Source organism: Scyliorhinus torazame, chromosome 6, assembly GCF_047496885.1.
Source record: "Scyliorhinus torazame isolate Kashiwa2021f chromosome 6, sScyTor2.1, whole genome shotgun sequence".
Taxonomy (NCBI): Eukaryota; Metazoa; Chordata; class Chondrichthyes; order Carcharhiniformes; family Scyliorhinidae; genus Scyliorhinus; species Scyliorhinus torazame.
The window spans coordinates 156,244,586-156,371,577 of NC_092712.1; the positions used below are offsets into that span (position 1 = coordinate 156,244,586).

General features: G+C 48.3%; 1 protein-coding gene across 2 annotated transcripts; it reads left to right on the forward strand.

Annotated features, from left to right (window-relative positions):
- The first annotated feature begins 41,868 nt into the window (after positions 1-41,868).
- On the forward strand, positions 41,869-112,919 carry LOC140425098 (uncharacterized). Of its 2 annotated transcripts, XM_072508998.1 has the most exons (15): positions 41,869-42,123; positions 42,267-42,356; positions 51,291-54,557; positions 55,308-55,533; positions 56,292-56,422; positions 56,650-56,809; positions 58,784-58,923; positions 68,685-68,819; positions 76,081-76,238; positions 78,663-78,789; positions 80,225-80,410; positions 93,406-93,555; positions 105,756-105,910; positions 107,763-107,889; positions 111,132-112,919. In XM_072508998.1, exons 2-15 carry the CDS (start codon positions 42,269-42,271, stop codon positions 111,347-111,349), a joined length of 5,268 nt encoding a protein of 1,755 aa, XP_072365099.1. In that variant the 5' UTR covers positions 41,869-42,123; positions 42,267-42,268; the 3' UTR covers positions 111,350-112,919. The 2 variants fall into 2 exon arrangements, with proteins under 2 accessions (XP_072365099.1, XP_072365100.1); XM_072508999.1 differs by having other exon boundaries at positions 41,869-42,356.
- The last annotated feature ends 14,073 nt before the right edge of the window (positions 112,920-126,992 follow it).

Below are 126,992 nucleotides of genomic sequence, written 5' to 3' on the forward strand. Positions count from 1 at the left end.
GGGCGTAATACAAAAAGAACCCCAGGCATTGTTTGAGGGCCTTGGGGCAGTGGGGGAGGTTGAGTTCCATGAGGGGGCGCATGCGATCGGGGTCAGGCCCCAGAACTCAGTTCTGAACCACATAGCCGAGGATGGCTAATCGGTTTGTGCTGAACACACACTTCTCCTTGCTGTAAGTTAGGTTGAGGAGTGTGGCGGTGTGGAGAAATTTGGAAAGGTTAGCGTCGTGGTCCTGCTGGTCATGGCCGCAGATGGTGACGTTGTCCAGGTATGGGAAAGTGGCCCGCAGTCCGTATCGGTCAACCATTCGGTCCATCTCCCTTTGGAAGACCGAGACCCCGTTGGTGACGCCGAAGGGAACCCTAAGGAAATGGTAAAGGCGGCTGTCTGCCTCGAACACAGTGTATTGGCGGTCCGCCTTACGGATGGGGAGTTGGTGGTAAGCAGATTTCAGGTCCATTGTCGAGAAGACCCGGTACTGTGCAATCTGATTGACCATATCAGATATGCGTGGGAGGGGGTACGCGTCGAGCTGCGTGTACCTATTGATGGTCTGGCTGTAGACAACGACCATCCTGTTTTTCTCACCGGTTTTCACTACTACCACTTGGGCTCTCCAGGAACTGTTGCTGGCCTCGATGATATCTTCCCGCAGCAGCCGCTGGACCTCAGACCTGATGAAGGTCCTGTCCTGGGCGCTGTACCGTCTGCTCATTGTGGCAACGGGTTTGCAATCCGGGGTGTGGTTTGCAAACAGAGAAGGCAGGTCGACCTTAAGGGTCACGAGGCCGCATACATTAAGGGGTGGTAGGGGCCTGGCAAATTTCAGGGTTAGGCTCTGGAGGTTGCACTGAAAGGCCAGGCTGAGTAGCAAGGCAGCGCAGAGGTTGGGGAGGATGTAGAGCCGGAAGCCGCTGAACTCTACACCCTGGACGGTGCGGGTGGTGATGCAGTACCCCCGGATCGCCACGGAGTGGGATCCGGAGGCCAGGGAGATTCTTTGGTTAGTGGGGTGTACCGCGAGGGAGCAGCGCCTTACCGTATCGGGGTGGATGAAGCTCTCAGTGCTCCCGGAGTCCAAAAGGCAGGATATCTCGTGCCCGTCGACCTTCACCTTTGTCGAAGCGGTCGCGAGGGTGTGCGGTCGAGACTGGTCGATCGTGACCGAGGCGAGGCGCGGCTGGTCGTCGGTGGTTGAAGGCGATGAGCGGCCCGATGAGAAGGCCGACAGGCAGGGGTCCTGAGGCGGGTAAGATGGCGGCGCCCACGGGCCGCACATGTCCTGGGGCAGGCAAGATGGCTGTGCCCTTGGGCCGCACGTGTCCTGGGGCAGGCAAGATGGCGGTGCCCATTGGTTCTAAGGCAAGCAAGATGGCGGCGCCCACGGGCCGCACGTGTTGTGAGTGGAGCAAGATGGCGGTGCCCACTGGCCGCACATGGGGGGTGCTGGGACAATAGCGGCGATTGAGCGGGCCTGGCACACTGCAGCGAAATGTCCCTTCTTGCCACAGGCCTTGCAGAGCGCGCTCCGCGCCGGGCAACGCTGCCGGGGGTGTTTTGTCTGTCCGCAGAAGTAGCACTTGGGTGCCCCGGGGTTGGTTGGCTGCCGCGCGGCGCAGGCGTGGGGTTGGCTGAGGGCGGTCGCTGATGGGGTCCACGATGGGGTGACCGCTGGTGGGGACCACGATGCACAGGGGGGGGGGGCCGTGCGGTCGGGGGCATAAACCTGTACGTTGCGTGAGGCGACCGTGAGCGAGAGCGCTAGTTTCTTGGTCGGCGCGAGGTCAAGCGTGGCCCCTTCTAAGATGGGCTGGCGGATGTAGTCAGACCCTATGCCCGTAACGAACGCGTCTCTCATCAGCAGGTTTGAATGTTCAGTGGCCGAAACAGCCTGGCAGTCACAGTCTCTCACCAGGGCGAGCAGGGCACGCCAGAAATCTTCCACAGACTCACCAGGAAGTTGGTGCCGCGTGGATAGGAGGTGCCTGGCGTAGATCTTGTTGGTCTGCTGAGCGTAATTCTCCTTCAGTAGCGCCATGGCCTCTGCGTAGGTAGGCGTGTCCTGGAAGAGGGGAAAAACGTTGGAGCTCAGCCGCGTGTACAGAATCTGGAGCTTCTGTGCTTCTGAGATTGGATCTGGTGCAGACCCGATGCATGCTTCAAAGCAAGCTCGCCAATGTTGGAAGTCCTTTTTGGCTTTCTCTGCTTGAGGATGCAGCTGCAGGCGATCCGGCTTGATGTGGATGTCCATCTCTGAAAAATCTCTGTGTAATAAATTGATGTACTATCAATTACGACGAGACGAGAGTAGAGAGTAATCGAGGCTTTATTACACAGAAATGTGTGGCCTCCTACAGCAGCTTACAAAATGGCTGCTGTTTGGAGAGCACTCACATTTATACTCCGCCTACTGGGCGGAGCCAGCAGGCAGGAAACTACCCCCGTATCTGTAGTACAGGGGCCTTACCGTAATACCCATATATACAATATAATACAACAGTGGTGACTACCACACTGGGTCTGGAGAAGTAACTGCTGCTCAGCTGGGCTTATCCGTCTGGTAGCGGGCGTTGAACTTGGACTTGCTTCTGGTCGTGGTGCTGCAGTTGGAGATGGACGTTGCCGGAGCGCCAGGTCCAAGAGAGATCGAACACATGGCAGTGTCTCTTTATCCTGGGGGAATTTTGCACTCTTTTGGGCGGTCCTTAGGTTTGGACCCAATTAATTGGGTAGTTCTCAATCACTGCCTTCGATCAGAGCCAATAAAGGGGCGGGTGCCTTGATGGCTGGGCGTGTCCTAAGCGGTCATTGACCCTGTTGTTGATGCTTCCTGAGTAAAGATGGTGGCACCGATGTGTCTGGAATTGTATCGGTTACCGGAGTATCTCAACTTTGTCTTACGGAGTTGGGCCATTAAAATGCTAATCGGTTGGGGGTTTCAATGCTCTCTGGATTCTTTGCTCACAATTATACATTCAGGCTCTTGCCTGCCTGAATCTTACATTGTCCACATTCCCCTTTAGGCTTTGCGAACGTCAATGTTTCTTCTTGTAAGTGGCCATCCCAGATGGCTACAGTACATCGCCAAATAGTTTTTAAAAATTACTTTATCAGAGTTACAAAACCAGAGCTCAGAGTGTGGACAGGGCCAAACCCCTAATCCAGCTCCTTGCCTGATCCAAAAACCAATTCAAATTGAATCCAATTCATGGCCCCCACAAGAGAGACATACCAGATCCAGACATTACACCTGATCTCACACTCATCTTAGCCAAAAGGCCAAGAAGCGAAACATCGACAAAGTGATTGGTTACGTGCGGAACAAGGGCCAAACAAAGCAAATACATGAGCAAGAGCAGCATAGGGCGACGTAAATATTGTTCGTACAGGGAACAGATCAGTCGGAGGGAGCGTCGTTGAGGAGTCTAGTAGCTGTGGGGAAGAAGCTGTTCCTGTATCTGGATGTGCGAGTCTTCAGACTTCTGTATCTTCAGCCTGATGGAAGGGTCTGGAAGAGGGCAAAGCCTGGGTGCGAGGGGTCTCTGACAATGCTGTCTGCATTTCTGAGAGGCAGCGGGATGTGTGACAGAATCAATGTGAGGGTGGCAAGCTTTTGTGATGCGTTGGGCTGAGTTCACCACACTCTGCAGTTTCTTCAATCTTGGACCGAGCAGTTGCCACATCAAGCTGTGATGCAGCTGGATAGGATGCTCACTATGGCACATCTTTCGAGGTTTGTGGGAGTTGATGCAGACATGCCGAATTTCTTTAGCTTCCGTAGGAAGTAGAGACGTTGTTGCGCTTTCTTGACTATTGCATCAACATGAGTGGACCAGGACAGACTGTTGGTGATGGTGATCCTCATGAACTTAAAGCTATCGACCATCTCCACTTCAGAGCAATTGATGTAGATGTGGGGGGGAGGGGGCGCGTGCTACGCTTCCTGAAGTCGACGATCAGTTCCTTGGTCTTGCCGACATTTAGAGAGAGGTTGTTTTCGCTACACCATGCAACCAAGTGATCTCCCTCCATTCTGTCGTCTGGTTCATCGTTGTTTTTCTGCTGCTAAATTTAAAATCCATAGAACCCCTACAATGCAGAAGGAGGTTATTTGACCCATCGAGTCTGCACCGACCCTCTGAAAGAGCGCCCTACCATTCCCCTGGCCCTAATTCTGTAACCCTGCACACTGATCATGACCAATCCACCTAACCTGCACATCTTTGGATTCCTATTTGCTCTTCAATGCAAGCTATGACGTTGACAACAGATGCTGGATATCTGAAATAGGAACATAAATGGTTGGAAAAACCCAGCGGGCCTGGCAGCATCTATGGAGGGAGAAACAGACACATTTTGAATCGTACATGACTCTTCCTCAGAAGTTCTCAATGCCTCATAATGATTCCACAGATGTGCTGATGGATGTTGTTATTCTAAAACAGGCCCCCAAATTTTGGTACGTCCCAGTTAGGGACCAGTAACTATTTGTTTAAAACAGACAAAGTTTGAGATCTAAGGTACTTACTAAGAGAAGAAAGCCTCAAGATTTGCCAGGTTTTGAACAAACAAGATAAACTTTATTTTACACATTCAGAAAAATAAAACAATTTAGAATTTCTACCATATACTTAAACATTCGGAATTAACATGAGGTACACGTGGATTAACAGGCAACTGTGACCGACCACACCACACTCCACAATAAATGGCAGATGCACCCAAGAAGAACCCATGAATTTCAGCAACCAACCCAAAGACTTTGGCAGGATTCCCCCTCTGGTGATGCCAGACTCACGAAACGTGATTGGGCGCGAGCTGAAAATCGTGATCGGCATCGTGTGCCCAACAGAATGCCGTGCTCCGGTGTTGAGACAGCAGCGTTAATGCATTCTACTCTGTACGTACAGTAAACGCAATTGGCTTATCATTAACAGGCCCGATCCGGTATCCTCCGGGGCTCCCGTGTGGCTCCACTTCCACCAGGAGGAATTACTGACAGCGGGTTTAATTTGTGATTTTAAAAATCTGGAAACAGGCGCCATGGCTGCTGAGGGAGACGTCCGGGTGCGGCTATGCAGAGCTAGGTCGCATGTTCGGTAGCTCCCGCTTGGAACGGACTTTTGGGCTCTTTACAGGGCCCCCACGGCATTTGTTTGACATTTCCCGGTGTGGCAGGAAGACTGCAACATTCCCCCGACAGTGTCCCCCAGGAATGGCATGTCTCTTGGTTACCAGACCCGGCAGAAACAGTAAAAGATTTGGCTGTAACTGCAGAGTAAACAAAGCCTCTTCCAGCATGCAGGCGGGGGAAGGGCAAGCTTAAGGCTGAAAGCTGACTTGAGGGGCTTTATTAAAGGTGAATTCCAGCAGCAGAGGGAACAACTGTGAAAAGATCTACCAAGGCCATTGAAGAAGCGGGACGAGGCTTCCGGTGGCGGCCATGGAGGAGTAGGTCGCGCATTCGGCAGCTCCCGTCTGGAACGGACTCTCAGACCTTTCTCAGGAGTTTCCACAGACTTTTTGGGGCAGATTGGTGAAGCGAACACTGCCAAAAGGATTCCTTCTCGAGACTCCCGGTTGCGGCTATGCGGAGCTAAGTCGCACATTCAGCGGCTCCCGCAAAAATTGACTTTGTGGCTCTTTTCAGGGCCCCCAATGGCACTTTTTCGACGTTTCCCGGTGTGGGAAGGAGTTAATAATAGCTCCCCGTCAATATATGGCTTTAACTAGGAGCGGGGCAACAAAAAAGGTGGTGGTGGACCAGAAGAAGGGAGGGAAGAAGGACAAAATGGTGGCGGGCGGAGACCAGGCAGCGTGGAGGCAGTGGGCGGAGGAGCAACAGGAGGGTATCCAGCGCTGCCTCAGAGAGATTAAAACGGACCTGCTAGAGCCGATGAAGACTTCTATTGATAAGCTGCTGGAGACACAGACGGCCCAGGGGGTGGCGATCCGAGAGGCTCGACAAAAGATCTCTGACAATGAGGACGAGATCTTAGGCCTGGCGATAAAGGTGGAGGCGCACGAGGCGCTCCACAAGAAATGGCAGGAGCGGTTTCAGGAGATGGAGAATCGCTCGAGGCGGAAGAATCTGCGGATTCTGGGCCTCCCGGAGGGGCTGGAGGGGCCGGACGTGGGGGCCTATGTGGTCACCGTGTTGAACTCGCTGATGGGGACAGGATCCTTCCAGGGGCCCCTGGAGCTGGAAAGGGCCCATAGAGTGCTGGCTAGGAGGCCCAAGGCTAACGAGCCTCCACGGGCGGTGCTGGTGCGGTTCCATCGGTTCGTCGATCGGGAGTGTGTGCTCAGGTGGGCCAAGAAGGAGAGGAGCAGCAGGTGGGAGAACGCAGAGGTTCGGCTATATCAGGACTGGAGTGCGGAGGTGGCGAAGAGGAGGGCCGGGTACAATCGAGCGAAGGCGGTGCTGCACAGGAAGGGGGTGAAGTTTGGCATGTTGCAGCAGGCGCGACTGTGGGTTACAAGGATCGGCACCATTATTTTGAGTGTCCGGAGGAGGCATGGGCCTTTGTTCAGGCCGAGAAGCTGGACACAGACTGAGGGTCGGGATGGGCGATTGGGGACTGCGGTGGATATGTTATGCCTATTTTTGGTTGGGGGGGGGGGGGGGGGGCGTTTGCATTGTTTTGGGTTTCTTTTTCTCTGTGTTTTTCTCTTTCGGGTTGGGGAGGGTGGATGGGGCGGGTTGGGCACTGTTTTGGTTGGTGGCAGGGCCTGATAGGTCTTTGTACCCGTGCCGAAGACTGGGGGCGGCGGGGCCGGGGCGGGGAAGCGAGGATTGTTTCCTGCACTTAGAACGGAGGGAGGAGGGGGAGAGCCTGTGGATGGGGAGTGGGAGAGGAGGGTGTGCCACACAATGGGAGGAGTCGAAGGGGAGGCGGGAATGGCCAGGGTCAGCAGGAGTCAGCTGACTTGCGGAAGTGCAATGTGGAGAGTAAACCAGCTAGGATGGGTCCTAGCCGGAGGCGGTGGGGGGGGGGGGGGGAGGAATCGAGTTGCTGCTGCTAAGGTCAAGGAGGAGCTGGAGCGAGTGGGGGGGGGGGTCGAGACGGGGGTATGCCGCTGTGGGGAATGGGCTGGGTGTGGGGTGCGGGCGCGTGGCTGGCCGAGGAGGGGTCATGGCTAGTCGGCGGGGGAGGGGGGCGGGTAGACCCCTGATCCTGCTGATAACCTGGAATGTAAGGGGACTGAATGGGCCGGTTAAGCGGGCCCGCGTGTTCGCGCACCTGAAGGGGCTCAAGGCGGATGTGGTTATGCTCCAGGAGACACACCTGAAGGTGGCAGACCAGGTAAGACTGAGGAAAGGGTGGGTAGGTCAGGTGCTTCACTCGGGGCTAGATGCCAAAAATCGAGGGGTGGCGACCTTGGTGGGAAAGAAGGTGTAATTCGAGGCGTCGAGCATTGTGGCAGATAATGGCGGTAGGTACATAATGGTAAGTGGTAAGTTGCAGGGCGAGAGGGTGGTACTGGTCAATGTGTATGCTCCGAACTGGGACGATGCGGGTTTTATGCGGCGTATGTTGGGTCGGATCCCAGACTTGGAAGTGGGGGGCCTGATAATGGGGGGAGACTTTAACACGGTGTTGGATCCAGCACTGGATCGCTCCAGGTCTAGGACGGGTAGGAAGGCGGTGGCGGCTAGAGTGTTGAGGGGATTTATGGACCAAATGGGAGGGGTGGACCCTTGGAGATTTGCAAGGCCGGGGGCTAGGGAATTTTCATTCCTCTCACATGTCCATAAGGCTTATTCTCGAATCAACTCTTTCATTTTGAGTAGGGCGCTGATAGCGAGAGTAGAGGATACCGAGTATTCGGCAATAGCCATTTCGGACCACGCCCCACATTGGGTGGACTTGGAGATGGGGGAGGAGAGGGACCAGCGCCCGCTGTGGTGCTTGGAGGTGGGGCTGTTGGCGGATGAGGAGGTGAGCGAGCGGGTCCGAGGAATTATAGAGAGGTACTTGGAGACCAACAACAACGGGGAGGTCTGAGTGGGGATGGTATGGGAGGCACTGAAGGCGGTGGTGAGGGGAGAGCTGATCTCCATTAGGGCCCACAAGGAGCGGAGGGAGCGGGGGGAGAGGGAGAGGCTGGTGGGGGAGATGGTGAGGGTAGACAGGAGGTATGCGGAAGAGCCTGAGGAAGGATTGTTGAGGAAGAGGCGCAGCCTCCAGGCCGAATTCGACCTGGTGACCACCAGGAAGGCGAAGGTGCAGTGGAGGAAGGCCCAGGGGGCGGTCTACGAGTATGGGGAAAAGGCAAGCCGGATGCTGGCGCATCAGCTTCGGAAGCGGGACACAGCTAGGGAGATCGGGGGAGTTAAGGACAGGGGAGGGAGCGTGGTGCCGAGTGGGGTTAGCATCAATGGGGTCTTCAGGGACTTCTACGAGGAATTGTACCGATCCGAGCCCCCACGGGAGGAGGGAGGGATGGGCCGTTTCCTGGACCAATTGAGGATTCCAAAGGTGGAAGAGGGACTGGTGGCGGGACTGGAGGCCCCGATTGGGCTGGAGGAGCTGATCAAAGGGATAGGAAGCATGCAGGCGGGGAAGGCACCGGGGCCGGACGGTTTCCCGGTCGAGTTCTATAAAAAATATATGGACCTGTTGGGCCCGCTGTTAGTTAGGACCTTCAATGAGGCAAGGGGGGGGGGTGGGGCTTTACCCCCGACGATGTCCCGGGCACTAATCTCCTTGATCCTGAAGCGGGACAAGGATCCCCTGCAATGTGGGTCTTACAGACCGATTTCCTTGCTAAATGTAGATGCCAAGGTGCTGGTGAAGGTCTTAGCCACGAGGATTGAGGATTGTGTGCCGCAGATCATCCATGAAGACCAGACGGGGTTTGTGAAGGGGGGACAGTTGAACGCGAATGTGCGGAGGCTTTTGAACGTTATCATGATGCCGGCGAGGTAGGGGGAGGTGGAGATAGTGGTGGCGATGGACGCTGAGAAAGCCTTCGATAGGGTAGAGTGGGGGTACCTGTGGGAGGTGCTGAAGAGGTTTGGGTTTGGGGAGGGGTTTGTCAGGTGGGTTAGGCAGTTGTATGAGGTCCCGATGGCGAGTGTGGCCACAAACAGAAGGAGGTCCGAGTACTTTCGGTTGCACTGAGGGACGAGACAGGGGTGTCCCCTGTCCCCCCTGCTCTTCGCACTGGCGATTGAACCCCTGGCTATGGCACTGAGAGAGTCGAGGAACTGGAGGGGGTTGGTGCGGGGTGGGGAGGAGCATAGGGTGTCGCTTTATGCGGACAACCTGCTGCTGTATGTGGCGGACCCGGTGGGAGGAATGCCAGAGGAAATGAGGATCCTTAGGGAATTCGGGGACTTTTCAGGGTACCAGCTCAATATGGGGAAGAGCGAGCAGTTCGTAGTTCAGCTAGGGGACCAGGAGAGGGGGATTGGCGAGCTCCCACTAAAAAGGGCAGAGAGGAGCTTCAGATATTTGGGGGTCCAGGTGGCCAGGAGCTGGGGGGCCCTGCAAAGGCTTAACTTTACAAGGCTGGTGGAGCAAATGGAGCAGGAGTTCAAGAGGTGGGACGCGTTGCCGCTGTCCTTGGCGGGTAGGGTGCAGTCAATCAAAATGACGGTGCTCCCAAGGTTTTTGTTCCTGTTCCAGTGCCTCCCTGTGTTTATCCCGAAGGCTTTTTTCAGGCGGGTTAACAGGAGTATAATGGGGTTTGTGTGGGCGCGAGGGACTCCAAGGGTGAGAAGGGTGTTCCTGGAGTGGAGTAGAGATAGGGAGGGGCTGGTGCTGCCCAACCTCAGTGGGTATTACTGGGCCGCCAATGCGACAATGGTGCGCAAGTGGGCGATGGAGGGGGAGGGGGCTGCATGGAAGAGGCTGGAGACGGCATCCTGTGTGGGTACGAGTCTGGGAGCACTGGCAACGGCGCCGCTGCCGCTCCTTCCAAGGAGGTATACCACGAGCCCGGTGGTGGTGGCGACCCTCAAAATTTGGGGGCAGTGGAGGCGGCATCGGGGGGAAGTTGGGGCCTCGGCGTGGACCCCATTACGGGGGAACCACCGATTCGCCCCAGGAAGAACAGGTGGAGGGTTTTCGGGGTGGCACAGGGCACGGATATGAAAGTTGGGGGACCTGTTTGTGGACGGGATGTTCGCGAGCTTGGGTGAGCTGGAGGAGAAGTACGGGCTCCCCCCGGGGAACATCTTCAGGTACTTACAGGTAAGGGCGTTTGCCAGACGGCAGGTGGTGGAATTCCCGCGGCTACTGCCACACACAGTACAGGACAGGATGCTCTCGGGGGGGGGGGGGGGGGGGGGAGTGGGGAAGATCTCGGAAACTTACCAGGTGACGCAGGAGGAGGAGGAGGCCTCGGTGGTGGAGTTGAAAGGTAAGTGGGAAGAGGAGTTGGGAGAGGAGATCAAAGAGGGGACGGGGGCAGATGCCCTAGGGAGGGTGAATTCTTCCTCTTTGTGTGCAAGGCTCAGCCTCATACAGTTTAAGGTGCTGCACAGGGCACACATGACCGGGACAAGGATGAGCCAGTTCTTTGGGGGTGAGGACAGGTATGTTAGGTGCTCAGGGAGCCCAGCAAATCACACCCATATGTTCTGGGCATGCCCAGCGCTGGAGGAATTTTGGAAGGGCGTAGCGAGGACGGCGTCGAGGGTGGTAGGATCCAGGGTCAAACCGGGCTGGGGGCTCGCAATATTTGGGGTGGCAGAGGAGCCGGGAGTGCAGGAGGCGAAAGAGGCCGGAATTCTGGCCTTTGCGTCCCTGGTAGCCCGGCGAAGGATTCTCCTTCAGTGGAAAGATACGAGGCCCCCAAGCGTGGAATCCTGGATCAGCGATATGGCAGGGTTCATTAAATTGGAGAGGGTGAAATTCGCCTTGAGAGGGTCGGTACAAGGGTCCTTTAGGCGGTGGCAATCGTTCTTAGACTTTCTGGCAGAACGATAGACATTGGTCAATGGCAGCAGCAGCTCGGGGGGGGCGGGGTGGTTTACTTTATTTTTGTTTATGTTATTTACACTGGAGGGCCTGAGGGGGTGTATACACCTGTTGTGTTAAGTCGGGGTGTTAATGTTAATTTATTATTTATGTACGGGGGGGGGGGGTTTGGGGGGTTGCTTTTTTAGATTGTGTTTTGTATTTAACCCTGTTGGGTTCTTTTTTCTTTCTCATTTTGTTATTGATATTTTATGAAAACCTTTAATAAAAATTATTTTTTTTTAAATAAAAAAAATGGCTGTTGAGGGAGAGAGAGGAGGTAGGACATGTTCCCAGAGGCGTGACCATGGGTAGCCAGTCCTGTTGCTGACATGACTGGCTGGGGATTGGGGGCTGTTAGGGCCGGGAGGCGGGGGAGTAGCGGGAGTTGACGGGTATGACCAGGGGATGGGATCGGGGTAACCCCCTCGGACCAGGGTGTCCAGGCATAGACAGACACTGCCGTAGCCTGCAAGGCAGCCATATTGCTGCGCACCTCACTGACCGCCCCCCCATGGCCTGTGGTTGCGCATAGAACCGGTGCAGACTCGATGGGCCGAATGGCCTCCTTCTGCACTGTAAATTCTATGATAATCTATGATTAATCTAGGACAAAGGTTCGGCACAACATCGTGGGCCGAAGGGCCTGTTCTGTGCTGTATTTTTCTATGTTCTATGGTGGCATCGGCCATATGGGTGCCCCACACCACCACCCCCACTGACCTCCTTCCCGCCCCCACAACTGGGTGCCACCCACCGGCATGGCATCACGCAGCCTGCCCAAGGCAGAATGACCACATTAGCCCCTAACGGAGGGCGCCAGATCGGGGCCGTGGAGCTTACCACTGGCATGGATAGAGCCAGCCACAAGTACCCTTGCTGGCAGGGATGGGTGCCTGCCAGCAGGGATGGGTGCTGGACAAAGGGCAAAGAGCCAGGGGGAACGGACGGGACTGGGTGTGGCCATTGAGGAGTGGGGGACTTGCGCGGACAGGCGCTGCAGTGCAGACCACGGCCAACGTGTAGCCCATTGGACCAGGTTCGGCATGGGGTGTGCACCATGCTAACATATCTACCTTTCACCTCCTGCAGACAATAGACTTCAGAATCCAACCATGAATTGTGGCCTTCATCCTAGCCACCCCAGCCCTGGGGGATGCACTGCAGCTGTATGAGCAGGAGCTGCTCGGGGAGGACCCTGCAGCAGGGGAGCCTGCCCTAGAGGAACAGGAGGTAGCCAGTGTGTGGTAGTATGCATTAGGGGTCATGTGGGACTGTGAAGCCGTGATGCCATTGGCTGACAGATCCCGGGTCCTGGTTGGCTGTTGATCTCTAGCTCCGCCCTGAAGGCGGAGTATAAGAACCAGGAGTTCTCCCCGCAGCTCCAGTTTGTTGCTGAACTGCGGGGAACAAGTCACGCTTAATAAAGCCTCATCGACTTCATCTCTTCGTCTCTCGTAAGTCATTGTGCGCTACAATTTATTAAGCGTGCTTAAAGGACTATGGAGCTCAGGATCGCCCCGGAATGCCTGCGGATCAGCCTCCACGCAGTGAACTCAGCAGCAGTTTTTAAACACTGGCAGACTTGTTTCGAAGGCTACCTCCGAACGGCCCCCGGCCGGATCACAGAAGACCAGAAACTGCAGGTCCTGCATTCGAGGGTAAGCCCGGAAATTTACCCTCTCATAGAAGACGCAGAGGATTTCCAGACAGCGTTCGCAGCACTAAAGAGCGTCTACGTTCGCCCAGTGAACCAGGTCTACGCACGCTACCAACTCGCAACGAGACGGCAAAGTCCCGGAGAATCGCTAGATGAATTCTACGCCACGCTGCTAATTTTGGGACGGGCCTGCAGCTGCCCGCCGGTAAACACGGCTGAACACACGGACATGTTAATTCGCAATGCGTTTGTGGCAGGTATGAACTCTCCCCAAATCCGCCAAAGACTGTTAGAAAAAGAGTCGCTAGGAGTCTCAGAGGCAGGGGCCCTTGCAGCTTCCCTAGATGTGGCCGCGCAAAATGCCCGCGCGTACGGCCCCGACCGCGCGGCAGCCCCTTGGGCTCCGTGGACCCCCGTCGCGACAAACCCCCCCCTCCTCACAGGCTTGCGCGGTTCAGACGCCAGGTCATCCCGGGGGGGCCCGCTGCTATTTCTGCGGGCAGGCGAAACACCCCCGGCAGCGCTGCCCGGCCCGCGCAGCGATTTGCAAGAGCTGCGGCAAAAAGGGCCATTTCGCGGCTGTGTGCCGGTCCCGGGGGGTCGCCGCTGTCCCCGGAGAAGAAAGAGTCCAGCGCATCCCAAACGCTCCCCAACCCCCCCAGCGCCCCATGTGTGACCCGCAGGCGCCGCCATTTTGGGTCCCGGCCACCACGAGGGGAGGATGGGCACCGCCATCTTGTGACCCCCCAGCCATGTGCGATGCATGGGGGTGGCCATTTTGTCCACCCCCGCCGCCATCTTGGGACCCCCCAGCCATGTGCGATGCATGGGGGTGGCCATTTTGTCCATCCCCGCCGCCATCTTGGACGGACCCCAGCATTGACGGCTCCACGGGGTTCGATGAAGACGCTGAGACACTGCGACCACATCTGGCCTCGGTGACGCTGGACCAAGCACGGCCCCGGACGCTCCAGACGACGACAACAACGGTGCTGATCAACGGACACGAGACACCATGCCTGATCGACTCCGGGAGCACCGAAAGTTTCATCCACCCCGACACGGTAAGACGCTGTTTCTTGACCATCCGCCCATGTATGCAAAAGATTTCCCTAGCTGCAGGATCCCACTCCATACAGATCAAAGGGTTCTGCATAGTGACCCTAACGGTGCAAGGGAGGGAGTTTAAAAACTACAGGCTCTACGTCCTTCCCCAACTCTGCGCGCCCACATTACTGGGATTAGACTTCCAGTGCAACCTGCAGAGCCTAACATTCCAATTCGGCGGCCCAATACCCCCACTCACTATCTGCGGCCTCGCAACCCTCAAAGTTGAACCCCCATCCTTGTTTGCAAACCTCACCCCGGATTGCAAACCCGTCGCCACTAGGAGCAGACGGTACAGCGCCCAGGACCGGACATTTATTCGATCCGAAGTCCAGCGGTTGCTGAAGGAAGGCATAATCCAGGCCAGCAATAGTCCCTGGAGAGCACAGGTGGTAGTAGTAAAGACAGGGGAGAAGCAAAGGATGGTCATAGACTATAGCCAGACCAACAACAGGTACACACAGCTAGATGCGTACCCTCTCCCCCGCATATCCGACATGGTCAATCGGATTGCCCAATATAAGGTCTTCTCCACCGTGGACCTCAAGTCCGCCTACCACCAGCTCCCCATCCGCCCAAGTGACCGCAAGTACACAGCCTTCGAGGCAGACGGGCAACTATACCACTCCCTAAGGGTCCCATTTGGCGTCACAAACGGGGTCTCGGTCTTCCAACGGGAGATGGACCGAATGGTTGATCAACACGGGTTGCAGGCCACGTTCCCGTATCTCGACAACGTAACCATCTGCGGCCACGATCAGCAGGACCACAACGCCAACCTCCAAAAATTCCTCCAGACCGCTAAAGCCTTGAACCTCACATACAACGAGGACAAGTGCGTGTTTAGCACAAACCGGCTAGCCATCTTGGGATATGTAGTGCGCAATGGGATAATAGGCCCCGACCCCGAACGCATGCGCCCCCTCATGGAATTTCCCCTCCCCCACTGCTCCAAAGCCCTGAAACGCTGCCTGGGGTTCTTTTCATATTACGCCCAGTGGGTCCCCCAGTACGCAGACAAGGCCCGCCCCCTAATACAGACCACTACCTTCCCCCTGTCGACAGAGGCTCGCCAGGCCTTCAGCCGCATCAAAGCGGATATCGCAAAGGCCACGATGCGCGCCATCGACGAGTCCCTCCCCTTCCAAGTCGAGAGCGACGCCTCCGACGTAGCTCTGGCGGCCACCCTTAACCAAGCGGGCAGACCCGTGGCCTTTTTCTCCCGAACCCTCCACGCCTCAGAAATCCGCCACTCCTCAGTGGAAAAGGAAGCCCAAGCCATAGTGGAAGCTGTGCGACATTGGAGGCATTACCTGGGCGGCAGGAGATTCACTCTCCTCACTGACCAACGGTCGGTAGCTTTCATGTTCGATAATGCACAGCGGGGCAAAATTAAAAATGACAAGATCTTAAGGTGGAGGATCGAGCTCTCCACCTTCAACTACGAGATCTTGTACCGTCCCTGAAAGCTGAACGAGCCGTCCGATGCCCTATCCCGCGGCACATGTGCCAACGCACAAATAGACCGTCTCCAAACCCTCCACGAGGACCTCTGCCACCCGGGGGTCACTCGGTTCTACCATTTTATAAAGTCCCGCAACCTCCCCTACTCCGTGGAGGAGGTCCGTACAGTCACCAGGAACTGCCACATCTGCGCAGAGTGCAAACCGCACTTTTTCAGTCCGGATAGAGCGCACCTGATCAAGGCTTCCCGTCCCTTTGAATGCCTCAGTCTGGATTTCAAAGGGCCCCTCCCCTCCACCGACCGCAACACATACTTCCTGAACGTGGTGGACGAGTACTCTCGTTTCCCTTTCGCCATCCCCTGCCCCGACATGACAGCGGCCACAGTTATTAAAGCCCTTGGCACCATATTCACACTGTTCGGTTGCCCCGCATATATCCATAGCGACAGGGGGTCCTCCTTCATAAGTGACGAGCTGCGCCAGTTCCTGCTCAGCAAGGGTATAGCCTCGAGCAGGACGACCAGCTACAACCCCCGGGGGAACGGGCAAGTAGAGAGGGAGAACGGCACGGTCTGGAAGACCGTCCTACTGGCCCTACGGTCCAGGGATCTCCCAGTTTCACGGTGGCAGGAGGTCCTCCCGGACGCTCTCCACTCCATCCGGTCGCTGCTGTGTACCACCAATAATCAAACGCCTCATGAGCGCCTCCTTGTCTTCCCCAGGAAGTCCTCCTCCGGAACGTCGCTGCCGACCTGGCTGGCGGCCCCAGGACCCATCTTGCTCCGGAAACATGTGCGGGCGCACAAGTCGGACCCGTTGGTCGAGAGGGTTCACCTCCTCCACGCGAACCCGCAGTACGCCTACGTGGCGTACCCCGACGGCCGACAGGACACGGTCTCCCTGCGAGACCTGGCGCCCGCCGGCAACACGCACACCCCCTCGACACCGATCACCCCCTCCCTGCCACCGGCGCACCCCGCGACCGCCCCCTTCCCGGGAGGATCGGTCCTCCTCCCATGTCCGACCAGGAGTGAAGCAGAAGCAGACACCGTAAAGCTCCCGGAGACGACAACGCTGGAACAAGCACCTGCACCACCACCGGGGCTGAGGCGATCGACAAGGAAGACCAGACCGCCCGCTCGACTCGTGGCATCGGTGTAACACAAGAATGTTGTGGGACTATAACGAGATGGTTCTGTTCCTCTAACGAATATTGTAAATAGTTCACAAACCCTGTACATAGCCCAGTGTAGGGCAAAGTGTAGGGCACTGTAATGACATGCAAAAAGTTTTTTTTCCTCCCAGGAACAGCCTTGTAAACCCCTACCACCATGCGAAGCACCACCCCGCCGGGTTCATTTTTAACAAGGGGTGAATGTGGTAGTATGCATTAGGAGTCATGTGGGACTGTGAAGCCGTGATGCCATTGGCTGACAGATCCCGGGTCCTGGTTGGCTGTTGATCTCTAGCTCCGCCCTGAAGGCGGAGTATAAGAACCAGGCGTTTTCCCGCAGCTCCAGTCTGTTGCTGAACTGCGGGGAACAAGTCACGCTTAATAAAGCCTCATCGACTTCATGTCCATTCGTCTCTCGTAAGTCATTGTGCGCTACACAGTGACAATGGAGAGCTGGCTACTGAACAAGCCGAGGAGGAAGTGGGAAGGAAGTGCCGCATCAAACCCATGAGTACCGGCAGTGCCTGTCATTCGAGGAACTGCCAGACCGGGTATGCCGTCGAAGCAGGGATACCAAACGACATATCTACCGGATCATGGTGCACCTTGAACTGCGGGGATATGGGGGAAGACACACCCTCCCGGTGGCTGTCAAGGTTTCGGTCACCCTGAACATTTATCCAACAGGGTCCTTCCAGGCGACGAGTGGGGACTTGTCAGGTGTGGTGATATGCCTGTTCTGTATATAGTTCTGTATATAGTTAGCAATACGACCTCTAACCAGTTGGTGGCAATAGAAGATCTATCATGTGACTCGAGACTCCCGACAGTTGGTAGTAAGACACACAAGAGGATAGTCATACTGAGAGTAGCTCCACGATAATTCACTGAATTCATTTCGTACCAATGTGTGTATCATAGTTCATTGGTTATCTTTCTATGTGTTTCTTAATAAATCATCTTTCTAGTTAAACAACTAGATGTTCTGTGTACGTCATTGCAACTGTCATCACATAGAACACAACATGGCACCAAGTGTACAGAACAATTAAAGATAACGACAGAGAAGATGGGATGAAATAGGCTGAAGGACAAAAAGAAAGAATTCTTTTGCCGACCTAATGAACTACGGTCATCTGGAACTCAATGCAATGACAGACTGTGAAGTTATAGATGGAAGGTTTGAAGGCACCCCACCAGCTTCAAATCTCAGGTAACATAGTGGAAAACTGGCGTGTTTTCAAGCAGCGATTTAGACTCTATGGTGCAGCCCTTGGCCTGCAGGCACAGTCTGATGAGAGCCGTATTGCATTGCTGCTCACGGTAGCAGGTTCTCAAGCAATAGAAATATACAACATCTTCGCATTCGACAGCGAAGCGGACAGCAAGAGCTTCGACATAGTAATAAAGTCCTTTGATCGCTTTGCTCTCCAAAGAAAAACGAAATATTTGAATGTTACATATTTTGTATGCGTACCCTAAAAGCCAGTGAATCTTTTGATAGCTTTGTAACCGACTTTCGGTTGATGGCGCAGTCGTGAAATTTTAGTACTTTAAAGTTGTTGATGATCTGCAACCAGATAGTGTTCAGGATATCGAATGATAAAGTACATGAGAGGTTATTAAGGGAAGAAGACCTGAAATTAGAAAATGATATCAAAATATGCCATACAAGTGAGCGAGCTGCACAGCAGATTAGTATGCCCAACTCAAAAACTTTGGCGCCAATCTGGAAGAAGACGCCAGCACCATCAGCACTGTGATGCAGTTGAATAAAAAACGTGGTTTCAGTGCCGAAAAGTCTGCCATCTTATGCCAGTGATGCGGCAATCGACATGGGCCATGGCAATGTCCAACATTTGGGAAAGTATGTTCCATGTGTGGCCATACAAATCATTTTGCGAAACATTGCTTTTCGCATCCAACAGTGGACCACACAGGATCAGTCAATGCAGTTGATGAGAGGTCCCTTGAAGAACAGTTTTTCATTTATCTGATTTTGACCAAGGACACGATGAGTCCAGATATAAAAAGTGAAGAAGTCTCACTCACCAGTTGTGACAATAGTGCTGGCGAAGCTGATACCATCAAAGGCAGATGGACAATTCCAGTGGTGCTGAACGGCAAATGCAAGCTCGACACGGGAGCGAGGGCCAACCTCCTCAGTTTGTCCAATTTGCACGGACTGCGGGTTAAACCAAAAGTCATCAATCAAACGAGACTGCTGAAAATCTACAATGGTAAGGAGATTGCGACGCTGGGTGTATGTGAACTTGAAGCATGGGTATACAACAGAAGTCACATCATCCCATTTTCCATTGTGGACACAGAACGTGAGTCCATCATAGGAGCGGATGCCTGTGAGGCACTGAACCTTGTTGAGCGGCTGTACATTCCAGACAGTGCTGCGACAGAGGATCACTGTGACTGGCAATGAGATATAATGGCGCTGTTATCCGATGAGATACAAGAGAAAGTTAAAATGGAGGACGACAAACCATGGAGGAGCCAAAGGGAATTCCAGACTTCTGGTTAACAGTCTTCAGGAAGGTGTATATACTCAGTGGCATGATACAGGAGCATGATGAGCCTGTATTAAAACATCTACAAGATGTGAACGTAAAATGTTCAGAGCTTGAACAGTCAATGAGCTTCACTCTGGGGTTTAAGTTTGAGCCGAATGAATATTTTTCAAATGAGGTAGTTACAAAAGCATACCAGGTGGAATCGTGGCCTGACGAGTTAGACTTAGACTTTTTATTCTTTGACGAACCAGAAATGACGGGATGCACAGGGTGCCAGATTGACTGGAAGAAAGAAAAAATGTCACACTGAAAACCATTAAAACGAAGCACAAGGGTCGGGGCACTGGTAAAACAGTTACAAAAACTGCACCAAATGACATCTTTTTCAACTTTTTCAGACCTCCTGAAGTTCCAGAGCATGGAGTGTTGGATGAAAGTTCTGTAGCAAACTCGCTGCTGACTTTGAAATTGGTCACTTCTTGCATGAACACATAATTCCACATGCAATGTCGTACTTTACAGGAGAAGCCATTGCACATGATAATGATTCTGATGATGATTACTATGATGATAATTATCACGACCATGATTCTGATGAGGAGAGTGGAGTCTCAGATGGTGAGCTAGATGGGGACGACTATGAAATGCTCTTCAGGTGGTTTGGCGGGAGTCACAAGGGGTGTCCAGTCTGCGCAGCACACCATTAAGTGTGAAAGCTCTAAGGTGGCGCATGCAGAGGTTGAAAGTGAGATAGCAGCAGCAGACACATCAGTTGAGAGGACTCAACTGCGAACAGACTGGTAACTGAAGAAATAATCCCCAATCTGAAGAAACTGGCTCCAGAGGAATGCGGTGAACCATCTCATGCACACAAAATGGTTCCTGCAGCGGACTCCCCAATACTCGAGGCCACTCCACCAAAAGATGTGCTAGAAGAGCAGGTGGATGCAAGTCGACAATGAAGGACGAACAATATATCGTCATATCGTTTGAGGATGAGCAACTAATCGGCTCAGGGCAGCACGGTAGCATTGTGGATAGCACAATTGCTTCACAGCTCCAGGGTCCCAGGTTCGATTCCGGCTTGGGTCACTGTCTGTGCAGAGTCTGCACATCCTCCCCGTGTGTGCGTGGGTTTCCTCCGGGTGCTCCGGTTTCCTCCCACAGTCTAAAGATGTGCAGGTTAGGTGGATTGGCCATGATAAATTGCCCTCAGTGGCCATAATTGCCCTTAGTGTTGGGTGGGGTTGCTGGGTTGTGGGGATAGGGTGGAGGTGTTGACCTTGGGTAGGGTGCTCTTTCCAAGAGCCGGTGCAGACTCGATGGGCCGAATGGCCTCCTTCTGCACTGTAAATTCTATGATGATTCTATGAAAAGACGAACCATATATTGTAATATCAAGTGAGGATGAGCCACCAATTAGGGCTCAAACACAAAATGAAGAAACAACACCTAACGTTTGGGACATTGATCCAGCCCAGACACCAGAATGCGAGGCTTTGCAGATTGTTCCTCAAGTTGCAGACTTGACTGCAACCGCACAATCTTCCAAAAGTATGCCGGCACAGGTGATGGGCATGCAACTCAGCGTGCGGACGCAACCATGGATCAACCAAAACTCCTCAATCCAGCTAAGGCTCCAAAATCATCTATGGTGGCAGAAGAGCCAGAGTCAGCCTGCACAGCAGATGATCCAAAAGTAGTTACTACGACAAAAGCACCACAAGCAACTAGTCCCTTGGCGGAGTCCAGCGGCATGACAGATGCCAGCAAAGAAAAAATGAAAATGAGATGCAGTCAGAGGATCCCCTCCATGAGAAGGAAGGGGAAGAAAAGGAGTGTCGAGGATACAGTGAGTCGACCGGGTAGCACCTGCGACATTGAAGAAGAAGGCTTCGGCAATGTGGCCGACAGGCAAGAAAGCACATGGAGAAAGAAAAGGAAACATAGTGCTAGATACCTGAAAACTGCAGAGAAGACCAGCAAGAAAACCGGTCTTCAGGGTGCATCGCGTCAAAAGGCTAATCAAGTTGCTGATACAAACAAGACCAGCAAGAAAACCGGTCTTCAGAAAATTAAAGCGACATCGAGTAGCCGATCAAAGGTCAGAAGACCAATGGGACAATGTCGTTGTGAATGCCCAATAAGCTGTGCACAAGGGACACGGTCATCAAGCATATCATGTTGTGTGAAGCACAGTTACATCTGTATATATGACATGTGTAAAATGAGATCATGTTTTGTAAGAGACAGTTACATTTGAACATAAATATTATATTTGAACGTAAATGTTAACAGTTCCAGAGGAAGGGGGATGTGGTGATATGCTTGTGCACAGTTTTGTATATGGTTAGCAATGCGACCTCCAACCAGCTGGTGGCGATAGACAATCTATCACGTGACTCAAGACAACCGCCAGTTGGTAGTAAGGCGTACAAGGGGATAGTCGCACCTAGAGTAGCTCAGGGAGAATTCACTGAATTCATTTAGTAGCCATTGTCTGTATCATAGTTCATTGGTTATCTTTCCATGTGTTTCTTAATAAATCATCTTTATAGTTAAACAACTAGATGTTCTGTGTACATCACTGCAACGGTTATCACACAGAACGCACCATCAGGGATCTAGCAGACCTTAGTGCGCAGGTGTATCCGCGCTGTCACGGATGTCCTGTATGCTTGGTCGGCGCAATACATCAGTCAAAATATGAATCGAGCTCACGAGGATGCCCAGATTGCAGGGTTCACCATCACTGCCACGATGCCCAGGTCCAGAGGATGATCGACGGGTCGCATGTCCCCCTTGAGCACCGTCCCATGGCAGGCCGATCGTCACAAACCGAAAAGATTTCCACTTGAACGTGGAGCTGGTGTGTGGCCATGAGTATCGGGCAGTGCGCACAACTCCTTCATCCTGGCACACTCAACGGTTCCTGACACGGTCGAGTCACACCCTCGGTTGAGGGGTTGGCTCTTGGGTGACAAGGATTGTCCACTGCGATCGTGGTTGAAGATGCCTGTCTGGAGGCCACAGACATGCGGAGACCCACTACAACGACGCCCATGTATCGACCAGGGGTATGATCAAATGGTGCATCGGTGTCCTGCAGATGCGGTTCAGGTGCCTGGGCCGCTCTGGAGGTGCCCTCTAGTATAGCACCAGGAGCGTTTCCCACATCTATGTGCTTCACAACATCGCGCAGAAGAGGGGTGATGTGCTGGAGGAGGGGGATGGACGCCATGCCTTGTCCGACGAGGATAATGGGTAGAGCATGGGGTCAGGGCAGGCACAGGACACCGCACAAGGTGTTGCGCCTGAGTCGTGTGCATTGAATACTCTAAACGCCTCCAGCATGTAGGTACTTGTGTTATCCTTCTCCCTACTCACACACACACCCCTGGCCATGTCTCCTGTGCAATTGTACCCAGTTTCTCCACATGCAGACCCCTCCTATATCTACAATGCAGTGTCATCACCTGAGCTAGTGGGTGTAAGTGTATGTGACTGGGAAGGTTCCAGTTCTTGGGGAACAGGGCCACAAAAGGGAGAAGAACTGAATTGTGGTCAGGGGAGAGGAGATGGATGCAGAAGATCGTCAGTGATATAATGACCAATTATATTAAAAAAACAAATGTGTAAATAGTGGGGGAGGGGAACTGAAAAAACACAGGAGAGATCTATGAAGCATAATTAAATAATGAAAAAGTAAAGTGCAGAGAAAGAAAGTCACGGTGGATTCTTAAATCACAAGAAGATTAAAAACATTGTGTTCACCAAAGGACATGTCACTGCTGTGCTGTGGCGAGTTCATGCCCGTGTCTTTCGTGTGTTGGATTAATCTGTGAACTGCCAGTCTGGAGAAGAGGGCTGAGGGGTTCATGAACATATGTTAACCGCAACTAAGACCAGCGCCTATGATCCTTCATAGAAGTGTTAAAGTAGGACTGAAGAAACCTCAAAGAGTCAGAAGGAGGGTACATAGAGTCTAATCAATTTCGCAGTCATGAATTTTCTGAAACTTTAAAGGATTCCTGTTGCCAACATTTTTGGGGGAATGTTCATAATTTTCTTAGTTGAAAACATAAAGTTACACTGGACTGAAAAAGATGTTTGTGAACTCAGAACATCTGCTTTCATTGATGAAAGGCTGTAGATTTAAATTATGTGAACCTTCTGGTTATTACAGTTGGTGATTAGCTACCTAATTGTCAGACATTACTGGAAGTCTGTCTGATGAGTTTGCCTCCTGCTCTTCCAACAGATGTCTGTGGCCTTGCTGTGGCTGCCTCGTGTCTCTATATTTCCTCTGTCCCAGGGGATTCAGCTCCCTGTCTTTTTCTTTTTCTCAAGAATCTCAATTCCCAAGCCTGCTTGAAGAGTGAAATCCAGGAAAACGAAGCAGATCTCACCAGTTTCTGAAGCAACATTTTATTAATTTTTTTAATATAAATTTAATGTACCCAATTCATTTTTTCCCCAGTTAGGGGCAATTCAGTGTGACCAATCCATCTACCCTGCACATCTTTGGATTGTGGGGGGTGAGACCCACGCCGACACGTGGAGAATGTGCAAACTCCACACAGTGACTAGGATCAAACCCGGGTCATCGGCTCCGTGAGGCAGCAGTGCTAACCGAATGGCAGGTTCCTGGTTGGGCCTTGTTGAGTGAAGAAGTGTATGGTTTTCTGGCCATGCTGGAAGGAGTTGGGTATGACTAGGAAAGTGGAAATGCTTAAAGTGATGGAGGGCCTCAAAAGAGATGTGGACACAGGCGGGAAAATGCCAGCTTGCTCTCTTGGAGCGGGTTGGCTGCCCATCTCTTGCCTGCCTTGCAGCAGAGGTCGGATCCGGCTTTCTGATGCACTTGGAAATTCTTAATCCTCCACTCGGACACAATCCCAATCATGTTAAAATTCCCCAATTTTAATCCTCTGCCTCACTCCCACTCTAATCTTGCTGCCCACAGCCTCTCACACTATTCCAATGAAGCTCAGTGTAAGATTGAGAAATAGCACTTTCAACCTTTGGATTCAACATTGAGTTCAACAAATTCAGATTAAAGCCTCTGTCCATGTTTTTTCAGAGAGCAATTGTAGGTAAATATTCTGCTATTCCCAGTTGCACCATCCTTTGTTTCTTCACTTTTCCCATTAATATCTTCTTTTGCCTTGCACCATCATCCCTTTTGACATTTAATCTCTCTGCCTTCCACCTAAGATAGACCAATCCTTTTGTTATTTCTTCTCTTCCCCCTTTCCCGTCTTTGGTGTTTGCTTAAAACCAGTGACTCCTATTTTTCCAGTTTTGATAAAACGTTATCGACCTGGGTCTTTACCTCTGCTCCTCTCTCCACAGAGACTGCCTGACCTGAATATTTCCAGCATTTTCTGTTTTTATTTAAGAGTTTAAATAGGATGGACGAGTAAAGGGATCGAGGGTACAGACTCACAAAGCGTTAAGAGTGTAACAGAGATTAATAAAGCCCAAAAGAACAGCAAAACAATGTAATTCAAGTTGAGAGGAATAGATTTGAAAAGCAGATGCATTATAAATATCAGACAGTCACTAGTAAATCCAAAAAGGAATTCCAAAACAGCTTCTTTACCCAGAGCGTGATCAGAATGAGGAACTCATTGTCATGAGGAGTGTCACGATATGCAGACATGCAGATAATGATATACAGACAGGCACAGACAGGCAGCTAATGAACATAGAGAACAGGACATGACCAATGAGCAGGCCACTCAGGGGTGGTATCTCACTATAAAAGGCACGAGGCACTCACACTCCACCTCTTTCCACTGATGAACATCTAGAGTGAGTCAGGGTGTATGTACAGTATCACACCTCCAGCACGTGGCTAAGAGCTAGTTTTCATAGAATTTACAGTGCAGAAGGAGGCCATTCGGCCCATCAAGTCTGCACCAGCTCTTGGAAAGAGCACCCTACCAAACCGCACACCTCCACCCTATCCCCATTACCCAGTAACCCCGCCCAACACTAAGGGCAATTTTGAACACTAAGAGCAATTTAGCATGGCCAATCCACCTAACCGGCACATCTTTGGACTGTGGGAGGAAACCAGAGCACCCGGAGGAAACCCACGCAGACACGGGGAGAACGTGCAGACTCCTCACAGACAGTGACCCAAGCCGGGAATCGAACCTGGGACCCTGGAGCTATGAAGCAATTGTGCTAATCACTATGCTACCGTGCTGCCCTGGTTCAGTCAGACAGAGTAACCACACTTAGGTTAGCAGAGAGTCGAATTCATAGAGAACTGTGCTAACTGTGCTACTACTGGTTCAATAAATCAGATTGAACTAACTTCAAGATCTGGAGTATCTTTCGGTTAAAGCTGCATCCAGTTGCAGCCTGTGTTATTCCAGAGTACATAACACATCATGCTACCAGGAGACTGCTTAATCTCAGTGGTTTACCTCAGTCCATTCAGTGACGACCAGCGAATGTATCCCGGCACCATGGAGAAGATTCCGGCTCCTCACCAGCTCAGGACCTCCGGCAATCTCAGTGCCAACTGGCGGACATTCAAGCAAAGGTTTCTGCTGTACATTGAAGCTCGTGGGTGCATCTGATTCAAGGAAGATCGCGCTTCTCCTCTCAACAGCGGGTGATCAAGCCTTCAAACTCTTCAACTCTTTTCACTTCACCGAAGGCCAGGACAAGACAAAGTTTCAGACCATCCTGGACAAGTTTGATAGTCACTGTGAAGTGGACACCAATGAAATCTTCGAGCGCTACATATTCAAACAGCGTCTACAAGGTAAAGATGAATCTTTCAACTCCTTCTTAACTAACCTCCGCCTGCTAGCGCTGTCCTGCAACTTTGGTGATATTGCTGACTCCATGATCAGAGACCAAATCATTTTTGGAGTTCACTCTGATCCTCTGAGAAAGCAGCTACTGAAAATCAAACATATGACCCTGCCAGTCGCGATTGAAACATGTACAGTGCATGAGCACGCCAGAAATCACTATGCCCAGTACAAATCGACTGAAAATGAGAAACTTGCCTCGCACGAGGCAGAGAGTGTGCAGGCCATCTCCCGGATGCAGCGCCTCAGCATTGATGAAAGCTGCCATTTTGCACGCTTTCCCCAGGGCCCTACGCATGCGCGATGCGAACGGGATAACGAAGCAGCCGACACCCGCACTGCGCATGTGTGACGACGCGTGGAGCGTCAGGACGCCGACGTCATGACATACTCGAACTGCGGCAACGCCCACTTAAAGAAACACTGTCCTGCAAGAGGCAGGCGATGTTTAAACTGCGGGAAGCCTGGACACTATGCAGCCTTGTGCAGGTCTGCACCTCCAGTCTGGGGCCAACGCTCCCAATTCCGACGACGGCGCATTCTGAGTGTACAACAACGATTACAGGATTCTGATCCTGGCAGCACAACGGATCCAGAGGAAGAATGCCTGGACTCCGCCTACTGTGTGGGCATCATTACCAAATGTGAATATGCCACATCCAACTCATCACAAATTCAACCTATCCTCGCTGTGGATTCTGCGGACGAATGGCGTGCGGTGATGCAGGTCAACCACTGCTCCATCCAGTTTAAGCTGGACACAGGTGCTTCTGCCAACCTCCTCTCACAGGCAGATTTCAAATGCATCAAGAAGCCCCCCAAGGTCCTTCCAGCAACCTGCAGGCTCCTGGACTACAACGGAAATGCCATCACGGCACTGGGATTCTGCCACCTACTCGTCTCCAACCAGAGCACCCATGCATGGTTACGTTTTGAAATTGTCGAGCCAGACAGGGCATCCCTACTTGGCGCGCATGCCTGCAAGCAGCTGAACCTCGTGCCTCCAATGAGCATCTTCAGGCCGGCATTGACGACATACTCGCTCAGTATCCGGATGTGTTCGACGGGATGGGCATGCAGGCATTTCGATACAAGATTCTGCTACGACCTGATGCCAAGCCAGTTGTCCACGCACCACACCGGGTCCTGGCTCCGCTGAGGGAGCGCCTGAAGGCACAGCTCAAGGATCTTCAGTAACAGGGCACCATTTCCAAGGTAACCGAAATGACTGACTGGGTCAGCTCGACGGTATGTGTTAGAAAGCCTTCGGGAGACCTACACATCTGCATTGATCCCAAGGATCTCAATAAGAATATAATCTGTGAACACTACCCCATCCCGAAGCGGGAGGAACTCACCAGTGAGATGGCACACGCACGTTTTTTCACCAAGTTAGATGCCTCACATGGATTTTGGCAAATCCAGCTGGATGAGTCCAGCAGAAGGCTCTGCACCTTCAACACACCGTTTGGCAGATACTGCTATAATCGCATGCCGTTGGCATTGTCTCGGATTGGAGATCTTCCATCGCATCATGGAGCAGATGATGGAGAGCATTGAAGGGGTTCGTGTGTACGTGGATGACATCATCATATGGTCCACGACCCCTGAAGAGCAAGTTTCCCGTCTCTGGCAGGTATTCTGCCGTGTCCATACCAATGGCCTGAAGCTGAACAGGTCTAAATGTTGCTTTGGCATGTCGACACTCAAGTTCCTAGGTGACCAGATCTCTCAGCAGGGTGTGTGCCCGAACACAGACAAGGTCAAGGCCATAGAAGCCATGAAGGTCCCTGAAGACAAGAAGGCGGTGTTGCGCTTCCTGGGCATGGTCAATTTTCTGGGCAAGTTCATCCCAAACCTGGCCTCACACACCACAGCCCTCCAAAACCTGGTGAAAAAGTCCACTGCCTTTGAGTGGAAGGCAGCACATCGGGCAGAGTGGTTGGTGCTGAAAGCCAAGCTCACCACTGCACCCGTCTTGGCATTTTCCGACCCAGACAGGGAGACGAAGACCTTGACAGATGCGAGCCAGGATGGCATCGGTGCGGTGCTGCTTCAACGCGATGACACTTCATCCTGGGCACCGGTAGCCTACGCATCGAGGGCCATGACGCCCACCAAAACAAGGTATGCGCAAATAGAGAAGGAATGCCTGGGTCTTCTCACTGGCATTCTCAAGTTTCCCGACTATGTCTACGGCCTGCCAACATTCACTGTCGAGACGGATCATAGGCCTCTGGTCCACAGTATCCACAAGGACCTGAGCGACATGACGCTTCAGTTGCAGCGCATCCTCCTCAAACTCAGAAGGTACGACTTTGACTTAGTGTACACGCCTGGCAAGGATCTCATCATCGCTGATGCATTGTCCCGCTCCATCAGACTGACAGGGCTATAGTCATAGGGGATTCAATCATAAGGGGAGTAGACAGGCGTTTCTGTGGTTGAAAATGAGACTCCCGAATGGTATGTTGCCTCCCGGGTGCATGGTTCAGGGATGTCTCAGATCGGCTGCAGGACATACTGAAGGGGGAGGGTGAACAGCCAGTTGTTGTGGTGCATATAGGCACCAACGATATAGGTAAAAAACGGGATGAGGTCCTACAATCAGAATTTAGGGAGTTAGGAGATACGTTAAAAAGTAGGACCTCAAAGGTAGTAATCTCAGGATTGCTACCAGTGCCACGAGACAGTCAGAGTAGAAATTCAAGAATAGTCAGAATGAACACGTGGCTTGAGAGATGGTGCAGGAGGGAGGGGTTCAGATTTTTGGGACATTAGAACCGGTTCTGGGGGTGGTGGGACCATTACAAATCGGATGGTCTACACCTGGGCAGGACTGGAACCAATGTCCGAAGGGGTGCTTTTGCTATCACTGTTGGGGAGGTTTTAAACTAATATGGCAGGGGGATGGGAACGAGATTAGGAAGTTAGAGCCAGGTGGTCTGAGGTGCATTTGTTTTAATGCGAGAAGTGTAGCAGGTAAGGCAGATGAACTTAGGGCTTGGATTAGTACCTGGGAATATGATGTTATTGGTATTACTGAGACTTGGTTGAGGGAAGGGCAAGATTGGCAACTAAATATACCAGGGTATAGATGCTTCAGGAGGGATAGAGAGGGAGGTAAAACGGGTGGAGGAGTTGCATTACTGGTCAGAGATGGTATCACAGCTGTGATTAAGGAGGCCACTATGGAGGATTCGAGCACTGAGGCAATATGGATAGAGCTAAGAAATAGGAAGGGTTGAGTAACATTGTTGGGACTTTACTACAGGCATCCCAAAAGTGAGCGTGAAGTAGAGGTACAAATATGTAGACAGATTATAGAAAAATGTAGGAGCAATAGGGTGGTCGTGATGGGAGATTTTAACTTCCCCAACATTGAATGGGACTCATGTAGTGTTGGAGGCGTGGATGGAGCAGAATTTGTAAAGAGCATCCAGGAGAGTTTTTTAGAGCAGTAAATAGTCCAACTCGGGAAGGGGCCATACTGGACCTGGTATTGGGGAATGATCCCGGCCAGGTGGTTGAAGTTTCAGTCAGTGATTACTTTGGGAATAGCGATCACAATTCCGTAAGTTATAGAATACTCATGGACAAAGACGAGAGTGGTCCTAAAGGAAGAGTGCTAAATTGGGGAAAGGCCAAGTATAATAAAATTCGTCAGGAGCTAGGGAATGTGGATTGGGAGCAGCTGTTTAAGGGTAAATCCACATTTGAAATGTGGGAGTCTTTTAAGGAAAGGTTGATTAGAGTGCAGGGCAGACATGAACCTGTGAAAATGAGGGATAGAAATGGCAAGATTAGGGAACCATGGATGACGGGTGGAATTGTGAGACTAGCTAAGATGAAAAAGGAAGTTTACATAAGATCTAGGCGACTTTAAACTGATGAAACTTTGGAGGAATATCGGGAAAGTAGGACAAATCTCAAACGTGCAATAAAGAGGGCTAAAAGGGGTCATGAAATATCTTTGGCTAACAGGGCTAAGGAAAATCCCAAAGCCTTTTATTCGTATATAAGGAGCAAGAGGGTAACTAGAGAAAGGATTGGCCCACTCAAAGACAAAAGAGGGAATTTATGCGTGGAGTCAGAGGAAATGGGTCAGATTCTTAATGAGTACTTTGCATTGGTATTCACCAAGGAGAGGGACATGACGGATGTTGTGGTTAGGGATAGATGTTTAAATACTCTAGGTCAAGTCGGCATAAGGAAGGGGGAAGTTTTGGGTATTCTAAAAGGCATTAAGACCATAAGACCATAAGACATAGGAGCGGAAGTAAGGCCATTCGGCCCATCGAGTCCACTCCACCATTCAATCATGGCTGATTTCAACTCCATTTACCCGCTCTCTCTCCATAGCCCTTAATTCCTCGAGAAATCAAGAATTTACAACGTCTGTCTTAAAGACACTCAACATCCCGGCCTCCACCGCCCTCTGTGGCAATGAATTCCACAGACCCACTACTCTCTGGCTGAAGAAATTTCTCCTCATCTCTGTTCTAAAGTGACTCCCTTTTATTCTAAGGCTGTGCCCCCGGGTCCTAGTCTCCCCTGCTAATGGAAACAACTTCCCTACATCCACCCTATCTAAGCCATTCATTATCTTGTAAGTTTCTATTAGATCTCCCCTCAACCACCTAAACTCCAATGAATATAATCCCAGGATCCTCAGACGTTCATCGTATGTTAGGCCTACCATTCCTGGGATCATCCGTGTGAATCTCCACTGGACCCGCTCCAGTGCCAGTATGTCCTTCCTGAGATGTGGGGCCCAAAATTGCTCACAGTATTCTAAATGGGGCCTAACTAATGCTTTATAAAGCTTCAGAAGTACATCCCTGCTTTTATATTCCAAGCCTCTTGAGATGAATGACAACATTGCATTTGCTTTCTTAATTACGGACTCAACCTGCAAGTTTACCTTTAGAGAATCATGGACTAGGACTCCCAAGTCCCTTTGCACTTCAGCATTATGAATTTTGTCACCGTTTAGAAAATAGTCCATGCTTCTATTCTTTTTTCCAAAGTGCAAGACCTCGCACTTGCCCACGTTGAATTTCATCAGCCATTTCTTGGACCACTCTCCTAAACTGTCTAAATCTTTCTGCAGCCTCCCCACCTCCTCCATACTACCTGCCCCTCCACCTATCTTTGTATCATCGGCAAACTTAGCCAGAATGCCCTCAGTCCCGTCATCTAGATCGTTAATATATAAAGAGAGCAGCTGTGGCCCCAACACTGAACCCTGCGGGACACCACTCGTCACCGGTTGCCATTCCGAAAAAGAACCTTTTATCCCAACTCTCTGCATTCTGCCTGACAGCCAGTCGTCAATCCATGTTAGTACCTTGCCTCGAATACCATGGGCCCTTATTTTACTCAGCAGTCTCCCATGAGGCACCTTATCAAAGGCCTTTTGGAAGTCAAGATAGATAACATCCATTGGCTCTCCTTGGTCTAACCTATTTGTTATCTCTTCAAAGAACTCTAACAGGTTTGTCAGGCACGACCTCCCCTTACTAAATCCATGCTGACTTGTCCTAATCCGACCCTGCACTTCCAAGAATTTAGAAATCTCATCCTTAACAATGGATTCTAGAATCTTGCCAACAACCGAGGTTAGGCTAATTGGCCTATAATTTTCCATCTTTTTCCTTGTTCCCTTCTTGAACAGGGGGGGTTACAACAGCGATTTTCCAATCCTCTGGGACTTTTCCTGACTCCAGTGACTTTTGAAAGATCATAACTAACGCCTCCACTATTTCTTCAGCTATCTCCTTTAGAACTCTAGGATGTAGCCCATCTGGGCTCGGAGATTTATCAATTTTTAGACCTCTTAGTTTCTCTAGCACTTTCTCCTTTGTGATGGCTACCATATTCAACTCTGCCCCCTGACTCTCCGGAATTGTTGGGATATTACTCATGTCTTCTACTGTGAAGACTGACGCAAAGTACTTATTCAGTTCCTCAGCTATTTCCTTGTCTCCCATCACAAAATTACCAGCGTCATTTTGGAGCGGCCCAATGTCAACTTTTGCCTCCCGTCTGTTTTTAATGTATTTAAAGAAACTTTTACTATCATTCCTAATGTTACTGGCTAGCCTACCTTCAAACGTGATCCTCTCTTTCCTTATTTCTCTCTTTGTTATCCTCTGTTTGTTTTTGTAGCCTTCCCAGTCTTCTGACTTCCCACTACTCTTTGCCACATTATAGGCTTTCTCTTTTGCTTTGATGCATTCCCTAACTTCCTTTGTCAGCCATGGCTGCCTAATCCCCCCTCTGATAACCTTTCTTTTCTTTGGGATGAACCTCTGTACTGTGTCCTCAATTACTCCCAGAAACTCCTGCCATTTCTGTTCTACTGTCTTTCCCACTAGGCTCTGCTCCCTGTCGATTTTCGTCAGTTCCTCCCTCATGCCCCTGTAGTTACCTTTATTTAACTGTAACACCTTTACATCTGATTCTACCTTCTTTCTTTCAAACTGGAGATTGAATTCGACCATATTATGATCACTGCCTCCTAAGTGCTCCCTTACTTTAAGATCTTTAATCAAGTCTGGCTCATTACATAACACTAAGTCCAGAATGGCCTGTTCCCTCGTGGGCTCCATCACAAGCTGTTCCAAAAAGCCCTCCTGTAAACATTCAATGAATTCCCTTTCCTTGGGTCCACTGGCAGCATTATTTACCCAGTCCACCTGCATATTAAAGTCCCCATGATCACTGTGACCTTGCCTTTCTGACATGCACTTTCTATTTCGTGGTGCATTTTGTGCCCGCGGTCCTGACCACTGTTTGGAGGCCTGTACATAACTCCCATTATGTTTTTTTGCCTTTGTGGTTCCTCAACTCTACCCACACAGACTCCACATCATCTGACCCTATGTCGTTTAGTGCTATTGATTTAATTTCATTCCTAATTAAAAAGGCAACCCCGCCCCCTCTGCCCACCTCTCTGTCTTTTTGATAGGTTGTGAATCCCTGGATGTTTAAATGCCAGTCCTGAACCCCCTGCAACCATGTCTCTGTGATGCCTACCACATCATACCTGCCAGTCACAATCTGGGCCACAAGCTCATCTACCTTGTTCCGTACACTGCGCGCATTTAAATATAGCACCTTTAATTCTCTATTGACCGTCCTTTTTTGTTTTCTTAGTGTGGTGGACCTTGGTTTACTGAGCCTTTCCATACACTGTGTCATATTTTGTGGGATGGGGACAATCGTAACCACTCTTGAGTTTTGTCTGTTCGTGTTTTTTTGTATTCCTAAGCAGCTACGCTCCCCGCTGATTACTTCAACTCTTGGTTCCCTGACTTTCTCTTCCCCCCCAATCTTTAGTTTAAAGTCCTATTGACCACCCTATTTACTCTTTTCGCCAGAACACTGGTCCCAGCTCGGTTCAGGTGGAGACCATCCCAACGGTATAGGTCCCCCTGTCCCAAAGCTGATGCATTAAGGTGAACAAGTCCCCAGGTCCGGATGGGATCTATCCCAGGTTACTGAGGGAAGCGAGGGACAAAATTGCTGGGGCCTTAACAGATATCTTTGCAGCATCCTTGAGCATGGGTGAAGTCCCGGAGGACTGGAGAATTGCTAATGTTGTCCCTTTGTTTAAGAAGGGTAGCAGGGATAATCCAGGGAATTATAGACCTGTGAGCTTGACGTTAGTGATTGGCAAACTGTTGGAGAAGATAATGAGAGACAGGATCTATTCACATTTGGAAGAAAATAGACTTATCCGTGATAGGCAGCATGGTTTTGTGCAGGGAAGGTCATGTCTTACAAACCTAATAGAATTCTTTGAGGACGTGACAAAGTTAATTGATGAGGGAAGGGCTGTAGATGTCATATACAGGGACTTCAGTAAGGAGTTTGATAAAGTTTCCCATGGCAAGTTGATGGAAAAAGTGAAGCCGCATGGGGTTCAGGGTGTACTAGGTAGATTGATAAAGAACTGGCTGGGCAACAGGAGACAGAGAAGGAAGTGTCTCAAAATGGAGAAAGGTGACTAGTGGTGTTCCACAGGGATCCGTGCTCGGACCACTGTTGTTTGTAATGTACATAAATGATCTGGACGAAGGTATAGGTGGTCTGATTAGCAAGTTTGCAGCTGATACTAAGATTGGTGGAGTTGCAGATAGCGAGGGGGACTGTCAGAGAATACAGCAAAATATAGATAGATTGGAGAGTTGGGCAGAGAAATGGCAGATGGAGTTCAATTCAGGCAAATGCGAGGTGATGCATTTTGGAAGATCCAATTCAAGAGCGGACTATACGGTCAATGGAAGAGTCCTGGGGAAAATTGATGTACAGAGAGATCTGGGAGTTCAGGTCCATTGTACCCTGAAGGTGGCAACGCAGGTCGATAGAGTGGTCAAGAAGGCATACAGCATGCTTTCCTTCATCGGACGGGGTATTGAGTCCAAGAGTCGGCAGGTCATGTTACAGTTGTATAGGACTTTGGTTAGGCCACATTTGGAATACTGCGTGCAGTTCTGGTCGCCACATTACCAGAAGGATGTGGATGCTTTAGAGAGGGTGCAGAGGAGGTTCTCCAGAATGTTGCCTGGTATGGAGGGTGCTAGCTATGAAGAAAGGTTGAGTAGATTAGGATTGTTTTCGTTGGAAAGACAGAGGTTGAGGGGGCACCTGATTGAGGTCTACAGAATTATGAGAGGTATGGACAGGGTAGATAGCAACAAGCTTTTTCCAAGAGTGGGGGTGTCAATTACAAGGGGTCACGATTTCAAGGTGAGAGGGGGAAAGTTTAAGGGAGATGTGTGTGGAAAGTTGTTTACGCAGAGGGTGGTGGGTGCCTGGAACATTTTGCCAGCGGAGGTGGTAGAGACGGGCACGATAGCATTATTTAAGATGCATCTAGACAGAAATATGAACGGGCGGGGAACAGAGGGAAGTAGATCCTTGGAAAATAGGCGACAGGTTTAGATAAAGGATCTGGATCGGTGCAGGCTGGGAGGGCCGAAGGGCCTGTTTTTGTGCTGTAATTTACTTTGTTCTTTGTTCTATCACATTGCCTAGTGAACTGCTGGAAATCATCCGGCAGATTGAATCACAGGTGCAGCTGTGTGCTAGCACTCTCCCTGCGTCTGATGAGAAGGTGGTTCGTATCCGCGAGGAGACAGCCAAAGACCCCCTCTTGCAGCGTGTCATGCACCACCTTGCCAATGGCTGGCAGAAAGGGCAGTGCCCTCAATTTTACAATGTAAAGGACGACCTGACGGTGATTGATGGTATCCTCCTCAAGCTGGACTGGATTGTCATTCCACTCAGTCTCCAGAGCTTGGTGCTCCGCCAAATCCATGAGGGACACCTGGGCGTCGAGAAGTGCAGGCGCAGAGCCAGGCAGGCTGTCTACTGGCCCGGTATTAGCCAGGACATCTAGAACATGGTCCTCAACTGTGCGACCTGTCAACGCTTCCAGCCAGTGCAGAGCAAGGAGACGTTCTCCCGGCATGGTATCCCACTCACTGTCATGAGTGACAATGCCCGTGCTTCAACAGCCACGAGTGCTCTATGTTTGCCAAGTCATACCATTACAAACATGTCACTTCCAGCCCTCACCATCCGCAGTTCAATGGGAAGGTTGAAAAAGGAGTGCACGTTGTGAAACAGCTCATCTGCAAGGCCGCAGATTCTGCTTCTGACATCTACCTAGCGCTGCTTGCGTACAGGGCGACCCCACTGTCCACTGGCATGTCACCGGTTCAATTCCTGATGAACAGGGACCTGCGGACGACACTGCCAGCCATACACTTGCCCAACCTGGATCACCTCCCGGTGCTGCAGAAGGTGCAGCAGCTCCAAAACCAGCAAAAACAGGGCTATGATGCTCATGCCACCGATTTGCCCGTGTTATCCCCGGCAGACACTGTCAGGATCAAGATACCGGATGGTGGCTGGTCTGCTCCAGCTGTCGTTGTTCGACAGGCTGCGCCCCACTCCTATGTTGTACATATGGCTGATGGTTCTGTTGTGCGACAAAACAAACGGGCACTGCGCAAAGTTGCCTGCCCGCAACCGCTTTCTTCTCCATTTCCGTCCATTGTTTTGCCACCTCCTGATACCTCGAACTACGAGGCTACCAGTCAGGCTTCCATCCCACCTGTCAAGGTGCCGTCGTTCCCACCACTACCTCTCCGGCGGTCGACAAGGGTCAGATGCAAGCCCCAGAGACTGGACTTATGAACATTTGTTTTGTTTGATATGTTCTGTTTTCTCACATTAGACAGCTGTCTTCACATGTAAATACGTTCACATATGCCACCGCTTGTAAGTATGTTAATATATGCCACCACATGTAAGTACGTTCCCATGTGCCAACAAAACATTTTTTAAAAAGGGAGGATGTCATGATATGCAGACATGCAGATAATAATATACAGACAGGCACAGACAGGCAGCTGATGAACACAGAGAACAGGACATGACCAATGAGCAGGCAGGACACTCAGGGGTATTATCTCACGATAAAAGGCACGAGGCACTCACCCTCTGCCTCTTTCCACTGATGAACATCTACAGAGTGAGTCAGGGTGTATGTACAGTATCACACCTCCAGCATGTGGCTAAGAGCTAGTCTGGTTCAGTCAGACAGAGTAACCACACTTAGGTTAGCAGAGAGTCGAACTCATAGGGAACTGTGCTACTGGTTCAATAAATCAGATTGAACTAACTTCAAGGTCTGGAGTATCTTTTGGTTAAAGCTGCATTCAGTTGCAGTCTGTGTTATCCCAGAGTACATAACACATCAAGGAGTAATTTGGGTGAATAACACAAATACATTTAAGGGGAAGCTTGTCAAGCTTGTGCACATTGAAATTAGCCGGTACGATGTTGTGGGCATCACAGAGACATGGCTGCAAGGGGATCAGGGCTGGGATCTAAATATACAAGGATATGTGTCCTATCGAAAGGACAGGCAGATGGGCAAAGGAGGCGGGGTTGCATTGTCAGTAAGGAATGAAGTTAAACTGATAGCAAGGAGCGATATAGAATCAGAATCTCTGTGGGTAGAGTTGAGGAATCGCAAAGGTAAAAAGACCCTGATGGGAGATATGTACAGGCCCCCTAGCAGTAGTCAGGATGTGGGGCAGAAAATAAATCAGGAGATAGAGAAAGCATGTAAAAAGGCAATATCACAATAATCATGGGTGACTTCAATAGTCATGGATAGAGGATTGGCTGACTGGCAGAAGGCAGAGAGTGGGGATAAAGGGGTCTTTTTCAGGATGGCAGCCGGTGACTAGTGGTGTGCTTCAGGGATATGTGCTGGGACCACAACTTTTCACAATATACATTAATGATCTGGAAGAAGGAACTGAAGGCACTGTTGCTAAGTTTGCAGATGATACAAAGATCTGTAGAGGGACAAGTAGTATTGAGGAAGCAAGAGGGCTGCAGAAGGATTTGGACAAGCTAGGAGAGTGGGCAATGAAGTGGCAAATGAAATAGAATGTGGAAAAGTGTGAGGTTATGCACTTTGGAAGAAGGAATTTAGGCATAGACTATTTTCTAAATGGCAAAATGCTTAGGAAATTAGAAGCACAAAGGGACTTGGGAGTCCTTGTTCATGATTCTCCTAAGGTTAACGTGCAAGTTCAGTCGGCAATTAAGAAGGCAAATGCAATGTTAGCATTCATGTCAAGAGGGCTAGAATACAAGACCAGGGATGTATTTCTGAGGCTGTACAAGGCTCTGGTCAGACCCCATTTGGAATATTGTGAGCAGTTTTGGGCCCTGTATCTAAGAAAGGATGTGGTGGCCTTGGAAAGGGTCCAGAGGGTGGTGAATCTGTGAACTCTTTGCCGCAGAAGGTTGAGGAGGCCAAATCACTGAGTGATTTAGACAGTGATAGATAGGTTCTTGATTAATAAGGGGAGCAGGGGTTATGGGGAGAAGGCTGGAGAATGGGGATGAGAAAATATCAGCCATGATTGAATGGCGGAGCAGACTCGATGGGCCGAGTGGCCTAATTCTGCTCCTATGTCTTATGGTCTAGGTATCATAGAATCATAGAATCCTTACAGTGCAGAAGGAGGTCATTCGGCCCATCAAGCCTGCACAGTCACTGCAAAAGAGCTCCCTACATAGGCCCACTCCCTCACCCTATCCCTGTAACTCCACATAACCTGTACATATTTAGACACTCAGCGTCAATTTAGCATGGCCAATCCACCTAACCTGCATATCTTTGGACTGTGGGAGAAAGGGGTAGAAAAATATTTTGCTGGAGCTAGATAAAGCAGGGTGGGAGAAGGTACTTGGGGAGCATAAAAACTGACATGGGGATCACGTGATGATGTGAGCGTGGGAGTGGCTGCATTTTCACGAGCGCTGGCTCTGCTCATCTTTCAATCTTTATTTTTATCCTCGTTTTTAGCCCACCTCCACACAGCTGAGATCCTGTTGCATGGCCTGTCTTCCATCCGGAGGGGTGTAGACGAGAATGAGGGGCCCTGCTGAGCCTGGTGTCTCCAGTGAGATGATGAAGAGGCTCTCAGTCGAGTTTGAGAACTGGCTGCCTCGGGCAGCATGGTGGTGCAGTGGTTAGCACTGCTGCCTCACGGCGCCGAGGTCCCAGGTTCGATCCTGGCCCCGGGTCGCTGTCTGTGTGGAGTTTGCACATTCTCCCCCTGTTTGTGGGGGTCTCACCCCCACAAACCAAAGATGTGCAGGGTAGGTGGATTGGCCACACTAAATTGCCCCTTAATTGGAAAAAATGAATTGGGTACTCTAAATGTATTAAAAAAAAAGAACTGGCTGCCATGTTTCGGAAACCTTGATCTGGTGGACGGGTAGCTCAAATTCGATGGAGCACATTTGATCCTGTCTTTGAAGCCAGGGATTGGCGTGGCTTTCTGAGTTGTCCTGTTGCTGATGTTGGCTGAGATGGGTGGGGACTAGCTGAGTCGGCCGGGCCAACCCCCCCTGCAGGAGCCTTGGTTGTTGACCACCTGGGCCTGGTCGAGTCGGCAGGCTGGAAGTAATGAAGCTCATGTTCCAATCATTGAAATCTTTAGAAGATCCTGAAGGATGCTCCGTTATAGATCCAGCTTTATCCTTAATATCTACTTTCTTTGTGTGCCAGAGGAGTGATGTTTATTCTGATGACTGCCTCACTCCTTAGTTGTGATCCTGGACTCTATTCGCTGACATTCATGATGTTGTCTGTTAATGTTGTAATTTTACCTGCTCGCGACTTACTTGGGGGGTGATGTCCTGCACCCTTAATTATCCGAATTTTTTTTTCTCTTTTTTAATAAATTTAGAGTACATAATTCCTTTGTTCCCAATGAAGGGGAAATTTAGCGTGGCCAATCCACCTAACCTGCATATGGAATCATAGAATTTACAGTGCAGAAGGGGGCCATATAGCCCATTGAGTCTGCACCAGCCCTTTGAAAAAGCACCCTAATTAAGACCATGCCTCCACCCTATCCCCATAAACCCAACTTACCTTTTTGGACACTAAGGGCAATTTATCATGGCCAATCCACCTAAGCTGCACATCTTTGAACAGTGGGAGGAAACCGGAGCACCCGGAGGAAACCCACGCAGACACAGGGAGAACGTGCAGACTATGCACAGTGACCCAAGCGGGAATCAAACCTGGGACCCTAGAGCTGTGAAGCGGCAGTGCTACCCACACTGCTACCATGCCCCTTAATCATCCTAAATTAATATCATGTTGTCATGTTAAGCTGAATATTGCTTGTGGGATTTGTGCGCAGTTTCTTTATCCTTTTGTATCCTTGGGGGGGTGGGGGGAAGAGCTGGAGCGAGTGTGAGGGGTGGTGGATGTGGGGGTAAGGTTAGTTTTATGTTCGCTATGTTCGAGGAAGGTCTCCCAGAGTCATATCTGATCTGAAGTTATTCTTCAGGCCCAGGCGGACTGTGTTTCATCCTGTTGAAGATGAGGGTTTCTCAAGCTCCTCTTTTTGGGGGGGGGGGGTCAGTCATTTACCCTGAATTGGGTCTACCTCTTTGACAGTTCTTCCGCCATCAGACGTTTAGTGAACGAGGCCGTCTTTAATATCCGCTATTTTTGATGGTAGGTGGTGTGTCTGGTGGGGTGGTCCCTCTTGGTAGGGTTCCTTTAGGTGCTGTGTTTCACTCGAGACCGAACGGGCCTAGCTTTTGAGGGCTCTTGGATAGAGGGGGGGGATCATGGATCAAGGTAGTCCAAGGGGCCAGTTCTTCAATGTCTTTATTCTTTTTTTTTTTTACAGAATTTACAGTGCAGAAGGAGGCCATTCGGCCCATCGAGTCCGCACCGGCTCTTGGAAAGAGCACCCTACCCAAGGTCAACACCTCCACCCCATCCCCATAACCCAGTAACCCCACTAAGGGCAATTTTGTACACTAAGGGCAATTTATCATGGCCAATCCACCTAACCTGCACATCTTTGGACTGTGGGAGGAAACCGGAGCACCCGGAGGAAACCCACGCACACACGGGGAGGATGTGCAGACTCCGCACAGACAGTGACCCAAGCCGGAATCGAACCTGGGATCCTGGAGCTGTGAAGCAATTGTGCTATCCACAAGGCTACCGTGCTGCTCCTATGGCGGGCTGGGTTAGGCTGGGCCCGGTGTGGATGTCATTATCTTGTTGCTCCTCGGGCGATGATACCTCCTTTTGGTGTGCTATGTGGGGGGTCCCGAGATGGCTGATCCACATTCAGAGAGATGTTGAATTGGGGTAGGTTGGAGGGTAGGGCCCTGTTGGATTCAACAATTATAGAGGGGGTCCTTTAAAATATTTGCTAAAATGTACTGGAAAATAAAATGATTCTTGAAAATTATTGAATTTGTAGAAATATGATTGTTATAAAATTGGCTAAACATTTGAATCCTGACCATAACTGTCTCAAATGTTGCAAAAGATGTACTGTAAGAAAGCGATATGAGGGTACATTCAACAAATTTGAAACAATCTCTTAACTGAGACCAGGCGTGACGTAAGGAGTTTGAACATGGGACAAGAGCTGTGGATTTGGAGTAATTGATTAATGTCTAATTAACAAATCACCTGTTCAACAAAAGGCCAGGGCCCCAGGGGAGTTTGTTACACCCAGTGGTCACCTTCAGAAGCAGAAGGTCCATCTGGGACCAGGCCACGTCCCTCTGGGAATGGCTCAGGTCAGCCAGCGATAGGCCAATGCTCTCGACGCCCGCAGCCATAAGCCGTTGTGACTGGGCCGTGCTCTGGAGAGCCGCTGCAATGTCCATGTAGCCCTGGTACATGGCTGCCTGTGACATGGCCGCCCTGTCCTGTGCCTCAGCCATTGCCCCCACAGGCCTTGGACATCCTGACCCATGGCTGATACATTTGCACCCAAGACCTCCATCAGGGACACCGGCTGTGCGTGCGGTGTTGGCCTGGGTGGCACACACTGTCGGCACCGCCTCCTGCTCCTACAGGCGATTGGACTCTTCCAACTGATTTCGCCAATGGGAGTGGGCCGGTTAGATCGCAAACGGACTGTGCCCGGCACGGTTCTCGATTTTGGCCTCTCCCGCGATCTAACCGCCTCGTCGCACTCTCACCTAAGTGACACACCGCCATTAAATCACGCCCTTTACATCAATAATTACTAAAGTGTAAATGATGGCATTTGGGATAAATTCTACCATTCAACTCTAACTTTTTACTTTCAAAGATTGGGTCCATCTTTCTTTCATCTTCACTTCTGGCAGAATCCATAGGGGAATTAAAAAGGCCAGTGGACCAAGGCTATGTCCCAACAATTGCCCCAATAAGTGCTGCGTTCAACGCCAATTGAAGATTGAGAGAAAACCATTGCGGTGACATGTACTGCTATCACCTTTGAAATATTGCTTCAGGACCTTTAGTGAGGCATTAAAAAATGAGTTAGCAACCTGTGAAACAAAACCCAATTAAGAACACACAAAGGAAGGGGGAATGGATTTGGCTGCTGGAACCTTGCTCCATTTTTAGATTAGTGTTGGAAGGGATTGCCTCTAGGGTTAGAGTTTACAGGAAGTTGCAACATGGACCATGTCCATAGTTTCTCTGTCATTTTTTTAAACAAGCAAGTACAATTCATAAAGAATTCGCTTAATTTCTTCTGCTTAAAAAAAACCAGACTTTATTATTATGGGCTGGAATAGTTTTCCATCCTCCTGCTCTCTGTGTCATGCTTGAGTGTGTCCAACGAATGAGTGTCAGTTCAAGTTGAGGGCTGTTTCCTGCTCTCCGAATCCAGCTCATTAAATCCTGAGTTGATGTCAGGAGGATGATCCTGCACGGGGGCCGGGACTTCTTCAATCTGCCTCTACCTTCCTTCACTTTAGCACCATTGTGATCGTCTCTCCGGGCGTGTACCGTGCTCACAGTGAGTATTCAGGCCAGTGTTATTTCTGCAATCTACCGTTGTTGCTTCATATTTCTTAAAGAAAGAGCGTCGATACACAGATATTTAAAAACATATTTCTTACGTTGTACCCGGTCACTGATCCAACTGTTTTCCTCCACTAGAAATGTTCTTATTCCTGGCCGTGTTAGTGCTGCCCTTCCTCCTTGGCTGTGTTTCTGCTCAGGGGCTGGATTGTGTTTTCTATCTCAGCAGTAAGTACTTTTACCCCACGCCCGTTTTCGCGATTAACGATGGCTCCTCAGATGGATTATTTCAAATCTACATTCCGCCCCCCCCCCCACCCCCCTCAATTTACATGTGGATACATTTGTGTCTAGATTGTTGTTGCCACTATAGGCACCAATTGATTCTAAAAGAATGCAAGTACGAAAATTTACGATTAAAAGACTTTAAATAGTTTTTAAATTTAAAAAAAAAAGAAACTTGAAAGTGACGGGTCGCAGTAAACTGGTCCTGGTTGTACAGTTTACTCCAGTATTACTGATTTTAATGGGGTTTGACAATTCTGAATTGGTTTTTCCCTCTGGCATATCAAAAAACCCTTGACATTTTTAAACAGTCCCTTTGATTGTAATGAGTGAGGAGTTCGGTGTTAGATGAAAAAGTAATCTCCTTGGAAAAGGAATAGTAATTTCCTGTAAAGGAATTAAATACTCTTGGCAAATCCCACCTTGCCTTGATATTCAGTTACGTCTTGCGTTATTTCAGCCTAACTCTTATTGAAGGCATTAAAATATCTAAAATAAAAATCATACACCAAACATCACACTTTGTTAGAGATGCATAACTAAGAACTGAGAATTAGATTTCCAGTTTGTAGGTACAGTTACTATAACCACTTGGTTTGGTCTGTTTGACACAGTTGTCAGAGGCACAAGGCAGGTTAGCAGCTAACACTACAATTGCAATCTAGGACTGAGACTACCAATAATCAGCATTAGCAGTTCACATTTATTTAATCCCATTAATGTAGAAAAAGTCCCAATTCGCTGCTTCATGGAAGCATAATCAGACATCATTGGAAATGAGCTTGGATATTTTTAAAAATCTGTATTCATTGCAAAAGATTAGCCTCGGAGTTCTCTTGCCTGAAAACCTGGTTTAGTGGCTCCTCTAATGGATTTCTACTCTGTATTTCACTTTCCACCACCAAGGGTGCAGCTATAATCACTTTTATGTTGATGTATAGGTGTTGGGGTTAATCTTGCTGCCCCTCTCATTCCTTATCAGTGATACAAGGTAAAACTGCAGAAGCTGCTCCAGACAGTAAGTTGTAATATAACACTGCAATGCAGCAATGTAAGAATCTATCCCATAATATTTACCTTCAGTGTATTGTCAGGGTCCATCCAATATGTTGAGCTTTCCTGCATGTAAGTCTGCAGGAAACGGCAAAGAAATGCACCCACACTTCATCTAGTTTCCTCCTTTTGTTTCTTTTTAACAAAGCAAACATATGTCATAATTTAGTTTCCCAATGCTGGGACGGTTTTAGCTTCTTAAACTGACTATCCAAGTACTCCATGTCAAACCAGTCCAGCCGTTTAAACAGGATGGAGCAATAGGTGTGATGCACGATCAATTGCACAAAGACTAAAGTTGGGTACAACTGTGGCTTTATTACAGTCAGATGCGTGGCCTCCTGCTGCAGCTGGCGAAATGGCAGGGCACTGGAGGTCATGCATATTTATACAGTTCTCCGTGGGCGGGGCCAGCCGGCAGGAGCTACCGGCGAACCTGTAGTGCAGGTCCTACCTTACATCTCCAATTACAGTGGTTCACCACATTCACCCCCTGTTAAAAATGAGTCCGGCGGGGGTGACGTGAAACTATATACAACTAGTGCAATTATGTACAGAGGTAGGGAAAGAAAAGTCCATGTTGACAGTCCGGAGTCCGTCAAAGGTTCAGCCGGTCCGGTGCATTGGTGCTTCGTTGGGAGCAGCGTAACGGTGGCGGCGAAGTCGGTGCTGGCGGTGGTGGAGGTGGCACCGATGGCGGTGCTGATACTGGCCAGTCATCGGGGAACTCCGGGAGCATGCAGAAGTCCTCTTTGTTCACTTGTGCGGAAAAGGGGAGGGGGGGGTGGTCTGGTGGGGTCAATATTGGCGGCGCGGTGGGAGGTGGGGGGGCGCATTGATGGTGGGGGGGGGGGGGGGGGGGTGTTGGGGTGGAACCTGACGGTGCCAGGTCCCTGAGTGAGACAGTATATTGGCGGCCATCGGGGAACTCAACATAGGCATATTGAGGGTTGGCTTGGAGCAGGTGAACCCTGTCCACCAAGGGGACCGCCTTGTGGAGTCGGACGTGCCTACTGAGAAGGACCGGTCCTGGAGCAGCGAGCCAAGTCGGGAGCGACACCCCGGATGTGGACTTCCTGGTGAAGGTAAAAACACGTTCATGGGGTGTGTTATTAGTGGTGGTGCACAATAGTGACCGGATGGAGTGTAGAGCGTCAGGGAGGACCTCCTGCCAACGCGAGGCTGGGTGGTTCCTGGACCGTAGGGCCAGCTGGATGGCCCTCCAAACCGTCCCATTCTCCCGTTCTACTTGCCCGTTTCCCCGGGGGTTGTAGCTGGTCGTCCTGCTGGAGGCTATACCCCTGCTGAGCAGGAACTGACGCAGCTCATCGCTCATGAATGAGGATCCCCTGTCACTGTGGATGTAGGCGGGGAAACCGAACAGAGCGAAGATGGCGCTGAGGGCCTTGATGTCGGTGGCAGACGTCATATCGGGGCATGGGATGGCGAAGGGGAATCTGGAGTACTCATCGACCACACTGAGAATGTACGTGTTACGATCGGTGGAGGGGAGGAAAGCCTTCACCAGATGCGCACAGTCCGGCTGGTAGAAGTGCGACTTACACTCCGCACAGACCTGGCAGTCCCTGGTGACTGTCCTTACTTCCTCGACGGAGTAGGACAGATTGCGAGCTTTGAGCAGATGGTACAATGGAGTGACCCCCGGGTGACAAAGGCTGTCGTGTAGGGCCCGGAGTTGGTCCACTTGTGCGCTGGCACATGTATCTCGGGAGAGGGCGTCTGGGGGCTCGTTGAATTTACTGGGGCGATACAAGATCTCGTAATTATAGGTGGAGAGCTCGATTCACCACCGCAAGATTTTATCATTTTTGATCTTGCCCCGCTGTGTGTTATTAAACATGAAGGCTACCGACCGTTGGTCCGTAAGGAGAGTGAATCTCTTACCGTCCAAGTAATGCCTCCAATGCTGCACAGCTTCAACGATAGCTTGGGCCTCCTTTTCGACGGATGAATGTCGAAGTTTCGGGGCATGAAGGGTGCGGGAAAAGAATGCCACGGGTCTGCCTGCTTGGTTTAGAGTGGCGGCAAGGGCGACGTCTGAAGCTTTCTACTTGGAAAGGCAGTGACTCGTCCACTGCGCGCATCCTGGCCTTGGCGATGTCTGCTCTGATGCGAAAGCATGTTGTGCCTCGGCCGCAAGGGGAAATTGGGTGGACTGAATGAGTGGGCAGGCCTTGTCCGCATAGTTTGGGACCCACTGAGCATAGTAGGAAAAGAACCCCAGAAAGCGTTTGAGGGCCTTGGGGCAGTGGGGGAGGGGAAGTTCCACGAGGGGGCGCATGTGGTCGGGGTCGGGCCCGAGAAGTCCATTTTGGACTACATAGCCGAGAATGGCTAATCGGGTCATGCTGAACACACACTTCTCTTTGTTGTAGGTCAGGTTGAGAAGAGTGGCAGTGCGGAGGAATTTATCGAGGTTGGCATCATGGTCCTGCTGGTCATGGCCGCAGATGGTGACATTATCTAAGTACGGAAAGGTGGCCCACAAACCGTTCTGGTCGGCCATTTGGTCCATCTCTCTTTGGAAGACCGAGACCCCATTTGTGACGCCGAAAGGGACCCTAAGGAAGTGGTAGAGGCAACCGTCCGCCTCGAAGGCAGTGTATGGCCGGTCCGACTTCCGGATGGGTGCTGGTGGTAGGCGGATTTCAGGTCAATTGTTGAGAAGACCCGGTACTGCGCAATCTGATTGACCATATCAGATATGCGTGGGAGGGGGTACGAGTCAATCTGCGTATACCGATTGATGTAGTCCACGACCATCCTGTGTTTCTCCAGTTTTAACCACTACCACTTGGGCTCTCCAGGGGCTGTTGCTGGCCTCGATAATACCCTCCTTAAGCAGCCACTGGACTTCGGACCTGATGAAGGTCTTGTCCTGGGTGCTGTACCGTCTGCTCCTAGTGGCAACGGGCTTGCAATCCGCAGTTAGATTGGCAAAAAGGGAGGGGGGATCGACCTTGAGGGTCTCGAGGCCGCAAACGGTAAGGGGGGGTAAGGGCCGCCGAATTTGAGGGTGAGGCTCTAGAGGTTGCACTGGAAGTCCAGGCCCAACAGGAGTGCAGCACAGAGATTAGGAAGGACATAGAGGCGGAAGTTACTAAATTCTACACCCTGGACCGTGAGGGTGACTGTACAATCCATCGGATCGGGACGGAGTGGGATCCGGAGGCTAGGGAGATCCTTTGATTGGCAGGGTGGACCGCGAGGGAGCAGCGCCTTACCGTATCTGGGTGAACGAAGCTTTCGGTGCTCCCGGAGTCCAGCAGGCACGAGGTCGCGTGGCCGTTGATTTTAACCGTCGTCGACGCGGTGGCCAGGTTGTGCGGGCCAGATTGGTCCAGCGTCATCGAAGTGAGCTGCAGGTAGCCATCGGATGCTTCAGGTGGCAAGCGTGTGCGGTTCCGATATCGGGATGTCTAGAGACCCTGTGGGGGACAAGATGGCGGCGCCCATGGTGCGCACATTGCGGGGTTGGGACAAGGTGGCGGTGCCCATGGCCGAAGGGGGACAAGATGGCAGCGCCCATTGGTCGCACATGGACCCGGGAGGGGAGGATGGCGTCTTGGATCAACGGGACCACGCTGGAGCTCAGTCTGGAGTACAGGACGTTTATCTTCTGAGCCTCCATTGGCTCGGGGTCCGCAGCCTTGATGTAGGCCTCAAAACATGTTAGCCAGTGAGTAAAGTCTTTTCTGGCGTCGGGCGAGTGCGGATCCAGCTGCAGGCGATCGGGCTTAATTCTGATATCCATACTGTGGAAAATCTGACTGTAATAATTTGATGCACGATCAATTGCACAAAGACTAAAGTTGGGTACAACTGTGGCTTTATTACAGTCAGATGCGTGGCCTCCTGCTGCAGCTGGCAAAATGGCAGGGCACTGGAGGTCATGCATATTTATACAGTTCTCCGTGGGCGGAGCCAGCCGGCAGGAGCTACCGGCAAACCTGTAGTGCAGGTCCTACCTTACATCTCCTATTACAGTGGTTCACCACAAGGTGTCTATGAAATGGAAGGATTATTGACTGTGGGAATCCTTTGTGCTGGGGGTTCCCAGTGAGTTCAGCATTGGTGGGCCGTATGGTTTCAGAGACTGGGGTTTGTTGAATTGTAACTGTATGAACCTATTGCAAGCATATGTAACAACTGAGTGAGTGGCTGCAGGGACCCTGGTCAAATCAGGCTCCTCCTGCTATCCCTGTTCCTCCTGTTGCTCCTACTCCTCCTCCTCCTCCTCTGAGGATGCAGTCTTTTCTCCCCTCCAGCTCCAACTCTCTCTGCTTCACACTGTTGTACAAGGTACAGTAAACCACTATAATTCAGGACAGCCTTGCTGAAGAGTGCTCCAGATCCATCCTGGCACCTGAGTCACATCTTCAGCTACCCCATGGTTTCCTCAATTGCTGCTTTTATGCTCATGTTACTCCTCTGTGCAGCTTTTCTCCTCATTGGCTGTGGGGGTTTTCATAGATGCCATCAGCCACGTTCATAAAGGGCAGCCCTTGTTTCCAAGGAGTCATCTGTTCATTGAAAGTGTGGAGATCTGTAGGAGACCTAACTGGACCTGAAAGAAAGAATCATAGCAGCTTCCAAGATATCTTGCACAGAAATGCATGAATACACACATGAGCTGAACATTGATGGAGTGAAATCCCTTTTGATTGAGGAATAATCTTGGATGATCTGAAGGCACCATGAATGCCACATGTTTGCAATCTATGAAACCCTCAACTTGTGGAAATTCAGCCATTGCTGCCAATCCAAATGCCCTTGCATCCTGACCGGCATCATCAGTTGCAAAGGGGCTCGGACATTGGGGTGGAGGCTGTGCCAGTCAGGTCAGGGGGGATAATGGGGGTTTTCTCGAGTCTGGGGGTCCAACTGGCTCAGGCGGCATGTGGCTACCCAGGTTTGGGTCAGTGGGAGGGGACCCAGCCAGGTCAGGTTGGGTTGGGGGGAGGGTGTGTTGGGTTAGGGGGGTGGTCTAGCTGGTGTTGGAGGGGTGTGTCAGGTTGGGTTGAAGGGCAGGGGGCTCCTGCAGGTTTGGGATAGGGGGTCAGGGTGGGTTGGGGGGGGGGGGCGGGTGTTGGATCAGTCAAGGGGAGGGGGAGAAATCTGACCAGGTTGGGGGTTTGGGGTGGGGAGATTGCTTGGTTGGGGATGTTGGAATCCTTTGTGGGATTAGGTGTGTGGTGGAAGTCCCGTGCGGGTTGCAACAAGGCCGATAAATCTCACGAGAGGCCTCTTGCGAGATTTACGATGCTCATTACGTTCGATCTCGCGAGGTGTCGCGATCTGGATCTTGCCCTCAATGGGCGTGATCCAGATTTGCAGATTCAAGTAAGTAGTTAGCCTCACTTGAATATGTCTGTGCTGGAGTTACCCAATGCGTGGGTCCTAACGGTCTCGCTTTGGAGACCTCAAGCGGATGCTGTTCAGCACTGATTTTAACAAATGTGGACCAGCGTACCGGCACTTGGGGGGCGGGGGTCTCCCTGGTGATCGGGGGCCCCTGGGTGGTCTGACTCTGGGCAGGGTGCCACCCTGGCAGTGCCTGGGTGTGTGGGTGGTATTGCCAGGGTGGCAGGGACACTGCCAGGGTACCAGGTTGGCAGTGCCAAGGTTCGCAGGCATCTTGCCCATGCAGGGGGTCAGGCTACGGGGTGCCCTGCCCTTGTGAGGTGGAGTATGGGGGGCTCGAGGACTCCCTAATTGGTAAGCTGGGGTGTTGGGGGGGTTCAGAGATCAGGACGCCATTTAAAAATAGCACCCTGATCTCTTCCTGTACTGGCGAGCTGAGCTCGTTAGTGCAGGAGATGAGTGGGACCTTCTTCGCAGAGGCCCCAAAATGAAGCAGGGTCCTGTTTTATAGCAGGGTCGTTCTCAGTGCTGCATGTGCCGGGATACACCCCACTAAACTCTGTTTCATTTCCATTAAATATAGTCCGTTATATATTGTGTGACGTTGACCTCTAATTTTATTTTATTTCATGATCTTTTTACTTGAATATTTTCTTTTTAATATCGTAGCTGTTACTATGTAGTTCAAAAATTCCAATCATAATATGATTATTTAAAAATAAAACTCTTTGATGTTTGCAGAAAAGCAGGCACTAAAATCAAGATTATAACTGTTGTGCTTCCTTCGTCTATAATGGAATCGTAATTTCCCAGATTCTACTTTGTAATTAGAGTTGGACAGAAACTACTGTAAATAGATTCAATCTAATGAAAGATTTGTGTATTTTTAGAGTTTTGGAAATCACGGTGATTACAACTAAATTAAAGAAAACAAGAAGCCATTAATACATTCTCTAATGCTAAACAAATCTTTACCTAAGAATTATTATACTACCATTTGTGAGAATATCATTTTAGCATTTTGTTTAATCAATTTATCAAATTATTAATTAACAAGTAACTTATTAGACAATGCAATTATTATTTTCAAACCTGTATATGCATTACTCCTATAAGTGTGTGTCAGACTTTGATCAGAATTTACTAAGGCCTTTGGAGATGGAGGGGCTGGGAAAATGGCCATGGATGTTGTTGGGGGATGGGGTGTACCTGCCCAACAACTTACTGCCGCCATGCCATATTGCCAGCAGTCGAAAAGTTGAGTAACTCAATTGAGCCACTTCAGTGGTCAATTAGGGACCACTTTCTGCCTCTGTGGACATTTTGCCCATGTGAGTGGGCCTGCTGTTGTGTGGGGAGACCATCCAGTGAAACCAGGTGACCTGTGGGTTAGGGCGGTGCCTCCTTCATGGACACTCCAGTGGCAGTGCCCACCTCCATGTCTAACTCTTTCATTAGCACAGGACCTACCACACCCCCATCCTCTTTTTCCAATGCTGCCTGCTGGTCCTGTTACCTCCCAACAATGCTTACTCCTCTTCGAGGGCACTTGGGCATTGAAATATCCACTCCCTGCAGCTGCAGCCTCAGCAATGGCCTCAAGATGGTGCTGCAGAACTGCTAGCTTTCTGATTGGGCCAGTGGTTATTGGGTACAGGCTGCCATCCTTAATTGGATGGTGGGCCCAGCAGTGGGCTCTTAATTGGTTACCATTGGCAAAGTGCTTTCCTGGGTCCCATTGTGGGACCAAAGCTGGATTGCTCCCTGCTTTCATCCTCAGTGATGGACTCCTGCCTTTCAGCAAAATCCAACCCTTTGAGTGAACTTGCCTATTGTGAAATTTATGTATGGTTGATGTGATAACAGCAGAAGTATGACGAGAATACTCAGGTCTCATCTGAACACTGAACACCCTGACATCCCATGAGGTATTAATGTACTCATTCTATTTTTGAAAAGCAAGGCAGGTCCATAGGGAATTAAACACTAAAAAATGTTACCATTGTGTAACATAAATTGAATACCTTATGCTAAACACTGCCATCTCACACACTGGAACAAGATCTTCATAAACTGCTTTACAACTGTGCAACTCATGAGTTTTTAAGCTGTTGCTTACTCATGGGATAAATGCAATAACATGGATCCTATATGAGTTTTACATCAGTATGACTCTGTAAGAACAGGATTTCTAATTGTGTGTCCATTATTCAAAGATGTCTATTTATTATACATAATTTATCTTTTTTCTTGGTTTCCTCATTGCTAATGTTGAAACAAATTTATGTATATAACAAGATACCCAGGACCTTGACAAGAATTAATTGTAGAACAAATTCAAAAAAAATTGGTGACAGTAAATGTCCCCTAAAGATGTGCCAAATGGGAACATTTTTCTCAGCCTTGTTATTTTTAAACCAGATGCTTTCTTTTGTGCAGGGCGTCTAAGTGGTGTTTTTCATTATGACCAACGGATTCGGTATTCACTTACGTTCGTTGCTGCTAAACTGGCTTGTGAGCAAGACTTTGGGGCTGTGGTGGCAACCAGGGACCAACTTCACACCGCCTACCTTGCTGGGTTAGAGGGATGCAGGGCAGGTTGGATTTCTTCAGGAGAAGTAGCTTATCCCAGGATACATAGAAACTGGAACTGTGGCCAGAACAGAGTCGGCATTATATCATATGGAGTCAAGAAGAACCTTCTGGAAAAATGGGATGTTTATTGTTATAAACTTGATGACGACTGTTCTGCTTATAATAAATCACTACAATTGGAAGACAAAACCTCTAACAGCAAATCAGTGAATCTGTTTTTGGGAGTAATAATACCTTCCTCTTGGAAGAATGTTTCCAAGAAACAAGAGATTGCTGAAACAGATCTGACCCAGATCCAAAACAAAACAACTCTGTTCCCAAACGCAGTAATACCCAGCTATCACAGTGAAAATATTAAAGATCTCTATGATTCTGAAAATTTAACTTCAATTTCAACTTATGTCACTTTTGCAGAAAATTCAACTGCTTCTTCCATCGATAGTTCAGAAAAAGATAATGTTAAGGAATTAGTGAAATCATTTTTGACTGAGAACAATGATAAAAGTTCAAATAGTAGGTATCCATTACAAACAGAAAGAGACAAAATTATTGCAGCTTCTCAATTAGGTGTAAATTGGGCTAAGTTTGAAATGGTGAACAACTTGACCAATGAGACCAAAATAGGATACTATTCAAAAGTGAAAAGCAATTCAACCGTGATTTCCTCTGAAATAACTGCAGAGATGTTACAAATTTGGAATGTGACTGTTGATGAACCTCTAAAAACCACTAAACGAGACAATGATTCAGCGCATAAAAGTTTCAAACCCTCTCAAGCTCCACTTAAATTCAAAAACAGCCCTACTGGAAGAGGTATTCCCTATATGAGAACATTGTATCAGCATGAAGTGACAACTGTCACACATCAACTCCCTAAACATACTCTTCTTAGTAAAGTTAATATGGCAGAAGCATATCTAGGAAGTCCAGATCTTACAAACAAATTTCAAAGCAATACCCATTCAGACTTAACAAATTCATTTTTACTCACTGACCAGAATAAGAAATTCATATTTGAAGGCAAATATGGTGGTTTGAATGAAATGACGTCCACCAAATTCACCGAACCAATATTAAAACATTCTTCATCAGTTTATGAAGATCAGCAAGATTTTATGGTGGGTAATATCTCATTGGAGACTCTTGAATCTGCTAAACATGTAGCCAACTCTGTGATGACAAGTCAAACTGTTCAGCCGAACATGCATTTGGTGACAGAAAAACAAAAGTCTCCAACTCAAATATCATCATTTACAAGAGGCTCAACAGTAGCTGATGATAAATTAGGAAGAGCAGTGACAAATACATTTGAAACTGAGACATCTTCACCTGTCATTAGCATTGTAACACCAGGGCCACCTTCAGAGTATGCTATCAATGGCACAAAGGATCCACATCATCAATCTGTCTCAAAGCCCAATGGGAACTCTTTTAACATATTAGGCCAGTTTCCGTCTTCAGGGTCAAGTAATATGGTGTGGAAGGATGAGCATCTTGATGCAATTAACAACACACATTTGTTGTTGGACCTGGAGAAGTCTATTACAGAAATGAGCAGAAGTGACAAATCAGATTTGCCTATTCAAATAGAGAGATATTTTAATGAAGGGAAAATAGGTCAACTAGATACAGTTGATACAAAAGAGAAAATGATTTTGGGAAAGGTTGTGAAGGATTGGACAGCCCCCCAACTGACACCCCATACACATCTGCCAGCTTCACTAAGTATCGCGTCAAGATTAGACAATACTGCATTGGCAGAGATGACCACTATCGAGAATAGTTTTCATCCCAATACACTTAAAGTAGAGGACATTCCACATCATGCAGAAAATAAACAGGGTCATCATCTGGATTCAATCAGGAGAGGTGAAACAACCCTCTCGGGAACAACGAGTGATTATGAGGTAGGGCTGAACCATCTGCTGATATCTGGTACAGGTCTTCCACAAAGTGTGGAGAGAACAATACAGCTACCTATATCTAGCTTAGATGTAACAGCTTTTCCAGGGACATCTGCTCCAGGTATAAATGTAGAATCTATAACATTCAAAGCACAAAGCTTTGCACAAGCAGCAGAGCCCAGGGTAGACCAACAGGGGAAAGTAAATATAAAATCAAACATTATTTTAAATAATGATGAGGAAAAGTCATTTGGGTCCAGAGTGAATGATGGGATGAAGCTATATACACCTGTTACACATAATACAGGATCACAAGAAACAGTGAGTAGTGAAAAAAATGCATATGAAGATGCAACCAGTGAAATAAATACAGTTCAACAAATTGCATACAGCATAGATCACACATTTCAACCAGTGCTACCAGTAGATAGTTCTGTCCTGTCCAGATTCACCACACCCTTTGGTAAATTTCAGCAATCCACAGGCAGTGAAAGTATGGAATCTATTATATCCACTGGAGAAATAATACTTCAACCAACCATTTCCAGTGGAGACACAAGAAAAATGCAAAACAATCTTGTCCCTCAAAAGGAAAGCCTAAACAAAGAGAGTCATTTTCAGACACACATGCACTCCCTCGGTGATGTACAACAGTTCATCACCCCTAAAGCAGAAGATAAAGCTCCCGTAAATGTAACAACCACGGAGAATGATTTACGCATCACCAGAAAAGACGGCAAAGATCAGCCTTCAGTAGCCAAAGGTACAAGTACACTCCAGGATGTTATAACTACTGCCAACATCGTTGAGCCATTATTCAGACTTACCGAGAAGAGTATAGTGCAACACTCTGCTGAAGGTGTCAGTGAAGCCATTTCACGTAAATCCACTGGAACACAAAGAGATCAGGTGGTAAAAGGCACAGAAGAGGCTCCAATACCAAAAGAGGAAACTAGTCAATATGATGTGACACATATGACAGATATGGAGATCTTTTCCTCATTGGATGTAAAAGATGTCGCCAACATCACAGACCCTGTCACTGAGTTTCTATCCTCAGCTGCATCATCTATTAGTCCTGTTGCAGTGCAAACATCTGTAGCATATGGACATCTCCTGTCTACATTAGCCTCTCATTTTGTCGTAACAGAAATACCACCAAAACAAGATAATGTACATCCATCTACTTCCTCACTTGTAACTTCAGGTAAGTGAAGATTTATTTAACAATCCATGAAATCAATAGAACATTTTTCAATCGTAAAGCACCTAATGACTCAATCAGACTCTTCAACACAGATAAACATCTTTTGATTTACAACTGATCCTGCAGGGGTTATAAATTATTGTAGTATGGATTTCTAATAAGCAACTTCCTACCTATAGTATCCAAATTGCTACCAAAAATTTTGCTTATTCTTCCGCTTTTCCACAGAATCTATTGAAAAATCCTATCAAAGGCATGGTAATGTTAAATAAGGACAGGGAACTCAGTATACGGGTAATTGGGGACAGGGGGGAGAAGTGGGGAACTTGGTTTATTGTTTGTTGTTCTCTTAGGGGGTATTTTGTGCGTCGACCCGCGCGGTTATTTTAGAAATGTCAACATGTTAAATTGTGAAAATTACAAATGCTCCAATAAAATATTTTCTCAATAAAAAAGAAAAATCCTATCAAAATATTATTGGATTTAAGAATAATTCATAAAAACGATACTCCTGAGGTAAAGTACGTAAATTCAGAATCACAAAAGTGTTAATATAAAAATGCAGGACAAATCTGAAATCCTGTTATTTGATGGTATTAAAGCTGTCATTGTTAAGTGAGTTACTTCCAGCATAACATTTATCATTTTGAATGCTATGGATTACTGTTAAATAGTTCATAACATGCAATAAGATGGGTTGTACCCAATAAGCAAACCACAAATCTTCTAGTTCACTATTCCTCATGTTAGATTCATGTGGCGGTATGATGAGACAGACTGAAGGAAGATTTCAGACACCACATTATCCACAATCCTACCCGAGTAATATGGACTGCACTTGGGAGATTGAAGCTCCTCCTGGCCATCTCATTCGTTTGGATTTTACTTCTTTGTTTATCGAAGAACACAGAACATGCAAGTATGATTATGTGGTTGTTTATGACGGCAAAGGACCCAGCAAAGTAGAAATGGGCAGGTAACCACTGATAATTATTAATTATAAACAAGGAAAGCTATAAGACACCACAGGGGTGTGCTAAAAACAAATAATTAAGATATGTAGAAAGATAAATAATTTCTATAAAATAAATGCTGGTTATAGGAGTCTTATTGTGTACTGTATAATTACAACATGTGTATGGAATAATTGTTTTTCATGAATTATTTATTAATTTGTTAACAGCTTCTACTGTATTGAACAATTTTATGAAGCTTAATAATTCCAAAGCAAAATCATTCACAGCTGTAGTTACAGCAACCTTTTGTGCAGCTTATGGCTATGATGCCCTTGATTAGCAATTCAGGGGCTGTGAACTTTAAGTGACAGTGCAGTGAGATTTGGAATTGAAATCAATAATATAACAATTTGTGAGTTGGCACCAGTAAACCATCATAACAGCTGTTAACGTATTGCAAAAACACACTGATTCACTAATATACTTCAAGTGCGGATCTGCCGGTTTGGCCTACATGCAACTAAAACCCTGCACATCAGGCTTGGGCCTCAGACCAATAAGAACGGGTAATAAATACTGTATTATCAGCGATGTCCGCCTCACAGGAACAATTTTATTTAAAAAAAACTGGAACCAGGAATTATGATATCGTAGGATGAAGGTTAACAATTAAACTTTACAAAATGTATTACAACTTTTGTGAGGTACCGATGTTTACTTGTGCTAAAATATGTTAAAATGAAAATTCTGCTTTTCCTGTTCAATCTCATTGAATTAGATTCTGTGGATCTGAAGTGCCACCACAGCTCCAGGGGTCTTCCAACACAATGAGCATCACAATGAGATCGGACTCCTCGATGGAACTGGAGGGATTTTCAGCTCAGTTCAGCATTTTTCAAATCCCAGGAGGTAAATGTTGTTTTTGTGGATTTCACAAACATTTTTGTTTGTTTTCTGAAGTGCAAATGATAGAATTTGGCGTTAATCTTTTTTATTCAAGATTTAGAATCTGCCAACAAACTTAGTAATCTCCTGGGGTGGGGCTGTTGCCTGAGATACCCACATCCCATGAAAGAATAATGAAAATAAACCTGAAGCTGCCGACATGCTCATTTTCTTGTTCTCTATCTCTGAAGGTTATATCCATCTTGTTGAAGGAAAGAATAAATATAATGGTATAATAGAAATTGTGACTGATGGGCACTGGGGAGGAATATGTGCTAAACAGTGGACAAACAGAGATGCCATGGTGGTGTGCCGTCAACTTGGCTTCAATGGACCAGCATTAGCCACAAGGTAAATAAAATATGTGAGCTGAGTGTAGTACATGAAAGGCCTTTTGCATTTACCGAAATAATACTGCAGACCTTGGAGTGTCATTTTTGGAGATGCTAGCTCAGAATTAGTTGCTTTACATACACAAGTTTGCCTCCAAACACATAGAAACCAATAGGCCTTTCCTCTCCCACTCTCAGAGCTGTTTTCTCAAAAATACGAGGGCTGACATTGGATACATTAAAATAAGTTTTGTTTTTGTTCCAAAACTTGAGTGGAACACAAATTCCTGTTTTTCTAAGTATAAAACATACACAAAGATTAATAAATTAGCCCAACAGAGGCCCGGAAGAGTTCTGAAGAAGAGTCATATTGAACTCCAAACATTAACTCTGTTTCTCTCTCCAGAGATGCTGTCAGGCCTGCTGAGTCGTTGCACTTTCTGTTTTTATTTCAGATATTCAGATTCTACAGTATTTTGCTTTATTCTACCCTGTCAAGCGCATTAAGAATTCTACCTGTTTCAATTGGATCACCTCTCATTCTTCTAAACTCTAGGGAATGTAGTCCACTCAATGTCTCTTCATAGATTCCCTCATCCCAGGAACCAATTTCATTCCCTCCAAGCCAAGTATATCCTTCCCTAGCTAAGGAGACCAAAAATGCACACAGTACTTCAGGTGCGGTCTTATTATGGATTTATAAGATTTCTTTCCAATTCCTTTGTAACAAAGGCTAACATACCGTTTACTTCCATAATTACTTGCTATACCTGCATATTAACGTTCTGTGGTTTGTGTACAAGAATATGCAAATCCCTCTGATTATCAATTTTCCGGTCTCCCACCATTTAAGAAGTATTTATATTTTACTTTTATATTTTTCTTACCAAAGTGGATAGCTTCACACTTATCCACCTTATATTTTATCTGTCATGTCCTTACCTGATCACTTGATCTGTCTAGTTACTTTTGCAGATTCTTTGCATCCTCCTCACGGCTTACTTTCCCATCTAACTTTGTGTTATCAGCAAACTTGGATATATTCCATTCGGTCTCATCATCTAAGTCATTGAGAGAGATTGCAAAATGCTGAGTTCTAGGAATTGTTCCTTGCTGTACCTGACTAGTTACTGCCTGACAACCAGAAAAATGACACATTTATTTCTATGTGTCATCTGTATCTCAACCAACCCTCATGCCATGCAAATTGTCATATGAGAGTACCTTTAAGAAATGGATGTTTAAGCAATGTACCTTTAAGGAATGGAGCTGATCATATTACTGAAGTGATGTCAGAGGTTGGGGGGAGCTGAGCTCACTTCTGCGTTTGGTTTCAGTTTGAGAGAGCAGCTTGGGTGTGTCTGTGTGTTTTGCTGACAACAGCTAAAAAGTGCCTGGCTGGTTTTGCTGAGAGCAGCTTAAAAGTGCCTGGCTGGTTTGCTGAGAGCTGCTTGAAAGGAGAAAGCCAGTTTGAGGAGAAAGCTGGGAGTGTCTGGGTGTTTTGCAAAGAGTTGCAGGAAGAAAGACACAAAGCTGGTCTGTGGATGTCTGCAAATCCAAAGACTATAAGTATATTGCATGTAACCTCATGTCTGTTGTTAAAGGTGAAGTCTTGTGGATGTTTAATGGAACATTTTGAGGGATTATTTAGTGTTGTATTATTTTTGGGGTTATCCTTGAAGTAAGGGGTGTTAAGGGATCCAATGTTTATTTAAAAGGTTAAGTTGAGTTCATGGAATAAATATTGTTTTGTGTTAAAAACCACATGTCCATAATTGTAATATCACACCTGGGGAACAAGCCGTGTGCTTCAAAAGCAACAATCCATTAAAGGGGGAGGTTGGTTGAACTCCATGATACATTTTGGGGTTCTGAAAACACCTCGCCCATAACATAATATATTAGCTACAATCACATGAGCCTAATTTTGTTTAATAAAGCGGTTTGGGATGGTCAGTTTATGGATTGTGAATAAATTGTCTTTTTTTCTTAGGGTTGAAGTGAGTCAGCAAGATATGCCAGAAGCAATTCCTTACATTAAGTGCAATGGAGACGAGATGACACTGCAGGATTGTGATATCAGAAGGTCTGGTAAATGTACAACCAGTGAACGTGCAGCAGTGATCTGCCAGGGTGAGCTATTCTGTCCAGCTGCACTCATACCATACTGACAACCTCTCAACACTCTGGTCTTACTATTGGGATAGAGGATGGGCTTAGAAAAATAGGTTTAGAAACAGTGGTTATCTATTGTACTGTGATGTACAAATAGAACATTGCATGACACAGAAACTGAATTTTTAAAAGTGAAGTGGACACACTTTTCCCATATCTGTTATCTTATTCAGTGAGTATTTCAGTGCATGAATGCAAGCTGCATTTCCCAATAGTCTGTCCATGTTTACCATAATGAAAGTTTATAGATAGGATTGAATGTGCGGTGAGCTAAAATGTGTGAAGGGTGAACAACCTACACTTATGCTGGGTCATGCAACAAAACTACTATGGAACAGCACTCTTACATTCTCTGAATTGATTGTGAAAAATACACATCCATAGAATCCCTAAGGTGCTGAAGGAGGCCATTCGGCCCATTGAGTCTGCACTGAGCCTCCGACAGAGCACATGACAAAAGTGTTCTGACTAAACCAATAAATACACTTATGTGTTGAATAAATGTTTACAGATAGAATAAATCATCAGATTAAAGTAGGAGAAGGTGGGAATGTGGATTAAAGAGGAAGAAGGTGGGAATGGGGATTAAACAGGGTGAAGGTGGGGATGGGGATTAAAGAGAGAGAAGATGGTAATGGGGATTAAAGAGGGAAAAGGTGGGAATGGGGATTAAAGATGGAGAAAGTGGGAATGGGGATTAAAGAGGGAGAAGGTGGGAATGGGGATTAAAGAGGGAGAAGGTGGAAATGTGGATTAAAGAGAGAGAAGGTGGGAATGGGGATTAAAGAGGGAGAAGGTGGGATACAGGGCTTCCCGGTGGAGCCGGCCTTCACATTGCTGGAGGAGGTGCTGACGACAGGGGGACTGGAGAAGGGGGTAGTGTCAGCGGTTTACGGGGCTATTTTGGAAGAGGAGAAGGCACCACCGGAAGGGATCAAAGCAAAGTGGGAGGAAGAGTTGGGAGAGGATATGGAGGAGAGGTTCTGGTGTGAGGTGCTCCGGAGAGTGAATGCCTCCACCTTGTGCGCGAGGTTGCAGCTGATGTTTATTTGCTGAAGGTGGTATACAACGCACACCTCACGAGGGCGAGGATGAGCCAATTCTTTGAAGGAGTAGAAGATATGTGTGAACGTAGCGGGGGGGGGGGGGGGGGGGGGGGGGGCTAATCACGTTCATATGTTTTGGTCCTGTCCAAAACTAGAGGATTACTGGAAGGAGGTTTTTAGGGTAATTTCTAAAGTGGTGCACGTGAAACTGGACCCGGGCCCCCGGGAGGCCATATTCGGGGTGTCGGGCCAGCCAGGGTTGGAAACGGGTCCGGAGGCAGATGTTGTAGCCTTCGCCTCATTGATCGCCCGAAGGTGGATCCTGATGGGTTGGAGAGCAACCTCTCCACCCTGTGCCCTGGCGTGGTGTGGGGACCTGTTGGAATTCTTGACTCTTGAGAAAGTTAAGTTTGAACTGAGGGGAAGGATGGAGGGGTTCTACAATTCATGGGCATTATTCATTATGCACTTTCAAGAACTGGATAACATCGAACATTAGTTAGGGTGGGGGGGTGGGAGGGTTGGGGGGAGGGGGAGGTGTGTGTTAATGGTGACTATGGGTGATTCCTGATTCCTTTTTGTCATTTGTTTATGTGAATATGCGGGCTAATGTTTGGGGTTTGGTGGGAGGATGGGATCGTGGTTATTGATATGGGGATTGACATATTTGTTATTGATTATTCTTTATTGTTGGTGGGTGTAAATTTGGGAGAAAATGTGAAAAAGGAGGACAATAAAAAATATTTACAAAAAAAAAGTGGGTTAAGGTAGGAATGGGGATTAAAGAGAGAAGGTTGGAATGAGGATTAAAGAGAGAAGGTGGGAATGGGGATTAAAGAGAGAGAAGGTGGGAATGGGGATTTAACAAAAAAATCACCAGATTAGATGGCAATATATTAATTAAGCTTATTGGCACACTAAACAATTTTTTGCACTAGGCATAATACTTCAGTTCAGGTTTCTTAACTAGAGCTACAGGGTATATCTGTACTATGGAGTTTCCATTCACGGCCGTGATGTGCAATCCCTTGAATTGAAAGATCTGCCTTTGGATACAGAAATATCAATCAAAATCAGAGCAAGCACAATGATCAAATGCGTAATCACATCTTACAACAATGCAAGAAAAGGTTCACTATTAGAAATGCAGCTGTACACCTTGTATGATTTTCTGTCCCTTGAAACTAAAATCGTGAATTCACAATCTACCGTTGAAAATTGTGAAATTTAATAAATCTGGTCATCTGTGGACTAAATTGGCCACGGAAACTGCTGACTGTCGTAAAAGCCTGGCATATCTCCGTTCTTTCACAGGGAAGGGAAATGAGTACCTCTACCAGGTATAACTCCTGTCTACATCCAATGATTTGATTCTTGTTTGAAGTGATCTTCCAATCAACTCAAATGTAAAATAAATTCCCAAAGAAGCCCACTATTACCTCCACAAGGCAACCAGGAATGGGCAATAAATGCCGATCAGGCCAGTATCACTATATCTCAAGAACAAACAAAAATGTACTTTTGATGCATTCAGTTCAGTCTTGAAGATTGAAGTAAACCCCTTCATTACTAAGGAAATGACTTACAAATTGTCTCCCCTTTTCTAAGTAGTTATCAGATCAACAGCCCAACCTGCTTTACCACAGACATCTGGTGCTCTGACGGAACCGCTTCTATTTTAAACCTATATACTTCAAACATACATTTTTTTTTTAAATAAACAATTTTAGAGGTATTTTTGGCATTGTAATCAGTTACAGTGTACAGTATTGTGAAAATATCAACACAAAGCAGAAACATAGTGCAAAAGACCACTCCTCTCTCATAAACAGTACCCGCCTATTTATCCCTCCTATTCTACTCTAATCAACCCCCCCCACTGCTGACATTTAATTCCCCGCGAAGAAATCGATGAATGGTTGCTACCTTCGGGCGAACCTTAATACAGATCCTCTTAAGGCAAACTTAATTTTTTCCAGCCCTAAAAAGCTCGACATGTCCGAGAGCCATGCTTCAGTCTTTGGGGGCTTTGAGTCCCTCCATGCCAGCAGTATACATCGCCGGGCTACCAGGGAAGCAAAGGCCAAGACGTCGGCCCCCCTCTCCTCCTGGACCCCCGGGTCTTCCAAGACCCCAAAAATTGCCACCACTGGACTCATCACCACCCTAGTTTTCAGTACCTGGGACATGACGTCCGCAAATCCCTCCCAGTATCTCCTACGTTTTGGGCATGCTCAGAACATGTGGACGTGATTTGCTGGCCCTCCCACACACCTAGCACATTTATCCTCCACCCCAAAAAATTTACTCATCCGGGCCACCGTCATGTGGGCCCGGTGGACGACCTTGAACTGAATCAGGCCGAGCCTAGCACATGTTGCAGTTGAATTTACCCTACTCAGGGCTTCCGACCATACCCCCTCCTCCATCTCCTCACCGAGTTCCTCCTCCCACTTGAGCTTCAGTTCCTCTGTCTGGGACTCCTCCCCTTTCATAAGTTCACGATAAATATCCAAGACTTTCCCCTCTCCTACCTCTCCCCTAGACACTACTCTGTCCTGGATCCCATTTGGCGGGAGGTGTGGGAAGGATGGGACCTGTCTACGTATGAAGTCACACGCTTGCAAGTACCGAAAGTCATTCCCTCTGGCTAGTCCGAATTTCTCCTCCAAGACCTTCACGCTCAAGAAGCTCCCCCTCAAGAACATATCGCCCATCCTTCCCACCCCCGCCCGCCGCCACGCTCGGAATCCACCGTCCATACACCCAGGGGTGAATCGGTGGTTGTTGCATATTGGAGATCAGACCGATGCTCCCACCTCCCCTACATGCTTCCTCCACTGGCCCCAGATCCACAGGGCTGCCACCACTACCGGGCTGGTGGAGTTCCTGGCCGGCAGGAGCGGTAGGGGGGCCGTGACCAGGGCTGCCAAACTGGTGCCCCTGCACGAAGCCGCCTCCACTCGTCCCCAAATAGACCCCGTACCCACCATCCAACTCCTTACCCTGGCTATGTTGGCTGCCCAGTAGTAGTTGCTGAGGTTCGGCAGCACCAGCCCCCCCTCGCTACGGTTCCTCTCAAGCATCGCTTTCTTCACCCGCGGGGACTTCCCCGCCCAGACAAAGCCCATAATAATCTTGTTGACCCTTTTGATGAAAATCGGGAGGCACTGAAAAATAAACAGGAATCTTGGGAGGATTGTCATCTTTACCGTCTGCACTCTCCCCGCAAACTTCAAACATACATATACACCAAAACTTTCTATGAAAAACAGGGAGGATCCTAAATCCATCTCACAGACTTTCAAGCTGTTACTTAGGAGATGAGTAGGAATTAATGACTTGGGTTGATTGAGAGGGTGCAATGCCAATGAGGATATCATTATTTATTACATTCTGTAGCGAATGAACTGTTTGTGTTCAAACGCTGCAATCTGTTACCATGTCACTAAATGCAGAGCGACAATGGTTCTGTAGCAAAAGGCATTAATTGAGTTGAATTTGCTAATTTTATCAGTAATGATAATCATTGGGCATCTCAGTTGTGGCGTGCACTCAAAAAGGTAACACTCTGTCCTGAACACGGTTCACTGTTAGAAACAATCAGAACATTTTGACCTTCCATCCAACTGCCAAGTGCACATTCATTTAGAAAATCCCTCTGATCAAATCTGTGTGAAGAAGCTCCTTGGTTAATTTTTATTCAAATTTTATTTCCTCTTTTCTCTTTCCTGGGTATTGCCCTGCGCTGCTCCATTCCGCAGCTGAAAAGATAGGGATGTAGATAAGTTGTTGCCAATATTCAAGCATAAAGGGTGTGGAACAGTGAGATCAGTAACTTTCTGTACCATTCTCTCTCCTTCTTGAGCTGTTTTGTTTTCAGTGCCTCCCACAGGAAGGAGAGAAATTTGGAGATTAAATCTGTATGCGTAGAGAGTGTGAGTTCATATTGTACCACACTACAGCTGTCATTAGCTGCTCATCATGATTGAGTTGATCAGTGTGTTAATGGAAAGCTAGGTTAATTGTTAAATTTGTTCATTTTAAATCTGAGTTCGATAGATTTTTGTTAAGGAAAGATATTAAGGGATATGGGCCAAAGGCAGGTATATGGAGTTGGGTCACAGATCAGCCATGATCTCATTGAATGGCAGGGTAGGCCCGAGGGGCTGAATGGCCTACTCCTGTTCCTATCTTCCTAATTGACCACCGCATTGACATTGGAAAGCCTGGGCTCCAAGCTCTGAGCAACCTGTGCCATTTAACGCTAAGCTTCTCTATCCTTCTTGACATTACACTCAGACTCTCTGACACGCCTGCCAGTGCACTGAGCATTTTGTTATGCTGACACACCAGCCTTCTTCTAAACCCTGCCTCATTAAAGTGCTGATCTGTTTCTTCTACAGCAGAACCCATGTGTGATTTGCCCTCTGCTGAGTTGGCATTTGTTTTATCCTCGCCCACGGACTTGTACCTGATGTCTCACGATGTACAGATCTGATCTCTGTGTTATCCTTTAGATTACTCACAGCTTCAGTACGTTAGCTGGTAGCTATGAGAGTGAAATTACGTGATGTGCATCTTCATCATCATTCTGTTCTAGGTGTTCTTCCACTGCCTCACGACAGGAGGGTGCGCCCATGGATTCGGCAAAAGGCAGATGATAAGGTTACAGTGCAGGGTGGGGAAAGTAAAAAGCACTTGCATAAATCACCTGCAAGTTGCAAATTAGAAGAAAGTGTTGGGGGGGGAGTGGGTGAGAGGGAAGTAAGATGGGAGGAGGAGGGTTAGGTAAGAGGATACCATCACATTTGATGGTTTCAGCACCTCCGTTGACAATGGCCTCAGCAATAGTTGTCCCAGTAATGGCCGGCACCATCTCCTCCATAAGTAGTTGGGGATGCTGGCTCACATGTTCTCCTTCGATTAGCTCCTGCAGCCTCCAGTCGTGTTCCACCTTCCCCTGCAAGGCAAAGAGAGGTGTATAAGTGAATGTTATGCAATTTGTTTAGCTGATGTGGTAGTCAAGGTAATAGCGAGCACTATGAGTAAGCTGTGAGAAGTGGGTCTGAGGTTTGCATAAGTATTTAGTGTGTGAGACTGCGGTGCAGCACCTGAATGTTAAGAGTGAATCCTGGTTGATGGAGATTGTTGGTAGATGATGGGCTGTGCTGAAATGAGAAATATCTAATGCTAGTCGTGCAGTTGGTGGAATATAGAATGTGAGAATGCATTCAATAACCTTGACCACTCAAGTGAGATCAATGAATGTCTTGCAGCTTGGACATCAAGGCTTACCCCTTGGCATTGACCTCCAGAGTTATTTGCTTGCACTGCCATTGGAGCTTATGTCTTGAGGGTCTCCTAGACACCTATGGATACAAAGCATCTCTCCATCTTTGCACCTTCATGACCAAGGCCTCCAGAGCAATGTCCAAAAACCTTGGAGTCAGTTCACTCCCATGTTGTGCTGTCCCCGTGTCGTTCCCAGTTCCAAATAAGCTGTGGAATAACTTTCAACATCTTTCAGCTTCAAGGCACTTGCCCTTAAGAGACACGGGCTGATTTTAAATAGTACAGTTTAGCTTTAATGTGCCAGCCTCTCATGGTTTTGGGCCCCTGCTGAGGCATGCAGCTGCTCAAAAGTGTGATTGGCACTGACTGCACACTGCAATCATGTTGTTCAACAGGCAGCAAAAAGTTGGCATGCTGCCCATATCCTTTTGAACAGCTACGGATTAATTATGCATCGCAATCCTTGTGACAATTTTCAGGAGTTATCAAATTTAGCCCCCTTGGTGCGTAAATCTGATTTCTTTTAAGCCTTTATTTTTCCTTAAGCTCAGTGTGACTTTTGTACTCAGCTTGTCAAAATTGTCGTGTGGAGGTAAGTTTTGCTCTGTGTTAGCAGCCAACAAATGGTAGGAAGATTTCCCCAAATTTACAAATGAAGGGGTGACAGGAAGATATGTTCACCATAGTAACATTTATGAAAAACAGAAAACGATATTAATTTCACCTAAACCTTTGAGAAAATTATGTGGCTGTACAATATAAAAATAATATTTTTACTTGTAAAATTCAGTTGAAAGTCCTTGCTTTAATGGGCGGCAGGGTGGCACAGTGGTTAGCACTGCTGCCTACGGCACTGAGGACCTGGGTTTGATCCCGATCCTAGGTCACCGTCTGTGTGGAGTTTGCACATTCTCCCCGTGTCTGCATGGGTCTCACCCCCACAACCCAAAGATGTACAGGGTTAGGTGGAATGGCCACACTAAATTGCCCCTTAATTGGGAACAAAATAATTGGGTACTCTAAATTTATTTAAAAAAAATGAAAATCCTTGGGCGCGATTCTCCACTCCCGCGCCGGTTGGGAGAATCGCTTGGGCCGCCAAAATTTCCCGGGACGTCGGTCCGATGCCCTCCCGCGATTCTCCCAAGCGGCAGGAACGGCCCGGTCGAATTTCGCGGGCCGCAGGCCGGAGACACCCAAGATGGCGATTCTCCGGCACCCCCGCTATTCTCAGGCCCGGATGGGCCAAGCGGCCAGGCCAAAACGGCGGGTTCCCCCCGGCGCCGTCCACACCTGGTCGCTGCCGTCGTGAGCGGTGCGTGAACGCTGGGGGGGGGGGGCGGCCTGCGGGGGGGCGAGGGGGGATCCTGCACCGGGGGATACCTCAAATGTGGGGTGGCCCGCGATCGGTGCCCACCGATCGTTGGGCCGTCCTCTCTGAAGGAGGACCTCCTTCCTTCCGCGGCCCCGCAAGATCCGTCAGACATCTTCTTGCGGGGCGGACTTAGAGAGGACGGCAACCATGCATGCGCGGGTTCACGACGGCGCGGCCACTTCGGCGTGGGGATGGAGAATCGCGCCCCTCGTTTTAGCCTCTCCCACCACGAGTGAAGCTATGTTGACTTTGCCAAGTTTTTATTCTTGGAATGGTTCAGCAGATAAGGCCGTGAAAAACAGCTGTAGTCTGAAGCAGCATTGGTCAAAAGCTGTTAATATATCAAAAGCAAAATGCTGAGCATGTTAAAAATCGGAACTGAAAACTGAAAATGCTAGAAAATACTCAGCATGTTTAGCAGACCTGAAATATTAACTCTGTTGCTCTCTCCACAGTTGCTGCCAGATCTGCTGAGCATTTTCTGCTGTTAAAATATCATATTTTTAAAACATCATTGTAACAAACACGTACTTTTTATGTTGGTGCTGGATTTTGTGCGGTGCATGCTAGAAGCAACATGTAAGAGATTAGTACCTAATGTCTCTAACGAGGTTTCTCAGTAGAAAAAGATACATGTTTATTGTAAGGAACATAAAAATGACACTGAATCCCAGAAAATATCTAGGGCGTGATTCTCTGGCCACCAGGCATTGATCCCACTATTCCCGGTGAACAGCAGGAGAGCCCCTAAATGGGTTTAGTGCCGGGCGCCGAACAGATCGCGACCGTCCCAACCTGCGGCGCCCAACGTGATCTGATTCACGCCCTCACTGGGCGTGAGCCAATCTCGCATATTTAAATAAGTCTGAAAACGTATTTAAATATGCACAGCCCGTTCGAGGCCGGAGTCTCCTGGCTCCCGGGATTCACCGGACCTACCGGCACAGTGTGAGGCTGGCGGGAGTCAGTACTGGTCTCATCAACGGAGACCAGATGTGATGACCGCGTCAGGGGGCTCTGAGGCCATTGGAGCCCCAGGGCAGGGCAGTGCCAATGTGGCACTCTGGCAGTGCCACCTGGAATGTCAGCAGGAACAGGGTCTCACAGATCGGGCTGACATTTTGACTGGCAGCCTCAATCAGGACACCACCCCCTTCGCTTTATGAAGTTTCCCAACGTTTTTGTGGCCCCTGGAAACCCTCCCTACCCCACTCTCATAGACATGGCCCCCTGAGACTGACCCCTGGCAGTGCCAACGCAGCACCCAGGCACCTTGGCACTGCCAGCCTGGCACCTTGTCGCTCCCACCTGGGCACTGCCCGGGTGTCAAGGTGGTGGTGCCAGGGTGCCCATCCTGTCCTGTCTTCGACCACCCAGGTGTCTCTAATGGCCTGCGAGACCCCCGAGGTGTCGCCTCGCCTGGTCCACGTTTCTGGGAACCAGTGCTAAACGGCATCCGGTTGAGGTATTGCAGGCGCGGCCGTTGACTCCTGGGCGCCAGGTGAAAGCGGCGTCCGAGTATTTAAATGAGCCTAATGAGGGTGAGATCCAGATCGCAACGGGTGGAGTGAGTCAGGTGATTCGCTATTGGCCCAGCGCCTGGTGTGGAGCTCGATTTGGGGTTCACGCAGGATTGACCCATTGCATCCGGATCCGCACTGGGAGCAACGAGCAACGCAGTCGCTGAATCGCGCCCCAAGTGTGGGATGTTTCAGTGAGAATCTCCCCAAGCTCCAAAAAAATGACTTAGTGTGGGTGAATACCGGCCTGATTCGCGCCCAAGCACCCGACAGAAATCACGCCCGTGATTCCCGCCCAAAATTACACTTCACAATTTTCCAGGAGAATCGCGCTCCTAGTGTTAAAAACTCCAAAACATGATGGTCCCAAATAGACCCTGACAGACAGAAGCTGAATACTAATTGATGATACTAGGTTGTATTTTGAGAGAACGCAGTAGGACGAAAACATATTGCTCACATTTTACTTTGAACTTATCACAGTTATGGAGTCCTGTGCAGCTTTAAAGAGTGCAGGCTTTCTCGAGTCTGGGGTCTTCACCATAGATCCTGATGGTTTGGAGCGTGGAGTGGATCCATTTCCTGTGGAATGTGATATGATCTCTGACTCGGCAACAGGTTAGTAGTCCAGCGTAACCAGTTTTTAATTAATACTTTAAACATTTGGCAATGAGTATGTGGAGCATTCTTCAAGAATAGCCTATTTTTTATGTGCTTCCTAGAAATTATTTTAAAATTGTGTTTTTGAAATTCTAAGTGAGGAAACTATCGAGTAAAATTCCTCTTAGAATTAATAATAATAATAATAATCTTTATTAGTGTCACAAGTAGGCTTACATAAACACTGCAATAAAGTTACTGTGAAAATCCTCTAGTCACCACACTCCAGCGCCTGTTCGGGTACACTGAGGGAGAATTCAGAATGTCCAAATTACCTAACAAGCACATCTTTCGGGACTTGTGGAAGGAAACCGGAGCAGACACAGGGAGAACGTGCAGATTCTGCAGACAGCAACCCAAGCTGGGAATCGAACCAGGGTCCCTGCTGCTGCAAAGCAACAGTGCTAATCACTGTGCTACCGTGCCGCCCAATTAGTTTGTCGATCAGATTAAGTTTGTGTCTTTTATTTGCACAACAAAACATTTTTTAAACTTTGCAACTTTTATTTGTGATTTCTGTAAGTAGGCACAAATAAAACATCACATGCCACTTTCCTGAAGAAGAGCAGGGAATTGTCCCAATGTTTCTCTGTGATTCTGGGACAATGTTCAACTCACAACCATGATGTGGAGAACCATTCACCTGAGGAAGGAGCTGCGCTCTGAAAACTAGTAAATCAAAACAAACCTGTTGGACTTTATCCTGGTGTTGTAAGACTTCTTACTGATCTCACAACTAACAGCATCAAAACAGACTAACTAGGCTTTCATCTCCTTGTTGTTTCTGGAACATTGCCAAGCATAAATTGACTGTTTCAGTTCAGTACCTAATAACCATGACCATAGACTTTCATTGTGGACCAGCCTTATCTCATATGATGAACAGAACTGATCTCAGACATACCAATTTAGGAGCTAAAACAGAATACAGGAGACTTCCGGGTGCGGCGATGACCAGCTAAGTCGCACGTTTCGGCAGCTCCCGGTGGAACGGACTTTTGGGCTCTTGATATGAGCCCCAACGGCAATTTTAACGGCTAAAAACACCGTGCGGTAAACCAGAAGGGAATTCCCCCTGGACACGGATGGAAAAAGGAGAGGAAAGTGGCCGGATTGCAGCGGATCCTTTGGAACAGCGGCAAGGAAGGCAAGCAAAAACCAAGATGGCGTCGGAAGGTGGCAGTTTCATATGGGGCCCTGAACAACAAGAGTTCTTGAAATGCTGCGTGGAGGAGATAAAAAAGGAAATGAAGAAAGAGTTGTTGGCCCCGATACTACAGGCGATCGAAGGGCTAAAGGAGGAACAAAAGACCCAGGAGCAGGAGCTTCGGGTCGTGAAGGCGAAGGCAACCGAGAATGAGGACGATATACAGGGCCTGGTGGTGAAGACGGAGATACAGGAGGCACATCAGAAACGATGTGTGGAGAGGTTGGAGGCACTGGAAAACAACGCAAGGAGGAACAACCTGAGGATTCTTGGTCTTCTGAAGGTGTGGAGGGGGCGGACGTCGGGGCATATGTGAGCACGATGCTGCACTCGTTAATGGGAGCGGAGGCCCCGTCGGGTCCGTTGGAGGTGGAGGGAGCGTACCGAGTTATGGTGCGAGGATCGAGAGCAGGAGAAACTCCCAGAGCCATAGTGGTGAGATTCCTCCGTTTTAAGGATAGAGAAATGGTCCTTAGATGGGCGAAGAAAACTCGGTGCAGTAAATGGGAGAACGCGGTGATCCGCGTTTATCAAGACTGGAGTGCGGAGGTGGCGAGAAGGAGGGCGAGCTTTAATCGGGCCAAGGCGGTGCTTCATAAAAGGAAGATAAAATTTGGAATGCTGCAACCGGCAAGACTGTGGGTCACATATCAAGGGAGGCACCACTACTTTGAGACGGTGGATGAAGCGTGGACTTTTATTGTAGAAGAAAAACTGGAATGAGTGGATTATTAAAAAGAACGTTTGGACAAAGTGGTGGGGCGAATGTGGGGGGCGAAGAGGGGTTTTATGTTCTAATCCTGCGGTATGGTAACTTTTCTTTCTCCCACAGGTGGTGATGGGGGGAGGTGGGGAGGGAGAGGAGATGGGGCGTTGGCCATGGGGGGCGGGGCCAAGGGAGAAGCGCGGGCTTGGTTCCCGCGCTATGATAATTATGGCGGGAATAGAGAAGCAGGAAGGAGGGGGCGTCGCACGGTGCGAGCCGTGGTCACGGGGGGAAGCCGAGGTCAGCCAGAGTTTGCTGACTTCTGGGAGCAACATGGGGGGAGTAATTACGCTAGCGGGGGGTCTAGCGGGGGGGGTGGGAGGGGGGAATTACTGGGTTGCTGCTGCTGGGGAAAGGGGGGAGTGGGTACGGGAGAGGATGGGCGGGGGGGCACCGCCTGGGGGAGATACAGCTGCGTGGGATCTGGGTGAGAAGCTGGAAAAAGATGATGGCTAATCGGCAAGGGGCGGGGGGGGTGGGAAGCCCCCCAACTCGGCTGATCACGTGGAACGTGAGAGGGCTCAACGGGCCGATAAAGAGGGCACGAGTACTCGCACACCTTAAGAAACTTAAAGCAGATGTGGTTATGTTACAGGAAACGCACCTGAAACTGATAGACCAGGTTAGGCTGCGCAAAGGATGGGTGGGGCAGGTGTTCCATTCGGGGCTGGATGCGAAAAACAGGGGGGTGGCTATATTAGTGGGGAAGCGGGTAATGTTCGAGGCAAAGACTATAGTGGCGGATAACGGGGGCAGATACGTGATGGTGAGTGGCAAACTACAGGGAGAGATGGTGGTTTTGGTAAACGTGTATGCCCCGAACTGGGATGATGCCAATTTTATGAGGTGAATGCTAGGTCGCATTCCGGACCTAGAGACGGGAAAGCTGATAATGGGGGGAGACTTTAACACGGTGTTGGAACCAGGGCTGGATAGGTCGAAGTCCAGGACTGGTAGGAGGCCGGCAGCAGCCAAGGTGCTTAAAGATTTTATGGAGCAGATGGGAGGTGTGGACCCGTGGAGATTCAGTAGACCTAGGAGTAAGGAGTTCTCGTTTTTCTCCTATGTCCATAAAGTCTATTCGCGCATAGACTTTTTTGTGCTGGGTAGGGCATTGATCCCGAAGGTGAGGGGAACGGAATATACGGCTATAGCCATTTCGGATCATGCCCCACACTGGGTGGACTTGGAGATAGGGGAGGAAACAGGAGGGCGCCCACCCTGGAGAATGGACATGGGACTAATGGCGGATGAGGGGGTGTGTCTAAGGGTGAGGGGATGTATTGAAAAGTACTTGGAACTCAATGACAATGGGGAGGTCCAGGTGGGAGTGGTCTGGGAGGCGTTGAAGGCGGTGGTTAGGGGGGAGCTGATATCAATAAGGGCACATAAAGGGAAGCAGGAGAGTAAGGAACGGGAGCGGTTGCTGCAAGAACTTTTGAGGGTGGACAGACAATATGCGGAAGCACCGGAGGAGGGATTGTACAGGGAAAGGCAAAGGCTGCATGTGGAATTTGACTTGCTGACTACAGGCACTGCAGAGGCACAATGGAGGAAGGCGCAGGGTGTACAGTATGAATATGGGGAGAAGGCGAGCAGATTGCTGGCACACCAATTGAGGAAAAGGGGAGCAGCGAGGGAAATAGGGGGAGTGAGGGACGAGGAAGGAGAGATGGAGCGGGGAGCGGAGAGAGTGAATGAAGTGTTCAAGACATTTTATAAAAAATTATATGAAGCTCAACCCCCGGATGGGAGGGAGAGAATGATGGACTTTTTGGATCGGCTGGAAATTCCCAAGGTGAAAGAGCAGGAAAGGGTGGGACTGGGAGCACAGATCGAGGTAGAAGAAGTGGTGAAAGGAATTAGGAACATGCAGACGGGAAAGGCCCCGGGACCGGACGGATTCCCAGTTGAATTCTACAGAAAATATTTGGACTTGCTCGCCCCGGTACTGACGAGGACCTTTAACTAGGCAAAGGAAAGGGGACAACTGCCCCCGACTATGTCTGAAGCAACGATATCGCTTCTCTTAAAGAAGGAAAAGGACCCGCTACAATGCGGGTCCTACAGACCAATTTCCCTACTAAATGTGGTTGCCAAGGTCCTGGCCAAGGTAATGGCAATGAGAATAGAGGAATGTGTCCCGGGGGTGGTTCACGAGGACCAAACTGGGTTTGTGAAGGGGAGACAGCTGAACACGAATATACGGAGGCTGTTAGGGGTAATGATGATGGCCCCACCAGAGGGTGAAACGGAGATAGTAGTGGCGATGGATGCCGAGAAAGCATTTGATAGAGTGGAATGGGATTATTTGTGGGAGGTGTTGAGGAGATTTGGTTTTGGAGAGGGGTATGTTAGATGGGTGCAGCTATTGTATAGGGCCCCAGTGGCGAGTGTGGTCACGAATGGACGGGGATCGGCATATTTTCGGCTCCATAGAGGGACAAGGCAGGGATGTCCTCTGTCCCCATTACTGTTTGCACTGGCGATTGAGCCCCTGGCGATAGCGCTGAGGGGTTCCAAGAGATGGAGGGGAGTACTTAGGGGAGGAGAAGAACACCGGGTATCTTTGTATGCGGATGATTTGCTACTATATGTGGCGGATCCGGCGGAGGGGATGCCAGAAATAATGCGGATACTTGGGGAGTTTGGGGATTTTTCAGGGTATAAATTGAACATGGGGAAGAGTGAGCTGTTTGTGGTGCATCCAGGGGAGCAGAGTAGAGAAATAGAGGACCTACCGTTGAGGAAGGTAACAAGAGACTTTCGTTACCTGGGGATCCAGATAGCTAAGAATTGGGGCACATTGCACAGGCTAAATTTAACGCGGTTGGTGGAACAGATGGAGGAAGATTTCAAGAGATGGGATATGGTAGCACTGTCAATGGCAGGGAGGGTGCAGGCGGTTAAGATGGTGGTCCTCCCGAGATTCCTCTTTGTGTTTCAGTGCCTCCCGGTGGTGATCACGAAGGCTTTTTTTAAAAGGATAGAAAAGAGCATCATGGGTTTTGTTTGGGCCGGGAAGACTCCGAGAGTGAGGAAGGGATTCTTACAGCGTAGTAGGGATAGGGGGGGGCTGGCACTACCGAGCCTAAGTGAGTACTATTGGGCCGCTAATATTTCAATGGTGAGTAAGTGGATGGGAGAGGAGGAGGGAGCGGCGTGGAAGAGATTAGAGAGGGCGTCCTGTAGGGGGACTAGCCTGCAGGCTATGGTGACAGCCCCATTGCCGTTCTCACCGAGGAACTACACCACAAGCCCGGTGGTGGTAGCTACACTGAAGATTTGGGGACAGTGGAGATGACATAGGGGAAAGACTGGAGCATTGGGGGGGTCCCCGATAAGAAACAACCATAGGTTAGCCCCGGGGGGAATGGATGGGGGATATGGAATGTGGCAAAGAGCAGGAATAACGCAACTGAAAGATCTATTTGTGGATGGGAAGTTCGCAAGTCTGGGAGCGCTGACCGAGAAATATGGGTTGCCCCAAGGGAATGCATTCAGGTACATGCAATTGAGGGCTTTTGCGAGGCAACAGGTGAGGGAATTTCCGCAGCTCCCGACACAAGAGGTGCAGGACAGAGTGATCTCAAAGAAATGGGTGGGGGATGGTAAGGTGTCAGATATATATAGGGAAATGAGGGACGAAGGGGAGATTATGGTGGATAAACTAAAAGGGAAATGGGAAGAAGAGCTAGGGGAGGAGATCGAGGAGGGGCTGTGGGCAGATGCCCTAAGCAGGGTAAACTCGTCGTCCTCGTGTGCCAGGCTAAGCCTGATTCAGTTTAAGGTATTACACAGGGCACATATGACTGGAACACGGCTCAGTAAATTTTTTGGGGTGGAGGATAGGTGTGCGAGGTGCTCGAGAAGCCCAGCGAATCATACCCATATGTTTTGGTCATGCCCGGCACTACAGGGGTTTTGGATGGGGGTGACAAAGGCGCTTTCAAAAGTAGTAGGAGTCCGGGTCGAACCAAGCTGGGGGTTGGCTATATTTGGGGTTGCACAAGAGCCGGGAGTGCAGGAGGCGAGAGAGGCCGATGTTTTGGCCTTTGCGTCCCTAGTAGCCCGGCGCAGGATATTGTTAATGTGGAAAGAAGCCAAGCCCCCGGGGGTGGAGACCTGGATAAATGACATGGCGGGGTTCATAAAGCTAGAGCGGATTAAGTTCGTCCGAAGGGGGTCGGCTCAAGGGTTCACCAGGCGGTGGCAACCGTTCGTCGAATATCTTGCGGATAGATAGATGGGGGAAAAAAGAAGGCAGCAGCAGCAGCCCAGGATTTGGGGGGGGGGGGGGAGGGATGGGGGGTGGGGTGGGCGGGGTGGGTGTAGCTTGTGACAAGGCAGTTGCCAATTAGGGCTAGTTTTCATTTTTGTTATTTAATATTTATTTATTTTTTGTTTTTTGTTTATATAAAATAGGTCATTGTTATCTGTGTTGTTATAATGTTGTGTAAAGGATGCACAATGTACTGTGTTGGTTGACCACAAATTTTCAATAAAATATTTATTAAAAAAAAAACAGAATACAGGCAGTCTATTTCAGCATCTGACTTTTGAAATGACAAAAAAAAAAGGGTTACTGAGAATTAAGTTTAAACAAATTAAATTATTTTAGCTTTTCCTGTGATAAATAGATGTAGAAGAGATAGTCATGTGGATTTAAGGATGATCCTTGAGATAGCTCTAAAAAAGTAGAACAAATGATGAATAGATTTCTAAAACTTGCTATGTTTTGTCTCAAGATAAATTCAGTAGCAGGTCAACTATATTTCCACAGGCTTCGATAAAGAGTCATCCAGACTCGAAACGTTAGCTCTCTTCTCTCTCCACAGATGCTGTCAGACCTGCTGCGATTGTCCAGTATTTTCTGTTTTTGTGTCCACAGGTTTATTTTGTTTCAGTCAGTGTTTTATTTGTAGTTTTGAAATTGTATTTTGGGCTGCCGTAACATAAATGGGTGATTTACACATTGTTCATTTGTGATGTGGTGTACTAGTGTGGACCAGGGTGTTTCTGCTCAAAGATTATAATTAGAATGTCCATACTAAGAAAGTGAGGTGGTTTGAAATATTATGGGACTGTTAGGACAAATGTGCCAGATGTTTGAAAAGAAGAGCAGCAAACCTTGAAGGATTAATTCAGTAGTGAAAACAAACTCATACTAGCCTTACAATAGACTATTACATTTGCTTTTAAATGAACAGTCTGTGTGTTGAAAATTACAATCTCTATTTTTTAAGGCATTACTGTGATAGGTCATGATTCAGAGGATCGAATTCGTGTGTCTCCCTGCGAAGATGCCGGGTGCTATTCTCGAACCATCAATTACAATCAGGCATCCCTGGACCAACTCAAGTCTTTAACAGAGACCTCAAAGTACTGTGAACAGTATATCAGCGTAAGTAACTCTGAACCCCATTACAACTATTTCATAGTCATAGCTAATGCAAAAATATATTACAATGGGTGCTAAATTCCTGTTTCATTTAATGTTTATAGTAGTTGTTCAAAATGAAAAGGAAAAAAGTGAAATTATATTTAAAAATCAATTAGTGTGAAGATAGTTTAAAAGCAGAGTAATGAATGTCTAATGGACACTTTGGAGTTATGTTGTGTGTTCACTGCCAGGTGTTGATCTAGCAGAACAGATTGCTGCCTAGGCAGTGAAGATGAAGTCGACCCTTATCAGTTTTCACTGTTTCTGTGTTCTGTAGTTCCCATTTGAAATAGCAGTGTTGAATGATGAACATTTTGATGCTTTATTCACAAATCTCAGTATAATTACGCCATATTAGATAGTGCTGCTGAAGCACGGATTTTCCATTCTCTTTTCACTGAAGCTGTATGGTTATTATCTGTGGTTTGAGAGCAGAGAATCATTACGATTTGACTTTACTATGTTCCCCATTCAATGACTCCACTATTGAAAGACATGCATTTAGCTGCCATGGTGGAGTTAATGAGAGGGGAACACATTGGAGAGGGGTACACGCTAACCTACACTAAAGGCTCTATCTAACTATTAGTCGTTTTAAAGAAATGTTAACATTTAGACTGTAGTCAGTTCAGGGAAACTTATGTCTGCCTGGGTTGACTGCTTTTATTTTCAGCTTGTGATTTGTGAAACTGGAACAAACACTTGTATTCCAATAATAAAAACTGTGAACACTGGAAACAGCTTTGTTGGTATAATATTGGACTGAATTTTATGCAGAAGTGATGGCCCTGCCCACTGGCTCAAAAACATGTATGGAACGATCTCCTGTACTGTATGCAGAACAATACTTTTCACTGTACCTCGGTACATGTGGCAATAAATCTAAATCTAAACCAGCACCCAATTTTCCAGTTGTCAGGCAATTCATTGCCTGAGGTTGTGGCTTCATCCCCATGAGGGAGGATGCTCCACCTCCAAATGCTGCTGGCAAATAAGATGGCTGGCAGCTCCTAAGCCCCAGAAGCTCCACCGAGAGCAGCGGCCACTGCTGGAACTAGTCAATTCCCAAGTCGTTGTGTCACTGGACGCTAGCATTCAATGTAGTGACCTTACTGGGGCCAGTCACTCAGGTTCCAGCAAGGTGAGGGGATCAGTGAATGGGAGGCCAGGGGTTTAATACAAGGTGGCACTTTCCAATGGTGGGGGTGGGTCTTCAAGCGGCACAGGAGGACCCCAAACAGGAGGGAATCCCCCCTGTTCACAAAGTCAGATTTACCTGATGACTCTGTCATCATGTCATGAGCCACCATTAATTAACCCAAGGCTGGGCAGTCTGCCTGACACCTACCCCATCACTGATAAAATAATAGCATAGACGGGTAAGCGACAGGTAGTACCAGCTCCAGTCCCTCAGCCATCTCACTAGAATTTACATCCTCCTCCCACCCCACCTGCCAGCCTGCTCTGGAGCAGGGCAGGCATAAGAAGGTGTCAAATTCTGGTCATTAACCCTAAATTTTGTCATTTAAAACCAACCTTATTTGTACTGTTTTCTAATTTTACCTGTTCAAACTAATTTTCATAGAATCATAGAATCCCTACAGTATAGGAGGCCATTCAGCCCATCACGTCTGCATCGACCCTCCAAAAGAGCTTCCCAGGCCCAATCCCCATTCTATGCTCAAAACCCTATGTAACCTAACCTTTGGACACTAAGGGACAATTTAGCATGGTCAATCCACATCTTTGGACTGTGGGGAGGAAACCGGAGCACCCGGAGGAAACCTACGCAGACACAGGGAGGACGTGCAGGCTCCACACAAACAGTCACCCGAGCTCGGAATTGAACCCGGGTTCCTGGCGCTGTGAGACAGCAGTGCTAACCATGTGTTAATTTTTTAAAAAATCTTTTGCCGCTATTCATTCTTCTGTTTCTTTGGTACCACCCTATTTTACAGCTGGAAGAAAAAGATAAATGCACTAGTTGATTAACATTAAACAGCCAAATGGCTGAGATATCAATGATTGTCAGGCATTGAACATAGATGTGCCAATTGTTGATATATGTAAACCATGAAGAGGGCTCTCAACAAGTGTACCTGCTGCAGTCCTGATTGTCCCTTTGGTAAACTCGATCATGGTATTTGAAAGGTTAAAGTAACCTCAGTATGATTGTGCAGACCTGCCTCCATGATTTGACTCGTAATAGGACTGGTATGTATCAGGGGTGGTAATATAAACAGTACAAGAGCACAGATAGGAAAAATAACAAACAAGGACACTGATACAATCTGCCATACCACGGTGCAGTTAGGAATGTGTTGGACTATTCATCCCCATAAGAATTTAATCATTAAACAACTATTTATGTTTTGTGTTACTTAGTTGGAATGCCGCCATATCCGCTTCCTTAAGCAGCGCTGGGGTTGGTGGGTGTCTCGTGATGGGCATAAAATAAATTCCTGGGGTGGAGCCTCAACCGACAGTGGGAAATGTGCTTGTGGGGAGAATGGTAAGAGGGACTATACATAATAGTTAAAAACGGCTAACTTTATCTCCTTCTTAATGAATCGGAAACACCCCTTGCTTTTTTAGAAATGCAAGTTAGTCTTTCATTTCTTCTTGCTTCCTTCAATGAAATAGTTTTAAAACTCAAACCATTGTCCTCAGTCCAAACTCTGTTCCCAGCCAATTCCATCCCTCTTCCTGGCTAATCCAGTTTCCAACTTTGGTGTCATATTGTACCTGGAGATGAGCTTCCAATCAAATATTCACACCATCATTAAGACCACCGATTTCTACCTGAGTAATATGGCTTCACTTTTGTCCTGTCTCGTTATACCTTCATTCATGCCTTCTGTAAACTGGAGCTCATCCAAAACTCTGCTGCATGTCTTCACTCGCAGAAAGTCCTGTTCCCCTATCACCTTGTTTGTGCTCATCTACATTGGCTCCCACTCAAGCAATGTGTCTATTTTAAAGTTCTCATTTTGTTGTCAATTCCCTCCATGGCCTCGCCCCTCCCCACCTTTGTAATCTCATCCAGCCCCACAATCCTTTGAGATTCCTGCGTTCATCTACTTCTGGACTCCTGAGCATCCCAATTTAAACTGTTTGACCATTAGTGGCCGTGCTTTCAGCTGCCTTGGCCCTAAGCTCTGGAATACCTTCCCTACATCTTTCCAGTTCTTTATCCATCTTCCTCTTTTAAGAGACTCCTTCAAACCCACCTCTTTGCCCAAGCTTTTGGTCCATTGACTTCCTGTCTCCTGATGCGGCTCGTTGTCACATTTTGTTTTGGTGTCCTGTGTGAAGAATTTTATTAGGCTAAAGGCATGATTAAAATATAAATTGTTGTTGTTTTCTTACTTGTTCATGAATTATAAATTAATTTAATACACCTCTCCCCAATGCTTTTTTATTCAGTTTCCAGATAATGCTAAAAAAAATAGAGATGATGTGAGGACAATCAGACGTAATTTAAATTTGTAATTGGAGAGTTTCTCTAAATGTTGAGTTCATAAATTTGGTTATTTTAAGTTTGCCTTTCCTTGCTGTATTTATGTTGCAATGCTGTTCACAGTAGCCACAACTTCACATTGCTGATTTACACAGATCTTTCCCAACTTCCTGGGAAGATCTTCATGCAGAAGTGTAAGTTGGAATCCAATCTGCAATATAACTGGAACAGCCTTCAAGCACCAGCAGTATAAAACAAGCAAACACTCCTATTTGAAACAGTGCTGGACACTGCAAAAGCTACTTGAGGCTGGTCAATTGGGTTGTGTTATTTTAAGAAGTTTTTTGTGGGAATATCCTAGTAGTTAAATTTAAATACATGTCTTTATGTTTAGGATTCATACATTTAAAAATGCTAAATCTTACTAATAGGAAAATTGTTTTGATACCGTGAAGTGTTAAAATACCTAGCATAATTTTCTTCACAGGCAACTGTGCCCTTGGTCTTTCCACATGTAACTGTGATGCAAATGACGGTGTTTGGAGACATGATAAAGGATATTTGACGGATAAAACAATCCTTCCTGCGCAGGAAGTGAGATTTGGAGATACAAGAGACGTGCCAGTAGAGATGGCATTTCACAAGATTGGTCCACTTCGTTGTTATGGACAGGGTACGGTCAACATAGAAAACAAATGGGAGACTCATTCCAGAAGCAAAGCTTGAAGGCTGCCGAAGCAGCTTGAAGTTCATCATAAAATAACAAACAATATAACTGGATAAATAGCTGATTAGGAACGCAACTAGAGATGCATGGGCATAGACAACCGATTTCCAGGGCAGCATGGTGGTGCAGTGGTGAGCACTGCTGGCTCACGGCACTGAGGACCCGGGTTCGATCCCGGCCCCGGGTCATTGTCTGTGTGGAGTTTGCACATTCTCCCCGTGTCTGCGTAAGGTCTCACCCCTACAACCCAAAGATGTGCAGGGTAGGTCGATTGGCCACGATAAATTGTCCCTTGATTGGGAAAAAATAATTGGGTACTCTAAATTTATTTTTAAGAAAGATAACCAATCTCTATGATCATAATCCTGTTAAAATTACTGTAATATCATTTTGGGAATGCAAGTGGTCAGGTTGAATAACATTGGTTGCCACAGAACCTGAAAAATTCTCGTCTCCCTGTGTGGTGAGGTGGGGGAGGGGGAGTCATTAATATGCTAAATGAGAGACAGTCACAAGAAGCTAAAAAAGCATTTGTACTCTCTGTAGTTTAGCATCAATCAAAACGCAGGAGTCTGAAAATTGACACAGCTAATTCCTGATTATATAGTAAGAGTTAACATCCAGGAGCCTTGTTTGCTCATCATTGATATTGAGGAAGACATGTCAGAGATGCTTTTGGTATGTTCTATCTATTTATTGTCACTCCTTCCCCAAGAAATTAAATCAAATTGGGGAGGGCAGGAATAATTTTGTGCAAAAGGAAGAGAATAAGTATGAAGTCGTGACATCACAAATATTAAAGTATTAATAATAATTAATAATAATAACCTTTTATTGTCACAAGTATGAAGTACCGTGAAAAGCCTCTAGTTACCATATTCCGGCGCCTGTTCCGGTAAGCTGGTACGGGAATTGAACTCGCGCTGCTGGCCTTGTTCTGCATCACAAACCAGCTGTCTAGCCCACTGAGCTAAACCAGCTCTTCAGTAGCTGAAAACATACATGTGCGCCAAGAATGAATCTCTAATGATGATCCAAAAACATTGATCCACTTGTGGTGCAGGCAATGATTTACAAGGGGTCAAAGCGCTGCTCATAATGAAAAATTAGATCAGGCAATTCCAAAGATTTCCAGCCAATGAATTTGGCCTGGACATTCCAGTAGGTCCCATTTTTACTTCCATTCCCACAGGATCTAGAGGTTGGTTTCTTCTTCGGGCCCAAATTTTGTGCAGGGTAGAAGAGGTTGGACCATTGGAAATGGGCAAACCGATCATCTTGGTGTTATATCTGTATGACATCAAATATCTTGTATTGGGTGGCTGTATCCTCTTCCCGGCTTGGACCCAACTCAGTGACTGATCTCCAATGCTCTTCTGCACAGAGGTCTTTGCATCTGGGTCCTGCCCAACTTTCCTCCTCTGCACTCCTGGTTGATTTACTGTGGAATGTGTCCAATTTCATTACCAGCAGAGCAACACTTATATCTCAGTAGCAAAGGTGCAGTAAGAACAATTGTGATGTTTAAATGTTTTGAAATACTCAAGGCAAAAGGCGAGTTTAAGGGATTTATGCACCCAATATTTTGATTTTAACTTGGGTTTAAGAATGTGTAAATCTTGTCAAAGTTTGTGGCCGTGATTCTCCGAGCCTGCGCCGGGTTGGAGAATCGCCGGGGATGCGTGAAATTCCCGCCATGCCGCTCCGACGCCGGGCCGCCAATTCTCCGGCGACCGGCGAATCGGTGCCAATCGCACCCACGCGGTCGCCATGCCACCGATTGGGGGCCGCAGAAATAGATCCCCCTCCAGCAATTCTCCGACGGGCGACCGGCCAAACTCCTGCCGGCATGGTTTACATCTGGTACCACCCGGCAGGAGCTCGGAGACGGGGTGGCGGTCCTGGTGGAGGGCGGGGGGAATCTGACTCCGGGGAGGACCTCAGCGGTGGCCACCGATCGGCGGGCCATCGCGATCTGGGGGTGTTATGGGCCAGGGTTTAGAGAACCCCAAAGTGTATCATGGAGTTCACCTGACCCACAACTTTTAATAGATTGTGGTATGGGGAGCACACGGCCCACTCTACAGGTGTGGTACAGCAGAAATGGGAAAGTATTTTTTAAAGCAAAACAATTTTATTCTATGAACTCAAGTAAACATGTTTAACACATACAGTGAACATATTAGCAGCCATCAATTCAAATACAACCCCCAAAGAATACAACACTAAGTAATCCTTAATAACTTCCCAAACGACTTCCGGTTGCGGCTATGCGGAGCTAAGCCGCACGATTCGGCAGCTCCCGCAATTACGGACCTTCGGGCTCGCTAGAGGAGCCCCAACGGAATTTTTTTTACAGACAACCCGTGGGGAAGAGAAGAGAGAGGTCCCCTACCGACTTTTATGGACCGGACCCGGAGTGCAACGGCCAAAAAAGTGGCATTGGAGCAGCGGGAGAAGCGAGGGAAAAAAAGCAAAATGGCGGCGGCCGGGGACAAAGAGGAGATGCAGGAATTCATCAAGCGCTGCTTCGAGGAGCTGCGTAAGGAGATGCTGGCGCCTATGCAGGCGGTTATTGAAGGAGGAGGGATAACCCCGAAGGCCCACGAGGTGAAGATCCAGGAGGTCTAGAAAAGAGTGAGTGAGAATGAGGACGAGCTCTTGGGTTCTGGCGGTGAGAGTGGAGCGGCACGAGGCGCTACACAAGAAGTGGACGGGAAGACTCGAAGACCTGGAGAACAGGTCGAGGAGAAATAATCTGAGGATCCTGGGTCTCCCAGAAGGAGTGGAGGGGGCCGATGCCGCGGCATACGCGGGCACGATGATCGGGGCGATGATGGGCGGGGAGGCCCCTTCGAGGGTGCTGGAGCTGGACGGGGTGCACCGGGTGCTGGCGAGAAAGCCCAAGGCAACTGAGCCGCCAAGGGCGATGGTGGTGAGATTTCACCGGTTTACGGACAGAGAGAGGGGCCTGAAATGGGCCAAGAAGGAGCGGAGCAGCAAGTGAGACAATGCAGAGATCCGAATATACCCGGACTGGAGCACGGAGGTTGCCAAGCGGAGAGCGGGTTTCAACCGGGCCAAAGCGGTGCTGCATCGGAAAGGAGTGAAATTTGGAATGCTGCAGCCAGCGCGACTGTGGGTTACATACAAGGACCAACACTATTACTTCGAAACGCCTGAAGAGGCGTGGACCTTTATACAAGCTGAAAGGTTGGACTCTAACTGAGGGTTTGTGAGGGTGGGGGGTGTTTGAGGGTTGAAGTATGATGGTTATTGTATATAGGGGGTCAATCACGCGCAGGAAATGTTATGTGGGCTGGGGGAGAGAGACAAGGCCGCGACAGGAGCTGCGCCAGAGGGGGCGGGGCAGGCTTTGGAAAGCGCGGGTTTTTTATCCCGCGCGCGGGAAGAAAGGCGGGACGGGGAACGAAGGATTGATTGGGAGACTCCCACATGGGGGGGTCAAAGGGACGGCGGGGGAAGCCGGGGTCAGCAGGTGTCAGCTGACTTACGGGAGTGGTATGGGGGGAGCAAAAAAGCTAGACAGGGGTCTAGTGGGGGGGAGGGGAGGGGGTGAAGGGGGGGAGGGGGGGGAAGGGGGGGAAAAAAGGGTTGCTGCTGCACTGGGCGATAGGGAATGGGACACAGAAGAGGTGGTCGGGATGGAGGTTCCCCGGCTGGGGGACTGGAGGGCGAGGGAGACGCGGACACGGGACTGGCCCAGAGAAGGAGATGGCTACTCGGCCGGGGGGGGGGGTGGGGGGCGGTGAGAGCCCCTCCAATCCGGCTGATAACGTGGAACGTGAGGGGCCTGAATGGGCCAGTGAAGAGGGCTCAAGTGTTCGCGCACTTGAAGGGACTGAAGGCAGACGTGGCTATGCTCCAAGAGACACACCTGAAGGTGGCGGACCAGGTCAGGTTAAGAAAGGGATGGGTAGGACAGGTATTTCACTCGGGACTGGACGCGAAAAATAGAGGGGTGGCAATTTTGGTGGAAAAGCATGTGTCATTTGAGGCCAAGACTATAGTAGTGGATAATGGAGGGAGATATGTGATGGTGAGTGGTTGGTTGCAAGGGACGTGGGTGGTGTTGGTAAATGAATACGCCCCGAACTGGGATGATGCTGGATTCATGAAGCGCATGTTGGGGCGCATTCCGGACCTGGAGGTAGGAGGCCTGATAATGGGAGGGGACCTCAATACAGTGCTGGACCCAGTACTGGACCACTCTAGATCAAGGACGGGAAAGAGGCCGGCGGCGGCCAAGGTGCTCAGGGGGTTTATGGATCAGATGGGGGGAGTGGACCCATGGAGGTTTGCAAGACTGCAGGCCAGGGAATTTTCTTTCTTCTCCCACGTGCACAAAGCCTACTCCCGGATAGATTTCTTTGTTCTGGGCAGGGCGCTCATCCCGAGGGTGGAGGGGACGGTGTATTCGGCCATAGCCGTTTCGGACCACGCCCCGCACTGGGGCTTGGAGAGGAGAGGGACCAACGCCCGCTGTGGCGGCTGGATGTGGGACTGCTGGCAGATGAGGTGGTGTGTGGGAAGGTGAGGGGGTGTATTGAAAGGTACTTGGAGGCCAACGACAACGGGAAGGTGCGAGTGGGAGTGGTATGGGAGGCTTTGAAGGCGGTGATCTGGGGAGAGCTAATCTCCATCAGGCTCATAGGGAGAAGACAGGGGGCATGGAAAGGGAGAGGTTGGTGGGGGAGATTTTGAGAGTGGACAGGAGATACGCAGAGGCCCCGGAGGAAAGATTACTTGGGGAAAGACGACGGCTCCAGACGGAGTTTGACCTGTTGACCACGGGGAAGGCAGAGGCACAGTGGAGGAAGGCGCAGGGGGTGACCTACGAGTACGGGGAAAAGGCTAGCCGGATGCTGGCACACCAGCTCCGTAAGAGGACGGCAGCGAGGGAAATAGGGGGAATCAAAGATGGAAAGGGAGCCACGGTTCGGAGTGTAACGAAAATAAACAAGGTATTCAAGGCCTTCTATGAAGAGTTGTGCAGATCCCAGCCCCCAGGGGGGGAGGAGGGGATGAGATGATTCCTAGACCAACTGAGGTTCCCGAGGGTGGAGGAGCAAGAGGTGGCTGGTTTGGGGGCACCAATCGGGTTGGAGGAGCTGAGCAAGGGTTTGGGGACTATGCAGGCGGGGAAGGCCCCGGGGCCGGACGGGTTCCCGGTGGAGTTCTACAGAAAGTACGTAGACCTGTTGGCCCCGCTACTAGTGAGGACCTTTAACGAGGCAAGAGAGGAGGGGACCCTGCCCCCCGACAATGTCGGAGGCGACAATTTCCTTGATTCTAAAGCGAGACAAGGACCCACTGCAATGTGGATCGTACAGGCCGATCTCGCTCCTCAACGTGGACGCTAAGTTATTGGCAAAAGTGCTGGCCACGAGGATTGAGGATTGTGTCCCGGGGGTGATTCATGAGGACCAGACGGGATTCGTAAAGGGCAGGCAATTAAACACTAATGTGTGGCGGCTCTTAAACGTGATAATGATGCCATCGGAGGAGGGAGAGGCGGAGATAGTGGCAGCTATGGACTTTGACCGAGTAGAGTGGGAGTACCTCTGGGAGGTGTTGCGAGGGTTTGGGTTCGGGGGAGGGTTTATCAGCTGGATTAAGCTCCTTTACAGAGCCCCGGTGGCGAGTGTAGTGACGAACCGGCGGAGGTCGGAGTACTTTCGGCTGTACCGAGGAACGAGGCAGGAGTGCCCCCTGTCCCCTCTGTTGTTTGCATTGGCGATCGAACCCTTGGCCATATCACTGAGGGAGTCTAATAAATGGAGGGGGGTGGTCCGAGGGGGAGAAGAGCATCGGGTATCGCTAAACGCGGATGACTTGTTGCTGTACGTGGCGGACCCAATGGAGGGGATGGTGGAGGTCATGCAGACTCTTAGGGAGTTCTCGGGCTATAAGCTCAATGTAGGGAAGAGTGAGCTTTTTGTATTACAGGCAGGGGATCAAGAAAGAGGGATAGGGGACCTACCGCTGAGGAGGGCGGTGGGGAGTTTTCGGTATCTGGGGATCCAGATAGCCAGGAGTTGGGGGGGCCTACATAAACTGAATCTGACGAGGTTGGTGGACCAAATGGAGGAGGACGTCAAAAGATGGGACATGTTACCGCTCTCGCTGGCGGGTCGAGTGCAGTCGGTCAAAATGGTGGTCCTTCCGAGGTTTTTGTTTGTGTTTCAGTGCCTTCCCATCGTGATCACCAAGGGCTTTTTCAAGAGAGTAGGTAGGAGTATTATGGGGTTTGTGTGGGCGAATAAGACCCCGAGGGTAAGGAGAGGGTTCCTGGAACGCAGTAGGGACCGAGGAGGGTTGGCGCTGCCAAACCTAGGGAGCTACTACTGGGCAGCAAATGTGGCAATGATCCGCAAGTGGCTTATGGAGGGAGAGGGGGCGGCATGCAAGAGGATGGAGATGGCGTCCTGTAAAGGAACGAGCTTGGGGGCGTTGGTGACGGCACCGCTGCCGTTCTCGCCAGCAAAGTATACCACGAGCCCGGTGGTGGCGACAACGTTAAGGATGTGGGGCCAGTGGAGACGGCACAGGGGTGCAGTGGGAGCCTCGGTGTGGTCCCCGATCAGCGGTAACCACCGGTTTGTCCCGGGGAAGATGGACGGGGAGTTCCAGGGCTGGTATCGGGCGGGGATTAGAAGAATGGGGGACCTGTTCATTGACGGGACATTTGCGAGCCTCGGGGCACTGGAGGAGATGTTTGAGTTACCCCCGGGAAATGCATTTAGATATATGCAGGTGAGGGCTTTTGTGAGGCGACAGGTCAGGGAATTCCCGTTGCTCCCGGCACAAGAAATTCAAGACAGGGTGATCTCGGGTGTATGGGTCGGGGAGGGCAAGGTTTCGGCAATACACCAAGAGATGAAAGAAGAGGGGGAAGCGCTAGCAGAAGAGTTGAAAGGTAAATGGGAGGAGGAGCTGGGGGAGGAGATCGAGGAAGGTTTGTGGGCTGATGCCCTGGGTAGGGTTAATTCCTCCTCCTCATGTGCCAGGCTCAGCCTGATACAATTTAAGGTGGTTCACAGAGCGCATTTGACGGGGCCGAGGTTGAGTAGGTTCTTTGGGGTAGAGGACAGATGCGGAAGGTGCTCAGGAAGTCCGGCGAACCATGTCCATATGTTTTGGTCATGCCCGGCACTGGAGGGGAGTGGCGGGAACAATATCTAAGGTGGTGAAAATCCGGGTCAAGCCAAGCTGGGGGCTAGCAATATTTGGAGTAGTGGATGAGCCATGAGTGCAGGAGGCGAAAGAGGCCGGCATTCTGGCCTTTGCGTCCCTAGTAGCCCGGCGAAGGATCTTGCTAATGTGGAAGGAGGCGAAGCCCCCCAGCATGGAGGCCTGGATAAACGACATGGCTGGGTTCATAAGCTGGAGAGGATTAAGTTTGCCTTGAGAGGGTCTGCGCAGGGGTTCTACAGGCGGTGGCAACCGTTCCTAGACTATCTCGCGGAGCGTTAGAGGAAGGTCGGTCAGCAGCAACCCTGGGGGGGGGGGGGGGGGGGAGTGGGGGATTGCTTGGGGGGATGGAGGAGCAGGAGATAACATGAAGAGTGGGGGAAACTGGCACGTGCGGGAGAGAGCCAGTGTATAAAGCTATGTAAATATACCATTTTGCCATGTATATATCTTACTCAGTGCGATTTTGTGTTATTTTGTTACGGGGGGGGGTTATTGTTTGTAAGGGGAAAAAATTGTGTTGGTAAAAAACATTAATAAATATATTTTTTTTAAAAATAACTTCCCAAACAACATCCAGAAGACCCAAGAAACACCTTTTAACAGAAGCACATTAGGTTTACAGTCACTACTGAGAACATTTATAATTCAGAATTCACCAAATGATCAAGAGATAGTCTTTTCATGGCAGAGAGATCAACAGTACACCTGCTCTGTCTGGCTTCAGCTCCAACACTGAAAACAAAATTAAAACACACCCTGCAGTAAACAGCTTAAAACAAAAGAAAAAATCTGACAGACAGCCCAGCTCCACCCACTGTCTGACATCACTGCAGTAATAAACAGCCATTTCTTAAAGATACTCTCACATGACATCTCCCCCCAAGAAAAAAACCCATCAACTTCAAGATGGTTTCATTTTTCACCTTTTCACCATTTGTTAAGAAATGCACACAGTAAATATACTTTATCGTTTAAAAGAACACACGAAAACAGATATAATAATATAGTCCATATTTTTTCGTTTTTCCTCCTCCAACTGAAATCCTTCTCGATTGACCGTCTCTTTGAACAAGAAGGTCTCTGCACGATCCATCCATTTCTCTACGCCTCGGCATTTCTCTTTAAAGTCAGATACTTTAGTTCAATCTGATCACAGAGTCCATTCTAATTCTCCAACACAGGAGCATTGGTTATCACAGCTTTCAGGCAGTCAAATGCCTGTTGAAACTCCGCTGTCCATTGAAATTTTCGACGTTTCTTCAGCAAGTCCATCAGTGGAGCAATAACGCTCCAAAACTTTTCACAAATGTCTGATCAAATCCACCCATGCCAAGAAATCACATTATTTCCCTTTGTCTCGAGGGTATTGAAAACTCCTCAATAACTGTTGGTTTCACATCCCGTGTGACCATTCGACCCTGGCCTATTGTATGGCCAAGACAAGTGACCTGGGCTTTTCTAAATTCACTTCTGGCTATGTTTACCACCAAACCCGCCTACTGAAGGGTTATTTTCAATCAAATAACTCCATCAGATGTTTTAAATGTTCTTTCCATGTCTGGCTGAAAATTACCAGATCGTCGATGTATACCGCACAATAGGTTATCCTGAAACGACTTTGTTAGTTAACCGTTGAAATGTGGCTGGGGCGTTTTTCATGCCAAATGGTACATTTGAATTGGTACATACCATCTGGAGTCACAAAAGCTGAAATCTCCTTCGCCCTTTAGGATAAAGGTACCTGCCAGTTACCTTTAAGTAAATCCAGTTTAGAAATAAAAGCTGATTGTCCCACTTTCTCAATGCAATCCTCCAAACATGGGATAGGATAAGAGTCCGTTCTTGTAACTGCATTAACCGTTCTATATAGACCACACACAACCGTTGGGTACCGTCTGGTTTAGGTACCATCACTATGGGTGAGCTCCATTGGCTGCAACCCATTTTTAAGCATACTCTCAATCTCTTTGTTAACCTGTGCCAATTTTAAAGGGTTAAGTGTGTATGGATGTTGTTTGATTGGAACAGCATTTCCCACATCTGCATCATGAAGAGCCATTTTCGTACTTCCCAATTTATCTCTACAAACTTGCCCTCATGATATCAATAACTCTTTCACGTCAATCCGTTTTTCCTCTGGAAGGTAACTCAACAATTTATCCCAATTTTTAAGAACATCCTCGTTTTCCAATTTAATTTGAGGTATGTCAAATTCACAATCATCTGGATTTGGTTTGTCACTTTGAGTTAGAATCATTAAAACTTCCTCCTTTTTCTCTCCTTCCCTTTCAAAGTACCTTTTAAGCATATTCACACGACACACTCGGTGAGTCTTCCTTCTATCCGGCGTTTTCACCACATAATTCACCTCACTTAATTTCCTTTCAATCTGATAAGGTCCACAAAACCTAGCTTTTAAAGGTTCACCTACCACTAGTAACAACACTAAAACTTTATCTCCACTGGCAAAACTACGAACTTTGGATTTCTTGTCCGCTACCTGTTTCATCACATTTTGTGCAACATTTAAATGTTGTCTAGCCAATTCACCTGCTTTATTTAATCGTTCCCTAAAATTTGACACATAGGGCAGCACGGTGGCGCAGTGGTAGCACTGCAGTCTCACGGCGCCGAGGTCCCAGGTTCGATCCCAGCTCTGGGTCACTGTCCATGTGGAGTTTGCACATTCTCCCTGTGTTTGCGTGGGTTTCGCCCCCACAACCCAAAGATGTGCAAGGATTGAACACGTTAAATTGCCCCTTAATTGGAAAAAATGAATTGGGTACTCTAAATTTAAAAAAAAAAAACATTTGACACGTAATCCAATAATGTAATTTCCGATTTCTCACTCACCAATTTTTCCTCAATCAATTTAAGTGGTCCTCTTACCTCATGACCAAAAATTAGTTCAAAAGGACTGAATTTGGTTGATTCATTAGGTGCATCCCTAATTGCAAACTGTATGAATAGAATTCCTTTATCCCAATCCTCTGGATAATCTTGACAATAAGCCCTCAATATTGTCTTTAATGTCTGATGCCACCTTTCTAATGCTCCCTGCGATTCTGGATGGTACGCAGTTGGTTTAAATTGTTTTATTCCTAAGCTATCCATAACTCCTTTGAATAACCTTGAGGTAAAATTCGATCCTTGATCAGATTGTATTTCTGTGGGTAGTCCATATCTAGTAGTATTTCTGTGGGTAGTCCATATCTAGTAAAGAATTTAATAACTCCTCCATAATCTCTTTAGCTGTAATATTATGTATTGGAATGACCTCTGGAAACATAGTAGACACATCCATTAACGTCAAAAGATATTGATTCCCACTTTTTGTTTTAGGACTTTTATCCCGGACGAGCCCCCAATTTGTTATGGCCAGGGTTGAGAGAACCTCAAAGTGTATCATGGAGTTCACCTGACCCACAACTTTTAATAGATTGTGGTATGGGGAGCACACGGCCCACTCTACAGGTGTGGTACAGCAGAAATGGAAAAGTATTTTTTTTAAAGCAAAACAATGTTTATTCTATGAACTCAAGTTAACCTTTTTAACACATACAGTGAACATCTTAGCAACCATCAATTCAAATACACCCCCCAAAGAATACAACACTAAGTAATCCTTAAAAACTTCCCAAACAACATCCAGAAGACCCAAGAAATACCTTTTAACAGAAGCACATTAGGTTTACATTCACTACTGAGAACATTTATAATTCTGATTTCACCAAATGATCAAGAGATAGTCTTTTCATGGCAGAGAGATCAACAGTACACATCTCTGTCTGGCCTCAGCTCCAACATTGAAAACTAAAACACATCCTGCAGCAAACAGCTTAAAACAAAAGTAAAAAGCTGACAGACAGCCCAGCTCCACCCACTCTCTGACATCACTGCAGTAATAAACACCCATTTCTTAAAGGTACTCTCACTAGAGATATTTATATACATACCCATTTATAAACACCCATTTCTTAAAGGTGCTCTCACATGACAGGGAGACCTACCTTACTCCGCGCAGGCCCGCTGTGTGGCTCTGCCATGTCAGCGGCGCCCGTGCCGAAGTGGGCCACCATGCGCATGCGTGGAACCTATTGCGCCTGTGCGGCCTGGACAGCAGAGCCCCGTCGGCAGCCAGAGCTGCAGGATGCATGCCAGGGCCCTGCTAGCCCCCTCAAAAATGGGGAATCACCCCGGACCTTCGAGGAAAAAGTCCGGAGTGATTCTCGCCCGTTTTCCGGCGGGCATGGGACTTCGTCCCCAAAGGGGAGAATCCCGGCCCGTGCCTCTGATTTGATTACAGCTTGATTCACAGCCTCTGCTTTTCCTGACATGTTAGATCTCTTGCAGTATGAGAAATCCAGCTGTAGTTCTTTCCGTAGTCAAAATTCATCTAGGGTGCAGTTGAAACCAATGTTTTATTATTCTGCTGTGCAATACTCATTGAGTGCTTTTTGGGGTTTGCTAACAGATTTTATGAACTGCAGATGTTCTTGTAAGTTGACTGATTAAGTTACAAACTGGAAACATGATTAGCCACAGAAAGCACAAAGGACATCGCTTTGTAACATTTATTCCTTTCCTAATAATTCAGAATACTGCAATGAACTTATTAAAACCAGATTTTACACAAGGATACTTTCTATCTGAAGAAATCATTAATTTTGCATTCCGCTTTTCTCACAACCCACATTACAGAATTGTTGTTGTTTCTCTGCCCAAACCTAGTGGTTCACAAGGCAGAATTTCATCTGTTCCCATAGTGGGGGTTTTCCTGGAACAAACTGCTAGCCTGTCAGCAGAGACCTATAGCTTGAGGGGCACCACTCCAAACCTAGCATCACTAACCAGGAGTCTGTCCCAATCTAACCACCAGCCATTGGTGGATTGGAAGGATTTTGCAGATTGATATTCAACCGGTTTGGCCATTTTATGTACCTTCCTTGACCGTCAAGTCCTGGGGTGGGATTTGAACCCAGAGCTTCTAGCTTCAAGACAAGGATGCGACCCAATGGCGACAAGGCCTATCATTACAAAATTAGCTATCATTATTGCAATTTAACTTTAAGTACAATTCTCAAACTAAAATTAAAGAGAATCTGCTTGTTCTCTGGACAGCTCCTTACATTGCATTTAAACCAATTACCGGAAACTAAACTTGAGTTTAATTCTCTTCATTTCCTCTCTGGTTGGTTAGACCTTGGCGAAGGTATATAGATGCAAGTTTTTTCTCTTTGTTTCGTTAATCTTACCTCCCTTAGAAAGCTTGTCAAGGATTGGTAGCTCTTGCTGAGTCAACTTTAGTTACATAAAAGATGGTGTAATCACAGGACTGGGTATCAGGGCTAGCTCATGACCTGAGTAATATGTAAGCTGTGGGCAGTCCTGTATCCATGGATTATATAGGGGATTACACTTGCAGGAATTGTCAAAGGACTGTGACACTTGATTAGTACCTCCCTCTCCTTCACCACACCATTTGGCACAGAGCCTTCAGCGATTGGGGTAATACTTACTGTAATTTGCTCCCTAACAAAAGATTTCTTGAACCTCCCATCTCTTCAGCCAAGCACTCAGTTCTTCCTCTCTTGCATTCCCTTAGAATAATATAAGAGTGTGAAGATAAGTTGCCAATCCTTTTCCATTGAGGTGATGATACGTGATATAAATCTTCTTGCTCCAGCCAATTTCAAATCTGGGCTGTGTGTTGTGATTTATAGGTTCCAAAGTCTCAGTGCTGGAGTCATGTGCGGTGTTGAAGGAAGCAGGGTTCCAGAAATCACAGCGTTACATCATCGACCCAGATGGAGCTGGAACAGGAGTTCCGCAGTTCGAAGTTTTCTGTGATATGACCTCTGACCAATTGACTGGTAATTAGATTCTGTCAAAATGACAAGTGATGTTCGCTAATGTATGCTGCTGAACTGAGCTGATTTCAAAATAATTTCAAGCCACATTGTCGTTCAAAAACACAGAAACACATACAAGTCACAGTATAATTTAGGGCAGCACAGTAGCACTGTGGTTAGCAGCGTTGCTTCACATCCAGGGTCCCAGGTTCGATTCCCGGCCTGGTCACTGTCTGTGTGGAGTCTGCATTTTCTCCCCGTGTCTGCGTGGGTTTCCTCCGGGTGCTCCGGTTTCCTCCCACAATCCAAAGATGTGCAGGTTAGGTGGATTGACCATGCTAAATTGCCCTTAGTGTCCAAAAAAGTTAGGTGGGGTTATAGGGATAAAGTGTGGGGGTAAGTAGAACGCTCATTCCAAGGAACGGCGCTGACTCGATGGGCCAAATGGGCTCCTTCTGCACTGTAAATTCTTTTTAAAAAATTATATAATAATAGGCCATTCGAGTCAACCAGTCCATCTGCAGTTTATCCTTCATGCTCACATTTTGATAGCATTATATCCTTGCTAACCTAAAGAATCTCAGAGGTAAACTTAAGGATGAGATCTAAACTTAAATACTTCAATACATATGCAATACAATCCAGGATGGTATGTTGCCTCCCTGGTGCAAGGGTCAAGGATGTCTCGGAGCGGCTGCCGGACATTATGCGGGGGCGGGGGCGGTGAACAGTCAGCTATTGTTGTGCATATAGGCACCAACGATATAGGTAAAAATGTGATGAGGTCCTACAAGCTGAATTTAGGGAGTTAGGAGTTAAACTAAAAAGTAGGACCTCAAAAGGTAGTAATCTTAGGATTGCTACCAGTGCCATATGCTAGTCAGAGTAGGAATGTCAGGATAGAGAAGATGAATACGTGGCTTGCGAGATGGTGCAAGGGGGAGGGATTCAAATTCTTGGGATATTGGAACCGGTTTTGGGGGAGGTGGGACCAGGGCAGGACTGGAACCAATGTCCGAGGGGGCGTGTTTGCTAGTGCTTTTGGGGAGGGTTTAAACTAATGTGGATGGGGGATGGGAACCGATGCAGGAAGTCAGAGGGAAGTAAAATGGGGACAGAAACAAAAGGCAGTAAGGGGAAAAGTGAAAGGCAGAGAAACCAAAGGCAAAAATCAAAAAGGGCCAGAGTACAGAGTCTGTGGATAACTCAGTGAATGGGTCCAGTAAGGCTAAGACAAATAAAACGCAGGGAAAGTGTACAAAACATGACAAGACAGATGGCCTGAGAAAGCAGGGCAAAGAGCAAGGAAAGTCTAGATCAAACTGCATTTATTTCAATGCAAAAGACCTGACGAGCAAGGTAGATGAACTCAGGGCATGGATGGGTACATGGGACTGAGATATTATAGCTATTATTGAAACATGACTAAGGGAGGGGCAGGATTGGCAGCTCAATGTTCCAGGGTACAGATGTCATAGGGAAGATAGAACAGAAGGTAAGAGAGGAGGGGGGGTGCGTTTTTGATTAGGGAGAATGTCACGGCAGTACTGAGGGGGGATACATCCGAGGGTTCGCCCACTGGGTCTATATGGGTAGTACTGAAAAATAAGAAGGAAGAGATCACTTTGATACGATTGTACTAGAGGCCCCCAAATAGTCAGTGGGAAATTGAGGGGCAAATATGTAAGGAGATTACAGATAGCTGCAAGAAAAATAGGGTGGTGATAGTTGGGTACCTTAACTTTCCCAACATTGACCGGGACAGCCATTGCAATAGGGGCTTGGTTGGAGAGAAATTTGTAGAGTGTATTCAGGAGGAATTTCTCATTCAGTATGTGGATGGCCCGACTAGAGAGGGTGCAAAACCTGACCTCCTCTTAGGAAATCAGGAAGGTCAGGTGACAGAAGTATAAGTGAGCGATCACTTTGGGACCAGTAACCATAATTCCATTAGTTTTAAGATAGCTATGGAGAATGATAGTTCTGGCCCAAAAGTTAAAATTGTAAATTGGAGTAAGGCCAATTTCGAGAGTATTAGACAGGAAATTTCAAAAGCTGATCAGGGGAGTTTACTGGCAGGCAAAGGGACGGCTGATAAGTGGCAGGCTTTCAAAAGTGTGTTAACCAGGGTTCTTTCAAGCACATAAGAATGAAGGGCAAGACTGGTAGAAGTAGGGAACCCTGGGTGACTCAGGATATTGAGGCCCTGGTCAAAAAGAAGAAGGGGTCATATGACCTGCATAGTCAGCTTGGATCAAGTGGACCCCTTGAAGAATATAGAGATCGTTGGAGTAGAGTTAAGAGAGAAATCAGGAGGGCAAACAAAGGACATGAGATTGCTTTGGCAGATAAGGCAAAGGAGAATCCAAAGAGCTTTTACAAATACATAAAGGGCAAAAGAGTAACTCGGGAGAGAGTAGGGCCTCTCAAGGATCTACAAGGTCATCTATGTGTGGATCTACAAGAGATAGGGGAGATCCTAAATGAATATTTCTCATCGGTAATACTGTTGAGAAAGGCATGGATGTTAGGGAATTTGGGGAAAATAGCGATATCTTGAGGAGTGTACATATTACAGAGAAGGAGGTGCTGGAAGTCTTAAAGCGCATCAAGGTAGATAAATACCTTGTATGCCAGGACATTGTGGGAGGCTAGGGAGGAAATTACGGGTCCCCTAACAGAGATATTTGAATCGTCGACAACCGCAGGTGAGGTGCCTGAAGATTGGAGGGTCGAAAAATTTGGGCCTTTGCTTAAGAAGGGCCGCAGTGAAAACCCTTTGAACTACAGACCGGTGAGCCTAACGTTTGTGGTGAGTAAGTTGTTGGAAGGTATTCTGAGAGACAGGGGGTGGGATTCTCCGAGCCCTCGCTGGGTCGGAGAATTGGCGGGAACGTGGGAAATTCCCGCCATGCCGCTCCGACGCCGGGCGGTGATTCTCTAGCGACCGGAAAATCAGCGCCAATCGCGCCCGCGTGGTCGCCGCGGTGCCGGTCGGGGCTGCTGAAAGATGCCCCCACAGCGATTCTCCGCGGGGGACCGGCCGAACTCCCGGCGAGTCCAGCCAGCATGGTTAAAACCTGGTATCACCCGGCGGGAGGTTGGACCCGCAGCCGCGGTAGACGTCCTGGTGGAGGGCTGGGGGGCTTTGACTCCAGGGGGTGCTTCCACGGGGTCCAGGCCCGTGATCGGGGGCTTCCGATCGGCGGGTGCCCTTGATCTGGCGGGGACTACCTCATTCCACGCTGGCCCGCTGTTAGGTCTCCGACATGTTGCTCCGCGCCAGCAACCATGTGCATGCGCTGGCGCGGAGACGCCAACCATGCGCTGCGCGGAGACGGCCATTGCGCGCATGCACGAACTCGCGGCGGCCGTGTAGGGCCACCTTTCGGCACCGGAGCAGCGTGCCATGCTAGCCCCCTGAAGACTGGTGAATTGCTGGGCCAGGAGGCCCGTTGACGCCGGCGTACATCACTCCGGTGTTTACACCGGCGTCAACACTTGGCCAGAGTTTCGGAGAATCCCGGCCAGGATCTACAGGGATTTAGAGAGGCAAGGACTGATTAGGGACTGTTTGTGAGTGGAAAATCATGTCTCATGAATTTGATTGAGTTTTTTGAAGGGGTAACCAAAAAGGTTGATGAGGGCAGTGCAGTCGACGTTTTCTACATGGACTTTAGCAAGGCCTTTGACAAGATACTGCATAGTAGGTTGTTGCATAAGGTTAAATATCACGGGATTCAGGATGAGGTAGCCAATTGGATACAAAATTGGCTTGACAACAGAAGACAAAGGGTGGTTGCAGAGGGTTGTTTTTCAAACTGGAGGCCTGTGACCAGCGATGTGCCTCAGGGATCGGTGCTGTGTCCACTGTTATTTGTTATATATAATGATTTGGATGAGAATTTAGGAGGCATGGTTTGCAGATGACACCAAGATTGGTGGCATAGTGGATAGTGAAGAAGATTATCTAGGATTGCAAAGGGAACTTGATCAATTGGGCCAGTGGGTCAATGAATGGCAGATGGAGTTTAATTTAGATAAATGTAATATGATGCATTTTGGAAGATTGAATCGGGGCAGGACCTACTCAATTAATGGTAGGGAGTTGGGGAGAGTTATAGGACAAAGAGATCTAGGAGTACAGGTTCATAGCTCCTTGAAAGTGGAGTCACAGGTGGACAGGGTGGTGAAGAAGGCATTCGGCATGCTTGGTTTCATTGGTCAAAACATTGAATACAGGAGTTGGGACGTCTTGCTGAAGTTGTACAAGATATTAGAATGGCCATACTTGGAGTATTGTGTACAGTTCTGGTCACCCTATTATAGAAACGATATTATTAAACTAGAAAGAGTGCAGAAAGGATTTACTAAGATGCTCCCGGGACTTGATGGTTCGAGTTATAAGGAGAGGCTGGATAGACGGCGACTTTTTTCCCTGGAGCACAGGAGGCTTGGGGGTGATCTCATAGAGGTAAACTTCTACGATTCTATATAAATAAATAATATCTGAGGGGTTACCAGAGATACTGTTAGCAGGGCAATTATGTTAACATTAACTTTTCTGAGATGCAGTACTTCCACACATGCTTAGATTTCCAGGGATAATGTCATATGGGCCCTCTTACAGTCAGCAGACGGGTGTATAATGATAATCTTTATTAGTGTCACAAGTAGGCTAACATTAACACTGCAATGAAGTTACTGTGAAAATCCCCTAGTCGCCACATTCCGGCGCCTGTTCAGGTACACCGAGGGAGAATTCAGAATGTCCAATTCACCTAACAGCACGTCTTTCGGGACTTGTGGGAGGAAACCGGAGCACCCGGTGGAAACCCACGCAGACACTGGGAGAACGAACAGACTCCGCACAGACAGTGACCCAAGCCAGGAATCAATCTCAGGTTCCTGGTGCTGTGAAGTAACAGTGCTAATCACTAGCGACCATTGGCCCACTAGGCTCCACGCAGGTCATATATATCTGCACGTGATCTTTCAATCAAAAACAACTAATGACAATCCTGGATGGTGGGGATGGAGACTAACTGGCAGAGATAGGTTTCTGTTGGAGGGGGATATTGGGGGGGGGGGGGGGGGGGGGGAAAGAGGGCTGCTGCTTCACTGGGCTAGATATTCAGTTTGTCAGCCTGCTGAATACTAGAATCAGACAAACTTTTAGCCAGATTAATTTACAAAAAATGACATTAGTATGTATATCTAGTTGACAAATTTGACATCAGCTTTGTAAATAAAACGTGGTAAATTTCTAAGAGACTGACTTGGTCTCTAGCCCATGTCAACCTGAATCCAATCCTGAATTCACCCATCTCAGATTCTGGTGCTATCCTGAGTGATGCAGTGACTGGTGGAAGGCCTGCATGAGTGGCATTGTGGTACAGAAATGTATCAATCAAGGTGGGTTGAGTGCTAAAAGCAATTATATTATCCAATCAATGACTTGTCGATTACTGAAACAGAACCTGCCATAAACTGTGTTAACCCTTTCATATCCATCACTTTCTGAAGGGCAGTGTTCTTTATTTGTTTTTTTTAGAAATTTAGAGTACCCAATTCATTTTTTGCAATTAAGGGGCAATTTAGCGTGGCCAATCCACCTACCCTGCACATCTTATTTTGGGTTGATGCATGATCAATTACACAAAGACAAGAGTTGGATGCAATCGAGGCTTTATTACACTAAGATGTGTGGCCTCCTACAGCAGCTGGCGAAATGGCTGCTGTACGAGGAGCATACATATTTATACTCCGCCTAATGGGCGGAGCCAGCAGGAAGGGAACTACCCCCGTACTTGTAGTACAGGGCCTTACCACAAAGCACCTAATATATACATCAGTGGTGACGACCACATTCACCCCGTTACAATTGAGTCCGGCGGGGGTGGTGGAGAACTATATACAAGTAGCTGTTTTTAGAGTACAGAAAAAAAATTGAGTCCAGCGGGGGTGGAAGAGAGTTATACAGAAGGATGATGTTTTTTTTAAGAGTCCCGATCAAGTTACAGGTTCAGTCGGTCCGGAGCCTTGATCTGCCGTTGGGAGCACCTTGGGCGTGGCCAGGGGAAGGACGGATTGTCCTGGGGCGGGGGTTGTGGCTGGGTGCGCCAGGGGAGGGGAGGGTAATGTTGGGCTGGAGGGGAGTGTGTGTGTGGACCCAGTTGGTGCCAGGTCCCTGAGGGAGACGGTATCTTGGCGGCCGTCGGAGTACGCTACATACGCGTACCGAGGGTTGGCGTGGAGTAGCTGTACCCTCTCAACCAATGGGTCCGCCTTGTGCAGTCGTACGTGCATACGGAGGAGTTTGGGTCCTGGAGCTGCGAGCCAAGTCGGGAGCGACACCCTGGAGGTGGACATCCTGGGGAAGGCAAAGAGACATTCATGGGATGTGTCATTAGTCGCCGTGCATACGAGCGACCGAATGGAGTGCAATGCGTCGGGGAGGACCTCTTGCCAGCGGGAGGCCGGGAGATTTATGGACCTTTGCGCCAGCTGGACGGCCCTCCAGACCGTCCCATTCTCCCACTCCACCTGTCCATTTCCCCGGGGGTTATAGCTGGTTGTCCTGCTCGAGGCGATACCCTTGTTGAGCAGGAACTGACGCAGCTCATCGCTCATGAATGAGGATCCCCTGTCGCTGTGCACGTAGGCGGGGAAGCCGAACAGAGCGAAGATGGTGTTGAGGGCTTTGATGACAGTGGCAGACGTCATGTTGGGGCATGGGATGGCGAAGGGGTATCTGGAACATTCATCGACGACACTGAGGAAGTACGTGTTACGGTCGGTGGAGGGGAGGGGCCCTTTGAAGTCCACGCTGAGGCGTTCAAAGGGGCGGGAGGCCTTCACCAGGTGCGCATGGTCTGGCTGGTAGAAGTGCGGTTTGCACTCCGCGTAGACCTGGCAGTCTCTGGTGATTGCCCCGACTTCCTCGACGGAGTAGGGCAGATTGCGGGCCTTGATGAAGTGGTACAAACGTGTGACTCCCGGGTGACAAAGGTTGTCGTGCAGAGTCCGGAGTCGGTCCACCTGTGCGCTCGCACATGTACCTCGGGATAGGGCATCGAGGGGCTCGTTGAGCTTACCGGGGCGATACAAAATCTCATAGTTGTAGGTGGAGAGCTCGATCCTCCACCTCAAGACTTTATCGTTCTTGATCTTGCCCCGCTGTGTGTTGTCAAACATGAAGGCTACCGACCGTTGGTCAGTGAGGAGAGTGAATCTCCTGCCGGCCAGGTAATGCCTACAATGCCGCACAGCTTCAACGATGGCTTGGGCCTCTTTTTCGACGGAGGAATGTCAAATTTCAGAGGCATGAAGGGTTTGTGAAAAGAATGCCACGGGTCTGCCTGCCTGGTTGAGGGCGGTGGCGTCGCTCTCGACTTGAAATGGTAACGTCTCGTCGACTGCGTGCATCGCAGCCTTGGCGATGTCAGCCTTAATACGGTTGAAGGCTTGGTGAGCCTCGGCCGTTAGGGGAAAAAGAGTGGATTGAATGAGTGGGCGGGCCTTGTCCGCATAATTTGGGACCCACTGGGCGTAGTAAGAAAAGAACCCCAGGCAACGTTTGAGGGCCTTGGGGCAGTGGGGGAGGGGGGGTTCCATGAGGGGGCGCATGCGGTCGGGATCGGGCCTCAGAACTCCGTTCTGGACCACATAGCCCAGGTGGCTAAGCGGTTTGTGCTTAACACGCACTTTTCCATGTTATAACTTAGGTTGAGGAGAGTGGTGGTGTGGAGAAATTTGGCATGTTGGCATCATGGTCCTGCTGATCGTGGCCACAGATGGTGACATTGTCTAGGTACGGGAAAGTGGCCCGCAGCCTGTACCGGTCAACCATTCGGTCCATTTCCAGTTGGAAAACAGAGACCCCGTTGGTGACGCAAAGGGAACCCTAAGAAAGTGGTAAAGGTGGCCATCTGCCTCAAAGGCAGCGTATGGGCGGTCCGCCTTACGGATGGGGAGCTGGTGGTAGGTGGATTTTAGGTCGACCGTTGAGAAGACCTGGTACTGTGCAATCTGACTGACCATATCAGATATGCGCGGGAGGGGGTACGAGTCGAGCTGCGTGTACCTATTGATGGTCTGACTGTAGTCCACGACCATTCTGTGTTTCTCCTCAGTTTTCACAACTACCACTTGGGCTCTCCAGGGGCTGTTGCTGGCCTTGATGATGCGATGAAGCAGTCGCTGGACTTCGGACCTGATGAAGGTCCTGTCCTGGGTGCTGTACCGTCTGCTCCTGGTGGCGACGGGTTTGCAATCTGGGGTTAAGTTTGCAAATAGGGAAGGTGGGTCAACCTTTAGGGTCGCGAGGCCGCACACAGTAAGGGGTGGTAGGGGCCCGCCGAATTTCAATGTTAGGCTCTGGAGGTTGCACTGGAAGTCCAGGCCAAGTAGCAGGGCAGCGCAGAGGTTGGGGAGGACGTAGAAGCGGAAGCCGCTGAACTCCACGCCCTGGACAGTGAGATTGGCTATGCAGTACCCCCGGATCACCACGGAGTGGGACATGGAGGCCAGGGACTCTGGTTGGCGGGGTATACCGTGAGGGAGCAGCGTCTTACCGTATTGGGATGGATGAAGCTCTCGGTGCTCCCAGAGTCCAGCAGGCAGGAGATCTCATGCCCATCGATTTTCACGTTGGTAGAGGCCGTTGCTAGGTTGCGTGGGCGGGACTGGTCAATCGTGACCGAGGCGAGATGCGGCTGGTCGTCGATGGTGGCAGACGATGGGGTGCCCGGGGGGCATGGGTCCTGTTACGATGGCGGCACCCACGGGCCACACATGTCGTGGGGCCACACGTGTCGTGTGGGAAACAAGATGGCGGCACCTGATGATCCTGGGGAGGACAAGATGGCGGCGCCCACATGCGGCACGTTGTGGGGGGGTCGAACAAGATGGCGGCACCCACGAGCCGCAGGTGGTGGGGGTCGAACAAGATGGCGGCGCCCACGAGCCGCACGTGGTGGGGGTCGAACAAGGTGGCGGCGCCCACGGGCCGTATGTGTGGGAGGGGTTGGAACAATAGCGGCGACTGCGTGGGCCTGGCACACCGCAGCGAAGTGTCCCTTCTTGCCACAGGCCTTGCAAAGGGCGCTCCGGGCCGGGCAGCGTTGTCGGGCGTGTTTTGGCTGCCTACAGAAGTAACATTTGGGGCCCCCGGGGTTAGTTGGCTGCCGCGCGGCACAGGTGTGGGGTTGGCTGAGTGGGGTCCCCGATGTGGCGGCCGTCTGCGGAGTCCACGATGCGTAGGAGGGGTGGGCCGTGCGGCCGGGGGTGTAGGCCTGATGTTGCGCGAAGCGGCCATCAGCGAGAGCACCAGCTTTTTGGTTGCCGCGAGGTTAAGCGTGGCCCCTTCTAAGAGGCACTGGCGGATGTAATCCAACCCTATCCCCGTAACAAAAGCATCTCTCATGAGCAAGTTTGAGTGTTTCGTGGCCGTAACAGCCTGACAGTCACAGTCTCTGACTAGGGGAACTAGAGCACGCAAGAAATCTTCCACTGACTCACCAGGAAGTTGACTACGAGTGGAGAGGATGTGTCTGGCATAGAGCGTGTTAGGTCGCTGAGCGTAGTTTTCCTTCAGTAGCGCCATGGCGTGTTCGTAGCTCGGCGCGTCCTGGATAAGTGGAAAGATGTTGGAGCACAGCCGCGTGTAAAGGATCTGAATCTTCTGAGCTTCCGGGATTGGGTCTGGTGCAGACCTGATGTAAGCTTCGAAACAAGCTAGCCAATGTTCAAAGTCCTTTTTGGCGTTGCCTGATTGCGGATCCAGCTGCAGGCGATCCGGCTTGATGCGGCGGTCCATCTTCTGAAAACTTTAGTGTAATAAATTGATGCACGATCAAGTACACAAAGACGAGAGTTGGATGCAATCGAGGCTTTATTACACTAAGATGTGTGGCCTCCTACAGCAGCTGGCGAAATGGCTGCTGTACGAGGAGCTCACATACTAGGCGGAGCCAGCAGGCAGGGAACTACCCCCGTACCTGTAGTACAGGGCCTTACCACAAAGCATCTAATATATACATCAGTGGTGACTACCACAGGATTGTGGGGCGAAACCCGCAGAAACACGGGATGAATGTGCAAACTCCACACGGACAGTGACCCAGAGCCGTTATCGAACCTGGGACCTCGGCGCCATGAGGCAGCAATGCTAACCACTGCACCATCATGCTGCCCTCCTGAAAGGCAATGTTGTGAGCAGGAACTGCATGCTAATGTGCAGCCCTCAAGTCTGAAGATGAAATTCATCGAAATGATATTCTGACGAATGGAGCAATTTTGCCATCCAATAGCTTTTTGCCATATTATCCACAAGCTATCCTACTTAAATAAATAGAAAAAATGTATAAATGCTGGAAGTACAAAATGTTATGCTTTATCTAGTTTCACAAAACTGACTTCCACAATAGAATATGTTCAAAAGGTTTAACACAGTAAATGGCACATTCTGTTTCAGTAATTGGCAAATCATTGTGGCACGGTGGTCAGCACTGCTGCCTCACAGCATCAGGGACCTGGGTTCAATTCTGGCCTTGGGTGACTGTGTGGCCTTTGCAGGTTCTCCCCATGTCTGCATGGGTTTCCTCCGGCCCACACCCAAAGATGTGCAGGTTAGGGGGATTGGCCTTGCTAAATTGCCCCTTAGTGTCCATGAGTGTACAGGCTAGGTTACGGGGATAGGGCGGGGGTGTGGGCCTAGGTAAGGTGCTCTTTCTGAGGATTGATGTAGACCCGATGGGCCAAATGGCCTCCTTCTGGACTGTAGGAGTTCTATGATAGTACTGTTACAACATTTACCATTCAACCCAGCTTGACGGCTACGTTTGTGTATCACAATGCTGCCTATCCAGCCTTTCCCTGGTCGCTGTTTTTTTTTTCTTTATAAATTTAGAGTACCCAATTCTTTTTTTTCCAATCAAGGAGCAATTTAACGTGGCCAATCCACCTACCCTGCACATCTTTGGGTTGTGGGGGTGAGACCCACGCAAACACGGGGAGAATGTGCAAACTCCACATGGACAGTGACCCTGGGCCGGGATTGAACCCGGGTCCTCAGCGCTTTGAGGCAGCAGTGCTAGCCACTGTGCCGCCCTGTGGTCGCTATTAATGTTTCATAGAATAAAATAGGAGCAGGAGGAGGCCATTCAGCCCTTCATGCCCACTCCGCCATTCATTAAGATCATCCAACTCAATAGCCAAAACCTGATTTCCCCCCATAACCTTTGATCCCCTTTACCCTAAGTGCTATATCTAATTGCTTCTTGAAACAATACAATGTTTTGGGTTCAACTACTTCCTGCGGCAATAAATTCCACAGTCTCACCACTCTCTGGGTGAAAAAAATTCTCCTCATCTCTGTCCTAAATGGTCTACTCAATGTCCTCAGACTGTGACCACTGGTTCGGGAACATCCTTCCTCCATCTACACTGTCTTGTCCTGTTAGTTCTTCTGAACTCCAGCAAATCCAATGCTAACTGATTCAATCTCTCCTCGTATGTAAGTTCTGCCATCGAAGGATTCAATCTCATAAACCTTCGCTGCACTCCCTCTAAAGCTAGAACATCTTTCCTCAGATAAGGAGACCAAAACTGCACATAATATTCCAAGTGTGGCCTCACCAAGGCCCTGGATAATTGCCATAGATCAGATAATGGGAAGCTGGAAGATAAAGGAAACTATTTAATGGAACTAAATAAAACAAAGTGGGAGGAGAAAGGAAGATGTGAGAAAATAAGTCCAATCGGATTTTAGTGAACAGGACACAAATTAGACAACGTGAAAAGTCGCAGGGAACATAGTTAACATCCTGAATGCAGCCCTCACTCTGAGATCTGTAATCTGATGTGGGCTCCATATATTGGAAGAAACCTTGCCCCTCCTCCTTCAGAAACAAATGCACCCAGCATTCTATTCGCCTCCCCCCACTAAGAAAATGGGAGTTAACCAAGACTAAAGTTGCAAAATCAATTGTATTGGATTTGATCAATTATTCCACTTCATCAGATGACTGTAAACCAGTGGAATCCAGCAAATCGTATCAAATATGCCTTTGCATCAAAATACATTCAGTTGGCACGAAATCAGCAGCAATTGGCACGAAATCAGCAGCAATTGGGAGGAAAATCTTGGCCACAATTTACAGCAAAGATTTTGTTTAAGAGTTTTCAATGAAACACTGACTATCATGTGCTTGGTTCAGCTATAACCATTGTGAGCCACGACAGTGAAAGACGGACAAGAGTATCTCCCTGTGAGGAACCCGGCTGTTTCAGAAGAGAGATAAACTACGAAGCAGAACTAATCCAGCTGAATGCCCTCACACGCATTTCTGAATCCTGTGAGCAACATGTCAAGGTAAGAGCTCTGTCCAAGTCTTAACGAGTCAGTTTGAAATCAATGCATTTGTTCTAGAATTTTCCCAAACGCAATTCTCACACCATTTTTGTACAAGTTTTAAAACTCACGTTTGCTGTTACTTCTGTGTAGCTTCTAAGTTTATTTTAGGGTCAATTGCACAGTTTCACTGTCCTGATACTTTCCAGGAGCACTGACTGGGCAATGATGGACCCACAATGACTAATTTTGGGGGTAATGGTCTCCTTACCTGAGAAAGGACATATTGGCACTGGAGGGAGTGCAGAGGAGATTCACTAGGTTGATCCCAGAGTTGAGGGGATTAGATTATGACGAGAGGTTGAGTAGACTGGGACTGTACTCATTGGAGTTTAGAAGGATGTGGGGGGATCTTATTGAAACATATAAAATTATGAAGGGAATAAATAGGATAGATGTGGGCAGGTTGTTTCCACTGGTCGGGGAAAGCAGAACTATGGGGCATAGCCTCAAAATAAGGGGAGGTAGATTTAGGACGGAGTGTAGGAGGAACTTCTTCACCCAAAGGGTTGTGAATCTCTGGAATTCCTTGCCCAGTGAAGCAGTTGAGGCTCCTTCTTTAAACGTTTTTAAGAAAAAGATAGATGCCTTTCTAAAGAATAAAGGGATTCGGGGATATGGTGTACGGGCCGGAGAGTGGAGCTGAGTCCACAAAGATCAGCCATGATCTCATTAAATGGCGGAGCAGACTCGAGGGGCCAGATGGCCTACTCCTGTTCCTAATTCTTATGTTCTTATGTAATTTTCTATTCAGTCAACTTTCTACTCTGCACTTTTACTCTCTTCAACCCTGCTGGTGCTTCTCAGTATGTAGAAGAAGTAGAATCATAGAAGTTTACAGCATGGAAACAGGCCCTTCGGCCCAACCAGTCCATGCCGCCCAGTTTTTACCATTAAGCTAGTCCCAGTTGCCCGCACTTGGCCCATAACCCTCTATACCCATCTTACCCATGTAACTATCTAAATGCTTTTTAAAAGACACAATTGTACCCGCCTCTACTACTACCTCTGGCAGCCCATTCCAGACACTCACTACCCTCTGAGTGAAGAAATTGCCCCTCTGGGCCCTTCTGAATCTCTCCCCTCTCACCTTAAATGTGCTTTTGTTATTTACCCTGGTTTCTCAACAAGAAATAAAATGGCTTCACTTGTTCTAAAGATACAAATGTAGCTGCACGTGCCCATCAACATGGTGGAAAAACATTTATCGACTTCTTTGGGGAAAACTAAACTGTTAGTAGATACAATGGGGGGGGGGGGCAGGGGGAGATAGTTTAGTTTAGGTGGGATCAGCGAGAGGAGGAGGTGGGACTGGGGAATTATGTGTATAAGCCATGTTGGCTGGATATGGTTGTTGATTTGGGGGGGGGGGGGTGTTATTTACTGAGCTATGTTTACATTTGTGTTTGTTGTTATAAAATCATAAAATGCCTTAATAAAATGTTTTCAAAAAGAAAACATGATGGAAATAATCCCCTCCTCTGCTGGCCCCCAACTCAAATCATTTTGCGGATTTGATATTATGTAAAACTGAGCTCATTATTAGATTATAGAAATGAATAAACAAAGCACAACTGTGACATTGCCAGGTATTGTCTTCAGCAAATTATGTGTGTGTGTTTGGGTGGGAGGGGGAGTGGTGTAGGGGTATACTTTGAGGTGAAGACTTTAAGTTCTAATGGATCAGACACCAATCAAAACACACCAATTTTAAATAAATAATGCAGTTGACAAATAACATTGTCCAGGGCTTTAGGGATATTGCTTTATGATTTATGCTGCTCCTACTCAGCACTTCCTATTGTGCCTATAGCTGGACTGTCGCCATATCCGCTTTATCCAAGCAGGCTGGGGCTGGTGGATGTCCTGGGATGGAAGGAGAATGTTCTACTGGGGAGATGCAAGTCCAGATAGAGGTGGCTGTGCTTGTGGAATGACAGGTACCTCAAACAGGCAGCTCTTTGATTGTATCTATTCTGGAATATGGAGTACTTTGTTTTAAGGTTAATTAAAAAATACAAGATCCCACTGTCAATTTATTTTTTATGTAAAAAGGTATGGATCATCTTTATGAAGATGAGTTAAAATATTTTCACTTCTACCAGTTCAACTGTGGGACACAAAATATTTTTGTTTAATTTTAACTTACCAGCAGTCTCACCGATTTAGTCACTGTATATAAAGTTTTAAAACAGTTACATTCAAAATCGGATCCGCAGACTGACATGACATCAATGTTGTAACAAACTGATTGATTTGTTCTCTGAAGTTACAGGTTAAAGAGGAACTAAGCCACATTGTTACATAGAAGATAGGAGCAGGAGGAGACCTTCGAGTCTGCTCTGCCATTCATCATGATCATGGCTGATCATCCAACTCAATAGCCTAATCCTGCTTTCTCCCCATAGCCTTTGATCCCATTCTTCCCAAGTGCTATATCCAGCCACCTCTTGAATATATTCAATGTTTTAGCATCAACTACTTCCTGTGGTAATGAATTCCACAGGCTCACCACTTTTCGGGTGAAGAAATGTCTCCTCATGTCTGTCTGAATGGTTTACCCTGAATCCTCAGACTGTGACCCCTGGTTCTGGACACACCCATTATTGGTAACATCTTCCCTGTAGCTACCCGGTCTAGTCCTGTTAGAATTTTAAAAGTCTCAATGAGATCCCCCCTCATTCTTCTGAACTCCAGCGAGAACAATCCTAACCTAATCAATCTCTCCTCATATGACAGTCCTGCCATCCCTGGAATCAGTCTGGTAAACCTTCGCTACACTCCCTTGAGAGCAAGAACATCCTTCCTCAGAAAACGAGACCAAAACTGCACACAATATTCTAGGTGTGGCCTCACCAAGGCCCTGTATAATTGCAGCAACACATCCCTGCTTCTGTACTCGAAGTCTCGCGCAGTGAAGGCCAACATACCATTAGCTTCTTTACTGTCTGCTTCACCTGCTTGCTTACCTTCAGCAACTGGTGCACAAAGACACCCAGGTCCCGCGGCACACTCCCCTCTCCCAATTTACAACCATTCAGGTAGTAATCTGCCTTCCTGTTTTTGCTTCTAAAATGCATAACCTCACACTTAACCAAATTATACTGCATCTGCCATTGATTTGCCCACTCGCCCAACCTGGGCAGATCATGCTGTAGGATCCCTGCATCCTCATCACAGTTCACCCTCCCACCCAATTTGGTATCATCTGCAAACTTTGAAATGTTACATTTTGTTCCCTCATCCAAATCATTTATATTGTGAATAGCTGCGATCCCAGCACCAATCCCTGTGGCACCCCACTAGTTACTGCCTGCCAATTTGAAAAGGATCCATCAATTCCTACTCTTCATTTCCTCTCTGCCAACCAGTTTTCTATCCACCTCAATACACGTCCCCCAATCCCAGGCGCTTTAATCTCTTATGCGGGACTTTGTAAAACACCTTCTGAAAGTCCAAATATACCACATTGGCTGCCCCCCCCCCTGTCAATTGTACTGGTTACCTCTTCAAATAATTCCAACAAATTTGTCAAGCATGATTTCCCCTTCATAAATCCATGCAGACTCTGACTGATCCTGCCACTGCTTTCTAAATGTTCCGCTATAGAGTCCTTGATAATGGATTCAAGAATTTTCCCCACTACCGATGTTAGGCTTACTGGTCTATAATTCCCTTTGAATAATACCTGCTGAACTTTAATAAGTTGATGTCTAGCTGTTACTTTTGAACCTAGCTGACAGTTATTGAAATCCATAACTTTTAGAAGAATATTTATGAACTTGAACTTTCAAATTATTGAATCGATTTGCAACATTCAAGAGAAACATGTCAGGTTAATTATCTCTCACATTTGCTGAGGCTATGCAAGAAAAAAACTCCATTAAGTTTAGCTGCCAAATAGTTCAACAAAAAGTGCAAACGTTATTCCCCCATTGAGTTAATATAGTATATCTACCGTAAATATTTATGCATTGTTACTGTTATACCTTTCAATAGTAATCAGTGATAAATTTATTTGTTTAAGAAAATCACTTGTAACCTGGGGTAAAGAACTAATAAACATTTAAAAATACACATAATTGCATAGTAGATAACCTTTACATCTAAAGTTCACATATGATTACAGTGATACAATGTGAACTTTGTGAAATTAAATTCAGCTTGAAGTTGTGGATTAAAAATCTAAAGCTATTACATGAATATTCAGAGTTTGAAAGGAGGCATAACCTTAATTGTTCCAGATAACAATCTGCCTGTGCTTAAAAACAATGTTGCAGAATGCATGAAGTCAAAATTCATGCTAAGGTAACAGTATCTCCTTTCTGTGAAACACAGACTTCCTCAAAGCCAGGAATTTAGTAATTAATAGGAATTGATATGACATTATAAATGTCATAATTGGCGGCATGTGGCGCAGTGGTTAGGACTGGAACTGTGGCGCTGAGGACCCGGGTTTGAATCCCGGCCCTGGGTCACTGTCCGTTTGGAGTTTGCACATTCTCCCCATGTCTGCGTGGGTTTCACCCCCACAACCCAAAGATATGCAGGTTAGGAGGATTTGCCACGCTAAATTGCCCCCTAATTGGAAAAAAGATAATCGGTACTATAAATGTCATTATTACCAAAAGAAAACAGAAAATGATTGTACATAGATTTCTGAAAATGTTCTTAATCAGGTGTGGGAGTTGAGGAGGGCACAGTTGTCATGGAGTAAAAACTGAAAGCGTGCTCAGAGGTAAATTCTGAGGAAGCTTTGGAAGGTAGCAAGACCGTGAGAAACATAATGCAGAGTAGTTTGAGAGAATTCCAGAGTGTTGGAAAATTTTGACTGTAGTCTTCGCCAACAGTGGTGAAGCCAAAAGGAACTGATGAGACTGAGTTTGTAAAAAGATTAAAGCAAGAGGCAGGGTCAAAGTCAGGGGGAAATTTAGTGAAGGGTAGAGCTCTGGGCAAATGGGTTATATATAGGAGAGAGGTTGGTGAGGAGAGCTTTTGAACAACCACGCAATAAGGGTAATGAAGCTTTGGGTTGAACTCAACAATGAAAGAGCTCCTTCCTGGTTTATACCTGGAGACTTCTGTAAGCTGGGTTCACACCTTTGTCAAGATATATCTGTTATGGGTACCATGCATCATTATATGAATTGATGGTTATCAACTCCTTTTATTGCTCCCCTAGAATCTTGTTCTGTCCCAGGAATGCTCTGCAATTGCGACAGCAATGATCACATTTGGAGAACGGATGAAGGAACTCTTCGTGATAAAACATCATTGCCTATTCAAGCTGTACACTTTGGAGATACCAAGGGTGCACCATTAGAGATGGCCTTTTATACCATAGGGAAGTTCATGTGCAAAGGCAAAGCTGGGACACAGAAGATCTACCAATCATTGTGAAGGCACTGGCAATGGTCAACCAAAGATTAACATTTTCCATCTCTTCCCAGCCGAGAGAGAAATAAAATTTAATTATATAGAAGTTTAAAAACAAAGAAAAATCTAGTGTAGACCAGTAATGTTAGGTCTGTGCACATATTTTCACAAAATGTAAGCTACCTCTGAATTCTTAAATAAGATGTACAGCACATAAACCTATCATTTGGCCCATCTACCTGTTTTCTGCTGCTGGCGATGCTCCACATGAGTTTTCTTCCCTCTCATCCGACCCTTCTTCACCCAATCTGTTCAACATATCCTTCCATTTCTTACTCCCACATTTGCTTATCTACCTTAAATATATTCACCCCTCCTATTCTTTGTGGTAGCATGTTTCACATTCTTACCACATTTTAGTCAAATATGTTTTCTCCTGAATTTTTGTTGGATTTATTCGTTGCTCCCTTACATTTATAGCCCCTGGTTTTGAACTCATCCTTTAGTGGAAGTATCTTATCTACAATGACTATGTCAAACCCTTTCTATAATGGTGCCAATTGTCCCTTACCAATTTTTAAAAAAAGAGCCCCAGCCTGTTAAATCTCTCCTGATAGGTATACCCTCTTATATTGTATCCTATTGTAATCATGAATTTTCTAAATCTAAAGCTTTTAAAAATATTCCATGCAAAGAATGTTTATTTTTTCGATGGGCAAGACACTAAATGCAACACTGTCTTTTATCAGCTCTGAAAAGAAGGTATCAATGTAATAATAATAAATGTAGCCACAGTCCCGGAGGGCCATAGGCTGCTCTTCCCTTTGAGAGCTGACTGATGGAAATTTAACCTGAGGGTCACCACACCTCAGGCAAGGGACAAGGTTGAGAAGGTGGTGCCTTCATGAATAACCTCAGCAGGTACGGGATTTGAACCCACAGGCTGGCGTCGCTCTACATCACAAACCAGTCATCGAACCAACTGAGCTCACTGACATCCTAGGTATTAATAATATTTATCATAGCATCAACATTAGTCATAATCTTGGTAACATAAATATTATTCAGATACTTAACCATGAAGACTGAACTATTGACATTCACCAACACAAACTCCTTTGATTTCAGAGATTAATAGATGAATGAATCTCTTTAGTACAGTATAAAAATGGATTTGAATGTTTTATCCCAATGATACAAACCAAATGAATGTCTACCTGATCAGAATGTGATGTTCCTCCTGAAGTTTAAATTTTAGGATTTGGGTTTTACATTGAGACAAGTACCTACTTGGATTACGTTGGGAGTATTAATTTATGATGTCTAGCAATGCAAACATACACATAGCAAAAGCAAATATTGCAGATCTTGGAAATCTGAACTATCTGATGAAAGGTCATCGGCCTGAAACATTTTAACACTCTCCACAGATGTTGCCTGACCTGCTGAATACTTTCAGCATTTACTGTTTTCAGTAGAATTTGACCCCAACAAGGACTTCATGGCCAAATGGCCTGCTTCGGTGCTGTGAATTATTCTAAATTGTTTGTACTGGGAATATCAGTGTAAAAATAAAACACAAACCACAAAAAAACTGATCATAAGTATAGTGTTTTCTTTTGCACCTCCACCCCATGGCTCATAGGTTGCACTGCTAAGTACAGCTCAGATATCAGATAATCATTCTGAAATAACTAAATAAACATGATTTATATTTATACAGTGCCTTTGATCTCATAAAATGCCCTAAGACACTTCACAGGAGCAATATTAAACAAACCATGACACCCATCACATAAGAAGGGATTAGGTCATATGACTAAAAGCTTGGTCAAAGAGGCAGGTTGCAGATAGAATTGGACACATTAATTGAACTGACGTCAAACCATTGATTTAAAGAGGTTTAGCATAGCTTACTTTATTTAGTACTTTTTGCCTCTACTATTAGAAGATCCACTTTTTTTCCCCCAAAAAACTACTCAGTTTGTCCTTGCCCTTCAAAGATTTGTGTATTTAAATCTCCAGAAGAGGGATTCTGTGTCAGCCAACGCCGGAACCGGAAAATGCAATTGGGTGGAGAATCGGTTGACGCCAAAATCATGGCGGGCGGCAGTTTCACGACAAATTGCAATTCTCCGGTGCATCAATAGCAGTGTCAATGCGTTCCACTCCGCATGCACAGTAAACACTGTTTGCATATCATTAGCGGGCACGACCTGGTATTCTCTGGGGTCTCCGTTATGCTCCGCCTCCACTGGGGCGCATTCCAATGGCGTGGTTCATTTGCGCTTTTAAAAATCGTGAAACAGGCACAGTGGCTGCTGAGGGAGAGAGAGGAGGTACAGAAAGTGTCCAACATCGCCATAGTTTGCTGACAGTTGTGCCGCTGGCCATGGGGGCTTCTGTCAGGGCCAGGGGGAGCTGCAGGGGGTGGCCAGGAGTGGGCTGTGGGGCAGCCGTTCATTGACTTCTTCAAGAAAAATTGACCCTCAGCTGGGGGGGGGGGGGGGGGGGGGGGTGGGGGGAGGGCATGGAAGTGACGAATAAGGGCAGGGAATCTAATGTACGGGTAGTTAGGGTTTAGGGCTGGGGTGGGGAGGAATTGGGAGTGTTGGGTTTGTGTGTGTGTTGGATCTGTTTAAAATGTTAAAATTATAAATGCCTCAATACAATATTTTCTAAAACAAGTGGGCTGTGGGGTTGAGGAGGACGGGCATGGAACACCATTGCCGCGGCCTGCAAGGCAGCCATGCATGCCGCAAATTGCCCACTGTGAACTTAAGGCCTAGGTTGTTTGGAGGTCCCCCAGGCCACCCCCCTAGGTGCCCTCTGGCCCCAGCAAACCCATCAGTGGGATGGGCACGCTCCTGCGTAACCAGTGCCATCTTGTTGGCTGGGATGAGTGTATGTGGGGAGTGAAGTGCCTATATGCTGCTGCAGCTTGTCAGCCTCCCGAGTGAATCCCACACCGTTTCTCATTGGAATTCATTGTGTTAAACGTGGCACCGGTGCTAGCCCCTCAGAAGTCGCTGAATTGGTCCAGGTGCAGCGCTAGCTTTGCTGTCGTGGAAGTCTGCGAATCCTGCCCCGCCGTCAACAGTTAATCTCAGGCACGGAGAATCCCGCTGCAGAGCTCTCTTTGCCCCATGTCACTTTTAAAATTGTACCATTTAGTGCATATTGCCCCTCCTGATACTTCACACAACACAATTCTGCATTAGATTTTATCAGGCCATTTCACTAGTTTTTCTATGACCAGAAACCTGCTCTAACCCTCACTTGTTTTGTACACTTCCTAAGTTGGTGTTATCTGCAAACATTGAAATGATGTCCATATCTGTTCAGGTCATTACTGTATATCAAAAAGGGTTTCTTGTTTATTAAAAGTTTTACCTAATAACAGAATTACAACTAAAACACAAGAATGCAAAAATTGCAAACAAAAAAAAAAACAATCGACTTAAACACTATACCTAAAACTCCTAACAGCTGACGGTGTCTAGATCCCTAAAAAAGGAAATAAATAGTTACCATCTCAGGTGAAATTTCTCCACTGAACCCCTGATGGTCAATTTAATTTTCTCCAAGTGTAAGAAGGACTTTGAAGTCCCCCAACCAGATGAGGCTCAGGAGACCTCTGACCAAGTAATATCCACCTCTGGGCTATCAGTGAGGCAAAGGCAATAACGTCCACCTCTACCCCCGAGTGGACTGGCGGTGAATCTGAAACCCAAAATACGGCTACCAGCAGACATTGGAGTAATTCCAAATGGAGTATCTCCGAAATGATGCTGAACAAGGAAGCCCAGAAGCTGGCGAGTTTGGGGCATGACCAAAACATATACATATGGTCAGCTGGGACAAGTGAGCAGCGGTCATATCTGTCTTCAATGTTTGGAAAAAACCCACTCATCCTTGCCCTGGTCAAATGCGTCCTATGCAGCACCTTGAACTGAATTAGACTCAACTGGGCACGTGAGGACATGGAGTTGACTCTGTAAGGGGCCTCCATCCAAACCTCGCTTTTCAGTATAGGGCCCGGCTCACTCTCTCATTTCGCCTTTACCACGTTATGTGGGGAGGGATCAGGCGAGAAAATATGACCATAAAGGTCCGAGATAGCCAGCCAGAGCTATGAATAAAATACTCTTCAGCAAAGAGGAAGGTGGAGCCAGAGGAAAGGAAGGGCAATCCGTACGAGAGAAATTGAGAACTTGAAAATCGCGAAATAGACAAGTTGGGTAGCTGTCCGCCAACTCTCTAAAACTGGCAAACCTCCCTTCCACGAACAGGTCACCAAAATGTTCAATTCCCTTTTTCATGGTTTAAATGTTGGGTCCAATCCAGAAAAGGTGATTATTACAGAGAAGACTGGGAAAGGAGTTTAAAATGATGTCAAAACTGTTTCCAGATCCTATGAGAGGAGACCACCAGAGGGTTCGAGGAAAATCTAGCGGGAGAAAAGGGCAAAGGTGCAGGAACTATGGCTGGGAGAGACGATGAAGTGCAGGAGTGAGCCTCCAGCAACATATCGACAACGTGTGGCGCATGGTCAGAAATTACAATTGCTGAGTGCTCAGCCATCATCATGAAGGGAGGAGGGCCAGATGTAAAATTAAAAAAAAAAAAATCAATGCAGGAATACGCATGATGGACATGTGAAAAAAGGAAAAATCCCTGTCATTCGGGTGCAAAAAGCACCAGGGATCTACCCCCACCCCCCACCCCAATCTGAGTCATAAAAGAGAAAGCCCTGGCCCATCCCTGATGGGACAAAAGATTTGGGTTTAGGACAATCCAATTTAGGGGCCAAAACACAGTTTAGGTCACCTCTTAAAATAAGCTGTTGTGAAACGAGCTTGGGGAGAGAACCTAACAGAGTTTTTAAAATAAATTGAGAGTATCCAATTTGATCTTTCCAATAAAGGGGCAATTTAATGCGGTCAATTCACCTACCTTGCGCATCTTTTTGCGTTGTGGGGGTGAGACCTACGCAGACAAGGGGAGAATATGCAAACTCCACACAGACAGTGACCCAGGGCTGGGATCGAATCAGGGTCCTCAGCGCCGTGATACATCAATGCGAACCGCTGCAATGTTTATGCCCCTAACTGAGATGATACAAACTTCATTAACTCTGTAGGGGCGGCACGATAATTTGTACAATTCTACAAATTCTCAGTTCATTTTAAAAACTATTGTTATGAGCTGCAGAAAACCCTCTAATACCACTTCCGTTAACTAACACTCCTTGTTAGCAGGGAGACTCTCAACTGGAGAGTAAAACCCTTTTTGACTGATAATGCCACGCTAGCAACTAAAAGTTGAGACAGATGACAATTACAAAAAGAGAAAGGGAATAGATTAATGGAATAAACAAACAGCAGGAATCTCTAAAATATAAGTAAGGGCATCAAGAGTACACCCAAATAACGACCATGAAAAGAAACAAAATACAAAGTGCCTTTACAGAGCCTTAAAACAGATTAACCAGTTTTCTTTGAAACAATGAAATCTTACGATCATCGCATGCAAAGGATCACCAGAGGGAGGCTGAGGTCAAAGTGAGCAATGGACCCGGGCTAATTCTGGGGGGGATGGAAGCACACCCTCACCCCACATCTTGCAGAACAGGTCCGAGAAATATTCAGTAGGGGTGTAGTCCTTGATTCCCTTTAGTAACCCCACAATACACACATTGTCTCTTGGATCTGTTCTCCAGATCATCCAGCTTAGTTGTTAACGTTGGTAACCTTGACCATAAAACAAGGTCGGACTCCAAGGAGGTGATCCTGTCACTACTACAATGTGGCCTCCATGCCCTTAACTGTGGCTCCATGAACCTTGACAGACTTGCTGGTAGTTTGAAGAACAAAACAAATGGGGCCCCCCAAGACCTCTTTGTAGCGCACAATGACTTACGAGAGAGACGAGTAGAGATGAAGTCGATGAGGCTTTATTAAGCGTGACTGGTTCCCAGCAGTTCAGCAACAGAATGGAGCGGCGGGGAGAAGCACGGGTTCTTATACTCCGCCTCCAGGGCGGAGCCAGGGGTCAACAGCCAACCAGGACCCAGAATCTGTCAGCCAATAGCATCACGGCTTCACAGTCCCACATGACCCCTAATACATACCACCACATTCACCCCTTGTTAAAAATGAACCCGGCGGGGTGGTGGTTCGCATGGTGGTAGGGGTTTACAAGGCTGGTCCTGGGAGGAAAATTTGGGGCATGTCATTACAATTTTAGCCCGACACTGGGCTACGTACAAGGTTTGTGAAACTATTTACAATATTCGTAAGAGAAAAGAACATTTTCGTTACAGTCCAACAACATTCTTGATGTCACACCGATGCCACGAGTCGAGCGGGCGGTCTGGTCTTCCTCGTCGATCCCCTCAGCCCCGGTGGTGGTGCAGGTGCTTGTTCCCGCGTTGTCGTCTCCGGGAGCATTTCGGTGTTTGTTTCTGTTTCACTCCTGGTTGGACACGGGAGGAGGACCGATCCTCCCGGGAAGGGGGCGGTCGCGGGGTGCGCTGGTGGCAGTATAGGGATGATCGGTGTCGGGGGGTGTGTGTGTTGCCGGCGGGCGCCAGGTCTCGCAGGGATACCGTGTCCTGTCGGCCATCGGGGTACGCCACGTAGGCGTACTGCGGGTTCGCGTGGAGGAGGTGAACCTTCTCGACCAACGGGTCCGACTTGTGCGCCCGCACATGTTTTCGGAGCAAGATGGGTCGTGGGGCCGCCAGCCAGGTTGGCAGCGACGTTCCGGAGGAGGACTTCCTGGGGAAGACAAGGAGGCGCTCATGAGGCGTTTGGTTAGTGGTGGCACACAGCAGCGACCGGATGGAGTGGAGAGCGTCCGGGAGGACCTCCTGCCACCGGGAAACTGGGAGATCCCTGGACCGTAGGGCCAGTAGGACGGTCTTCCAGACCGTGCCGTTCTCCCTCTCTACTTGCTCGTTGCCCTGGGGGTTGTAGCTCCTGCTCGAGGCTATACCCTTGCTGAGCAGGAACTGGCGCAGCTCGTCACTCATGAAGGAGGACCCCCTGTCGCTATGGATATATGCGGGGCAACCGAACAGTGTGAATATGGTGCTAAGGGCTTTGATGACTGTGGCCGCTATCATGTCGGGGCAGGGGATGGCGAAGGGGAAACGGGAGTACTCGTCCACCACGTTCAGGAAGTATGTGTTGCGGTCGGTGGAGGGGAGGGGCCCTTTGAAATCCAAACTGAGGCGTTCAAAGGGGCGGGAAGCCTTGATCAGGTGCACTCTATCCGGCCTGAAAAAGTGCGGTTTGCACTCTGCGCAGATGTGGCAGTTCCTGGTGACTGTACGGACCTCCTCCACAGAGTAGGGGAGGTTGCGGGACTTTATAAAATGGTAGAACCGAGTGACCCCCGGGTGGCAGAGGTCCTCGTGGAGGGCTTGGAGACGGTCTATTTGTGCGTTGGCACATGTGCCGCGGGATAGGGCATCGGACGGCTCGTTCAGCTTTCCGGGACGCTACAAGATCTCGTAGTTGAAGGTGGAGAGCTCGATCCTCCACCTTAAGATCTTGTCATTTTAAATTTTGCCCCGCTGTGCATTATCGAACATGAAGGCTACCGACCGTTGGTCAGTGAGGAGAGTGAATCTCCTGCCGGCCAGGTAATGCCTCCAATGTCGCACAGCTTCCACTATGGCTTGGGCTTCCTTTTCCACTGAGGAGTGGCGTATTTCTGAGGCGTGGAGGGTTCGGGAGAAGAAGGCCACTGGTCTGCCCGCTTGGTTAAGGGTGGCCGCCAGAGCTACGTTGGAGAAGTCGCTCTCTACCTGGAAGGGGAGGGACTCGTCGATAGCGCGCATCGTGGCCTTTGCGATATCCGCTTTGATGCGGCTGAAGGCCTGGCGAGCCTCTGTCGACAGGGGGAAGGTAGTGGTCTGTATTAGCGGGCGGGCCTTGTCTGCATACTGGGGGACCCACTGGGCGTAATATGAAAAGAACCCCAGGCAACGTTTCAGGGCTTTGGAGCAGTGGGGGAGGGGAAATTCCATAAGGGGGCGCATGCGTTCGGGGTCGGGGCCTATTATCCCATTGCGCACTATGTATCCCAGGATGGCCAGCCGGTTTGTGCTAAAAACGCACTTTTCCTCGTTGTGTGAGGTTCAAGTTGTTTGCGGTCTGGAGGAATTTTTGGAGGTTGGCGTCGTGGTCCTGCTGATCGTGGCCGCAGATGGTTACATTGTCGAGATACGGGAACGTGGCCTGCAACGCGTGTTGGTCAACCATTCGGTCCATCTCCCGTTGGAAGACCGAGACCCCGTTCGTGACACCAAATGGGACCCTTAGGAAGTGGTATAGACGCCCGTCTGCCTCGAAGGCTGTGTACTTGCGGTCAGCTGGGCGGATGGGGAGCTGGTGGTAGGCGGACTTGAGGTCCACGGTGGAGAAAACCTTATATTGGGCGATCCAATTTACCATGTCGGATATGCGGGGGAGAGGGTACGCATCTAGCTGTGTGTACCTGTCGATGGTCTGGCTATAGTCTATGACCATCCTTTGCTTCTCCCCGGTCTTTACTACTACCACCTGTGCTCTCCAGGGACTATTGCTGGCCTGGATTATGCCTTCCTTCAGCAACCGCTGGACTTCAGACCGAATAAATATCCGGTCCTGGGCGCTGTACCGTCTGCTCCTAGTGGCGACGGGTTTGCAATCCGGGGTGAGGTTTGCAAACAAGGATGGCGGTTCAACTTTGAGGGTTGCGAGGCCGCAGATAGTGAGTGGGGGTATTGGGCCGCCGAATTGAAACGTTAGGCTCTGCAGGTTGCACTGGAAATCTAATCCCAGTAATGTGGGCGCGCAGAGTTGGGGAAGGACGTAGAGCCTGTAGTTTTTAAACTCCCTCCCTTGCACCGTTAGGTTCGCGATGCAGAACCCTTTGATCTCTACAGAGTGGGATCCTGCAGCTAGGGAAATCTTTTGCGTACTTGGATGGATGGTCAAAAAACAGCGTCTTACCGTGTTGGGGTGGATGAAACTTTAGGTGCTCCCGGAGTCGATCAGGCATGGTGTCTCGTGTCCGTTGATCAGCACCGTTGTTGTCGTCGTCTGGAGCGTCCGGGGCCGTGATTGATCTAGCGTCACCGAGGCCAGTCGTGGTCGTAGTGTCTCAGCGTCTTCTTCGGACCCCGTGGAGCCGTTGATGCTGGGGTCCTTTGTTGTCATCCAAGATGGCGGCGTCCATGAATCGCACGCGGCTGGGGGTGGACAAAATGGCCGCCCCCATGGATAGCTGCGCGGGCCGGGCAGCGCTGCCGGGGGTGTTTCGCTTGCCCGCAGAAATAGCAGCGGGCCCCCCCGGGATGATCCGGCGCTTTAACCGCGCAAGCCTGTGAGGGGGGGGTCCCGTTTGACGCGACGGGGGTCCACGGAGCCCAAGGGGCTGCCGCGCGGTCGGGGCCGTAGGCGCGGGCGTTTTGCGAGGCCACATCTAGGGAGGCTGCAATGGCCCGTGCCTCTGAGAGTCCTAGAAACTCTTTTTCTAAAAGTCTTTGGCGGATTTGAGGAGAGTTCATACCTGCCACAAACGCATCGCGAATTAACATGTCCGTGTGTTCAGTCGCGTTTACCGGCGAGCAGCTGCAGCCCCGTCCCAAAATTAGCAGCGCGGCGTAGAACTCCTCTAACGATTCTCCGGGACTTTGCCGTCTCGTTGCGAGTTGGTAGCGTGCGTAGACCTGGTTCACGGGGCGAACGTAGATGCTCTTCAGTGCTGCGAGCGCCGTCGGGAAATCCTCTGCGTCTTCTATGAGAGGGTAAATTTCCGGGCTTACCCTTGAGTGCAGGACCTGCAGTTTCTGGTCTTCTGTGATCCGGCCGGGGGCTGTTCGGAGGTAGCCTTCAAAACAAGCTTGCCAGTGTTTAAAGACTGCTGCCGAGTTCACTGCGTGGGGGCTGATCCGCAGGCATTCCGGGGCGATCCGGAGCTCCATAGTCCTTTAAGCACGCTTAATAAATTGTAGCGCACAATGACTTACGAGAGAGACGAGTAGAGATGAAGTCGATGAGGCTTTATTAAGCGTGACTTGTTCCCAGCAGTTCAGCAACAGAATGGAGCGGCGGGGAGAAGCACGGGTTCGTATACTCCGCCTCCAGGGCGGAGCCAGGGGTCAACAGCCAACCAGGACCCGGGATCTGTCAGCCAATAGCATCACGGCTTCACAGTCCCACATGACCCCTAATACATACCACCACACTCTTCAATTGTTCTTTTAAGGTTCACCGACAAACGTTATCAGCGTTTATCAAGCTCGATCGTCAAAATTTGGGAGAAAGCTTCAGCCGCTAGTAGAGTGGTCGGACACGATGCTGCCTCTGCCATCTTACCTCCAGTATATCTCGGAGAAGCTTCAGTCAGTTGACGAGTTTCAGGCCAACTTTTTTTTGGCTCTGCCCCCCTTGGGCATCTCAGAAGTGAGAATGCTACACAATCAAATTTCAGGATTTTCCCGAGAAGTTAAAGGTCCATGGCACCGGGGGAAAGGGTAAAAAAGGTCAGACTTCCAGCGGGAGCCATCTTGTGCGTGTCTTCCCTCACATCACGCCACTGAAAGTCCCGTGATCTGTGCCTCCAGTTGATACAAAATGTCAAATGGGTTTGTGTAGTGGTTAGTCTGTTTTCAGCTCTCACCACTGGCTTACATTGTAACTATTGTGAAGAGGGTTGAATGTGTAAGCCTCTCTCTCCTGCTAGTACATATCAGTAAGTCCCATGTCGTGCCACCGTGTGTGTAAACAGAGACCCAGAGGTCTGGCCCCAGGACACATGGCACACAGACCCACTGGCATGTACTTATACCAGACTGCCCACAATCCAAACCCCCAGCAATGGGTAAATAGTCCACTGCCTTGTGGGTATCTCAGTAGAGACGGAGGGCGCAAATTCATGGTTGCGTTGGGCTCTCGCTGGAGCGAAACGCGGCCAGTGAATACCAGGAAAGACATCCAGCGAGTCTCCCGACATTCCCGCGAGACGTGGAGTAGGAACCCCACTCCAAATGGGCGTGAACAAGTGACGCTCACGGAGGTAGGGCGTAAACCTACCCGACCTACCTGCACGGGGTCCACCAGCCACCTGCGATTCACTGGCCTCCCCAGGGAGGCTGCAGCCGGGCGCCGATCAGTGCTGGTCCAAACAAATGTGGACCAGGTGGAACGGCACCCGTGGGTCTCCCGGGCCTTCAGAGACCCCAGGATGGTCAGGGTAAGTGCAGAGTGGCTCCCTGGCTCTCCCCCTGGAACATAGGCACTATGGCACCCAGATGGTACTGTCAAGCTAGGAGCATTGCCTGGGTGCCAAGGTGGCAGTGCAAGGGTGCCCACGGGGCCCTGCCAAGGGCCAGGAGGCAACGGGGGTCTTGCCCTGAAATGAGGGTGGAGGGGGAGGGGGTTTGAAGGGTGGGAGAGTGCAGGGCAGGCAAGTAGAGGCCTCTGAGAAATTTGGGGGGGGGGTGATGGGTGTGGGGACCCCCAGAGACGCCATTGCTAGGTCTCCTCACTTGGGGGGGGTGGGGTAGTGCCCATGTGTGTGTGTGTGTGTGTGTGGGGGGGGGGGGTGACATTACCCATGAGTGGTTGGTGTTGCCCATAAGCTCACTTAAGGATCGGGGCACCCTTTTAAAATGGCAGCCTGATCTTGGAGTTCAGTTCCCCAGTGCTAAAAGAAATCCCAAGTGTGGGCTAAACGGGTGAACCCCCCCCCCCCCCCCCCCCCCGGGGCCCCAGAAAAGTGACAGCGGTGGGGAACTCACCTGGAGGAAATCCCTGAAAAACCGACACAAATTAACTTAAGAAATTGTTTGGGAGAATCATCCAATAAGCTTAGAGAGTAAAACTCTAACAGAAAATCCTGAGGGGAGTCCCACACGCAGTAACTCATCGATCAGACTGATTCCTGGGATGGCAGGAGTGTCAATGAGGAGAGATTGGGTCGAGTAGGCCTGTATTCACTGGAGTTTACAAGAATGAGAAAGGGTCCCATTGAAATGTATAAAATCCTGACAGGCCTGGACAGACTGGATTAGAGGGATGATGTTTCCTCTGGCTGGTGGCGGGGGTACGTTCTAGAAGAATTGGGTCACAGTCTCAGAATGTGTGGTAGGCCATTTAGGACTGAGTTGAGGAGAAATATCTTCACTCAGGTGCTGATTCTGTGGCATTCTCTGGAAGGCTGTGGAGGTCAAGTCGCTGAATGTATTTATGGGGAGGGTACTGGAGTATGGCATTGAGACACAGGATCAGCCATAATCATATTGAATGGTCAGCAATTTCTTCACCAAACAGTACTGGTTTTATCCTTCCTTTTGGGCAACGCGTGCTGGGGGGGGGGGGGGGGGGGGTGTTATCGTTTCTTGGGCAACTCCAAATCCCCAAATTATTTGCCCAGACCCACGCTTGGAGAGGATTGCAGCTTTGTGGTTTACATTAGTACAACTCAGAAAGAAACGGTTACCAGTTACAAGCTCTCGCTCGATTGGCAATGAGCGCGAGCACCAGTGGTTACTTCTGTCAGTGGGTGATCATTGTGTCTCATTGGATAGTGACTGGCCATTGCAAGCTGGGCATAACCCAGTCAGTTAGCTGCTGTCCTGCCATGGCCTGCTTGCTTCAAGGGGTGTTTGGAGACTCATTTCTCAACAGGAGAGTCACTAACTTATGAACCAGGTAAGACAAACTCAATAACGAAAACACCAAATAAAAGCAAAATACTGCGGATGCTGGAAATCTGAAATAAAATCAGAAAATGTTGGATAAACACAGCATGTCTGACAGAATCTGTGGAGAGAAGCAGAGTTAATGTTTCGGATCTAAATGATCCTTCTACAGATGTCAGGCTAACTGGCCTATAGTTTGAGTGTCTACTTACATGCCCGAGCTGACGGAAAGCTGTTCAACTTGGTCAGGCTGTGCACCAAAACCAAAATGCATAATTTCCTAGTCTGTTAATTGTTTGTTGATGACACCATACTGGCATCCCAACTGAACTTCACTTCCAACAGCTTGTAGATCAGTTCACCCTGGTTTGTAAGGCATTTGACTGACAATCAACATCAGTTATGGGCCAGGACACAGAGACTCCACCTTCTATCGATATTGACAACCTCCCTCTTGAAGTCATAGACAGCTTCACATATCCTGGGATCAACAGTCACCAGCAACCTGCCTCTAGATGCTGGAAACAGCACCAGGGTTGTCAAGGTCAGGGACAGCACGGTGGTGCAGTGGTTAGCACAGCCGCATCATTATGTGGAGTTCCCACGTTCGATCCCGGCCTGGGTCACTGTCCGTGTGGAGTTTGCACATTTTCCCAGTGTTTGCGTGGGTTTCACCCCCACAACCCAAACGTGCAGGTTAGGTGGATTGACCACGCTAAATTGCCCTTTAACTGGAAAAAATGAATTGGGTACTCTAAATTTATAAAAATAAAGGATCGTCAAGGTCACAGCTGTCATGTCGAAGTTGAGAAGTTGTGTGTAGGCGAACAGTAATCTAACAGAAAATACAAACCTCGTCTGTACCGGACTTCTGTTCTCAGCACTCTCCTTTACAGTAGCGAGGCATAGACGATTTATGAAAACCACGTGGCTGAACAGCTTCTGCTGCCTCAGACGAATATTGAGCATTGCCTGGCAAGACAGAGTGCTGAACATGGAAGTACATCAGCTTAGAGGAATATCCAGCATGTTTCCCTCTTGATTCAGCAGCAACTCCATTGGTTGATCATGTGAGCAGAATGGCCACGTCCCCAAAGACATGCTGCTCGAGGGCAGAGCTTGCTCTCAGCAAAGACATCTGCAGTACAAGATGTGTAAGCCAGACATCAAGCTGACCAAGATTGAGTTGATGCATTTTTTTTTTTATTCGTTCATGGGACGTGGGCTTCGGAGGCTGTGCCAGCATTTATTTGCCCATCCCTAATTGCCCAAGGGGCTAAGAGTCAACCACATTGCTGTGGGTCCGGAGTCATATGTAGGACAGACCGGGTAAGGAAGGCAGATTTCCTTCCCTAAAGGACATTAGTGAACCAGATGGACTTTCACAACAATCGACAATGGTTTCATGGTCATTGCTAGACTCTTAATTCCAGATTTTTATTGAATTCAGATTTCACCATCTGCAGTGGCAGAATTTGAACCTGGGGCCACAGAGCAGTACTCGGAGTCTCTGGATTACTAGTCCAGTGACAATACCACTACACCACCTTCTACCCGTGTGAAGTCCTGATTGCTAACCAGCGTTTGAAGGCAAGCAGTCAGGAAAGGCTTGGATAAAAATCAGATGATATAAGAAGCGACCAGAGTGTAGAGAGTCTGTCAGAAGGAAAATCAATTGGTCTCAGGCCAATATTGTTCACCTGTGCCAGCTGTGGAAGGGATTGCCACTCACTGATTGACCTCTCCAGCCATAACAGATGACATTCAATACAGACATATACATCTGTCTCCCGAGATGGACAGGTGCCACCATCCCTCTCCTCTTTTTAATAATTTTTAAATTTAGAGTATCCAATCCATTTTTTCCAATTGAGAGGCAATTTAGCGTGGCCAATCCACCTACACTGCACATCTTTGGGTTGTGGGGGTGGAACCCACACAAACACGAGGAGAATGTGCAAACTCCAGACGAACAGTGACCCAGGGCCGGGATCGAACCTGGGAACCTCGGTACCATGAGGCAGCAGTGCTAACCACTGTGCCACCGCATTGCCCCTCTCCTCTTTTGTTTGAACCGGGGTATTACATATGTGACTCTCCAGTCCTCTGGTATAGGCAGGGGCATATTAATCAAATGGTCTCAATGTTAGTGGTGGGGAAAACGACTGCTCTGAATGATCCCCAGAAATATTAGCTGCAGTTAAATGCACAGAATCTCAGGTATAAGACCATAAGACATAGGAGCAGAATTAGGCCACTTGGCCCATCGAGTTTGCTCCGCCATTCAATCATGGCTGATATTGTTTTCATCCCCATTCTCCTGCCTTCTCCCCATACAGTTGCGTACAGTTCTGGTCACCGCATTATAGGAAGGACGTGGAGGCTTTGGAGCAGGTGCAGAGGAGATTTACCAGGATGTTGCCTCGTATGGAGGGAAAATCTTATGAGGAAAGGCTGATGGACTTGAGGTTGGTTTCGTTGGAGAGAAGAAGGTTAAGAGGAGACTTAATAGAGGCATACAAAATGATCAGGGGGTTGGATAGGGTGGACAGTGAGAGCCTTCTCCCGCGGATGGAAATGGCTGGCACGAGGGGACATAACTTTAAACTGAGGGGTAATAGATATAGGACAGAGGTCAGAAGTAGGTTCTTTACGCAAAGAGTAGTGAGGCCGTGGAATGCCCTACCTGCTACAGTAGTGAACTCGCCAACATTGAGGGCATTTAAAAGTTTATTGGATAAACATATGGATGATAATGGCATAGTGTAGGTTAGATGGCTTTTGTTTCGGTGCAACATCGTGGGCCGAAGGGCCTGTACTGCGCTGTATTGTTCTATGTTCTATAACCCGTGATCCCCTTATTGATCAAGAACCTATCTATCTCTGTCTTAAAGACACTCAGTGAATTGGCCTCCACAGCCTTCTGCGGCAGAGTTCCACAGATTCACCAACCCCTTGCTGAAGAAA

Bases quoted from the DNA above. Each gene is read 5' to 3' on its own strand.
- LOC140425098 (XM_072508999.1), top strand. From the start codon at position 42,269: ATGTTCTTATTCCTGGCCGTGTTAGTGCTGCCCTTCCTCCTTGGCTGT. The intron at 58,924-68,684 runs GTGAGCTATTCT...AACTTATCACAG, and splicing joins TGCAGCAGTGATCTGCCAGG to TTATGGAGTCCTGTGCAGCT. The intron at 68,820-76,080 runs GTTAGTAGTCCA...CTATTTTTTAAG, and splicing joins GATCTCTGACTCGGCAACAG to GCATTACTGTGATAGGTCAT.